Source organism: Haliaeetus leucocephalus, unplaced genomic scaffold (assembly GCF_000737465.1).
Source record: "Haliaeetus leucocephalus isolate CR32 unplaced genomic scaffold, Haliaeetus_leucocephalus-4.0 Scaffold848, whole genome shotgun sequence".
Classification (NCBI taxonomy): domain Eukaryota; kingdom Metazoa; phylum Chordata; class Aves; order Accipitriformes; family Accipitridae; genus Haliaeetus; species Haliaeetus leucocephalus.
The window spans coordinates 4,141,253-4,249,587 of NW_010973284.1; the positions used below are offsets into that span (position 1 = coordinate 4,141,253).

Below are 108,335 nucleotides of genomic sequence, written 5' to 3' on the forward strand. Positions count from 1 at the left end.
CCACCCCCACCCCCCAAAACCAACAACAAAAACTGAGAAAGCTGAAGGAAAAGTGGAGGGAGCAGATGTTGGAGGAGCTTTGCCCAAAGGAATGTGTAGCACCTTCCTCTGAAGGGAGGCAGCACTTGAGCTCTCTGCCTGGGCTGTTCCCAGCTGTGAAGCTCCCCAAGACAAAGCCCCAGAGCCCTGCTGAAGCCTTTGAACTCAAAGGGAAGACTTGTCTTGAATACCCAAGTAGTATGTTTTACAGACCTCTAATGCCCTCGAAGGACCACACCAGTCCAAGTGATCATTTTGTCCTTGAATTCTCTTCTGGGATTCTTGCTTTTCCTGCTGGTGAAGCATGGTTTGTAGGGACAAACGCTGCATTTGTTAAACTTGTATATTTGGCAAAAACCAGAGCTGCTTTTGAGTGTACAGCCCCTTGAAGTCTGAAATGACAGCAGCAACCTGAAGACAGGTTGGGGAAAAATTTTGTTCAGTTTTGCCTTGATTACATGAGTAAATTTAGCAATGAAGGCATGTATTTGTTAGTTGAAATTGCTTTAATTTCATACATGAGAGCAAAATACTATTTCAGCATTGTGTTTTCCATAGCTTGCAATTAGGTGCTGCCATTTTCCTCATGTTAAACTTGGCATTAATCATGAAAATGTATTTAAATAATTCTAAACAGGAGCCTTACACATATTACCATTTAAAATGCGCAAAGGATACCTTTGATACTAAAGAAAAATCACAGGTGACATCTCTTTTTCTCCTTTTAATTTAATTGATTTGATTTGATTGATCAGAGGGGCTAGTTTAGACTCAGCAGCTGCATGTTTTGGTTACTGTGATAGCAGCTTCAGGCAGTCCCAAATGCTCTGACTAGGCTTCTATCAATTGGGGGTTGTTTCTGGGGCTGGTTCGGGGGTCTTGGGGAGAAGTTTCTTTAAAATGTGTTTCATGTGGAGAATCAAAGGGACTGTGGTCTGTGTCTAAGCATGGGCTGTTTGAGGTGATCTGATAAATCTTGCTTTATAAATGTAATTGCCAGCTGAGATGGCAGTGTCAAAAAAAGTGGCCAGATTCAGAGAGTGGCTAAATATTCCCTTTCATTACTTCAAGGTGTCCTTAGTTGTCTGAAAATTGAAAGGACTCGACAGTCCACATCCACTAGGATTTCCTGACACTTCAATTCTTGGATCTTAGCTGTTGCCATTTTGTAGCTGCAAAACAACATGTTCCTGGGATTTCCCATACGGAGGATTTGGCAGCGAGGGGGTCACCTGCAGCCAAACCTGTAGCCCTGGCAGAGGTGCTGCCCTGGGGGTCGGGCCTCCAACACGCAGTGGTCAGGTGCCTAAAGCCAGGGCAGCTGGGCACGGCCAGGGATGGAGTTTTGCCCATCTGCTGTGACCAGGAAACTACACCGGGGTGGATAGTCCTACACTCCCTGTTACAGTTCCTCCTTTGCAAAATCACTACCACGTTAGTGGCAGGAATTGAGAGTGCTCAGGCTGCAGTATTGTCAGATGTAGATTAGGATTTTCAAATCTCCTTAAGAAGGCTAAGACATCCTTTGGGTGTATAACCTGGCCAAGGGATTTGGGATCAATATCACAGACTTTTTTTGAAGGGCAGGGACACCGACAAAGTATGTGGTTAGGGCTCAGTCTCCTGCTCCAAGAGTTTTCTGGGTTTGGGAGTATATGTCAAGTTTGTGGTGAACATAACTTTGAATTAAAAAATAAAAAAAGAATTTGCTTTCTTGTATTGCTGGGACTTTTTGTTTGGGAGTGGCATTTGCAATGCCATGGTGGCTCTGTTTGTGGTCAGGAGTTGACTGAGGTTATAAACTGAAGGCGACTGTTTGCTGTCAGGTTTTGTATAGCCCAGAATCTCTCTCGAGCTGAATAATGAGTCCAGCCCCTTACCTTTCTCTTGGTAAGCAGAAAATGTTACTGGGCCAAGCAAATGATGCAGCTGGGGTGTATTTTGCTCACTGTGAGACAGGATTAATTGAGGTCCTTAAGAAGTGCAGGGTGAGCCATAACAATGATGTATTTTCTTCTGGGAAGAGCTAACTTGTGTCCCATGTTACTGTTCAAGCTGCTGTTGGCACCTCTTGGGGCTGAGTGATGGCGATGGTCTGTGTTAAGCTCCTGAACTTGTGTGATGCTGCTTTTCTTCTTCTCGTATGGAGTCTTGTCAGCGGCTCTGATAAGCCACTGATCAAAGTTGCCATTGAAGTTTCCCAGCATGAAATGAAACCCTGTTTTATGAATTTCAATTTCTCTTTCTGGCCTACCATCGTCTTCCTATTCTCACATCCTACAGGGTTGTGCTATTTTACTGCTGCAGAAGATCACAGCAAAACTTTCATTGTATGGCCTTTTACTTTATTTTACTTTATTTTACTTTTACAGTGGCTTGAGTGAAACTAGCTTCTGCAGGAAGGCTGAATACTGGCTGCAAATGAGAACAGATACACAGTTTGACAGGAGGTCTGGTGTTGATTCAGAAGTTAAAGTAGGAGCAGGATCTATATAAAGGAATGAGGGCAGCAGAACAAATCAAACTGGTTTTCAATGGTTTTGGTGTCTGGGTTTTTTGGTCATTTGGTTTTTAATCCCTAATTGCCTTCTTCCCTCTGCAATAAACCTACCTTAGGAATGAGGTGCGGAAGCTGCGCAGCTCCAGCTGGCTGGCAGCATGTGCCACAGACCGGCCCAGTGACCACTTTCTGCCCTCATCTCCCTCTGCGGAGCTGTAATTTTGATTGTTCTCTATTCGGCTACCAATTTTATTTAACGTGTAGACTTATTTTTCACATCTTTCCCCCCTTTCAGAATTGGTGGGAATTGGTCTACAGTTACTGAGGGGGGAAAATGGGGAGAGAGCACAGTCTGTGGGGTCTTTGTGGTTTAAGCTCAAGGATGCTCTCATCAGCCCGGTTTTCTGTCTGGATACACAACCCAGAGTTTGAACAAAACCCTTAATCTAAAAATCCTGTGTTTAGAGTCTGTTATTACTACATAGGGGCATCGGGGTTCATTCTCTTGGCAGGGGGGAATCTTTGTTTTAACTGCCCTTTACAGGCAAGCTGCAATCAGAAAATGTGCTTTTGTATGTGCTTTTACATCACTGCTGCTGTTGAACAGCTACAGCTTTGCTCACAGAACTATTGATGATAAGAAAGGAAATATGTTCACTCTGCTTTTCAACTGTGTTGGTTTGGGAAAATTAGAAGTAGCAAAAAATGAAACTATCATAGAGTGGTGTATTGCTTAGTATTACAGATGTGCAAAATGGGAATAAACAAGGAGCATGAATTGGAATTGAATTACAGAGGCCCTGGTGTCTTACAAAGAGTAACTGTAAAGATGTTCCTGCCCCATAAAGCCTCTAGAACTGAGACAAAAGTTAAGTGAGGTTAAATGAAGTGACTGAGGGCAGTGGGAGGCTGATGGGTTTTATTAGAAAGAGGAAGAAAAAATAAATCCTGGACCTTTCAGTTAGGTTCAGATACCCATTTGGCTTTAGGGTCAGGGATTTGACCTTTCAGAGAGAGGTATTTTTGAAAGTTAGGAGTCACGTTTAGATCATCTAGTCCCTTCTTTTAGCCAGTACAAGATTTGTTCCTTTCAGTATATATTTATTTTCTCCAGTCTAATTATACATATCCCTAGTGATTGTGGGGTTTTTTTTAATGAATTCCCTCTAAGTGTTCATATTCTAAACGAGGCTCCTTGGGTTCTATGCTTTTAATTTGCTGCAGGGATGAACCCTGAATCCTTACTTGCAGGTCAGGGTAGGAGACATGAGTAATGGAAAGGAGAAGGATGTTTTGCAAAATGAAGGACCGTGTTGGTTTGATGTAGTTTAGTTTAAAATTCAGTGTGTTAGTGGATTTTTCTGTCATGGCTGGATAAAGTTGAAACCTTTTTTTCCCCCCTTCCCTTTCTTCCTGGGAGAAGAGAAGCAGGAATTACTGGAAAGCTGCCTAAGCCAGGTCTCTTGCCCCATGGTCGCACAGGCACCGACTTCCACCCTGGAGTTTCTGACATATCTGTCCAGCTGCAGATGTGAGAAAGGAAAAGCAGGTACCAAAGGCAAATCAAGCAAGAGTCAAAAGAAAGGCAGTCTCTTTGGTGTCGCTCTGTGCATCCGAGCAGGGGAGAAGATGAAAGGCTCTATGTACGCTTCAGTAGCCTTCTCTTTTCTTGTTCCAGGTGTTGGTTTGCCCCCCAAGGAGCAGAGGCACAGGGATGCTGTGACTACTTACTCTTGTTTGTTTATGTTCATTTGGAAGAGACATGTGAGCAGAGCTGTCTGGGCTGCTTAAGGCAAAGGAAATGGATCTCAGGGGAGCAATTAATTTTGCTTGGCTATTTCAGAGCCAGGTGAAACCGTAAAATGAACCTGTGTCCTCCCCCTTGTCTAAAAGGGATGTATGTATTTATTTTACATTTTAATGCACCACTGACAATTTATGGTGTGAGCCTCAATGCATTTTTAATAGAGAATTGATAGAAGAAAGGTGTATAACATGAGAGATTAGTAGAAAAGGTTGTCAGACTTGAAAAAGAAAAAGGAAGGAAAAAGTTGGAGAGCTGATATTTTAATTAACTGCTCCCTGCCTGTGTTGTGATCCCAGAGACATGACGATTGAGTGCCAGAAGGTGAATCTGGTTGGAAATAAAGTGATTCCAGTCTTGTGTGAGAGGTGAGAAATGAGACAGTGCTTCAGTATTCTCGCAGTCTGAATAATCTGGGTTGCTGTTTGCAACGCAAAGCAGACTTTATTGGAATTAAGATAGTCTGCAGAGCTGTGACCCAATGTGTTGGAGAGTAATAGTAGTAAAAAATAAGAACGAATAAAATATAGTATTAAAGTATAAATAATAAAAAGCAGAAACAGTAAAAAAAACACAAAAACCAGTAGAAGTAAATATAATAATCATAGAAAGGTTTGAGCTCCCCTTCCCTTAGTCTTGCTCCTTTAAGAGATTCAACATCTTAGATTCAAGCAAAGGATCAAATCCATTTGTATCCTGCTGATTTATCTGGCATGGGACTCTTGGACCTTTGGGTGGGCATGCGGACAAGGATGATGCTTTTCGGTGATACTGCTGATGAGCAGTTGTGCCCAACTTCATTTTGCAAAGAGGAGCTGCGCTTGGGGAGCACACTAACACCTTCCAAATGATGCCCTGGGACTGTCAGTAATGCTTTCCCCCCCCCTTTTGTGAATTCTGGCAATCTATTAATTGTGCTGCTGAAGAGCAGTGTCAGGGGAACAAAGCAATCAGTGCCACCATCTGCTGTGAGCAGGTTGGCCATGTTGAAGGGAATGCCTGTTACACTCCTTTCTGTTGCTGACCTCCTCGCTCACACTTGCATCCACATGTCCCGGAAATAACAGTGATCAGAGTGTTAGACTGATGGAAAAAGGGAAGGTTTATTTTGAGGTGGAAAAGCAGTCGTGTTGCTGTTTGGAACTCTAGCGAATAAGTCAAAGGATAGTTTTCCTATGGAAAACGACATTAGGACATTGAGAGAGCTAGTATAAAACTAAATACATTTTTTAAATTAAGTTTCTTATGTCTCCAGTATTATGCTAGTCTCTGCTTTCTGGATGAAGACGATTGTTTCATTTGTATGTGCCATAACCTTCCCCTAAGAGCAGATACTAACATTTTACCCAGTCAGCTTCACAGGGAGCAGGAGAGTGCTCCGACTTCAGTTATGAATGCATATCCCATCAGTATTTGGTCAGAGTTTCTGATCATTAAATACATCAGATGTATTTCATGCAAGTTTGATGGAATTAATCAGAAGTGATGCATGATAGCCAGTTTCACAAGTTTTGGTTTTCTAACCAGAGATGTTAAGGAGAAGGTCTTTTCTCTCTGATAATGGATGTGCAATACCTTTGGAACATCAGATTGGATTCTTAGTATGACTGGTCTCTTGTAAAAACTCTTGGTCTATGTGGGGTTGGGTTTTTTTCCTATATTAATTCATAATATCTGGTTCTGAATGACTGAAGAGAAAATTGTCTTCCTCCCTGCCCCCAGAATCTGGCTCATTTAGCAACAGAAGGGGAGTAAATGTACGTTCTCTTTATAAAGTACATCCTGAGAGAGAGTACAGCTGCTTAGTGATGCTTTGCAGTGTTTTCCTGCTGGATGCCTGTTCAGGGAAGCTGCGTGTTTTGCGTACTAGAAAATGAGTACTTAATTTCGGCCATGTAGACCTCTCCAGTACCTCACAGAGCAATGCTCCTTCTTTCTCGTGTGGGCACGTGACTGATATTTAACATGGCTCCCTCTGTGACAGCAGCTCATGTAAGAAAAAAGGAAAGGAAAATAAAAGATCAAACCCTGGAGGCTTATTTGTTATGTTTAATGCTTTCAGAATGTTTGCTGGAAGAAATATTGATGTAGCAATGATGTGTGCACATGACTTATATCAGGGAATAGCTATCAAGCTCAAACGTCACCATGAGGGCAGCTGAGCAGTGGAACAGATTGCTCAGGGAGGTTATGCTGTCTCCATCTTGGGGGTTAAGACCAGACTGGATAAAACCCAGAGTAACTTGGTCTGACCTCAGAGCTGACCCTGTCTTGAGCAGGAGGTTGGACTTGATGACCTCCTGAAGTCCTTTACTACCTGAATTTTCCTGTGATCCTATTAGGTTGTGAGCAGCTTTGCAGAGGGAAGAAACAAATCTTCTCCCTGCCACCAATTCCTATGTAAAGTGATCACTAACAAGGGTAGATACCAGTTAGCCATAGGGTCTTGCACTTCAAGGGTGGTAATACTGAGTCTGAGCCATTGCTCGTGACTCTCACGGCATGGCTGTTCCTTTCCTAGCAGAAAAGCCACTGAAGTCACCGTTGCAAAAGCAGTGAGTGCCTGGTGATCGCACTGACACTGAGGACACAGACTGAAGGGGCCAGATATCTTCAGATTACTTTTTTCTGCTGCAGTGGAAACATGCTGACTAGTATTACAGGGCACTGGTTCTGCTGTGCCACTGGCACAAAGGAATAGACCAATTAATTGCTTGAGTTCATGTCTTGCATCTTTTTCAAGCCTTAGATTAATGCAAGCAAAGCAAAGAGTGCAGAGTGGTTGACATTTAATTAAATGATTTCTATTGTTTTGAGGAGTGCTTTATGATTATCTACTATGGTGACAGATGTACTAAAAAGCCATGAATAGATTGCATAGATAAAAACATTATTATTTAGATTATAATTCTCCAAAGGTGAGACTTGTTTGTCTTACCTGTCTGTAAATTATGCAGCATGCTTTCAGTTCTATGTAGGCAGCACCCTTTTGTAGTAAAAGCCTTAGAAAACTATTTTGAAAAAGAACATCCCTGGTTTTTGAATGTCTGGAAAAAGACATAAAAGAGTGAATCCATGTTAAATAATGGAGGGATAAGAGTTCTAGCAAGAAGAAACACCTGTCTTTGATACCTGTTCAACTCTGTCACGAAGAAGCAATGTTGAATTTGAAGTGAATCCTTTCAATACAGGGCCATCAGTATCATGTCAGTGGGACTGGATGCAGTGGAGGTCTTCTGCACTGCTTATATTCATGCTAAGTACTTTTTTTTTCTTTTTTTTTTCCTTGCAGCAAAGAAAACTTGTGCCGAGTCAGATTTCACTTGTGACAACGGCCACTGCATCCCAGCCAGGTGGAAATGTGATGGTGAAGAAGAATGTCCTGATGGGTCAGATGAATCCGAAGCAGCATGCAGTGAGTAGCACAGAAAAGTGGTGTTTCTCAGACATGTTGTCTTGTGAAAGCGTAGAGAAATTGGAGGTGTTGTTCCCAACACTTGCAGGATGATGTGTCAACTTTTGCTTCTGTTAGAACAGAAATTAAAGACACAAAAGATTCAGGTCATTCAAATCAGATGGTTTCCAAACTTTCAAATGTACCAGTTTTCCAGACTGTGATACAGGCAGCACTATCTACTGTGTATTTCTGTAACAGAATTGAAAACATCTCTGGCTCTGTTACAGTTTATCTGGTTGTAGAGCTCATGATCAGCAGCAGTGCACGAAGATTCACGCTCACCTGGGATAAGGCCTTTTGGAAACTCAGATGTGCAGTGTTTTGCATGATAGCATATTGGGATTTATCATCACTGCAGGCAACACTTCTGTCATTGCAAAGGAACTTTGCAATGTTAGAGTATTGCTCAATTATTTATTTATTTTTAATTTTTTTTCCTTCGAGAATAAATGAAGAAAAAGGTAGCAGATAAAAGATGAGCAATGTAAAATAACTAAAGCTGAGAGTAAGTATGACAGATATTAACTGCATGTAACACCTTTTAAAAACTCATTGATTCAGTCAGTAAAAGGACATGCTTGATTTTCACATAGTGCATTTTATCTTGTTCTTTTGACTGTTTGAGGAGGTCCATTTGTCTCCACTTTTCTAGGACTGTGAAGGGTTGTCTGATGTTGAGTTGAAGGGAATCCCAGGGATATTTTAGTGAAAACACTAACTAATGTGTAGAATTCTATTTAGAATCATAGAATTCTATGATTCTATGACTCCCAGGGATATTTTAATGAAAATACTAACTAATATGTAGACTTCTATTTGTGTGCTTACTTATGTATGCAGAATTGTTCTTGAACAGACCATGAAACTAGTACAAGCCAGTCTATTGAATTTCCAGTCATGTACTTCACAAATATATTCCCATGAGTCAGAAGCAGTGTTGGAGGAAGTATTTTATTGGATTTCACCAGAATGGGGCACACAGAGGACTTCAAAATTAACCATACTTTTATTTTTAGGCCTAGTACCAGTCGTACTTTCTCCCTAATTAAGAAAGATGAATGCGCTTCTCTTGCATAAAATGAATGGAATCATTTTTGCAGCTATATAGAGGCTACAGAAAAAATTACTTTAGTAACTGCATTAACATATTTATATATTGTATGTGTTGGTCTTTCACCCTGCATCATCCTTAGTCAGAAACTATCTTATTAATGCTGCTTCCACTACCTGATTGCCTGGAGGGGGGCTGAATAACTAAGCAGCTCCATTCTCTGCAGTCTCTGTTTGTAAATCTTTTGTCAGGGGCCATAGCCTGGACTATGCTGTGCTAAGATCCCTGACAATTTCTCTTAATCATCTTCCATTCCTTTTCTAGCTATTCCATTCCTTTTCTAGCCATTTCACTTTCTATTTCCACCACTCCACGCCATGCTCCCCCAAGCCTCTGCCCCCACCCCTTGTGTTCATCCTCTGGGGAAATCAGCCTTAAAACTTAAGTATCATAAAGGAGACTTGACCTGAGCCTCTGATTGTTACAGTAGGGGACTGCTGTCCTGAGAGGAAAGTAATTTGTTCAGTTTTGTGTGACTTTTTTTTCCCCCTTTCCCCCGCCCCACTTGAAACATTCCAAGAGACTGAAGTCTGCATTTCTGTGGTGGTTCTGTTCAGAAAAATAGATGGCCCTTGAAACGTTTCCCTGCTGCTAATGGGAGTGGGCCAGCGTAACCTTGACACAGGAAAAAGTTTGTTCCCATTCTAACAGATGAATCGGAATTCCTAGTGAAAGTAGCAGTACCTGTATGGACCAGTTCTTAATTGGTTTTTTAAATAGAAGGGCTTTGAAACCAGCTCAAAGGCTATGGCATATAACTATGCCATATTTTATTTATAGCTATCTCAAGCAGATTTACCACGCTTTACCTCAGCATAAGATATTTAGGTTTTGTTAAGAGTTTTAGCCAAAATAGGTCAATTTTTGTGTGATGGATGCATGAACTTGTGTCTTGATGTTCACAGGATACTCGATAGAAGCCTGACTTGTGGCTAGCTCCCAAGAGAAGCCAATGTTTCTGTCTTTACCAGTTAAAAGCTTGCTTTTGAATCTTAAAAATGTCTGCAGCTAGAATTTTGGTACTTTGCTTGTTTTATAGGATTATTCAGATCTGAAGTTCACACTTAATCAGATGAAGATCAAGTAGTTTTAATCTTATGACTGTTGATAGCTATAGGCTTTAATTTGCACGGTAAGGACATTATTTCCAGATGTTTTGTATCTTTGTCAAAGTATGTGTCATCTCAAACGCTGATCTGATCTGCTCTGTGAGGAAGCAGAATCAACCTGGTAACACGTAAGCACAGTGCCAGTTGTGGGGTTAATTCATGTATGTTTGCAGGTCTTCCTACCACCACTGGTCAAGACAGCAGTAAGTTATAAGCCTGGTGGCTATTAAACAAGAAACTGGAGTGTTAGGCTTTGCTTTTAATTGTACCCTTAATGTAAAAGGGCCTAGCTCTTTGTGAATGTAAATGTTATTTAAGGGCAAAGAAGAGGCTGTAATGACAGACAGAAAATGTAGTGAGAGGCAAAATGTATAGTTGGACATTCCTGTATGGTCCTTCCCTCCAGTCCCATTTTCTTTCTCGCTGATGAAAACAAGGCTGAACTTTCTCCCTGTGGCTGAGGAATGACTGCAGGCCCCTATGACTGTCTCATTTTCCTGTTTAGAAATTCAGCACAGTGCTTTGGAGGAGCCTGCACTGCGGATTTTCCCTCGGGAAGGGGCAGGTTGGGAAATGGAGATTTCTCACCTCTGGCAAGATCAAACTGCTTTATAAAATCAATTGCTTTCAGACAGGCCACATAATTGCCGGCACCTCTGCCAGCATCTAGGGTTACTCCTCAATTAATGCAACATTGGGACATTGTCCATAGTCCATTCAAGCCTGGGAGGTTAAGAGCATTGATAACGCTGACTGTTGCATTTTAGGAGTATTTCCAGCTTAGAATGTGATGAAAACAAGGCAGTTCCTCTCAGCATCTAGCCACCTGCTGAATGGCTTTTTATTTTCTGAATGCTTTTATGGTGTGTTTTTAAATACATCTTGTGCTCTCTTATTGGTAGTTAGGGATGTTGTGTCCCCATCTCTAATGCTCAGTTAAAGGTAACAGTTTGTGGTTGGTTTTGTTTTGTTTTGGTTGGTGGTTTTGTTTTGTTTTTTTTTAAGATAACCCTGCTGCAAAACCAAAACAGTACTTTGCTTTTTCTGTTTCCCAGATCACTGAAGTTGCTCAGCTTTGTAGCTAACACTATCCTCTCTAGGGATGTTACCCATCCCCAGGTGTTCAGGACAGCATGACCTGTCTCCTGTCAGATACGTAAGATGGTGTCGCAGCTGGCCTGATTTCTGTTGGAGCTGTGATATCTGGGGCCTTTTCTTGCTATTCATGCAATTATTTTTTTAAACTGCATTTTCTTCAAGCCGCTGAAATGTGGCTGGAAGTGGTAGCTCTAAGGGTATCTTTTAAGTCCCATTGAATTCTCAGCTGATGAGATCTATAGGACTTCTCCTTCTTGTGGGTTTTGGTGCTAGTTGAAGGTTGATTAATTTCTAGCATGGGCTGATTTTGGAGAAGATGGTTATCCAGGCTTTTTGTTTGAAATGGGTCATTATGAATAAGAAACTGCTTGTATTTCTTCATTTTCCTTTGAGCCAGATCCTTAACCTAGACATGCTCTCACATCCATAGGTTTGTCCAAGTGAATTATTCATGTAACATGTGAGTGTTGCCACTAAACCTCAGTGTTCTGCCATCTGTCGGGTTTTCAGTGCTATTATCTGGCTGCTGAATTTATTTTGTCTCATTTAATTCCTGTTAAGGTTTCAAAGAAATGTGTCCCCCTTTTCTGTGAGCTGATCTATTCAGGGGCATCTTGTGGGCTGGATCTGTTCTCTCTGAAGTCATCATCAGAAATATTGTCAGTTTTGGGGGGAGGTGTGTTTTATTATATTTTTTGTTTCTGCGCAGAAGCAGAATGAACTCCTAAATCAAGAGAAGCAAAACCATGTTGAACTCGGAAATTAGTGCTATCCACAAGGGGCAGAAGGGACCGAATTCACAGTTTAAGAAGTTGTGTTGACTGAGGCTGGGGGAGGGAGGAGAGGGAGGAGGAATTTAATATTGAAGAGAAGAAAGTTATTTTGAGAAACATACTTAATAAATGAAAAGAAATGGGATGGTGGGTGAGAGGGAACAAAGAAATACCATTTAGCTGCACTGCGGCAGTGTTCCTGGTGGGGAAGGGGAAGAGTTAGTACCTGGGCATGCCAACCTCCAGCCTTGTCTTCCTTGACAAAGCCTTTTTAGATTCAGCAATTGCCTGAACTAGGCCTCTGTTCAGGAAAGGTTGGCTGCTTGTACATAAAGCAAATGAGCCACTTTGGCCTTGCAGGATACATGCCAAGAAAATAGCCAGAGGAGAAGCAGACTTGTCCTCCTGTTTGACATCAGCCATTGCTGCTTCTCCCTGCCTGCCGTGAGGGAGGGCCTAGAGCGGGTGCAAAACTACCATTGCTGGAAGGTGCTCTGAAATGATAATGGATTTCATCTTCATCGTGCCAGCTTGTTAGTATGCAAGGAGCTCTCCACAAATCATTAAAAAGGATAGCAGAGTATCTGGAAGTAGTGGGAGTAGAGCTAGTGTCTCTGTCAGCCCAACGCCTGCAACTCCCACGTGCCTCACCAGCAGCTGTTTTGAGATACAGAAAATACTTTTGACCTCAGAGTAGGCTCGAGTGCTGAGGATCTTATAATTGTTTGCAGCAAGGTTATACAGCAGCATGCCTCTACTAACTGCAGGAGATCTTTGGTAGCCTACACGTACTCTCCCATTGGAGACCCGACCATGGCCAGAGCCCTGGACGTATTTTTCATTGCTTTCACTAAAAGCAACCCAGTGTGGCTTGATGATCACCCTGGAGCTGTGGTGCAGCCACTGCTGATATATACAGGCTTTGCTTATGCATATAAAAAGATTCCTCGCTATTTTCCTATCCAGTTTCTTGAAGCTGAGAGAGGGGGAAGGGAAGTAATTTTTCTTACTGAGCTAACTGAGACCTCCAGCAAAATGAGTGTTATCCACCTAATGCTGTTCCAGCTCAGGTACTGAACCACTCTGCTTCTTTACAAGAAGGAAATTTTAAATTTTCCTCTGAAGTATTTTGATTATTTAACCAGTGACTTAAACAAAAAATCTCCAGAGAAAAATAAAAACAAATGCTAACAAACAGTAACAGCACTGATGGAAACACAAATTAAAGGGATAGAGCAAGTGAAAATCTAAGCTGGCAAACTCTTGCCTTAGGACATTGTATATATAATGAGATCGAGGAATGCAGGCAGCATGAACTCACCACATTCCTTTATCAGATATGTGACATTCTCCTAGTTAAGAGCAGAAATTATTATACAGAAAGGTATAGTAGGGTGTTATGAGGAAGAAAAAGAGAAGAGGAAACCTGAATTCATATTGCATTTAATAGGGCAATGATTTAAGAGGGCAGGTTTAATAAGAAGCAGCCCTGGAAATAGATTTTTTTAAATGGAAATGGAATATAAAATCAAACCCTGAATGTTGGTTTGAAATACGGTACCAGTTCATGCAGTCCTTTTTATTTTGAAGTACATGTCACGAGTTGTTCAGGGAGATGTATCCAAACTTGACAGTTATATTTTTAATGGGTATTTTCCATGGTCCTAGGCACTTTGTGTGCTGCTGCTGTGTATGCTGATCTCTCACAGTGGTGATCACTTCTGTCCTCATTTTCTATTAAGTTGCCCAAATGCAAAATTCTGTAATAGTTGGTAGTGTTGACGGTATTGCTTGCCCCCAAATGCACAGTCCTCTCCTAGCTCTCTGTTCACCCCAAAGGATATTATGTCTCTATTATTCTTCTTTAACATAGATCTCCTGCATGACTGAGTGAGTTTGGTGACATTACTGTGCTTTTGTGGAAAGTGACTTAATAAACTGTTCCTTGCCCTTGGAGAATTTATGCTGGACAAGGGTGGACTGTCTCATTCAGGGCATCGCATACATGGGGCCATTGAACTTCAAGCAGCAAAAGAAAAAAGTAGGCCAAATCAGGCAGGCATAGCCAGATATCAGGTTTTAGGACCTGGGACAGTAACAGAAAGGATTTTGTTTTTTTCTTGGTTTTTTTCCCCCAATATTAAGAGTAGATCTGTTTGTATATATGTGATAAGATGGTGGAGGATTGTAAATGCAGTGGAACATGTAAATTAAAGACCATTCTGTTGGATTAATTTGTTACAGATCGTTCAGGGAGTGGAGTAAGGTGATGATAATGTCAGATGTGCATTTTAACAACAATCCCACTGCACTAACTGGCTATTGCCAGCATAAAATACAGCAGCTTCAATAGTCTTGTCACTGTCCCCCTGCAATTGTCTCCCCTTCACTGTCTCTGGTGGGCCGTTGGGAGCACTGCTGAATTACAGCAGCTGAGGACCACATCTGTAAAACAAATACAGGACAAGGTATGGGATGTGGAAACACTTCTAGAGCTACAGGATCCTCCCAGTGACAAGGCACAAAAGAGGCAGTCTCATTTTCCAGATGCCCAGACTGGTTTGTGGGGCTGATGTTGAAAGCTTTGATTTGTCAATGTGATCAAATTTATTGAGACAGAATAAAATGAAAACACCCCATGATCATCTTTCCATGAAATCATGGAATAATTTAAGATAGAAGGGACCTCTGGGGGTCATCTAGTCCAATCCCCTGCTCAAAGTGGACCCTGTCCTTATGTTTGACCACCCTCATTAATGAAACAAATCCCTGTATCTGGCCAGACTTTTCCTTTGTTGCAGCACGTGTCTGTCACCTCCCATCCTGTCACTGTGCACTTCCAAGAACAGTCTGGCTCCATCTTCTGTAAACCCTCCCATTTTGTAGTTGAAGGCAGCAATAAAATCTTCCTTTGGCCTTCTCTTCTGATGGCCGAACAAATGCTGTTACCTCAGCGTCTCCTTGTATGTAGTCTCTCTTTTCAGATAATTGGAAATGGCGCAATTCTACAACTAGGTTATGGTTTTTGCATTGTTCGCTCACCTCTGTCAAAGCTTTACCGCGTCCAAAATATAACTTAAAAATTAACTCATTTTTGTGTCTTTAATATGCTACTTAGCTTCCAGGTCTACTTAGCAGAAGGTTCCAGACTCTTGAAAACTCCTTTCCATGGAAGTGTTTAACAGTACACTGGAGATGGACAAGACTTGTTGAGGCCTGTTAGCCGACTAGTTCCCTATGGATCGTGGCTTATAGTCCAGTGCATATTTTTAAAAGGCCTTTTTATTCCAAGCGTATATAACTCTTCAACTTCTCACAAATGTACCTTTACTCCTGATTTAATCATCCTGTCTCAGCTAGTGTATACTTGCTTCCCAAGTGCCTCTGGTTCCTTAACCACTGTAACTGCTTTGAATGCCTCCAGGTGTGTCCTTACTGAGAAACCCCAACTTGACCTCAATATCCCAAAGGATGCAAAACCGTAGGGACTAACATAAGAAGTCTTTGACAAGGTAAGGAACCAAATGCAGTTTTTCTTGCATCCTGTTCCTTTTCTTGAAGCATGAAATTATCCTTTTTACATCAAAGGAAATTCAGCAAATTCAAAGCCTAGCTGTCTATCCCTAGTAGTGGGATAACTTTATCTGTGGCTCATGGGCAGTGAATTACATCTCCTTTTTGATGATTACATGGCTGTGATGGTCTCAGCGTTTTACTTACCTAGAGATGTAAATGAATTTACGGTATGTAATGATTGTCCTCCAATTCTACCAGTGCTAAAAGGTTTTAAGTAGTACCTGTTCAAAACAAAATGTGTTTCTTCCTTTAAGGGAAGGTGGTTAGAGCTTGTATCTCAGAAGTGACCTTTTCAGAGGGCTGAGTCCAATAGAAAAAACAATAGAAAATACTTACCAGGTCTTTTCTGATGTTATTATTGTTCTTTTCTTAAGCAATGTTACCTTGCAAGAAAGTCACTTTTTCATGTAGCATTGCAAGCTTTGACACTTGCAGTGTCTCAGATCTACTTTGAGCTTTTGCTGGTTGACTGCTACAAAGATTTAAATGCCGGTATTTAAATATTTTTCCTGTTGGTCTAATGCGTTCATGCAGTTCATAAACAGGAATGGTCATAAAAGGGTTTGATGCTGCCTTTTTATGGCTGTAATTAATCTTGCAGTTATTTCAATAGGAGAAAATAGCAGGAAAATGAAAGTTGAGCATGTGAAGCTCTTGTATGTGTAATTATTTAACAGGCCATAAATATTGAACTAGTAAAAACTTAAGAGGTTTTCAGAAATCTCAAGCAGCTTTCATTGCCTAGTGCTTTCATTTTTTTCTGTTCTCTTGCTGCTTGCTTTCTGAAATTCAGACTACCTGATTTTTATATTTATATTTTTGCTTGTTTATTGCAGGGGGGATCACGGTTGGTTTACTTACTATGGCTGATGTGAAAAGAAAATAATTTCTGGGAATCAAAAGCAAAACATAATTTGAAAATTGAAATATTTTGTGAACTGAATGAAGCAGTATTGCACTGCAAGAGCACAGAAAGCAAACCTTTTTTTCTTAAATGGGTGAATTATGGTGTGAGGAAAATAAGTGACTATCAAATGACATTTTAACATTTTTCATGTTTAAATAGCTTCTGTGTTTTGGTATCATAATGAATTTTATGTTGAAGCTGTGACTCCTAGTTCCACCACCTTTTCCTTCATAGGTATTTTTCCTCTCTTTCTTCATTTCCACAGTTGTAGGATCGTGTTTTCATTCAGGACAAACTCCCACTGAAATCATTTGCAGTTTTAATAAGGGTCTTGTGATACTCCATCTTGCTTTCTTGAGGATTAGGATCATGATTAAGACTGGTTTAATATGCAGTCTCTGCATGCTTTGGTAGATAATTTATGTAATTTAAACCTTGCACTGCAGATTTTTAATTCTGTGAAATGCTTTCAGTCAGATTGTGCTCTGGGGTGAAACATGGTCACTGACAGCGCTGTCTGCACGTGTGAGGATAGTGTAGATCTTCATCCTGTGCATTTGCGGGAGGCAATGAACTTCCATAGCTGCTGAGAGCCTTTATCAGGGCTTTGCTTTTGCAATGGCTTCTAGCTTCCTTTCTAGGGACACTGTATTCAGTGGCTGTATTTGATGTGACAGGTTTCAGCTCACCCTTTCCATTTTGTATTTTAACATATTGAAACATGTTAAGAATCCTTTGCATTAAAATACAGAGGACTTGACTTAGTAGCTTTGTTAGACCACATATACTTACACGTTCCCATATGAATGGACTCATGCCAGTTATTGCACCGTTTTTCTGGCTTATACTACTAGGGTAGTCATCTTACCATGTCATTTGAGTTCTCTAAGTGTACTGTTGTATGAGACTCAAGTTATTGTATGAAGACTGTGAATTCTCTGTTTTGGCATAGAGGTTGCAAACACTAGTCATTTTAGCACAAACATAACTGTGCTTCTCCCTTTTTTTTTGTACAGGGAGAAGCATATCTAGCATGTTTGACAATCAGCGATTTCATTTCTAGCCATTGTGTGTGCATTTATATGGGTAAAATTATACATGTGTATTTAGAAATGCACATACGCACACACACAAAAAATAACGGTATGCTGTTCAAGCATTTCTGCAGCTATGTCAGCCCTGTATGGAATGTGAATGAGAAATAGCGATTAACATACTGAATTCGGCTAGAATTTATATGTTTCTGCTTCAATTCCTGCCTCTAGACATGTTGCAAGTGTCAAACTTGGAGCTGAGTTGTGTGAACCAGCAGGGATATTTGTAATGAAGTAAAGGTGTAGGTGGTAGGTGAAAGCCTTTTCTTCTCAGCCACAGGTCTACACACACTGTTCTTGTGCGACAGCCTGAACACATTCAATTAAAATCGCCATCTAAGCTGCCTGTTCCATCCTCTGAAAAAGAAAACAGGTGAGGGTTTCTTTGTATGTATATAAAAGATGAAATGTTCGCTCTGAGAGGAGAAACACAATTATTTAATAGGAGCAGAGCCTTTTCAGACTTACTTGCTTTTGCACATATTAGAGTGAGAACGTACTAGAAATTAAGTCTACACTTGTCTACAGAATCCTTCTTTTGCCCCGAGTTCTTCATGTTCTGTTGGTCCCTTTGAGCAGCAGTTCATTTGTTGATACCTATAACACCTCAGAAGAGTTGTCACCTTGGTGTGAAAAAGCAGCATCTTCATTTGGTATGAGCTCGGATCTTGATGCAGCAATTGCCTCTTTGTGGCCGTGCAGATGTTACCAGCGATGGTGCAGGATGGGTTCCTTTCAGCTGCTGTGGCTGCTGGAGATGACCTAACACGGAGCGTGACGCTGCACTTAATTTTTCCTTCATGGTATGAATTCTTAAAAAGTCCTGGATGCTGTTTGGTATATTCAGTCCTTTGATAGAACAGAGAGGAGATACCATAATGGCAGATAGAAGGTGAAATACCAGTGTTGCAACATACTTAGGCAAGCTTTTTGTTTGAATTTTAAAAAAATGCAGATTTCAGGTAGCAGGAAAAAGTGTTTTATGATGAATTCTGGCAGTTTCCTGGAGGCCTGTATAATTTTTCTTTCTATGATTTTTATCACTCATCTTGGCAGGTTTCATTATGTTTACTCATCTAGGGACCTTTTGTGCCTTTATTTTCCCTATTGATAAGAAGCACTTTTGCAACTATAATCTCTTTTACAAATGGGTATGGTCTCAATGCTGCTCGACTCCTTTATCCTTTGTATAATTTTGTCCCCCTAGCGTTCTGTGGGGCTTTTTCCTCCCTGTTTTGATTATGAGTAATCTCTGTGAACAAGAGAAAGAAAATGAGCTTGGGAAGAGGGAAAATGAAAGAGCAGCTGCTGATACAGAGGCTCAGAGAGCCCCACGGGTGTGTGCTGGACTCTTAGCCACAGTTGAGAGACTTCTGAAGAGGCTGTGTTTTCATCGCTGTTTGTAACCAGCAGGCTCTCGATGGAGCACAGCGTGCAGTCTGTGAGCATTCCTTCTTCCCAGCGCCCGGGGTACAGTAGTTGCTTCTTGATTAGCCAGAGAAAGAAAGGGAAGGAGCCAGCATGCACACGTGCAGTTGTACGTGAACCCCCCAGTCTCATTTGTGCTTGAGCATCTGCAGAAGTGGTGCTGCCTCTGCTGGACCCTGAAATATTAGTACATGTGTGGCTGTCCTGGGCTGGCACCAACTGCAGAGCACCCATTCTGCTGACAAAACACGGGTGTATGGGGAAAAGGTGGTGACTATTCAATTAGTAGCCTGACATGGTAGATAACTCCAATTATGGATTCCTCCCTATGACTCTGACCTCTCTGACCATGTGTTTAATGATATTCCAGCTTTTCAGAACAGGAACTGAAAAGTTGCTCTGCTTATTAGGCACCTGTAAGTGCAACTACTGATGTTTCACTTTTAAAGTATTTGATTGCTGGCATGCTTGGAAACAGTGTGTTAAGCAAACAGGTTGCTTCAGCTGAAAATGACTGGGAGGAAATCAAGATAAAAAGGTACTGGTAAAATTTTCTAATCTTCTAGATTTCCCAGAGTACACCAAGCTTTTACAGAGTTTATGTATAATGAAAAAAAACACCCTGTAACATTCAATTTAATTAAATTAATCTGCGACAAAAAAATTAAAGTGGGCTTTGGAAGAGGCAATTCAAATCTCTCAACCAGTCAGATACAATGTTTTGTTTTTTACAAAGCAAAAACATTTGTAAGTTTCTAGTAGGGCTTTTGATTATTTTAATCAATGGTTTCTTCCCAGCTTGCACAATATATTCACTTCGAAGAAACAGCAATGCTGTGGAAGATCACAATAGAACAATCTATGGTTTTGCTCATAATTAAAGTTCCATTCTGTTTCCATAATTACCTAACTGCTTATCTGATGTGAAACTTGGAGAAACAGTTCCTGATCAATTATATTCAAGCCAGACAGCAAACTAAACTGCTTTTAAGGGATTAAAGAAACATTGTCAACCTTAAAATCATATTTTTAAATCATTTTTGCACTTAACTACTCTAGTGTGAGCCCCTTCTAAATTGTACTTCTATCCGATAACCAGCAAGCACTTACAAACTGTGATTAAACTTGGTGGTTATTGCATCACCAAGAGGTGAGTGAGGTGCTTCAGAAAAGCAGATCAAACATGGGTCCTATAATAGCATTCACCATTTGCTTTATAATTGAGTAATTGTGTTTGCAACAGAGCATTGCTGAAACCAGTGGGGTTCTGCCATGACCCGTGCAGCTGCCTTCTAGCACAGAGCTTACGGCTGTGGTGAAGTTACTCACATGGGGGCTTGCAGAGTGGATTTTGTATCAGAACAGGCTCAAGTAAACCAAGAAGATTAATGAAACAGAGTAATAGCAGAAGGAATGGAACAAAGATTATAGTAATAAGGTCAAAAGGGTCCCTCATCTGAGGACCAGCATGGCTTGAGTGTTACCCTTGTATATACACAGATATATAATAGATAGATACGTAATTCTGTTAACAAGATCATTAAAGATTTGGCAAAAGTAGCCTGTGAAGGTGGATTTGAGGAAGAACATGAGCAAGAAGTATGAGAGGATGCTCTGTGCAAAGGGCAGGGTGAGCAGCAGTTAAGGCAGGAGGGGGAAAGGAAGGGGTGGGAGAAACAGGAGTCTGGTGCCAGTGGTGGAGCACAGCTGCTTCTGCTTTCCACGCTGAGGTAGTGGTAAGAAGTTAAGATATCGGTATGTGTTTCTCAGGGGGCTTGCATGACATTTGCTCAGGGAAGTTGTTGAGATGCAGGTCTGGCAGTCAAGGAACCTGGCTCTGCTGCTGCCTCATGGTGGGACCATAGGAGAGCGCATTGGTTAAAAGTGTCACCATCTGCAAAAAGAGAGGTGTAATTCTGTCAAAGCTGCTCACAGTGGTGCTGCTGTATCTTTACTACATGATTGGAGTACGTCTGTTGAATATATTCCTCTTTGATAGACACCAGCTAATAATAGGGCTATGAATTGTGGTTGGATTTTACCATCGGGTTAAAAGCTCTTAATTGTGGTACTCTTCTTGGTCTAATTTTTTGTCTTTTTTTTAGCTGAGTAAAAGTGGAGCACGCGGGGACATTTTAGGTTGAATCTTGCTCTTTCACAATCCCTTAAATTTTTTTTCACACCTCTTTAGTAAGATATTTTCTTAAGTTACCATTTTCTAAGAACTGTAGGCAAGGAGTAAAGCCTAGAAGTTCAGAAGTGCACAAGGAAGGAAATATCTCTAGGCTCTGGACTGAGACTTTTGAAAAAGATTACCAGTTTTTAAATGTACCTTTTTTGGATGCTTCAGTGTAGGCAGTTTCTTCTAAGCTGAATGCCCTAAATTAATGGCTTCTAGGAAGCAATTTCTTTTGCAGACTTCACTTCTGTAGTGCTAGTGGGAAGGGGGGCATCTGGCCATGCCCACGCTTTAATACCATGTGTACATGCATCAGTAGTGTAGTGAAGGCAGCGAGGTGCACAGGCTCTGACAAAAACTGAGCTTAAGTAACTTCCTCAAAATCATCCGTGTGAAAGTTTAAAAAAAAAAAAAAGTGGGAGTTTTGAATCTGTGTAGCCTTTAGGCACAGATCATCCCTTCCATATGTGCTCTCTTGCTGCTCTAATGCAAGCTGTAGCTGGACTTTATTGTCCTGAAATTTAAAGGTCACTGTTGCAACTTCCAGCTGCTGTTGGACTGGGAGCATGGATTTTTGGGCTGTCTAAAAATCAGCCCATCATTGTAGAATAGCAGTATGACATTGTCTCAGTACCAGTCACTCTCCATTGTTTAGTGTGTTTTGAACCATTCCTTGTTACTTTCAATGAGCCACTAATCTTGATTGTGAAGGTTTAAGGAGAAATGTTTAAGCAGTATCGTATGTCAGGATTATGGAGAAAAAGCAGAATTTTGATTGTCGTTCTTTTTCCTTCCTTTCATGGCCAGACTCTGCTGGTGCACACCTTACACCTTGTTTTATCTGAAATGCAGAATTATCCTTTTAAATGATACTTGCAATGAAAAACAGAAAAAGTAACACCTCTAAAGTGTTGGTGGCCTCAGATCACTGGTGGCCTGAATTCTGAGCACAGTTTGAGTCCTAATGTGCAACATTTTCTGTTTATCTAATAGCAGCCATTGCGTTGTGCTTGTGTATAGAAGCTGGTCTGCATGTCTGTCTAAGTTCTGCATTACAGTTTCTTTCCACAGACTAGTGAGCAAGGAGTTTCTGTGTGTGTGACTGTTTTCTTTGAGATGGGAGTCCATGATATTTTCATCATGTGGTATAAAATATTTATTATTGTTTTTAAAGGTTGGCTTCAGAAAAGAGTCTGTGATGTGACTGCATTTAGTAACATAAATCAAAGTCCTTTTCTTTTTTCATGTATTTAAGAAGCTATGAGAAGTTAGTCATGGTGATTTCTAAATACCAGGGAGACGACCACTGAAAACATTTCAAAGGGAAATAGCTTGAAGCTGTAGAATGGTGTGTAGAAAAGGCCAATTTAAACTAAATAAAAAAGTAATCCCTGTTATACATAATAAATGGAGGAGAGATCTTTAAAACGTGCAAAAGAATAAATTAAAAAAAAAAAAAGTCTAGGATTCAGGTTCCTGAGAAAAGTGTGTTCAATGATTATGCAAAATCAGGAACTTCATGACTGTGGGATCAGTTCTTCCCTTTTCATAGCCTAACAACAGTTCTGCACATTCTTCTTCGCTTGGATTCTTTCGTTCATCTCCTATGGTCCTGACTTGGAAGAAGTGGTTTTTTTCCAAAGAGTGTAAAGCAGCTGCCACTGGAAGCTGTTGTGTTAACATATGTCCCAGAAGGAGTGAATACATCCCTATCTGCTCATCAAATATTATCAGAACTAAGGCTGATGTTTCTGGCTTTCAAGATATATTTTCTCTCTTACTGAGCCAAAGGAAAAATTTTGATAGTTCAAACCTGCACATGTGCTGACTTACTTCCCATGTAATTAGTTAACCACTTTCCCAAACCCCAGAGGTCTTTAGAGATCAAAACTGAGTGGATGGAGAGAATGGAGAGATTTGAGAGGAACAGAAGGAGGAACAGGAATATGAACTTCTTGAGTGTGATGATTGAATGCACAGTTATGGCAGCCATGGATGACGCATGCCCATATACGTAACACATGGATGCACAAATCTGTCTTTTAAAAATCATTTGCTATACCTGGAGCTCCGGTGCATCGTGTAGTGTGTAGGTGTTGTCAGCTAAAACCATATTATTAACTGGACCTAGACAGCAAAGAGACTGGATAAAGCAAGTCAGGTTGTTCTGTTGATTGAAAGTCAACAAAAGCATGTTATATCATCTCCTTGAATATACTCACAGAATTTGCATTTGATTTTCTGTACACCCGGGTTTGTTGAGACCAGGCACTATTTCAAAACAGTGCTGGAATCTGGATGCTGGGGTGACTTGTAGGCTGGTTTTATTCTTTTGTGTGACCTCACAGTGTTACCTTCATTGAAAAGGCTGATGTAATCACAAAATACATTTGAACATTGTTATGAACACAATTCTCTAGGCATAACCAGTTGGGATACTGGGGTTATTTCAAACAGTAAGAAATGGATACTTGATTTTGCTGATTTCACGTGGCTACTCTTGTTTGGGTTTTTTTGTGGTTCTTGGGGTTTTGTTTGGGTTTTTTGTTTGTTGGTTGTTTTTTTTTTAACCCGACAGAATGAAGTAGGTATTCAGACAGTTTTCATACTTCCAGCTGCTTTTTAGGGCAAATGTAAGAGATTATTTCCTTTACGTTTTGAAGGTTATACTGGTTCAGCTTAGCCTTTGTTATTAACTCCAGCCTGGGATCACCAGAAGTGTGTGTTGCTCCAGGACTAGACTGTTATTGTGACACAGATCAAAATCTCTGCCAGGCTATCATTTCCCTCTTCTAAAAGCAGATTAGCAGACTGGCATCTGTTTTCTTCGGGGAAGATGGCACAGATGCCCATGCTGCAGAGGAGCTGACTCACAGCGGTATAGCTGACCTTTCTGCGAGGCGTAGGATGATTAATGGAAGATGCGCATGTGCTTGCCAGTCATCCCGTGTCCCTGATGTTAGCAGACAGGGATGGTGGCTTCTTGTTACTCTTGTCTTCAGTGTGAAGCGGGGCTGGGCAGGTGCTTTGAGTCTTACAGCGAAGCTCTCACAGTCTGCTAGACCCTTTCCCCTTGAGCTTTGCATGTCTTCTTTTCCTGCAGTTGGCAGGTGGAAAAACCTATATAAAGACAACTTCGTCTCGTTGTCAGAGAAGGTTTTGGAAAGGTTAGGCGCTGCGAGTGCAGCAAGTTATTTAAAGTTCTGACATCAGACTCCCTCAAGTCTTAGGTGGCTGCATAGGAAATTATAGCTGACCTGCATAGGAAATTAGGTGTACTTTCAACTTGAAAGTCACAGAAATTACTTTATCTAGACTGAATGCAACCTTACCTACTATACAGATGACAGAACTTTGTCTCAGAGATCTGTTCTACCTCTTTTAGTTATGCTAGGGCACAAAGAAAGTCTTCCTGCTTGAAAACATTAAAAAGCCATGTGTCGCCCCTTAAGAACTAGTGCATTATACTATATTTCTGTGAGCTTTTTCACCCCTTGCTAAATGGGTCAGATTCTTGCAAATAAAGATAATTCAATCACTGGGTTAGCAAACAGCTTCAAGAGCACCAGAACTAGTGAAGTTTGATGTGGGGGTTTTTTGTGTGTTTGTGTGTTTGGTTTCGGTTGTTTTTTCCCTCCCACTCCCCTCCATGTTCATTTATGTCCTGGTCTTGATTGACCTTTTGGTGCATAAGAGGGTAAGAATTCCAGTTAAAAGTTTTCCCCGGTTTCTTCCTGCATGGATTCTTTGTCTTGCAATATAGGTCGAGCTTACATGGCAGCCTTTTGTTCTGTCAGAGTGTTCTGCCCAGTCATGTATTTTCATTGACCTTATAGGAACTCTCCTTGAGACCTCTTGTCTTTTTTCTCTTTTTGTTGATTTGGCCGCTGCATTTAGAATTTGAGAGCAGAGAAATAGATTCTTGGGGTTTTTCTTAATTGTGTGTGGTAACTTTGTTTCCATAGGAAGTCAGCATAGGAACTTACAATATCGAAAGTTGAAACAATTACAGTCTAGGTACAAGGGGGTAGTTGGATAATAAAGACATTGAATAAGGAAAGCCAGAAGTATGCATGAAAAATTTATGGCCAGGTATGTTAAGGATTGTAAGGAATTCTTTAGCTGTATGAAAAGCAAATCCATATAGTGTGATACTGGTCAATGAGAGTGAAACAGTAAGCTGCAGTGGCAGAAAATGAGAAAATACTAAGAGTATTTCTAATTTTTGTTCAGAAAGAGGAGGAAGAAGATACATTTGCATGTTTAACAATGTGCCTGCTACTAAACAGCAGCTATTAAAGTTTTGTGGTTTTAAAACAGAAGTACTGGCAAACTCTTATTGAAAGACACAACCAGTGAGTTTTCTAATATGGGTTTTGAGTCTTTTTTTAAAAACTTTTATTACTGTTTTTTTTACAGATGTTGGAACATTGGTGGAAGTTTCAGTAAGTTAGTAAAAGCTGGTATTTTCATGGTAGTTTAAAAGGTTTAACAGAGCATGGTACAGAACCTGCTGTAGAAGGTCTACAGTCCAAGACTTGAGTTCCTAACTGCTACAACAATACACATTTCAGCTCTAAGAGCTGTATGTGCTGATCATGCTGTTATTAGTTTGGGACAAAACCGTAGAAGGACTGATAATGGAATATAATACATCGAGATTTAAAAAAAAAAAAAGTAATCTGTGTCAATGTGTTAGGGAAAACAGGAGTTGTCTCACTTTCCACTTTGATTGAATCATGACCTTGTTAATAAGATACTGTGTGTGTTAATAAGCTACTATGTGTATTTTGTGATATGTGATTTGACTTAAGCATAAAGGTTATAAAAATGTACTTCACAAAATAATTAGAGGCCATATTAAAAAAATTGAAGAGTAGGTGACTGAGAGGTGGTAAAAGGCATGGGTAGCTGCTATAAAGTGGAAAGGTTATTAGACAAGGGGTTGTGAATAATCTTACAAGGCTCACATGATTATAGAGTTGGAAAATATGCCTTATTAGAAGGGTATGTGATTTATTGGAGAGGGTTGAGAGTTGCCTTTATCAATTTACACCCGTCTCCTTAGAGAAGAGGTTTCATTACACAGTTGTTTCTTTAGCTTAGCATGAAACAGCATAATTTGATCCAGTGAACAGAAGCTGAAACTAGATAAGAAAACTAGAGATAAAGACTAGAACTAGAGATAAGATACAGCTTTTTAACAGTAGCGGTAAATAAACAAGTGGACTCACTTGTCCAGAAATCTTTACCAATTGAAGTCTTTAAATCAAAATAGATACCTGTCTTAAAGATACGCTGTCATTTAAAGGGGTGTTGATGTAGAAGTGACAACCTTTTGCTGTGCAAACATTCGGCTGATTTTAATGGTCCTGTAGCTTTTAAACGTGGCAAGTTTCTCTCAGCTGGTGCAAACAAATGTTGGTGAAGCTGCACAGTTTATATGTAAAGCCATTTGGCCCAGCTGCTGCAAGCCACAGTAAGGCCTGACACCGGGAGGTACTCTATCTGGGAATTAGCTGAGCATCCAGATCACTGGGAAGGAATTTTTAGGGCAATAAATAGCCTTGTTTGGTTAAGGAGAAGTAGTTTGTTCATGGGCAGGGGAGAGCCACTCTCCTTCCGCCTCTCCAACGGTGGTTATCATTCATAGATGTCCAAAGACAGTCATGGGTATCAAGAAACCTTCCTTGGAGATCTGTATTTCATCAACAAATGGAAACCAGGAAAAAACTTGGTCAGAGAGGACATGTCACATGGATGGAAAATGTAATTGGTGAGATTTTGCACAGTGTATTAGCTTACTGCCTGATAGGCAGATTGATGGCAGAGTTTTCATGGAGTTAATTATCCTTCACTGAGCAGAAGTTATCTAATATATATCTATACATACTATCTTACATATACTGTCTATATCTAATATATCTATATATACTTCCTTTAACTCTGATCTGCACAGAATAATCCCAGATAGAAAGAGACGCTAGTTTTAGAGGAAGGTGTTTTCTGCTGTTGGCAGGTTTTGCTGCGGAGACCTGCTTGAAGTAGGCTTGCTGCCTTTCAGGATTGGGCCCACTGGGAAGCTGACAGTCACAGTTAAAGCAGGCTCTGTTGTCTGAACAAACTCTGGCTCGTTTTTTTCTGATCAAAAGTACTTGGTGAAAGGTGCAGCTTGGATTCTTTAAAGCATCTCATTATAGGTTATATTTAGAAGTGGGAAGAATATATTATTAATTACAAGGATACTCTAAAGCAGAGAAGCTGTTTAATCCATGGCCTTGATGAACAGAAAAGTTACTGTATTGAAGGAAGGTTATGCAATTAACAGTATAGTCATTAGGAGTTCATCAGATATCAAACAACACTTATCTTCAGGATAGTACTAGGATATCTGACAATTTCCTAGTTATTGCTTAAGTAATAAGAGCGAGAGACAGGTACCGCCACAGGAAAATTTGTATAATACAGTTTACATGTCTGTTATCAGCCAGTTTATATTATTTTACGTCTCAGTTTACAGGCTAAGTACTCTCTTGTTGCCTTGGTAGAAGTGGGGTTCGCTGGGAAGAACTGGAGATGGAGGTTGGCCCCACATATTTCTTGGCTTATGCGATTGCTAAATGGGCACAGCGTATAGCCACTTACTATGAGGATCATTACAGGGGTTTTTTGTATCTTTTGTTCCCACAAGACTCCTTTTACCAAGGTAGCTGGCCAGTGGGTTCATCCCAGTATCATTCTGGATGTTTGCTTTGATCTATTTAGTGCTCTCAACTCGATCTGTGTACTGGCCCCGCAAAACAGAGTCAACTTTGCAGAGGCATTTCTCTAACTTAAGTGATTTTTATAATTGCTTTCAGTGGTTACAAAATATATTTTTTTCCTGTTTTCAAGTTCAGACTGACATCTGGTATCTGATTTTTGCTAATTGCGTGATACAGTCTGGTGAACTCTTTCTTAAACTGTGCTTAAAAACCTAATTTTGAGTTGAGCATTAATTTGCTTCAGAAGAAGTAGAGAAGTCAAGAGCTTAAATGTGCCAGAATGTGTATGAAATAAGCCGCCTTCTGGAATTTGTTTCTGGATTTGCTGTAATAAGGATGGTGCACTCTGGTATGCATATGGGGGATTCTAGAAAGTAATATAAGGGAAGAGAAATAGATAAATCGGTCCTGGTGCTGTGCTCAGCTGCTTGTATAAGTATTAGACAAGTGACCAAGGTGACCGTGGCTAGTGCGCTTGTACTAAGTGAGATTACTGCTAGTGAAAAGAATGAATTCTTTTTAGAAACTAATTTTTAACAGTTCAGGATCCCAGTGCCACAGATTTGAAGAGGGTCTAGAAAACTGTCGTTTGTATCTGTAAACTGAAAACAGTCAAATAACGTTTGATTCAATAAAAAGTAAATGTCTCTTGTCTAAAAGTATCTGTGCAGAAATTGTTCCAAGATGCTTTCAAACTGCTGAGTTACAAATCACACTGGGAGGTATGATTGATTTATTGTGTGCTGCAATCTGGAGTATTTTATCACCGAATCTTTAGTGAAGAAAGTTGATGTTAATAAAGCTGCAACGTATTTGGACCAAAAGCCTAGGAATAAAGAAAGAAGCACGACTGTATTAGTACAGATCGGGAGAATATAGTTATTACCTGTGTTTCTGTAGAAGTCAGACCGTGAGGGATAGGCTTTGTAAGTCAAGGCTTGAAAGTGGGGTCTGGTGTGCCCATGGGATTCCCAGGTAATGAGAATTAGGCTGTGCCACTTAGGCACACAGCTGACAGGCTGATACCTGCATAGCTGACAAATGATTTGTAATAAGTCATGCTTTGGTGGAGGAAGGCTAAGGCAGTCGTTCCCCAGCTGTGCACCTTTGCTCAGCAAGGCCATCGTAGGCCCCGAGAGCTGTATTCAGCAGCTAAATGCATCAATTTGTCAGCTGTGTGGCTGCGTGAGAAAGTTTGAAAGTTGTTCAAAAATCTGTTTGCCCACAAGGCTTCAGAATCACTGATCTAGGGCAGCGAACAAGTTTTCCTTTCAAAAGTTGAATTTCTCAGGGTTAATTAGCTGACTTCCATTCATGCCTAGCTTGTGCCGCCTTAACCTCCTGACTCTCATTTCTTGCTTGACACTCTTCTTTCTTCCCATAGCATGTCTGTGTTTGAACTTTGCTGATTCCCAGCTACATTGCTACCAGTCTGTGCTGGGTCAGCTGTTACCTTTGAGTGTTTTATTCTCCTAAGGCTTGCCTGAATCAGAATTGCCTCGAAAGCATCATGCATCACTAATCATGGGGGAACACGGTGGATCATGATAGATTTTAAAGGCTGTCTGTAACCAGACTTAGGTTTTCACAGTAGGCATCCCTGGATATAAGCAGAGGTAGCGGATCTGTGTTGAGGAACAGAGCTCTGCTCTCAGGCGTGCCGAAGATTGGAGTTCAATTTGATTTCTGGGCTACAGGAAAGGCAAATTCCCTGCCCCTACCTCACCCATTACTGTTAATGCAAAAAGTAGGGAAGTCTGAACTGTGTTACAACTGGCAATGTGTACGCAGACTGACAGGGTAATTACTGATGTAGACGGTGTGACAGGACAATGTTGTACATCACTCACTTTCAAACTAGCTCTAAAAACAATACAGTTTAAAGAAGATGTTATGTTCAGTATAGAAAAAAAGGGGAGTATTTTAACTGACCTTCCTAAACAAAGTCATGTCATTGTTGGATTTTTTTTTTAATCTTTGCTTTTGATAGAGCATAAAAAATGCCTCTCACAAAAGGGAATATTTAATAGCTTTGCTATTAGAAAACTATCTCTAAAGAAAATTACAAGTCCTGGGTTTTGCTAACAGGCGTATATATTTGCTAACTAACAGAAGTCAACTGTCAATTTATTAAATTATTAAACTGTTTGAGATCAGCAGTGCACATTGTTGCTTTAGGTACACCAAGAACAGGTTCTTCTTCAGCTGCTCTCGTTTCTTACTTTGATGTCTAAGTTTTTCCCTGTGTTTATTAGTAATATTTTCTTTTCTTTCCTTTCTACTGCGCCAAGCTAAGGGCGTGACTAGCTCATCCCTGAGATCAGAGATGCTCATCAGTGAAGAGAAAATAAAATTATTAGTAGTACAAAATGATCTGAAGAACTCTAATATGGAAACTCAGGTCTTCGGTAGCCAGAATAATGTCTTAGTGTCACAAGTCTTGAAGACAAGTTCTGCCCTGGCTTAGGGGTGGAACAGAGGGAAGGACAAGAAGGTTTGGTGGTTTCATAAGGAGGGAGCATGTTAGGGTTTCAGCGGGGCAGGGTGAAGCATCCAGCCACTCTGACTCCATGCCCATTCCTGCTGCTCGGCTACGTGATGGGCTTCAGTGGCATTTGTAGCACCAGCCTGTTTGAAGTCTCCGATGTTGCACTTTTTTTACCCATAAATACGAACAGAGGCTACTTTTGTGCTGATGTAAATGAGTACTTTGAACTCTTTCTGTAAGCAGATGTAAGTTAAGGTTTTATCCCTCTCAAGTTTAAAAGGGGTAGTCTGCCTTATGACTGCTACTGATAAAAGTACAAAACTAAATCTTCTGTATAGCTATTCTCGTCTTAAAAGCCACTGTAGCAGTAATATCCTTTTGTGACTTAATATAAGGAAGTAAATGGCACAGTTGGCAAGGATGTATTTTGATTGATGTCCATATTTAATGTTGGCCTTCAGGGTACTGGCTGGTATGGAGCAGTTGCTGGACTCATTTTGGCAAACTCTCAACATGATCTGTGACTTGATTTCTGATTCAGTTGAAGTACGCAGCAAATTTCTTGCGCCAGGATTTTTCCGTGAATGCTTCAGCATTTGTCCATTTTAAGTCCAGGGTAAATCATGGATTTGTCTCATGCGTAGAGAAGACCTGCAAGGGGCCAAAGTTGCTACAAGTAGGGGAAAGATTGGCAGATGGCCTCAGACTTCAGTTTGTCAAAATCCCCTTTTTGTTCCCCTAAACAATGAAGGCTGTGGTTCATAGTGATTAAGCTAGGCACTAGCCTGTCATTACAGGGTTGTATTAATTTATTCTCTGGATTAACCCGCATAAATGTTTCTAGCGACCATATGGTTGTGGTGTCAGGAAAGATGTAAAAATGCAGTGTTTAGAGGTGGCACGTGGTTCATGGTATCTCACATGGCTACACGTGGTATAACAATGTTTTATTCAGATGGAGTTGGACTATACCAACCTTGTTTCTGTTGTATACCTTTCCTGCCTTGCTACGTGATGTTTTTCCCGTCATGCTCAGCTCTGCAACAGCGTCAACACCTTCCAGCGCCATTGTGCCACAAGTAGGTGGTGGTCATAGTTGTTTTCTATGTTACTGTTGTCCAGAATCTGTATAAAATGGTAGTAAGGATTGGAATCCCAGGGTTATGTTATGTCTCATTCAAGTTTATTAAAAGATTCATGCATCTCTCACAAATCTTAGAGACATTTAACTAACATTTAAGAGACGTCGAAGTACTGCTGATCATAAGAAGCTGGGCTGGATGAGCTAGGTGGAGTACAAAGGTCAAGACAGTCAAGGACTGACCTTGTTGAGGAATTGCTAACCCTCTGTGCGGAGGTGTTAAGTGTCGCCTGGGAAGGGAACTTCTGTAAGAAGTTGCTTGGGCATAAAAGCTGCTGTAGGAAATAAGCCTTTACAATATTTTCTTGAGTTCTCATGAGTGTAATGACAGGTACTGAAATGTGGTTTGTTTGGGAGTAGAAAACCCTTATTGTATCATATACATCAGTCTCTGGGAAACTGGTCTCTGTGCTCAACTGGACTTGACAGTGGGGGAATGTCACTGTGTATTGTACAGACACCATTAAAACACTGTTATTTTACAAGTGCTAAATAGCTAAAACAAAAAAAGGAATTTAATGAGGCCCAACAACCTATATCCTGACTGTTGTTAAACATCTGATCTTAGTTTGTAAATTCTGAAATTTTAGAAAGTATGACCATGAAAATGGTTAAAACCAATCAAAAAGCTTCCTGACTCCTACTGAAAGTATCACAAGTTTCCTATAGTTTGTGGCCAAGGAGGATCATGAAATCATCCAGTTTGACCTCCTGTTTACCATGGGCAATTAACATTGATTTGCATTTACCCAAAATGAGCCAAGTTACTTGAGTTAAAGGACTTTAGTTCTCAGCAGCAGGGGCTGTTGGGCATATCAGGTAGAGAACAGAAGTGCCATCAAAACAATATCTTGCAAAGCTATGAAATTAATTAGGTGAGATATGCTCAGATGACTGCAGCAAGTGAGCATTTGCTGTGTTAACAGAAAGACAAATTCAGCTGAAGTCCTGCCAGTCTGACTGAGGGAAGGAAATGCTTTTCTTATCCAAGTTTGATGGTAATTTTTATTTTTGAAGTGGGTGAGCAAGACATAGCAATCATGAATCTAAGAAAAATGATGTGCTTGGAAGCCCAAGAGTACTAGTCCTTTCTGTCCAGCATGCTATCTTGAGCTGTGCCAATATTCAGTATTCTGGGAAAGGTTTAAAAACAAACTGCAGGTATGCCAGGATAGCTCTGAACTTGGGTAAAGAAATCCTTTCCTAACATGCAGATGACTCAAGTTGTGGGACATTAAGCTTAGTTATTTGTTACTATAAAACCTGATGCCGCTTGTCTCTTTAGCCTACTATAGAAACATCTCACCTCTTAACACTGTGCTCAAATACAGTTTATATTGCCTATAAAAACTATTGGCACTACCCCGAGAATCATTTTCTTCATTGAAGTTGTTTGTAGCGTCTGTATTTGAAACATGCTTTTCCTATAAAAGCTACCTCACTTTTATTCTGACAGTGAGTCTGTATTTCAGTAATTAGGATTAATCCTGGGATTTTGAATTCCTGATTATTTCACTCTGATCTCAGAGGTGATAATCAGCAGTGTGATAATCTGCATAAAAGCAAGGTACATGCTATCTATTTTAGACGTGCTGAACCCTTTGTATGCTAAGCTTATTTTCTCCCTCCAGTTTCTATCTAGGTAGAGGAGTTGGAGGCTCATTGAAGGCTCCTAACCTATGCTGTTATAAAGAAGCCTTTCTTACAAGCATACAGTAATGGACTTAAGGGCTGTACTATGCAGTGCAATGGAGTTAAATCTGCATAAATCCTTTTCCATTCCCCTGGGAACTTCAGAACATAAGTCACCATCAAACAAATCACACCACAGAATCTAACTATTTATCAGGTGTGTCAACTGTTAATACTGTTTATGATATGATTTCTTGACCTTTATAGTATAGTTTCTTAGTAGCCTTTCCTAGTTTGTCTTTTGAGTTGCTTATAGTAATTTATGTTCAAAGTTTAAAGGTAACAGCTGTAAGTTAGTTGTCTTTTTGTGCAGAAAGACTAGGATTTCACTATTTCTCTGCCCTTGCACACTCCCACAAAGGTTATTGCACATAAGTGTGTACTTACATACTCAAAAACGTAGAGTCAGGTAGCAGCAGTCCAAGCTCCCAGGTCCTGGGAATCAGTGTTGTCAGCATGCCCCAATTCTGACCTGAACAGACCATCCCATGCTAGCAGATGGATGGGGTTGGCCTCCTCTGTCAACAAAGGTATCAATTGTGGTGGTAGTTTGGTCTCATTCCAAGTCTCCAAGTGCTGTAATCCTAATTCACTTAAGCCACTAATCATGACATTTGTTTTGGCCTGGGCTGGTTTCAACTGGAAATGTAAAGTTGCCTTTATTGTCTCAGTGATCTCAAGTGTATGTGTAGGACAGATATGGTGAGCAAACCAAATACTCCTACTGGATGCAGTTGCACTGGCTTTAGTAGAAGTTGCAAGTTCACGTAAAGCTTGCTATCACACCAGGCTGATGCTTGTAGCGTATTGCTTTACATGACAGAAGGGGAAGTTCACTGCAGAATCCTGACCTTTGTAGAAACAATTCTTTGATTAGCGTTCCCTGTAACGTCTTCTGTCTTTGTGTATTGCTAATACATAGATCCAAACGCAGACACCCAGCAAAGCTGTGGGTTCAGGGGAGTTCCTGTGTAGTCACAGTGCGTGTGCTCTGTACACCAATGCCAAAGAAATTCCTGAGATGCATCCACTGTGGACGTTGCTTCCCCCACACAAACATTTCTCATTGTAAATGAAGCTCTTTGATATTGTTTGGTTTGGGTTTGGCTTGGCACAAGGAGGAGATGAGGGAGATTAACTAAATATAACAAATATGATTATATAACACTCTTTAGCAGAAAATCTGATGTGTCTTGCAGGGTTAAGTGAAGTACACTAAGGCAGCAGCAACCTGTCCTGAGCTAGAGAGTGAACTAGTGGGTGAGTAGGGTAGAAGCTGGTGTTCCTAGCACCCATGCTGAGGTGGGAGAAGAGGCAAGGGGAGGAAAATACCAGTGCAGACACACCTTCAGCTGTGATAGTAATTTAAGTCACAAGATGGATTTTGAAATGTGTTTCTTACGTACCTGTCTTTTTTCAGCTGGGATAGAGTTAATTTTCTTTCCGTTAGCTGGTATAGTGTTATGTCTTGGATTCAGTATGAGAAGAATTTTGATAACACACTGACGTTTCCAATTGTTGCTAAGTAGTGTTTAGACTAAGTCAAGGATTTTTCAGCTTCTCATGCCCAGCCAGCAAGAAGGCTGGAGGGGCACAAGAAGTTGGGAGGGGACACAGCCAGGGCAGCTGACCCAAACTGGCCAAAGGAGTATTCCATACCATGTGATGTCATACCCAGTATATAAACTGGGGTTAGTTGGCCTGGGGGGTGGCTGCTCAGGAACTAACTGGGCATCAGTCAGCAAGTGGTGAGCAATTGCATTGTGCATCACTTGTTTTGTATATTCCAATCGTTGTATTATTATTATTGTAACTTTATTATTGTTATTATTATCATTATTAGTTTCTTCTTTTGTGTTCTATTAAACTGTTCCTATCTCAACCCACGAGTTTTACTTTTTTCATTCCGATTCTCTTCCCTATCCCACTGGGGCGGGGGGGGGCGGAATGAGTGAGCGGCTGTGTGGTGCTTAGTTACTGACTGGGGTTAAACCATGACAGCACTCTAAATAATTCAATGGGAAAGTATGAGATGTAAGTCAGGCGGGAGTGTAGATTGGGATATAAATTCAAATATATATATATATATATACACACATACATATATATTTTTTTAAAAAAAGAGACTATATATACAAACTTGTGACTGAGATGTTTTTCTGCATCTCAGCTCTCCAGGAATTGGGAACTCTGAGTTCTGAATTTCCCTGAGCGATCTCTACCTGTCAGCTCCCTTCCTCTCTTCTGAACAGTTGCTTATTTAACAATTGTGCTTGTTTTGGCTGGAAACATAGAGGTATTAGGCCTGTACATGGGCAAGTATGAACGTTTATTTTGTTCTTGGTACATCTCTGAGGTAGGACTGCCAGCTATGACAGAAGAAGATTTAAGGGCAATATAAAGGAGGGGAGGTCCTTGTTAAAAACCATTCCTTTAAAAAAAAGCTGACAACTAAACTATTGCTGGAGGAAAGAGGGAGGTAGGAATTTTAAGTTCCGTAATAAAGGTGGTAGTGGAAGTTTTGCAGGAACAATTTATTGGTATGTCAGAAATTAATTAAACCATTTTAGTATGTTATTTTATCTGTTGCAGAATGAAGTTTTGGGTTGAGATTTTTCCTCTGAAAGAACCTGGGAAAAACACAGGGGGCAGTCTAGAGAGGGTGGGAAGTTACTTCAGTAGAGATAAAGTGTTCAGAACCTGTAAGATGATGTATTTCCACAAAGGGTGTTCTTTTCAGTCTGCTGATGAAAAGTCTTGTGAGTTTCCCACCAGTAGAAGCTGCTTAATTACATTTTGTGTATGCTCTTAGAGTACCTGTTTGGTGAGAACCTGACAAATGGTCTTCTGAAAGTAAATCAATTCTGTTTTCTTGGGCTTTCTTGAATATACATGATGTCCGGAGCCTGAAAAGCACAGCAGTGGCACAAGAGGAAGCAAACAGTGGGGCGCCAGTTAGGCTCTATGGTTCTCTGAAAGACTGTGTAGCCTCCTGTAAAGAAAAAGAAGAATGTGCCGTTGGCGGTAGTGAGTAAATGGAACCTTCTTGTCTTCTTTGCTCTTGTCTTCTTATAAATAAACCATTGTTGTCCATCCTTGGCATTTGCAGTTCATTGTGATAAATTGGTCTTGATGTGTCTGACATTTCAACCAAGTTGTTTAATGGTGCTTTTCTGAAAAGGCAGATCTTGCTATAACTCGTATTGGTCCAGAGTATATCCAGGGTAAGACCACTCACAGTCACGTACAGCGCTAACCCTTTCCTTTCTGGGTGGATGAAGAGGAAAGTAGGAAGTAAACATTTTGGTCACGTAAACCTAAAAGGCCTGCGTTTGTGTAAGCAGTGTGCAGAAACAGAAACATTAAGTCTGGATTGCAGTTGCTAAAAGCCGGTTTCATAGTGTGGACAACAACACTGAGTCCACTTGCATTGCTGCGGCATCTTTGGGTGGGACAGGAAAAACCCCAACTTGCTGAAATAATGCAGAAGTATTTTCGTCAAAATTTTGCTTTGAGTTTTATGCAAGATACCCTATCCATTATCTGCCAGTGCTTACAAGTTGTTGGCTTCCATGCAATGATTTCTTGGGTGCAGAAACCACTGGAACACAGAGATTTGATGAACTGTGACCAACAGCAGCTTCTGTTGCTGCATCTCTGCAAGTTCAAGCTTTGATTTACGTTTTTTAAATGTCTGTAATTACTCTGTCAGCGAGATGATTAACACAGAGATTGCTTTCCATAAATAGGAATCTTCTGTCCCTACCTTTCCAAACCTTTCAGCTTCCCAAAGCTATTAAGCATCTGCCCACAGCAGCCAAGCAAAAGTAATGCCCATACTTAAACTGTGACCAATAAATAATCTTTTTGCTGGTTAATGATCCCACTGTGTTATGATACCATTTTATAATTATATTTCACCTTTTTCAAAATCAGGGGTGCGGAAAGTGTTCTCACCTGTCTTGACCTACTTAGTTCTCAATGGAGATTTACTGTGAAGATGAAAAAGCTGGTCCTACTTGGCATCAAAACAAATTTTCCATTCCATTACCATAGCCTGAGCAAGAAGACCTAGAACAACTTTTTGAGATGTGAACCAACAACCTGATTAACAAATGTGTCTCTGACTTTTTTTTTTTTGGTCTCCCAGTATGCCAGTCCAATACAAACCTTGTTCTTGAATGCACTACACAAATGCAGTTAGGAGACAAACTTTCAAAAAAGTGCAAAAGAATGGAAATCCATTTAGAGTAATAAATCTAGTGAGGAAATTTTATTTTTATCTCATGTATTCTAAGCATGTATTTGCTTATGGCATAAAAATTGGTTTTAGGGCATGGGGCAGCGTAGAAGCGAACCTCATAATAGGGCTCAACCTTGAACTGAATGGCGGGGAGAAGAGGGGCTCAGCAGGGCACGAGTGCTCCGTCTCGCACAGCCATGTGTAGGGTCAAGGGGAGCTGTGAGCTCCTTGCCCCAGGAGCAAACTCCCATCTGCCTGACCTCCTGAAGTGGCTCCTCAGCAGCCAGCATTTGGTGGTGAAGACATTTGGGAGGGGGCAGCTGCGTTTCAGTGGCTGGGGAGCTGTGCACCTCAGAGCAGAGAGGCTTTGGAGGCCTTGATGGAGGAATGCAAAGCCCAGGCAGCTACTGGAGACTCCAGTCACATCATCCCTCTGTACGGTATTTGTTCCAAAGCCCTGTTTTCACCGATGCTGCTTGGTGGGTCCCTCAGAAACAAGGCAGCCCTGCTGTTGGAGTTGGGGTCCCTTCCCCACAGCTAGGCATCATGCCTCTCCCCTCCCCAGGCGTCTTGTGCTGCCTCATACACGTGGCCTGCGGCCATCCCTGTCCCTTTGCCAGAAGTTGCTGTCTTCTCCTCAGAGTTGCCACCTTTCTCCTCAGAGGGGCCGATGGCAGTGAGGTGCGGCCTCTGGTGCCTTCCCTCCCTGGCCCCTGCAGGCTTGTCCTTCCAGAGTGCAGCCTGTAATCCTTGTGTGGCTCTGTACAGAGTTGGTTTTGTGTTTTAAAAATAAACTATAGTGACTTGGCTGCATGTTTTTATTTTTCAATGCAGCATTCTCCAGACTCTCACCTATGCATGTGAGGGCTGGGCGTGGCCAGCAGAAGCGGTATTTCTGGGGTGCAAGCTCTTTGTGCTGAGGGGCCGTGCAGCTTCTAGGCCAAATAGACCTTTTTAGCTCCATTTTTTCTTCTTTGAGGGGGCTGCTGGTTGTCAATCAGCTGCCACGGAATTTGTTTTTACTTCCGTATCCGTGAATTTCTTGGGCGTGTTTAAGGATGGCACGCCCCAGCTTACAGCTCAGGGGATGGTGTCTGGAGCAGCTCGGCCGCAGCTCGGCATGCCAGCTTCCTCGAGGGTGAGGGTGAGCACCTTGTTTTACACCATTTTGCACAGTTGGCAAGTGACCTGGTTTTCAGACGTGCTATCTGACTTCTGTGGAAGGACGCGAGTGCTCAGCGCCACCGAGCGTCCCTGCAGTCATACATTATAAACCTGCAGCTTAGAGGGACCAGGGCCAAGGGGAATATGCAGGATGTGGGTCCTGGCCTGTGGCAGGGCATGGATCTGAGTGGGCAGACATATTGATCCTGGTGGGGTGGTGTTGTGGAGCCTTTCCAATGCCAGGTGATTTCTATTACTGACCTGCTGGTAAAGTAATCAAAAGGATATGTAAGCATCTCTCCCCCTGTAGATCATGCAACATTCATAAATGTTATTTAGGTATGCAGTGAGCAAATTTGAACAAAAATGCTGTCTTGCCTCAGGGTTATGAAACTTCATTATGTCTGTCATTAACTGTCTGTCTGTCGCAGGACCTAATTTTTCTTGATATATTGGTTGCCCTCAGCTTCTAGAAACTGCTTCTTATAGCACTTCAAGGTGCTAAGACAGAGAAATCCTGGAATTAAATGGCACTGCTTTCTAAGTGGCTGATTGATGCTTTGGGGCTGTAAGATGCCCCTCTACAGCCTTCTTGTGCAGGTGGAAAGGGAGAAGGTATAATTTTCACCCTCTTTTGCTCAGCACTTGGGAAGCTGGTTGGCTATGCATAGATACTTTTACCAGGGCAGGGTAATGTGAGAGTTTAATTCAGAATTTAGGTTCCTCCCTTTTCAGTAGACCCTCAGCCATATATAGCGTTGCCATCATTAATACCAATGGAAGAACTATTTGAAAACATGTAATTTTTTAAAAAGAGAAATAGGTCTGTTTAATAAGCAAATCCTGCCAAACTGGATGATGATTTCAGAATACTAAACAATTGTTTAAACTGTGGAACATTATGCATTCAAGCAGCCTTGTCACAATAAACGTACATCTCTTGCTCTTTACACTAGTATGAAAAAAATAAAAAGAAGGAATTTTGGCAATGCAAAATAGTTATAAGAGAATGAGCTTCACAGCTTGCTTGGTTCCAGATAAATTTGGCAGGTTGTTTTTTCATAGTTGTAGTCTTGCATGTACTGGGGTTTTTGCTTCTGTGGATTGTCCTGTGTCTCTGTGTCTTAGATCACAGTCGCCTTTAATTTAGGCAGTTACAGCCAAGTTTGTTTAGCGTGTGTGAGTTCGTGCTTGTGCTTGCCGCTTTTCCCCCAGTTTTACTGACCATAATCTGCCTAGATCATTAAATTTAGAAATTGCCTTGCAATACCAAACATATAAGTAAACCCTTATACTAAAACTAGGCAATTCATTTTTCCTGACTTAATTTGAGGTAGTATTTTCAGAGTAGTTTGTCCAGTACTACTGCTGCTTTGTGCAGGGTGCTAGTGTTTTAATAGCAAAAGCACAGTGTATTGGAGGTTTGAGACAGTCACAAACAAGCAGTGCTGTTGCTGCATTGAGCATTGCTCACTCACACTGAGTATTGCAGTCCTTCTACGGAACAACCAGCCCTAGGTTCTTAGTTGAAATCACTGTTGATCAGTTGAAGCAACTCTTGTCAGTTCATTTTGGTTGAGTTAAGCTTGAAAACAGGAGTGAGGGCTGGTATTTGTTTTATTTGCACGTTCTGGTACAAGTATGTTCCTGGAAGGGATTGGCTGGGTCAGGCACAGGCTGGAAGGACAGGAAGGTCCTTGTTTCTGGGGTAGCCTGTGCAAGGAGACCTGAGTGAAGAGGCAGCAGCATGTGGCAGAGAGGAAGGTGGCAGCACAAAGCTGGGCACTTCTAGCCTATGCACAGTCTGAGATGGCACGGAGAAGGTGTGAAACACACCAGGCCCCAAGAGTGTGTAAAGAGCCACAGGGCCTATGCACAGTTTGTTGCAACTCAGGGTCACTGGGATGGCCAGAAGCAAGAGCCTGCCTGCAAGGAAATGCCAGGTAGGAAAAGTTGCATACGAATCTGTCTTCTGTTCCTCTCCCCCAGTTCCTTTGAGTTTAAAGTTAAGGTTCTAGGATTCTGTTGACATAAATAACGGTGCTTTTTTTTTTTTTCCTTTTTTTTTCCTTTTTTTTTTCTCCTTTTTTTTTTTCCCCATGTAAAAGTGTTGTGATCTCTTCTGAGGACACGTATGGGACATGTAAGCAGCCATAACTCAAAATCAGGTTGACTTGGGATTTCATTACAATATGTCTCAGGATTAAGCCGTACAAAATAAAAGTAACTTTAAAAGTGTAAACAATGTTAGCAATGTCTAGAATTTATGTTTAACTTTTTTTCTTTTTTCATTTTATTCTTCCAGCTAAGCAAGTATGTCCAGCTGAAAAAATTAGCTGTGGAGACTTAAGCAACAAATGTATCCCATTGTCCTGGAGATGTGATGGGCAGAAGGATTGTGAAAGTGGTATTGATGAGGCTGGTTGCACTCCTGGTGAGTTAAAGTAATATTTTAATATGTATGCAACATCTCCCTTTAGGACTATAAAGGTCCTAGAGTGACTATTACAAATTGCATGTAAAGGGATGACTTTTCCTGCCAACAAATTCATTCACTCTACATTTGCAGTGCTAAGCGGTGAATTTTAGAAAAAGAGAGGAAAGAAGGATTCTCCAGTTGGAGCTGGCTGGAGAATATAAAGTGAGCTCTATGGAGAATTAAGTATTCTTTTACTACTGTAGCAGAATATAGTTAGTTTGGAACATGATTATCAGGGTTAATACCCAGATGATGTGGTAAGGACTTAAATAACAATGTTCAAACCTTCCTCTGTGGTAGCTCAGCAGCTTACTGCTGTGTCCTTCCTCCTGCAGAGTGTAGCCCTATAGACTAAGGCTAGTTTTTGCTGGGAAATAATAGATAGGCCTGGACATTTCTTTATTAATAGCATGTTGGTTTCACTGGGCAGAGAGAGAATGATATACTATTTACTGTAACTGTTTTAAATTCAGTCCCTAAATGGCCATTGCCTTTTATTAGGCCTTTCTCTACTGAATGAAAGAGCTCTTTAACAGTGTTGTCCCTCTGTGAAAACTCCTACACTGTGTAATCAAGCCATTTTTCAAACTGTCTTTCTGATAGACTGAGCATATTTAGTTCTTTATGCTTCTTGTTGTCAAATATTTTCTTTTGAATGACTGCTTGATGCATTTTTGTGGCTCCCTTCAATATCCCAGCTGACTTTCCAACTTTCTTTTTATACAGACTACCAGAACTTAGGGAATATCAGTCTTAAAAGTCTGTGCAGAAGTAAAATCACCTTTCTAATACTGTTCTTATATAACTATTTGTCATTATTAAATTCTTTGTGTGCATATGATCCCAAGCTATTAAGAAGGTATCTTATGCTCTGTGTAGTTGTTCATTCATCCATCAGTGTTTCTGGTGTTGCATGTGGTATCAGCAATGTTATTTTTACTTCCAGATTACTGGTGAAAGGGTTGAATGATTACAGGCAAGCACAGATTGATGTTTCTTCCTTTGAAAACTGAGTTTTGGGCTCTAATACCTAGCCAGTTCATAATCCACATTATATCTTTTTATTGAAGTTGCATAATGAAATACGTTTTATGTGAACATTTTGTGGTTCTGTATAAAACACTGTGGATAAATTTATTTCTTTGCAGCCAGCTTTATCACACAAAATCTTACCAAAGATTTTACTGTCGGAGCAACCTGTTCCAGTATTTAGCCACTGATTGTAAAAATATTTTTTCTTTGTGCTTTTTTATTTTTTCCTTTGTCACAACTTGTGCCCATTGCCTCTTCTCTTTCTGCTGTGTGTTTCTGAGAAGAGTTGGCCTCCAGCTTCACTGTATCACCCCATTAGATATTGGAAAATTGCAATAAGATCTCCCTCTAACCTTCTCCAGGTTAACCAAACCCATTTCCCTCAGCCCCTCCTTGTATGTTGTATGCTCCAGCATCATAATCATCATGCTGGACTTCCACTGGACCCTCTCCAGGTTGCAAATGCCTTTCCTGTACTGTCAGGGTGGCACAAAACTGGACATAGTATTTCAGATATGACCTAACAAGTACTAGCTAGAGGAGAATAATCACTTCCCTCAACCTGCCGGCCTCACTCTTGCTAATGAAACCCAGTGTGGGGTTTGTTATGTATGAAGCTCAGTATGAAGTTTTGATGTGACTCACTAATTCAGTTAACCACAGATTAGACACAAAGTTTTTCAAAGCATCTCCATTCCATATTGCACATGACTTAGAGGTCTAGCGGTAACAGTAACAGGTTACTGTGCTTGCGCTGAGCCTGTGCAGCATAGTTCCAGTTGGGTTGGCTCGCACGGAAAAGGCATAGGTTGCCTTATGTTGCCTCCTGTTTCATGTGGAATTAAGTGTGTGTGCATGGACAATTCTTAAGTAATAAATTATTATGATGCGGTAAGTTGGTGATGTGCTTAGACCCCTGGTCCTGTGTCCTTTAAGCTAATGATGTTTTGGTAGCTTTCAAAAGTCTTTTATTTGTTTTCTGTATGAAACTCTTAGTGTTCTCTCTATAGCATATGCATGTTTTTTCCTTTGAATGGGAGGCTTGAGTTAGAGACAAGTTCAGAAGGTAATTGTAACTGTTATTGAAAAAATTATTCTTTTCCCAATGTAAGTTAGTGAAATTAAAACAATTTTTACACTGGTGGCTGCCTATGCTAATTTAATGCTGCTGCTTACATCAGTAGGAGTTGTCTCATGGAGTCTTTTATTTATGATAAAAATCTACTTGAAATTGCTTTGAACTTCTGTTTTTTCCAAGGCTTTAGGTAGCCCCCAAAATGAATGTAAATATGTTCTGAGTGCCACATAATTTCAGCATAATGATGCTATTAATGGATTTAGAAATAGCTGAGTGTTTCTCTTCTGGATGTTTCAGCATCTCTAGTCTTGCTTATCTTCCACGTTTTTAGTGCACATGCAGATCCTTAAAATGGAAATTTAATCCAAGGACAAATCAACCATCTTCAGATGGTTGTTGGGTAACTCATTTGAAATGAAGTAGTGACTTTGATCTAGTTTCTTATGGCTGAGTGTTGTCCCCACATAGGCTGTCAGCTCGGTGGGTGCACATTGGCAATCTCCGCCAAGGGATCACTGCTGAGTCTGAATGTGGGATGGGCCACTCTGGCCAGAGGACCAGGCAGAAAGGCACTGACAGGCAGACTTGGAGCTTCCTGGGTGGGTACAAACATCAGAAGCTTTCAGCCCCAAGATCTGTCGAGTCAGCACCTTTCAGAGGCATTAAACTCACTTTGAGAAAGAAACAGGAGGCACTGCTGAATGGCTGTAGTGGGAGCATTGTCAGTGAGGTTGCTTGTCAAATTAAGGTGTTTCCCTCATGGATGTGAACAAATGTGTTAGCTGTTTAAACTCTGAGAGCTTGTGGGGGATTTATAGCTATCCTCTCTTTTATCCAAATCTGATAAACCTCACTAAGCCTATCTACTGATACTCTGTTAACATTCCTATTTCTTCTCTGTTTAGAATCCTCCTTTATCTGTTTTCTCTTATATCAGCAACAGACAGTATCCTGACAAAAAAAAAAAAAAAATTTTTTCCCGGGTTCAACCTTTTTTTTTTTTTTTTTTTTTTTTTTTTTTTTTTTTTTAACCTCTGCACTCATGTTTTGTTCTCATTTTAAAAGAAGCTTCAGCACTGTCACCTGCAGCCCCTTGGAGCAGAGCACCCTGTCATAGCTAAGGCTGCACCTCTCACGGAGCTGACCGACTTGTCTATAAATAACACATCATTCTGGATAAATGTTTGGAAGGGAGTTTAGTTGTGCTCAGGATAATTTCTATGGTGAGAGCCTGCATGTGCAACAAACAAGTGGAAGACGACTTGAAGATACTGTGTGGGCATCCCGAACAAAAACCCTAAGCTCTTTCTAAATCCATGTTAATTAGGCTATTACTTCAAGCTAACATGACACTTGAAACATATTTTAACTGTGGATACTCCTATTTCCTGGTAGCAATAACTGGCTCTTAGTATTGTAATTCTTCAAAAGAACTTAATATGGAGTTTATGAACATTACTTGAGCCTCCATTTCTGCATTGGTAATTTGTACCACTAACAATATTGTGCTGGTATCCTGATACAGGAGCTGGGCTTGGTTGTGCTGAGGCTGTGCAAGTGCCTGTCCCTATATCAAAATGTTCACACGCCCAAGTTAAGGGAGGATCTGTTGCAGGAGAGTGCAGGGGAGGAAAACAATGGCTATGGTGGTAGAATCATCCAAAACTGTAAGAACAGTGCATTATGGTTCTTCCTTCTATGTCTGCTTCTGGCCTCCAACAACTTGCTTTTCAGATACTGTTCTGGATTTGATAATTCTTGGTGGATTTTTCTTCTCAGAATTATGTAGTTGCTTTTTGAATCAATGTGAAATTTATCCAGCATAGTCAGTGTAGGCACTGGCACAGCCAGCTGGAGGGAGAACGCTGCTGTTGAGAAATTCAGGGGCAAAAGTATAGAATATGAATAACAGAATCTTCTGTTTGGGTAGGGTTCTCCTTTGTGCTTTGTATCAGCCACGTCCTTGGTGCATCATCTTGCATGAATGGAAACAAACTGGTGCTCTACATCCCTCTCCTTTGCTTTTGGTCACTGTTGAATACTTGCTGTTTCAATTGGCACCCTGTGTGATCTGATAAAAGTTTGTCACAGCAATGCTTAGAATATCTTTCCTTCAAGGAAGGAGGGAATTTGCAGTCTTGTATGCTGTCCTTGTGTAACCCCCTTTAGACAAAAAGGGTTCAGCTGCAGTTAGCAACCTCTGGACTTACCTGAGTGCAGGTATGATGAAAAAAACCCACATCATCTCAAACAATGGATAAGTGAAAATAATTCCTCTGAGTTCCTCATCTCCCCCTGTACAATCCAGCCGTACAAAAAGCTAGCCTTAGGATTAAGCAAAGCAGACTGTATTCGTCTGAAATAAGGGTCCTGTTTGCCATGCCAGGAGTGAGAAAACAATTTGATAGATGAAATCCATTAAAATAAAAACTTCCATAGAGATGTGTAAAACAGCCTGTGCTGGCCTGTTAGGCCGAGTCTGGTACCAGTATTAGGAAAGCAGTTATTTTCATAAGCAGTCCAGGCACTGACCCCATCATACTGCTTGGAAGCCATTATCAGTGGTAAGGCACTTTATTGTTGTTGTTGACCCATGAACAAAGAGAAAAAATGGTGTGATTTTCACCCTGTGGAAGAACTTCCCAAGGAAGCAATGGAAGCTGTGAATTACTTAACCTGCAGTAGTTAAAGCACCAGTGATAGGGATCCAGATTTGTGTCTGTACAGACTGTAATTGCCCCAGGGATTAATTGCAGGTATTAATCCTTGCATGTAGGTAGCTAAGTGCCTGTCTGCCTAAATAATTTACTTCCAGCAGGTAGGCTTTAAGTCCACTAACTTCCAGTGAACAGACAACTTTTGAAAATGCAAATATCTGTCTTTTTAACATTAAAGAGTATATAAAAAGAAAAAAAATCCTTATTTTTCAGTTCTTTGGAGCAGAAGTAATTTGTGTCTTTACAATACCAAGTGTGTTGCAGTCATAGGTCGGGTTTAGTCCTCTAAATGTCTAAAATAGACATCAACAGTTAATAACGTAAGAGTAGTCTTGAATTTGCTGGCTTGGAGGTGCTGGCATCCTCTTTGTTATTTCCCTGGTTGAGGTTTTCTACTCCCACTGTACCTAACCTTTGTCACAATTGATTGGACACGCTTAGGAACATGTTTACTGAGACTAAAAGAGAAATTAAATATGAGAGACTGTAATTAAAGCATCACAACTTGGGGTCAGTCTGGACTTTGCTAACTACTGCAGAACTGTTAAATCTCTGCTAAGAGAGATATTAACCAGTGTTTTGTCAGCCACTCAGGAATGCAGCGAGCATTTCAGCATGGCTTTAGGATGGAAGAGCTACCATCCTGCAACAGTTGAAATGGGCATTGAACCCCTTTAATGCACATATCACTTGTTCTTCCTGACAGGACTCTGGGATGCTCAACAGAGAGAGCAAGGCTCTGACCCCACTCTTCTGATTGTGTTACTGGTTCTCACCTGGACTACTTCTTGCACCCAGTATAGAAATTGTCTTGCAGATGAGGAGTTGGAAGTGTACAATTTTCCCCTTTCCCAGTAGTTAGATACAGTGAAATGACGTATTTGTTGATACATTGATAGCATAATAAGTTGTTTTCCCATACCGTGATTTATTCTGCTTAACTATAGGATAGAGACAGTGATGGAGGAACTGGTGCAGGTAACAGACATACTTGTACTGATCTCATGAAGTTGTCCAAGGCTGAGAGCCAGGAATTTCTGCAGGAGTCTCATGACAGTGACAGCCTCATTACCAAGAGCATCTTCTTTTGGACCCTGATCTTCCAGCTTTTCATTGCTGACCATATATCTCAGAATTAGTTCTGGATTTTCAGCCCTATGATATGATATGCCAGATTAAAAGTGAACAAACTGGGTAAAGTTTTTTAAATTAATAAGGGAAATAACAGTAAGCACAGTCTTGCTCAGCTGTAAGCGACATGTCCTTGCTATGGTAGCTCACATCCTTCATGTTTCCATGGCATATGTATCACTTACAAGATCCTCAGGGCAGGAGCTTTTTGCTTACTCTTTGCTGGCAAACCTCCAGGCACATGTGTGATTCTCCATAAAAAGCAGCAGTGCTTACAAGTGAGCGGTCCTTTTCTTGGATGGTCCAAGTGCAGAAAACTTTCAGAGTCAACTCTTTCCAATGCCCTGCTCGATAGCCCTCATGTCACCTGAGAACCATTGGCAGAAGGCTGAATTTAAAGCAGGCTAAAGCTGGTCTGATTCCTCCAGCAGATCCACCTGGTGATGAGCCAGCTGAAGTGCGGAAATTACAAAGCTGGTTTAAAGCCACCATCCTCCACACTGCTCCTGCACCTACACTCACATGAAGTGACCTTTGTGTTGACAGTTAAATTGTTTTATCATCTTATATCATTGTCCTGTAGCAATAAGGAGCATCATGTCATCTCAGCATCATTTTCTTCTTCATGCAGTAACAGGTACCAGTGTTTTGCATCTGAGTCACACTTACGGTGCTACCTCTGGGGATTTGACCATACTGATTCTCTTCATTCCAAATCTCCACAGATCCTACTGAGAGCTTTTTACTTGGTGATAAAGTAGCACTAATTTTATCTTCCTGATAATGCATGCAGCCTGATTAATGCATGCTTTTGTCAAAGTTATGAATTCTGTTCATTATCTTCATTAACACGCTAGGTGCACAGTGATGTACTGTTCCTCAGTCAGCTCAGAAGGAAATCAAAGGATCAGATTTTGGCATATCTTCTCCCTGAGAAACCCACAAATTGTAATGGGGTTAAAGTCCACAGTATTGCATTTATGGTTGTAGAGGAAATACTTAATATCACTATTGATGATTATTTCAGCATGTGATGAAAAGAGACATGGCTAGCCTGAAATTCCTGTCATTTTATAAAAGCTGTAACTTGAGTACACTTGCCATGGTGGAGGAATCTACAATTATTTCCAAGAATGGATAAAAAATTACTATAGATGTAACAAATGGAAGTCCTTCATAAATAAGATAAGGTAGCACAGCAATGATATCCTCTGGGCTTTACATGATGTTTAATTACTGGACAGCTGGAGGGATTAATGCTTGTGCATTATGCCCTGGCTCTCAGAAATTAAACATGTACAGCTGCCACTTTATCACTGCTTAAAGTATTAGAGCTCCTTCAAAAGCAGTAGTAATTGCATAAAAATCCCCATTGTTATTTAGGAAAAATCTCAGCCCATAATTATATTTGTCCTGAGTTCCTTCAGAACAAAACAGCAAGAAAAATGAGATTGGTAGTTACCTTTAATTGCACTCTTACAGGAAAAATGAAGGTAGTTGCATTTTGAATATATTGGATGCTTGTTGTAATTAAATGTAAAATACTGCATGAACTTAGGTTAGAGGTAAGATAGTCATTGCGTAAGTCAAGAATTAAACCCTAAAGCCATGGACTAAGCTGTTCCAGGGCTCTACCTGCAGAAAGTTAAGGCAAAATGGCTTTGTTTTCCCTATTGCTGTCTCTTGAGCTTAGGTTTTAAAAAAGAACAGACATGTGTAATGTTCTGCAAATGGAGTTTCCCGGTACTGAGTGGTGCCTCGCTCACAACAGCAGGCTTTGGTGGTGGCCTCTGCACGTTTGCCCTGTGCTGATCACTCAGTTACAGATAAATTGTCCGTATCAGTATGTTCCATGAATAATTTATTCTTTAAAGCATAATAAACGAAAACACAGTATGAAAACAAGACAATTTAGAATTTGGTACTTTTACAATGTTTCCCTGAAGGTATGCTAGGGAAAAAGAGTAGATGCAAAGAACACACTGCAAGCACGCTCGTGCTCTCTCTCTTACACAGACAGCCTACACACCCAAATGATAATTTTTCACAAAGTTGTGGAAGAGTAGTATGAAAGAACTGGTTTTATACCAAGATTTGTGGATAATTAAAATGAAAGCCTAATGCTGCTGGACTGCATGTTACTTGTGCACCCACACAAAAACTTTGTCTTGCTGCTCTTTCTGTACTTTAGCTGGACAAGTTGCCTCTGATTCTTCTTTCCAATCTCATGTGTCATACTGTCAGAGGAGCAAAAATTGGCCTGTAGTTAGTTTATCTTCTGGGCAGTCTATCTTTCAACAGTTAGAGCGCTTGGAGTCAAAATAGCCAAGAAATTGCATCTCTCATTGCCAAATATGATTGTATTTCATGTCCCTGAAGTGCTTTCTTCATAAGAATGGAGCTATAATTCTGAGTCTATTCCTCCAAAAAGCAAGACTCTGTTTAGTTTTATTAAGGGAAATGTTCTGTAGATGTCAGTGCCGACAATCATGTTACAATGGCAGATACGTGGGTAGGAATTCTATCCTTCAGTGGCCACGGGTACATATGCGTTATGCTAATTAACGAGTGCTTAACAGTTATGCTTCCTGAGCATATGATCTGAAGACTGAAGCAAAATCAGTTAGCTTGAACTCAGTACAGTCCTACGCAGGAGAGGACCATGTAATGTTTGATGCAAAACCAAAAAAAGCTGGTTTATGAGTCATGTTAATGGATAAAACAACATCTGAAAGTTATCTTAGTGGCTGAAATACACTGATTTCATACAGAGGAAGATATACTAGTTGGATTAACTTTGCTTATATTTTGCAAAGAAATTTGTTTATTTGATAAAATATAACTGGGAAGGTTTAGCTCACAGTGAAATATGCTTCAATACACTTATTTTTTCCAACAAGTTTAAAATAATTGCTCGTGTTGTACAATTGATTCTTCATCTCAGCCCAAATCCAGCAAAGTGCTGCTTTCTATTTCAGAGCTGTAGAAACTGAAGGGCAAATCCTAATGCCATAGAAATCTCACTACTATTAAAGTGAGTGCAGTTAGCACACAACCCTTACACTTTTAATTGCAGTGAGTGTCACTCAGTGCTTAAATTTTCCATTTGAGTAGAATATCTAAGACATTTTTTCTAAAAATTATTGCCATTCCTTTGTGGAACTGTGGGTACATTATGTGGGTAGGTTGTTTACACTGAATAATAGCTGCCCCCTAACATCACATGACTGAAAATAATTAGGGGCTGGTTGTTTCCTGAAAAGTCTGTCAGTCTGTCCTCCTCCCAAAACCACCACAGTGGTCTTGTCTTTATAGACTTGGTCAATATAGTATGTGCTTATATTCATAACCTTGAATCTGGCTACAGCGAATTCTGCCAAGTGTCCGGTATCCTCAATGCTTCTTTTTTAAGGTACTCTTCCCTTCAGATCAGTTGCCTTGCAAATTGTTTTATTTCAAAAGCATCTTTTTAATTGTTACTGAACCTACATTCAAACTCACTTTGGACCACTGTTCCTAGAGAAATGTGAGAGACAGTTGGGTAAACTGGGGGGTGAGATGTGTGAACTCTCAGTGGTTTTCGTTTTGTCTGTGCTCCAGAAGAGTTAATAGCGCCGTGTTCTAAATGAAATGAATATTTAAGTCTGATAGTGAAGCAAACTTCAATAAGAAGTAATATCTGCTCTTACAGAGAATTGCCATCAAGCAAAGTAAATTATTGGAAGTGTAGATTTTATGGGGCAGTGACCTCATTGCTTGCAATGTGAGCACTGCTTTGTCCCTCATTACTCAGCTGAGTTACCTGTGAGCCCTCGGCTGCTGTAGCTACCAGATTATCATGCTGGAGCCAGGCATTTCTCTCTGCCTTACCTGTTCGGCCCATTGGTTCAGAAATGTATCATGAGCATGGCCAATGTGTGGCTTTTCTTTGTTCTGTTTTTCACAGATAGGCCTGTGTGGTGATTCCATCAACAAAGAATTCTACCTAAGAATTAAGATTATTTTTTTTTCTTTTTTCTTTCTATACAATTGCTTTTGAGGTGCACAGTTTCTATGATGCTAGAGTAGCTGCACAAGCAGAGCAGTACCTGTAGCTTTGTAGTGTCAGTTGCCGCTCCCTTGTCTTGCCCGCATTCAATAAAGATAAGTATTGTAGATTGTTACAAACCTCCAGGATTCCTTCTTTAGTTATGGCAGTGTAAAAGACTTGATTGATTCTGGTGGAATGGTTTGGTTTTCCAGCTGGTTAAACTGGTGCCATCCCTGTGCTTGGGAATGTGCGGGTAAGGAGGAAGCGGCAGGCCAGCGAAATAGCTGTGGACCAACAGACATGGGTTTGAATTCCTTGCCTTTCCCAGTCAGAAAAGAAATGGAGCTTCCAAATTTTCTGAGAACAAAACAAATCATGCCATCATTTGCCAATGTGACTAAAGTGTAACTTTTAAGATTCTGATGAAGTCTCTCTCCTGAGCTGGGTGTAAGAAACCAGACAGCAATGGAGAAAACAGCCAGGTATAATAAGGCAGTTCATGTCTCTGTATTAGCAGATGCACAGAGAGTGGAAGTCTGCCCAATGGATGGAAGGTGAGATCTATGGAGCAGGCTTTTCCTGGCAAAGTTACAGATTTAAACTCTGTAATGGCAAAATTAGCTGCTGGTCATGTAGAAAGTCCTGTGCAGGCAGTCCTCATAACCACAGGGAGTCCTGCTGAATCTAGGAGGTCTGCGTACACAGTAATGTTGGTTTTGTGTGTACTGTCACAGGATCAACGGCCTGTTCAGTAATGCTCTATTCTGGTTGCTGGAATAATGTTTTTGTATATATATATATTCCTCAGAAATACATAATTTTGTGTGATAATAGTAGAGCAGCTGTTAGTTTCATGGATACTATCAGATGTTTCTGAGGGATTTGCCAAATTGGTGTAATTTGTAAAATTGCCATTTTAATAAGCAAGTCATGTCTGAGGGAATAGGAGTGAGCTTGTCCTGTACAGGTTCCAATTTTCAGAGTCAGAAAAGAAACCCACTAAACACATCCCAGCATATTTTTTTCCATTTAAATTTTGGCTAGTACCAAACACGTCCAATCTGATTCAGCTGACTGTAATCCAAAGAGTAATAGTAATGTCTTTATCCCCATGAGATGCCCATGGGGTGTCTTGGATTTTAGCAAAAAGCAGTACAGTGTCAACTTTAGGCATTCTGACCATCTCTCTTTTTTTTTTTTTTTCTCCCAAGCTGCTTTATTTTACCCATAAACCCTCTACAGTGGACTGACTTGTTCTTATTTTGAGGTCATTTTCAGTCATTTAACCTGTGAATAACTTCCTAATGCTTTCTTGGTATGAAGTAAATTTGAGGAGACTGCAAGTATGAGTTAGCAACCTTATTGCACATAAGCAAGATTAAAGACAGGGAAGAAATTCAGAGTGTGCGCACCTTTTGTACATCAGCTGCTTCTCTCCATAAATTGTGGGTTCATAATTAATTCTATTTTCAGAAAATTAAAGCACTTTGAATGAATATATGATTCTCAGGAAATATGTTCTAAATCGATAAATACATTCTTGAACCAACTATTATTTATCAGCAGGGGCTTTGGCATCTGGTTGCTCCATTATAATTAACTAATACTATGCAAATACTGCTGCAGAGAATGGAAAAATAACTCATTTGTGTTTGAGGAGAGCAGTGTGGCAAAGGCAGTGAGCGCATGCAAATATTAATTTGCAAGAGTGCGTGAGATGGCTTCTTAGCTACATTACTGATTTGAACAATATCAGGAATTACTATTCCTTCTGCAGTCTTCATCTATATGGGCTTTTCGGTATCAATCACCATAGCAACAACCACTGTTAGTAGTGAGACTGCAATTCAGCTGCATTATTCCCTCCATGGGAGGCCTGTCATTTTTTCAGAGCAATTCGCTTCAAGGTCATCTTCATTTACCTCCATCTCTTTTGCTGTCCTTCCTGGAGGGCAGCTTTCCGTGGGAAACTTGTCCTTCTAGGCATGAATCAGTGCTTTAAAGATTGGCATTTGACTGAAGATCTGTATGAAATATTCAGATATTTGGTAAGCACACCAAATGTCTGCAGACAAAACAAATAATTTAGATATAATTAAGCCTGAATATAAATACTAGTTAAATAAAACTAACATGATGACAGCATTGGTAACTGGCCTGGGAGTTCCAACTTAATTTAGCCTGTCTGGACTCTGTGATCTCCTTATCCATGGTCCAGCTCAGAGATTAATTGATGTGGGCCGTGGTAGCTGGGTTTGCACTTTGTGCAGAATACCTGGGCAGATGGAGTTCAGGCATTCCACTCCTGCAGACATGTGGAGCTCAGATCCTAAACCTCACAGCTTAGGAGAGTTTCTGAAGCCCACTAACCTCTCCTGCCAGTGTTGAAGTGGTGATAAATCAACAGCAGGTCTCTTCCTCCCCAATGCAAATGTTAGTATGCGCAAATCATCCTTTGCCTTCTTTAGAAGAGCCGTGATCACATTTAAGCAAACAAGAAATTTTAAGTCACTCTTTTTTTTAAGTTGCTTTGGGGAGGGTGTCAGGAAAATGCAGTTTAATAATTCATCTTATTTTCTTGTCTTCAGCATCAGTAATTGCTGTTATCCACTTTACCACAAATTTTACCAAATAATTATCTTTCTTTAAGCCATTCATGTAATTTCAAGTAGAACTGACTTTTTTGAAGGAGAGAGATGAATTAGATATCTGACTCTTACTGAAAAGCTAGAAAACCTTTAATTAAAGATTAGTAGTGGCAGTAGTTATAGTCCATTGTACATAATTCCTAGCTCCTATTAATGATGGATATCCTGTTTATTTCATATTTTGAGGTTCATCCAGATTTGAGGATCCATGCTTGGTAGAGATGTGCATTGTAGAAACATTATTATGTACAAATATATATTTTTTGAAATTACAGCTCTCAAAGAGTGCCCTGTATCTTTAGAGCGTTCTACTTTTCTCTATGAATGCTTAAAAAGCATATGATAGAATTATCTTAATTTTTTGGTGCAGCGCCTGAGCTAAGATTGTCCCTGTTGCACCAGACTACTCACTAAAGCCTCTGGTTAAATCCTGGCTCCAGGCAAAAGAGAACCAGCCAGTACTGAAACACTAACTCCACAACTGTCATCTCTCTCCATTTATTTTTTTGTGGTTTGTGGTTTGTTTTTTTTTTAAACTTCCTCTATCCAAAGACTGCTTCTGCTCCACTTTCATCAAAAGATGTGACAAGACTGCAGCTGGAAACTGTGAGGCAAAAACTGTGACAGTTGTGCTCTATGTATTGGCATATAGTACACAGCAGAAATTAATGCAGAACACCTCTAGTATATATTGTCTGTAGGCCAAAGCACATGTACATTCATTTAGGTGTGATACTGTGCTTCCTAAAACTGTGAAGAACCTTAACGGATTACAGTACTCTACAAAACTGCTTTTGTAATTATGCTTGTTTACTGCTTTGAAGCCTGTTGGTTAAACACTTCTTGACAAACATTTCCAAGATTTCTACTGGGATCACTTCATATTTGAAGTAGGTTTTGCACCTTAGAGTATGACATTTATTAATTTCTTTGGCACTGAGGAAAGCAAGCTAATATGTGTTTCCTTTGTTTTGCACAAATAAGCTTACAATAGGACAGGTACCAAAACCAGACAATGCAAACAAATTGCTCAAGTCAAAGAAAAGAATACCCCAGTGATCATTTAATTACTATTCGTACATTTTCTATTGAAATGCTCTTGAGGCAGTGAAATGCTGTAGTGATGGGACTACCTAGGTACCCTGAAAGATTTATGAAAGGAGATGTGAGTAAACTGTCCCTGGGACTTTACTTCCCCATCCTCATCTCCCCAGGTGCTACGTAAGATAATTTGTAGTGCTGCTTTTTATTAGGTTCTTCAAACCAGCACCAAACCATGCAGCACGGACCCCAAAGAGCACGAGCGTGCTGGCTCTTGTCTAGGTACAGAGGAATTGTAAGCAGCTTTTCTCCTCTGTTGCCTGTTTGTGCCAGAGCAAGTCCCCGAGTGGCTGGAAGCTGCAGACGTTGCTTTATCCTAGCATGCCCTGTGGATTTTAGCTGTCAGAGAGGATAACGGAAGAGTGAGAGGAATTGGGACAATATCTGCCTTCCCGTGGCCAGCAGGAGAGCCAGCTGCACAGGGAGACGGAGGTCTCTGCTGGAGGCGTGTGTGACCCAGAAGGAACTGTCCATTTGAGCTGGCCTGAAGATGGTCATTAGGTCTCTAAGTGAAGAAAAGGACATTTTTATTTCTTGAGTTCACCAGGAGGTGCCTAGAGCAGCCTTCTGCAGTGAGGGACCATGTGCTCCCATTTGGCACTGCCACTGGCTGCTAGTGCACGCACTGCAGTGGCCCCTGTGACAGCTCTGGTGGCTATCCAGCAGCCTCCTTGTCATGGCACAGTGGTAGCAGCCCATCAGTCTTACTGGTTGTCCCAGCAGCGTATGGCTGCTGTAATTGCAGGCAGGAAGACCTGAGCACAAAGAGCTGCTCTTCTGCCTCTCAGGCCTTGTCCCAGTGCAGGTGATGCCCTGTCAGCGCTGGTGTCACTGCCCCTGGCTTTAGCTGTGCCAGTGAGTTGCAGAGATTGATCCCCGCCTAAGGACTGCGGTGGTGGGAAGGGGGAGTTAGCAACAGCCAGACTGCTGTGCTTGTTCAGTGGAGGGAGAACTTGTAGTCTCTAGTGCTGTCATCACACTAAATTTAATTTTTTAAAAGGAATAAAATAATCATGACCATGTGATTTTTCTAGCTAGTAATTCACAAGGTTCACTGAGAAAGTCCTCATGAGAGGTTACAAAAGCTGAACTGCTTCTATTTTCTGGCTGTGATTATCAGTAATTTTATATCTGTACTGGGACTTGTAGGTGCTGAGGAGGAGCTTTTGTGCAAACTTCCATTGTCTGTATCCCACACATATGTTTATCCGTCGCTAATTTGCCAATGCAGCAGATTTGTGAAGGGGAAGGCATACAGACAGAAGGAGGGGTGGAGGTGGGACCAGGAAAACAACGAGGGGAAAAAAGATGCGCTCATTACAGTTGGGGGAAAGGAAATTAATGCACATTTGGAGTGTGCAAATCATTACAACCTTGCCCAAAAATTAGGCATCAAAGGACTATGCAAAATTTTGCTAACTGATCTGTTTCTGAGGGTCATCAAAATAATGCCAGAAAAGCAATTTCTTTTTCTCAGCCTTGATCTGATAGAGAAACTGTACATAGCCCTAGAAATATTCCTGTTTCTCACTTCCTTTTTTAAATAGATTGGTAAGATTATAACTGTTGCCTTAGATTTCCACTTGGCGTTTCTATATTACACATCATCTGAAGAGAGTGTTAGGTTATACAGCTGTGTACTGATCAGTAGGGTTAATAAATTATTTTATTTCTAGTTATGGGATAAGGATAGAAAAGTATCAGTGAAGAAAAAGAGCAGAATTTGGGTGAAAACTGGAGAATTTTAATGGTTTCAATTCTGCCATGCAAAAGAGGGCGGTTTTTAGATGCTTCCCCACCAGACTGTGCTCGTATTTCAGGTGCTTATGAGAGGCATTCATCTCCTAATATTAGTTGTCTGATCTCAGTTCCCTCTGTTTGGAGAGGAGAAATATTAGCCCCTCCAAGGGACAATTCTTATCCCAAGGTAGGTGGCAGGAGTTGCCTGTTGAGGGCACCTCTCTATATCCAAAATACTCCACTGAGTACAGAAGGAGCTGGAGCAATCTGCCTGGACCAGGTGATACTTCAGTGTCTAACACTAGGTGCTCATTGGTGACCACACTCTGCTCTGTTGCATTTAATTATTGATGTCAAGTTGGGCACACAGCAGTGTGCAGCTGAGATTCTCTTTAACATTTATCCCTGTTGGAGGGAGCTTGGGTTGTAGCCAGTGCATGATAGTATTGCACCAAGGAAGGCAAACCTCTTTTTCTTCTATTTAGGCAGATTGCTACTCTGGTAGACACAGTAACATCTGGAAAACCTGGGACTAAATGGGACAGAGCACGGGGCAGGAGGGGAGAAGCATATATATTGTCACACTCTGATGTGAAACTACAGGCTGCTTAGGCTAACAGGTAGAGCCCTGCAAGTTTGCAAGCTAGAATGTAAATAAGTATCCATGTACAAATGAACATGTTCTTAATTGCTAGATAAATAGAGTCTCATTCCCAGGTATAAAACAGACATAATATTTCAGTAGAATACTACTTGAGTTCCTGTCATTGGCTGAAAGCTGGGATATGACAACTCCTTTACAGAGATTCTGCTGCTTTCCAGATGCACTTGCCATTGCAGCAATCGGTACCATCTGAACTGTGTGGTTTATCACAGGGGCTCTGCAGATATGACAGTAAATAGTTTGCTTCTGAAGACAAAAAGACTGCCAAGTGCAACGTGAAAAAAAAAAAGTTTAATTTATTTGTATATATTTATTGTAATTTAGTAAAGCCATAACTTTCCTGTAGATGACTGAAATTGCAGACGCAGAATTCTTTTTTAAGTAAATACCTAAAAGTACTTATGGAGAATTTCTTCCAGGGTGTTGGCTCCCCCACACCTTGATGATATAAAGTGACTCTGAACTGCACATTATTGGAGTACCTGAAAGTTTAATTTGAGCAGGCTTCTCTGGTTCAGCTGTCCATTAGGCTTGCAGAGGAGAGTACTCCACTCAGCTTCCTATCTGACAAACGCCTCATTTGTATGTTAATGTTGAGTTGTGATTTCCAGAGAAGGCATTCAGTGTGTTGTAAAGGGCCTTACTGGCAGATTGCAGCTAAATTGATGCTCGACTTACTAAATATTTACCCTACACATCCCACTTAATATGTCCAAAACCAGGCACACTGTGAAATCCTGAAACCTGATTCTGTGCTTGTGAAAGTCAGGAAGCTGGTAATGTCAGCGCGAAGCAAATCAAAGCGCTGTGCAAGTCCACCAGCACACCTCCAGCCCGCCCTGCAATCTCCCTGCTCTTTCCGAGCCGTCACCCCATACACTGGGGCTTGCCTGGCTGCTCTTGCCATAACACCAGGGCAGCGCTGCAGGTGGCCCCCCACTTTTCCTACCTGCAGTTCTTGCAGCCCTGCTGTCCCTTCTTCTTCAGGGCTGCCCATTGCCCATAGAGGATGCATCCTATGGCACAGCTGGGGAGATGACCACTGTGTCTTCACCTGCTCCTTGCCATGTAGTTTACCATTGGGGAAAAATGTTTTGGGTTAGGACAGCCAAGGTAATGCTTTTGTGCCCTCACTCTCCCCCTGTCTCAGACATTGCTAATGTGCTAAAGCTGGCACAGTGGTGAGGGGTAGGTTGGAGACCTCACAGCTCACCTGTTTGTTTTTATTCCCAAGCCTGTTCTCCCAATGAGTTCCAGTGCAGTAACAAGTCGTGCATCTCCATCATCTTCGTGTGTGACGGTGACAATGACTGCGGGGATGGCAGTGATGAAAGAAAATGCTCCCCTCTGACCTGCAACCCCAATGAGTTCCAGTGTAACAACAGCGTGTGCATCCCAGAGCTGTGGGTCTGCGATAACCAGATGGACTGTGAGGATCAGTCGGACGAGTCCATAGAGAAGTGTGGCTACGATGCCAAGGCCCTCAACACCTGCGCGGCTCATGAGTTCCAGTGCGGCAATGGTGAATGCATCCACCTGAATTGGAAGTGTGACGGGGACGAAGACTGCAAGGACAAGTCTGATGAGCAGGATTGCCGTGAGTGTCTGCAGTGGTAGGGCAGGGCTGAGGGCTCTCCTTTGTAGGGGAGAGGGGCCAGAAAGCTGCTGTGGGCTGTGTTTTAAGGCGTCTTTGATGTCTGTGCAGCAATTGTGTGCCTGACAAGGAGTGTTTGTGTCCCAAATGGCATGGCTGGGTGCCCAATCCAGCAGGGTCAGGTGTATTCCAGAGTCCTTTTATGCTTTTTTCCTTGAGGATTCAGAGAGGAGGTGCAAGAGCTGTTGGATGGTACCATGCATCACAAGAGATCTGTTTCACTAGAAAGACAAGGAACGGAAGATGGGAAAAATGTTCAAAGCCCTCAGGCTGCATGGTGAGGTCACAGCCTGGAGGTTAGAAGCTGCAATGCTAAAGGGAATATATGATCAGCAGAAAAAAAATAATTAATTTTCTGCCTCTGAAGTTAGAGTATACTGAACAAGGCAGTCAAGAGCAGCACCTCTGAAGAATCCAGTTTGAAATGCACTTTGAACTTGGCTTGATAAAGGTATAGAGCTAATAAATAATGGATTTCTTTTCAGCTGGCTTTATGCATTTAGCATGGTGGTGTTGGTGTGCATGGTATTTTGAATGTTTCATCCATTTTTAGCCACTGAACTGCTCAAGCTGGTCACTCACCTGAGGGGAAAGAGAGAGAGACAAGAAAATAAGAGCAAAATGTTTTGCTAAAATATTCATAGTGACAAGATTGAAATAAAATAAAATATTTACATAGCTGTATATATTTAGCAGCTCTGACATTGGGCCACCTCTGGGGAAGAAGGCAGCAACCAGCTGCAGAAACCAGACGTTTTTGCAAAGGTACCTAAGAAAGTTTACCACTTTTGCCAGCACCATCTTTTCATACCCATGACAACACTGAGTCTAGGCTGGTGAGCTCAGAGCAGCTGTGTGGGAGAGCCCTTCAAGGAGCAGGGGATCAGACTCTCTCCCAGGCAGAGGCAGGCAGATGTAAATTCAGTGGCTTCTTTAGCAAGAGGAGGGGGATGTAGTAAGTCCTGGACACCACTGTTTACACTGCAGGAGAGCAGGGGGATGAGCCACAGGTAACCCTGGAGCTGCTGTGCCTTTAAAAGAGCCAAGGACTCTCTTAAAAGAGAGGTGAGAGCAGGGTAGAAGCCGAACATGTTTTGTTAGGAAGAGAGCAGCTTTGCTGGGTACGAGGATATCATCGCTGTCAACCCCCTTCTGAGTCGGGATGGATTAGCTAGGATGTCTTTTCCTTCATCTCCAAGAAGATGATACAGGAGCTGAAGACCTCTTGGGCAGCAGGTACCCAGGCAGTACTTCCATGGTCTGAAGTGTCACAGGGCCAGCAGAGTCAGGAGACAAGGTTGGTTACTGGCATCCGTTTCAGTATGAAATGACTGTAAGAAAGCCAGGCAGGAGCATGTCCAGTGGAGATGTGCACTACTAGCTGGGACAGCCTGTGCTGTTTGGTGCCCATTTTCATTCTGAGACCTCCTGCAGACAATCCTGCACTTGTATCCCCTCTGAATGAGGAGGCAGCGGCTATGCCCACATTACAAACACAGGTGAAGAACTGGTGCCTGGCGCAGGGGACTCCCAGCAGAACTGATCTCTATCCCACAGGTTGCATTCCCTGCACCGATGGCAACCTGGCAGGATGGCTAAGTTTAGACAATTCAGGAGACAGAAAGGTGAACTCCCTTTCTATTTCCAAGTGGTAAAAGAGGGGAGCAGGTTACAGATGGCGTTTTCCAATGAAATGTCTCTAAAATTTCAATCTCTGTTGTTCAACTTGAAAGGAATTGCCTTAAGTCTTTTACAGGCCCCATTTACTTTGACACTCTGCTGGGTGAAAGGAGCGGGACTGTGCCCATGTACTTTGCTGAGGCAGAAAAGGCACTCTGTTCCCCAGCTTCTTTCCTTGACCTGACAGACACCAGCAATATCCAGCTGAGCTCAGACTGCTGAGACATGAGGCCCAAAAGGAGCATGGCTCTGACAGCATCCCTCAGCTACAGAGCAGCTTCGCCAAGTAGCACCTCCAGCTACACCAAGGGCAGCCTCTCTGGGGCAGAGGATGCAGCTGGACACCGCTGCAGCACAGCACAGTGCTGACAACCAGTGGAGGAAGGAGGAAATGTGGCAGAAGTGACTTGAGACAATTATATGTCTGACTAGGGGAGATTTAGCACTCGAGGTTTTTTTCCAGTAAGTCTCAGTACAGCACAGTGTGCAGCTTATGCTCGTTTCTCCTGGGTAGGTCTTAGCTGCTTCTGCTGCCTTCAGTCCTGTGGGCCGGGTAACAGTGGGATTCAAAGCCCCATGTTTTAGCTACTGCAGTGCTTCTCTGTATGGAGTGCCTGGTTCTGCCCTTTACACCCGTGCAAACTAGGAGTCACCCTGGTGCCACAGAGGTACATAAGCTTGCTGCTGTTTACACTGTGGGGAGGGGAATCTCTAAGGTAGTAGCCAGGAGAGGATTTGCGGCATCATGTAGCTGATGGGTCCACTGGGTCAGTGACAAAACTGATGTGCTTCCCCATCCTAAATGCAGCTGTTGCTTGGGTGCCTGCAGTAAGAAAGTGACTTTTGAGAGCTCTGGAAACTCAGCATCACTGTTCATCTGTCGGACTGAAGAGTTTAGGGATTGACCTTGATTACGTCTTATTCCTCTCCAGAAATTCTCGGAGATCAGTACCGCATTGCACGCGGGGAGTTACAGGTGTATGACACTGCTCCATCCCCTTAGCAACAGGGATGGCACAAGTACTGCTAGGTCTGACTTGATTAAAACTGCAGATATCAGCACTACATCTTCTCTTGCAAATGGGAGTCATATGGGGTTTGCATCGTATAAAATAGAGGGATGGGAACTAATGTTTTAAAAAAAATGTCATGAGGCCATCACCAGTCATTTGTTATAATCATTTTGGGGTGATAAACAAGTAGAGGAGAAACGAAGGGTGACAATTGGTGAACAGATTTTGGCAGCAAGACAGCAAATAAATAGGAGGGAATGAGCATTTCAGGAAAGCTGTGTGAGAACGTTGAGTGGTTGGGTTTTTTTCCCTAGCATATATATTCAAATATGTATATATATTTATAAAATGAACATTAGGTTAGATTTATTAGTCTCCAAATCTGGAATGGTTATATTTTAAATTGTCCTTTGCAACTCACATTAGGGTATCCAGAAGGGAGAATAAATAATGCTTACAACTGACAGCTAGAAAACAGATCCCTTGAGACCTGACCTCACACTTTTGTGCCTCTGTCTCCCCATCTATAAAATGGGGTGGATGCATTTTGCAACTGCTGGGGTTTTCTTGAGATTAAGTTCATTTTGGGAGGAAGAAAAACCAGAAGACAGAATAAACACAGGTTCAGACTTGGAATCTGGAATATATCTGCCGAATTTGAGCAATACAGATTTGTGCCTAGTATTTGCAAATGGGAAGTGTGTCTGTCTGAGTGTGCCTGTTAATTTAGCAGGGCTTTGGTAAACTGTTTCATGCTGGATTTACGGAGCAGACGAGATGGCTATAAAACTGCTGAGATTTCACTGATTTAAACCCTCCAAAATAGCACAGCAATTTTCTGAACATCTTATGCAAATTAACTGCACAGCTCTTCCCTCTTCTTGGCATATTGCTCTGCTTTGGGAATGGCCCTGATGGCAACCTGCTGTCAACTCTGCCAGTGGTGCCGAGATGGGTTTGTGTCCTGGCTTCAGGATAACAAACTTCCTAGCCCTCTCCCCTCAAACTTATGCTCTCCAGGCCAGGTATAAACATAGCGTTCTCTCTCCTCCTACTGAAAAACACACCAAAAAATAGAAATGCTGTATATGCATTTTAATATCTCTGTGATCAATAAGAGTTGTTACTGTATCTGCTCTTTTAGATGTCTGTTAAGAGGCTCAGGGGCCATTCCTCAAAGGTCTAAACTTCCACAGCTCTTGTGAAGTGAGAAGTGAGCCAGGAAACCAAGCCCAGTCTCCAAACTTCTGTCTCTTCTTCTTGAAGCAAAAGCTTTGTGCAGTGATATTGTACAGTCCCACATCTGTGTTTTGTAGTCCCTGTAGCAACCGAGCTAAGAGCTGTGCTGTCATTTTTCTCTCAGTCTTGTGGTGTTTGTGCAACATTGTCTTTGCAGTTCCCACAAAATTCTCCTTCATTTTCATTTGTTTTAGAATTAGAAACCTTACTATTTTTAGCATCTAGCTTTAACTGCTTTTTAGAAGAGCTTTGAAGATTATAGTTGAGGACAATTAGTAGGTTTTATAACGGCTGCCTTCCAAATCTGTAGCTGTTGTCATGCAGATTTACTTGATAAACTGGAGACCTGTTCCTGCTCCAGGAAAGACAAGACCACCATTGGTTTTAATTACATGTTACACTTTTGTGGGGGATTAATATTTATAGTAAGAAATGGCGACCATCCTTTCCTGTCTCCACATACAGAAGTTGCTACAGAAAAGGTGAAGTAAACTGTTTTTTATAATTGTGGCAAGGGAATTTTCGGCTATACAGTAGGAAAAGCTTTGCAAGGACCAAGGTTTAGCGTGGAAGAGGTCGGGATTGCCTAGGAGGAAGGTGGTCTCTCCATCGTCAGGGCTTCTCCAGGCAGGTGGCTGTACATGGCAGGAACGGTTCAAGCAGAAGTACTTCTGCCTCCCTGCAGGAGCTCTTAGTGCCACTTCCAGATCTGTGGTCTGTGATTCTCCCAGACCGCAGCTTTGTTTCTTCCTCTCCTTCATTTTTCTCCATTTAGAGCAGCAGTTCCCACATGCTTAGTTTGGAGATGCTGTCCCAGCTGTCCCACTGAGGTTTCCCATTTCTGTGTCTGAGTTTATTAGCTGAAACGTGGCGACACAGCTGGTCCCATAACTATGCTTATTGCTTGGGATTTTTTTCTCGCTTTGCAGCTTTTTATGAATATAGTGCATATGGCTTTCCTCTCCAAGGAGCAGTGCTATTTCCAAACTTTCCTCATGTGAATACTGTGTATTTCTAAAGGCAGGATTTCTCCCTTCCCCCACCAGCCCTGCAGTTGTTGCTTTTCCTGTCTGTTGTGCCCTTTGCTGGCTGAAGATGCCCTAGAGCTAAGTCCAGTGAAGCAGTCATGAATCTGGATCCTGGGTCCCGCATCCTGTGGGATGCAATCACCAATAATGTTGAGCCTTTGTGCAACTAATACTTCATGGTATCGATGCTGGCTCACTTCATGTCTGTGGCTCTTCTTGGGTTATCTGAAAGTAGTAATTTTTGTATTAGAACCAGTTTGTCAAATTGTCAAGGAAGGTCTGGCACGTAGCTCTCACCTCCCACGTAGTAACATCAGTGCTGACCTCCTCTAGCTATTCAGAGGCAGTGATTTTCTGTCGTGTGATACCAGGACGCAATCACCAAGATGGAAAGGCTAGAATCAAGAGCTCTCCAGGGTGTGCTGCCTTAATAGGATTTTAAGAAAACATCTGTGAAACGGTCCCCTCAGAAGTAAGCTGCATAACATGTCTCAGGAATGAGGAGCCTGTTTTGTCAGTGAACTACAGGCTGCAGCCCTTTGCTACCTAGCAAGTGCCTGTACCCTTTGTCAGCACAAGTCTGATTCCAGCTAGGGAGGTCTCTCAAGTAGTGTAACCTTGAGGAAGGAAACGTGACTGCTTTTTAGTATGGTCATTGTAGCTGTCTGGTTTATTTTTTTACCCAACTCTGCTGTTCATCAGGTCTGGTTTGAGTCTGTAATAATCTCACCCAGGCAAATGAGCTTCAGGCTTGAAACCTGGCCTGACACTGGCGATGTTTTTGGCCTGTAACCCCAAGAAACACCAAGCCATAGTGCAGTGGAGCTCTTCTGCCTTCCAGTGGTCTGTTAGCTCATGGGCATTTAGTAACCCAAATGATCATGTCTGTGTTGCTAGCTTTGTCCCTAGTGTGACCACATTGGCTTTGGAAGAGAGAGTCAATACATGTGTCTTGCCTATGCCCTTAGCCTGAATGTGTTTTGAAACACATCTTAAATATAGTTTTTTCTGAAGGAAGGCGAGTTGAGGAGCAGTTGCCTTTGCCTACCCAGTGCCACTCTGTACTCCCAGCTGGAAAGCAGCCTGGCCTCTTGCATAGACTGAAGACCCCAGAGGGGCTCCACTGCCGATAGTTTTGCTGCCTGCTTGCTTTCTTGTGTCTCACCCAAGAAGCTTCACTGCCTGCACTGATTCTATTTTGACTAGATCTGCTCATACGGGCCTTGGGGCTCTTTTCCCAAGGATGTAGAGGTGATCTGGCATGGCAGAGGGGCACAGGAAGACAGTGGCTGAGGCAGCTGCTGTCTCTGTTCCTTTGGTAGAAGCAGCTGATGCTCTGTGACATTTGCTAACAGGGTGCAAAACTCCAGCAGTGTCAGAGATACGTGGCTAAAAGGTCCCCCGCAAAATACTCAAGTTCTGTGTGGCTTATGCTTGAATGTGTTGTCTTAAAGCTCTGGTGACCTGCCGGCCAGATGAATTCCAGTGTGGCGATGGGACCTGTATCCACGGAGCAAAGCAGTGTGACAAGGTGCATGACTGTCCTGACAACAGTGACGAGGCAGGCTGCGTCCAAGGTAGGTACAGGCAGCTCTGCACTCCTTATGCTCCATGGTGTAAGCCTGCGAGAGCTGCGTGGCTATTGGAAAGGGAAGAGGCCTGTGCTGCTCCTCTGGGTCATGGCAGGCTGCTTCCTGTAGAGAGTTTTAAGCCGTTCTGGCAGTGGGGTTGCTTGGGAGAGATGATTGTGCTGACCAGGCAGACTGCATGACTTGAAAAGTTCCTTGCATGATACTCAGGCTTAATGTTCATTTGCTTAATCCCATCCTACTTCTGCTAATGACACCCTCTTGAAGCTTTATATCAGGCTTTATGTTGTCATGAGCCTCGTCTAACTTAGTTGCTTTCCTCTCTTGCCCGACATGACAGAGTCAGCATGTGAAAGTCCCAGCAAGTTTCAGTGTAAGAGTGGAGAGTGCATTGACGGAGGCAAAGTGTGCGATTCACATAGAGACTGCAGGGACTGGTCTGACGAGCCTCTGAAAGAATGTGGTACAGTACTTGCCTTCTACGTGTTGCTCCTGTTGTAACTGCTTCCCCTTTCCTCCATCTGGTGCTCACAGCTTTGAGTGTAACCACATGTAGCTGCTAATGCTATTTCTCACTCTGCTCCTCTTTCCTTGCCTTTATTCTCTCAGCACCCTTCGTATGAATATAATTAGTAGCCTAGTCTGATCATCTGTAAGTTTGAACTGTGCCCTTCTCAGCTCAGCGTTTATTCTTGGAGGGATGTATGAACTGAGCATGGGACTCGAACCAGGAATTCCCCCTCTCCCCAGATACTAGTGTCCTCCACAGCACAGACCAGTTTATTTAGCCTCACTGCCTAAATTATCTTTGAATTGTAAGATGATGATAAAATCATAAAAATTTAGCATTGGGAACATGCTTTGAAGGTGCAGCAATCACTGAGAGATTACTTCAGCCATTTCTGGGTTTTACATCTTGTTGCTGCTTCCCTTAGAAATGACAGCAGGTTGCTCTCTGCAGCATCCTGCCAGCTCTGGGCTAGTGAGAATGCACAAGCCACGAGAGCCAGGTCTGCATTGGGGCTGTCAGAGTCAGCAGAACGGGAAGCCCCGGCCAGAGAGCTGTGCCACTCTCCCTAGGGCAGCCAGTCTCTCACCTTTCCCAGCAGGCATTGTGGGCACCAGCCCCAATCTGGAGCATTACTCAGACACACTTGGTTTTTTTCCCAAGTGCAGAAATGTTTCAGACAGGCATCCCTTTCCATGACATTGTGGAGCACTAGCAGCGTGGAGCTCAGTGCCTGCCTCTTAAATAACTCACATTCAGGAAGAACTGTCAGTCTCTCTGTATCAGACAAGAATTGTGTGTGCATGCCTAGTGAGGATGCTCTTACCTTGTACTTTCCGTATGCCCTTGCTTTATTCCACACTAATCCACATCTCCCTGTCTTTCTGAGTGGCTGTTGCAACTTGTCTGTCTGTCGAGGTCTCCCAACAAATCTGGCAGCCCAGTTTGTCTTAGGAGACTGGGCAGTGGCACAGCACAGCTGGGCTTGGTGCTCAACTTTATGGAGGTGCCGTGGCTGACTTGGTGCAGTCCCAGGCTAGCAGTGAAGTGTCATTTGAGTTAGGAAGCTGAGCAGAGAATAGCCCCCAAGGGAAACATGTTTCTTTGAGAGCGCAGAATGATGTGGATTGCTGTGAATGTAACGCCCACACACAAGTAATCCATGCAGAAGGCAGGAGGTGCAGGACATACTCCTCATCTTGGTGTGTCTTGTCTAGCTGTGTGCTAGACAATGCAGTGCCCTCCGAGATTCCCCAAAAAGCACAGCAGAAGACAGAACATCACTTGTCTTTTAGGCAGGCAGTGAATATACTGCTGAAGTTTGGGTAATGGGCAGCAGCTGCCCAGCAGAAAGAGAACAGGCTAATGTCTCTGCCTGGCTCCTCCTCAGCTCCTACTGAGAAGTGCAGCCAGTGAACTAGCACTTGATTTACAGTGTCTAAATCCATTCCACAGAGCACCTCTGAAACCATGGGAATCATCTGAGTGAGGGTTTGCTTGTTAGTCGAAACAGCCTTTGTAGTATTTTGCAGAGAGCAGTTGTGCATGTTTATGACCTCATTTGCTAGAGGCCTACGCAAGTGTAGGAATAGTTGATATCCAGTAATAAACATCATTGAACAGTGACAACACACAATGTGACTCTGTGGACACCTTCTTGGAGCCTAGTGAACTTCCTCTATTAATAATGTATTGATATCTATATGTGTGTGTGTCTTTGATAGGAAGGTGAAAGCATCCCAGAGCTGAGATGGGGTTCATTCTGGCATGGTATCTTCCTAGTCTTACTGACTTAATTGGCTTGTGGTTGTTTTCATTTTCTTCCAAGAGCACTGGTTTAATGGCTCTGCTGTACTGCTCACCTGCAGTGTGCAAGGAAGCAAGAAGTAGAAGATAAATGAAAAATTTGCCTTTAAATTGCATTATAGATTGAAGCAAATCAGTTTTGCTTGTTCTAGTGAGCCCACTATCCCTGAAATCCCACAGCTTCTGTTCAGCAGTCTTACTTAGGGAGAGGACTTTCTCTTCACCTTGTGTAGGTTAATTACAACAACAAGAAATGTTGTTTCTGACAGGAAACCAGCTTTCCTCAACCTCTCATTCAGTTCTAGTTACAAGGATCCATTTAGTCTGTTTCCCATTTCAGCACTTGAAAGCAGGATCAGAGAGGTGGCCTTGGATTAGACAGGGACTCAGGAGAGGATGGGGGCCGATGGGCTGATGCAGGCTGCCAGCAGAGACTGTTGTGTGGGACGTCCCTGTGGGAGGACTGTATCTCAGTGCTAATGGAGTATCTCTGCAGACTGCACTTTGGTATTTTCTGGAATTTTCACATAGATCGTTCCTTGGAGCTAGATGGGAAAATAGTACAGTATTTCAAAATAGCTGGCCCCTGGGAGATGAGACTCCCCCAGCATGAATTATTAAAGCTCAGAGACTGTTCAGAAAAGTCAACATGAACCCGTGCATGGGGAAGAAGGAGTCTCCTGGAGACAGCCCTTAGGTCCCTTGGAAGTTTCTCACATGTGGCAGAGCATGCTCAAAGCAGCAGCTCTCTGATGGGATGAGATGCAGAGATTCACATACACTGTATCCCCAGGGCTCCCTCTTCATTTAGCCACTAGCTTTCAGTCCAAATGATCCTACAGCATTGGTCTGGAATAATAAAGAGCAAAAAAGTGATCTGGTGGTGGCTTCCTATGTAAAGTCACTCATGCTCTTTGGGGCCAGCTCCTGGCTACCAAAAGATGATAGATACAGGGAAATTTCTGAGGACGTCTCTTAATTTTATTCAGTCTTACAACTAAAAGCCTTCCTTTGTCATAGATAATCTGTATGTCCCTTCCAGGTATTAATGAATGCTCTATGAACAATGGTGGTTGCTCACACATATGCAAAGACTTGAAGATTGGTTATGAATGTGAATGCCCACCCGGATACAAGCTTCTGGATAAAAAAACGTGTGGAGGTAATTTACATGCAAACAGCAGTCCCTTGTGTTTCACCATAGAGAGACGTGATTATATTCACTTCAGCGTTGCTCCATCACAGATGGTTTGATTTCAAGTTATTGATGGGTTTCAAACACTCCTTTCAGACATAGATGAATGTGAGAATCCAGACGCTTGTAGCCAGATCTGCATTAATTACAAGGGGGACTACAAATGCGAGTGCTACGAGGGATATGAGATGGACACCCTATCCAAGAACTGCAAAGCTGTAGGTAAGATGATGCCACAGGCACTTAAACTCTGCTTGCTCAACATCACAACTCCAATACGAAAACATGCTTGCAGGGCTGAGGCTAGGGGAACAGAAACAAAAGGAACCTAGCAAAGCAAGCAAGCAAAGACATTTCATATTGAGCAGCACAGAACTGCTGCAGTGATAGCAGATGCGTCTCTAGGCAAGAACTACTGATCATGCAGATCAGAATATTTTAACAGTGTACAGAGCAAGATTACAGTCACTAGTTGGCTGTTTGAAGCTGAAACTAGAAAAGAAAGTCTCTTGACAGGTGTTATTGAAAACAGTGCAGCAAAAACATTTAGTGGTAATAGTATTAAAAGGAAGAAAACATCCCAATTAAAGCACGGTAGGTTAGCCACCTCTCCATCCTTCCAGCCTCTTACACAAATACCAGCATGAACAGCAGCAGTTTGCTTGACCTTGTTGCAAAAATGAATGTTAATGTCAGAGGGATAGAACGTTGAATTGTGCAAGACTGACCATTAGCCATGCTGTGGGTTTCTTTAATGGAAATAGTGGCTCTCTTGGGGAAAGGCGAGTTACCTGCAATGCAAAATTGCTTCTCTAGTGTTATCCTGCACATCAATGTGGCCTCTTTCTTCCCAGGTTCTATATGGTATGCACAGTGTCCTGCTGTCCTCATAGTCTTAGTCTCACACCTGCAGTGAGTTAGAACTGACCCAAATCGTGGAACACTGATCTGCTTATTGGTTAGAAAATTCTGTTGTGCCCAAGAGCCTGTGCTGGGAGCCCTGCAGCATGACGTATTCCAGAGCTACAACTTTGTCCCAGCTCTTCCCTTTCAGTATCATGTTTCTCAGTCCCCTTTTGTCCTTCCCAGTGGAAGGACACTCTTTGCTAGGATCTTCTACAGGCCACTGTTGGAGACAAACCAGTCTAACCTGCTAAAGCTCGTTCTGAGACTCCCATCCTGTCCCTACCTCAAAAAGGGAGGTGCAAAAAGACCAAACTAAAGCTTTAGCTTTTTGACTTGCAGCTTTTAGTGATACTTAAGAACACAGAGAATCACATGCTCTGCTACTTGCAGAGGGCGAGGATGTGTACCTCCTGGTCTGAGCCTAGAGACGTAGGTGTCTGCCTCCTACGGTAGGAGACTGGCCTCCGTGCGGCCCACTGTTTATAACCTTGGAGGCTAAGGTGCTGGCTGTGGTCTTCTAAGCAAAATAACTGTTGGGTTTCTATGTGTCCTGCTCTCCTGTCTTTTGGAAAATTCAGGTCAACTTTATGCTTCTTGAGAGGCTGTGGCCTTGGCTGGCCTGAGATCACTACTGCAGTAGCAGTATCACCAGCACCCAGGCTGCAAGCTCTGGCCCCACAAAAAAAGAGACGTGAACTGCCAGAGCCCAAATGTTTGGGTGGACTGTGTAAGTTCTGCATGTACATGACAGTCTAAAATTCCTCCCTGGTAACCAGTCCTGGCTTTGCTGGATTCAATGTGGCTCTATCATGCCTCAAGTCTGGCTGCCTCCCTTCCCTCCAGCCAGCCCAGAGGGCTGTCTCTTCCTTGTCCTGGCCATGAGTCGACAAAATCTAGACCGTGTAGTTTTTATCTAAAATGTATAATTGAAAGTGAGGACATTCCCCAGAGTTTTGCTTGTGGCTTAGCAGAATGGGCAGACCGAGAGCCAGTGTGCATCTAGTGACCACAGAGGTACTGCGGTCCTCCATGTCTGCGTGTGATAGCTCTGTCTCTGGAAGCTGTTTACACTTGCTGCTGGTGTGGTATAAAGCTTCCTCACAAAGCAGTAAGTATCAGTGACTGGTAGTTCTGTTGTTGTTTGAGAAATGAAAGCTGAATCCAGCTCTTGGGTCAGCTGCTAAAATGATAAATGCACTGATTTTCTGTGGTAGGCAAGAGCCCATACCTGATCTTCACCAATCGCCATGAGGTCCGTAAGATAGACCTGGTGAAAAGGGATTACTCTCGCATCATCCCCATGCTGAAGAATGTCGTGGCACTGGACGTGGAGGTGTCAACAAACAGAATATATTGGTGTGATTTGTTCTATCGAAAAATCTACAGGTAAGGGGGAAGAGAAGATGTGTGTTTTGGTACCTTTGCAAAGCTATGATTCAATCTGTACCCCTTAAGGACAATCTGCAGAGAACTATGTAGGGTATAGTGAACCTGAGGGCTTTTCTTCCCTTACTGGATTATCTGTTGTGGCCCAGACTTTGTAAGCGTTTTTTTAGGAACTGATAAAGAAATCGAGGGCTCGTGCAGTTATCTGGTTTGATACTACAGGAAGGCTTTTCGTCAATAATAGATCCTGCTGCATTTGTGCAATTACACCTAGACTCTTGTTTACTGCATCATAATGCTAAGCGATGCTGCATGAGACTGCTGCTGTGCTGTGTGCTTGCTGTACGTGAAACCACAAAGGACCTACCATCTGAAAGCACAAAGGCAGCAAATGGTGGGAGCAAGGAGGTAGCAACACAGATACTAGCTGCCCACTGTAGTCTCTGGTAGACTGGATTTAAATTCACAGCACTTGACCACAGTACACATTTGGTAATTCTCATTCTCTCTCCTCCTTCAGTTGTTTTTATGGCATCCATCACAGCATTATGTACCAGGGCTTGTGAGTGTGCCTAGTCGAAAATGCATTTAATTTATGCGCTTAAAATCCCCCAAGTATATTCTGATTTGCATAGCTATTGCACCCTATTGCAGCTTCTACAGTGATTTGTTCTGGATTTTAGCTAATGATCAGGCAAAGGTTGATTGGTTTTGGTGTGTGGGAGCCAAGCCAGGGTTTCTGCAGGCTGTGGTAGCTCCCATGCCATTGGCAGGGAAATTTGCCCAGGCTGTGCTGAGTATTAAGCACTGAAGTAACCAGGCAGGTATGCTGAGCAGGCCTGTGGGGCTCTGAAAATGGGGAGATGGTTCAGAAGAAAACTGGCTGCTTTCACTGTGTCTGATTCTGTAGGCACAAGCAACGGTGGGTAAGGGCTTTGTATTCACACCCAAAGAATTATTCAAGACACACTGCTCCTTCTGCAGCGCTCTGACAGTGAATGTCCTGGGGCACTGGGGGCCACTGAACAGTGTTCATACCCTGAACATGGCTATACCAAGCCTTTTTCCAAACAGCAGAATGTTTCTCTTTCTTACTCCTGCTTGCATAAGTTTCATTCTAAGTCCCACCTTTTCTGCAGAGCAAGCTGTGCAATTATAACTTCTTAACAGTTAATGTTCCTGTTTAAGATACTGCTACTATCACTAATATCAAACACTTCTAAACAAAAGGCCACCATGTCCTTGCAGCAGAGAGCAGGACTCCACCTGCAGGAGTCCTCTGGGGAAAAGCAGTCTATAGTTGAGAGGCTATCGCAAGGTGGAAACTATGGTACAAGAGGTATTTGCTGGCAAGAGATCCCATCTTTCTTAATGCTTACCTCACTTGCCCTTCCAGATCCTCTCCTATTGAGGTGATGTCCCCTTTGGGGTGTCAGAAGATCTTGTACACTATTTAGTTATTGGGACAATTGAAATGTCACCTGTATTTCAGCCCTCCCATTCTGAAAGCTGCAGGAGCCTCTCTTGGTTTCCCCACCAGTGCAGCGAGTCACGTTGAGGGTACAGCACAGCAGCTCACCGCAGTGGTGGACGGGAAGTACTTGAACATGACTGTTTCACTGGGGAGGAATTAACTGACCTGGAGTTGTGTAGTTAGAACCTGTAGTGCTTGTCAGACAGAAACAACAGAGTCTTGGGAACATTGTCAGATGCCCTGCAGAACCTCGATGATACCATTCATTTGGTGTTGGGTCAGAGAGACACCAAAACCATTCCTTGTAGTGAAGATGCAGTGGCGTGCTGTTAATCCAGGCTGACTCTGCATAGCCATTCCAGCCTGGGCCGCAGACCATAAAACAGTGTCAAGTATTCCTGGTTTTAGACATTTGTTTCTAAGTCTCTAATCTGATACTTGAGAGCTCAGCTCCTGTACGACTTATCTTCTCATTCTATGACCAAAGGCAGGATGGCCAGTGAACAGGAGATTGAAACCATCCTGCAGTTTCAAATGGTCAGGGGGCAGGGCAGAAACTTTCTGCTGTTTTGTAACTTAAAATTTTAAGATGTACCAAGTTACTCTAAGAGCCAGACCAAGCTCTTAGAAACACTGATGCAAACTCAGAATAACTCCATTTCAGTTCACTCAGTGCAATTGATATTGGTGCAGGGGCAACAGAGCAGAATCAGCCTGTGTGCTTGTAGGAGCAATGTTGAGTTACTTATGAAACATCCATGTGGAGTTTGCTGCCTTTCATTAGTGTTTTGAAAGATTTTGAGGCTGCCACTGATGTTTAGTGAACATTTTCTTTGTATCTAACGAGATCACTTGCTAAATTAGTACAGCTCCATGAATTCCTTTGATGAATTGTAATTAGTTGCACAGGTCCTAATTCTGCAATACAGTTAAGCATGTTTATTTGCATGCTAAGTTCAACTTTGTTCAGCAGAGCACTGGAGATTGTATTTCTAATGTCCATAAATCCCATGAATGGATGCTATTGAAGTTGACATGCCTGAAGTAAAATGTTTTGCTGAATCATGCAGTTATAGCAGGAAGAAGGTAGAAAAATAAAATGACAGTTCCCTGTTCTGGAAATGCTTGCCATCCAGATATAGGGAAATAAGAACGAGTTGTAGGAGAAAGCAGAATGTTGCACCATGCAGCCATAAGGGTTTCTATGTCAGTCATGCTGCCACGTGTACTTTCTTTCCGTGGGGTTGCAGTGGTGCTACCTGGCCTTCAGCTGTTGGAGGTCCAACCCCAAGCACATGTGCACGGCCCCCTCTATGCCGTGTGTCAGTCCAGTGATGAGTCCTGTCTTTGCAGTGCCTACATAGACAAAGCAAGTGACACAGCTGAGCAGGTGATTTTGATAGACAGCCAGCTGAACTCTCCTGAAGGACTGGCAATAGACTGGGTTCATAAGAATATCTACTGGACGGATTCTGGAAACAAGACCATCTCAGTGGCCACTGCAGATGGAAGCAGGAGGAGGACACTTTTCAACAGTGACCTCAGTGAGCCAAGAGCCATTGCTGTTGATCCCACACGGAGGTAGGTGTAATGACCACGAGCACTCCCTTTGCCAACAGAGCAAAGTCTCTTTCTCCAGTCTTCTTTCTGCTTCTCTTACAAACTTGTGGGTGGTTCTCATCAAGAGTTCAGATGCCCTTTAAGATAGATACATCCACTGAACTTAAATGGGATTGCTGAGATGGTTCAACTAACTCTTCGCAAGGCCACTGCTGTTAAAGAAAGTTCTGAAAATAATGGTCAGGTCATGTGTTCGATGGGCTTGAGCTGGTCCAGACACATAGGTTGTGCTGGGAAATGAAGTAGTCTGTCTGAGGTGTATGGGCTGCTTGGATAAGTGAAGTCCTCATACCTAGCAGACATACCAGGAGATAGTTTGCGTGGGGTTACTACGGTGAGATTTTGCATTCTGGTGCAAGTTTTGTGGCAGAGGACCCTGTGGGACAGTATGTGGCTCCACTAGGTGCATTATCAGAATTAACTGAAGTGGCTGAGGGGCTCCTCCTACTCCGATTAGCAGTGCAGATTTCTTACACTAGAGTCCAATTTACTGTTTTCTTGCATCTACCTCTTTCAGGTTCATGTACTGGTCCGACTGGGGAGACAAAGCTAAGATCGAGAAAGCTGGCCTGAATGGCATGGGGCGGCAAGTGCTGGTGACTGACAACATTGAGTGGCCAAATGGCATCACACTTGGTAGGTGCCCAGGTTAGAGCTATAGCATCCGCTATGGCTGATGTAAATTTATTTTTATTGTTAAATAGGAAAACAAAACTGTAAGCGCGCAAAGGCACCTCACACAAAAATCCTGGAAATACTTACTGCTCACCAACACGAGCAATTTTATTTCAGAGCAAGCATAGGCAGTAAGTCTTGCCACAGTCAGAACCTCATGCTACAGGAGCTTTTAGGTTGCTTTTAGGTGTGCCTTAAGGCAAAGGGAAGTTTCGGGGGACGATGCAGAGCTGCAACAACCCTTTGGAAGTCCAGGAAAAATCAGAGTCCTTGGTGCTAGTGTCTCTGGACTTGGACCTGTCTTGGAAGCAGTGTCAAGATACTTCATTGCACTGATTAATGCACGGTATGTCAAGGAAAGAGACACAGCCTGCAGAGCCCGTTCCCCATCGACATGCCTGCCTAGCTGCTCTGGGTGGGGGTAGTGAGATGGAACCCATCTTGGCCCGTATCCTGCATCCTGCTGGCACACAGAGGGCTGCGGTCGTTCTTGCAGCCACACCAAGTTGCAGGAGTGGAAAGGAGGTTTCCTGCTCCCTTGGGGCAGCAGGGGACAGCCTCTTCTGGAGTTACAGCCATATGTGTAGAATGCCATGCAGATGTGAAGTTCTCTGCTTGGTTTTATATTTGAAAATTCTGGCCATGACAAGGACGTAGGAGAAAATGCTGCTACGATTGCATAGGGCTGAAGTGCTACTGCTGTGAACAAATAATGTTATCCTTTAGTAATTAAGAAATTAATTAATGACTTGTTTAATTACAGAACTTGTTTTGCGTTGGCACTCATCCACTTGCATTCTGTTTAGTGAATCTCATCCAAAATGGGTGAATTTGCTCCAGGAAGAGAAATGCAGTGCTTAGCATTCTAAATAACATTGGATCCTTCCCTCCCACTCTTACCTGCACCCTCCCCAAAACCTGGCTGGTTGTAGTAGGAGTGTCCCCACCACCACTATTCCCCCAGCCTGCTGCACAAGAAGGGTTTCTGGACCGAGGATTCTTCTTCACTGAAAATGCATAAATCGCACAGCTCCTTCAGAGAGGCATTTAATTTTAATCACGGTTGTTCTCCAGCAAGAGGCTAAGGACTGAATAGCCTTGAAATGGAGGAAGCTTCTCACTCAGGCACTGATGGATTGACTCTGGGAAGCCCAAACTGCTGCTGGCCTGCTCCTCCTGGTAACAAAAGAACCTCATTGTACAAAGCTATCAGTCAGACATTACACACACACACACCAGAATGTTACTCCTTTTTAATCTTATTTATAGGGTCTTATCCCAGCATATCTGGGCACTGATTCAAAATCAGAACTAGTGTTAAAAAAAAAAAAAGGCCCAATAATAAAGAGATTAGTCATGCTGCCAGCAGGAAAAACATGCTGGGAAAGAGAAAAAGAGTTGCAGGAGATGTGTGTAATTTTGCTTCATTGTGTTTCACTTCTCAGATTTGCTGAATCAGCGTCTCTACTGGGTAGACTCCAAATTGCATTCACTGTCCTGCATTGATTTCAATGGCAGCAACAGAAAAGTTCTGATCTCTTCTGTTGATGATCTGAGCCATCCTTTTGGCTTAGCAGTGTTTGAGGTAAGAGTCGAAAACGGATGCGGAACAGACTGGAGACTGCAAGAGGTCTCAGAGGTCTTGATTAAAAGCTCTGCCTTTTGCATAGCACAGAAAGCTCAGCAAGGGTGTTCGCTGCTATAGAAACCGATTAACCTGGTGTGGGTTCAGTGGGGAAAATTGTTTTCTAAAGCCCTTAATCAGGAGCAATGCATTGTCTCATGCTTTTCCCTAATGTAGTATCAGTGCATCCATGAGGGGTAGGTGGTGCCCACCGTAATACCTCCCACAGAATTGGCACATGGGTAATGGCTTTTCCTTGATTTGAATTGAGCCAACTGTCCATACAAAGGCCAAAACTATTAGCAAGGGAAGGGAGAAGCCACTTACTGTGATCAGCAGGTGGGACAACCATTCACTCAGTGACACTGCAACATGGCTCTCATCTTTTGAAATTCAGACTTTGAGGGGAGCTGCGTGGGCTCAGAGCAGCCGCTGGGCCTGCAGTGGAACACTGCTGCTCATAGCAGCTTTGTTTCACACCATTTTTGCATACCTGTGTTGCATTTTCTGGTGCCAGCAGAACCCTCAGGGGAGGACAGCCCCTTAAATTTTGCTGCATTGGCTAGTTGTTTCTGTTGTCCATCCCAGCATCTGCAGAAGTATCCTCAGAAATGTCTTCACCTCTCAGGAGTCGCAAGGCTTCAGCTGGGAGTATCTGTGCTGGCAAGGCACTGGCAGGGCTCCCCCTGCAGTCACTGTGCTCCAGTGCCTTGCCGAGGTTGGGGACTTAGCATTAAAAAGGTGCTTGTTCACCTAGTTGTGAACGGGTCAGGTGATTAATTCTCTTTCAGGCTGAACTGCTCTAGTTAAGAGACACAAACCCTGCCACACGTTAGAGAAACTCCCCTGTCCCCAAAATTACAGCTCTGCTACAAAGACATAAGCCTGTTTTTACAAAGGCTTCCAACTCCTACTTAAGTATGTTCCACTGAAAACCCAGTTAGTCTTGTAAATTCAGTATTCTTGTACCATTCAGCGTCACACTGTAGCCTCGCTAAAAGCAATGCAGTAATTAATTAAATAGTACAGTGTGGACCCTCAAATGTCATCAGGGAAGAACTAAGACCTGCTGAGATCTGCAGAAATTACTACATAAATGGGCATCCGCATTTCTGCCATTAGTTTATACAGAGCTATCCAGTGGCAGGGCCCAGGGCTAACGGCTTCCTTGCAGTTTGTAACTCGTGCTTAAGATCTAAAGCATGTGTTCGAAACTGCGTTCCCCATCCTCTCTCAGGAGTACTCCAGGGGGATGGAAGACATAATTCAGATCCCTGCTTTGCCTGGGTGGAAGCAGAGAGACAATCCAGCTCTTCTGCTCTTCCTCCCGTTAGAGGATTGACAAGTATCACTAGCCTGGGGCACTGAAGTCTTTTCTGTTGTAGCTCAGCTCCTCTCTGAGATTATTTAAATGATTATGGGAACAAAAGCTTCAACTTCAGCACCTCACTCTAGGTAAGCTATAGCAGAGAAAGGTGTCTGGTTGGCTCCTTGTTGAAGGTGTGTCTCGGCCTCCTTTCTTTTCATTTCATTTAACTAGGTTGGCTTTTGACTCAGCAAAATGCTCTTCCTTAAAACCCTTATTCCTCCTGTCCAATGTGTGTGATATCTAGGCATCTAATTTTGGGCACAGGTTTCCCCAAGACTTTGCTGCTCTTCAGTTTTATGCTCATCAGTAGTGTTTGGAAGGATCTCTTGGGTTATTTAACCTCTGTACACCCTTCCTTATCTGAATGGCTGGTTAGAATAACAGACAACCCTTTTGCTTTTGATAATTTGCCCTTCTTCTCCAACAATGTGGCTTTCCTTACTGAAATACATGTGTGTGTTAGCAGGCAGCAGCATACATAGCTGACCAAGCAACTAAATACTGTCTGATAACTGCAATTCCTGTGTACCTCCTTGACCAGTTATTTTGCATCTTCAATCATAGTATGCCATGCAAAAGATATTAATAAAAAAGAGAAATAGATACTCATCTTCCAGGTATGCTCTATTCACTGGCCTCTTCATAGATACCTGTTTAATGCAGGTCTTATCTTTGGAAAGGAGAAAAAAAATAAGCTGAGAGAACCAAAGTTTCTAGTACAGTCCTTTGGTTATGCTCGTGATCCACCCTGTCTTTTTTTTAAAAAAAAAAAAAAGGTTCAGAAACAGAATGGATGCAACTCTTCTGTACTCCACCAAATTTCTCATCTCAGTCTCGCAGCTACTCAAAATTTCTAAGCACTTGATAAATACGTAGGATTGCTGTGCTTTTGAACATTAGAAATGACCAGAAAAAAAAAAAAGGGGGCAAAAAGCTGCAGATAGAAGTAGCACAAACCAAAAGTGCCCCAAGGTAGGAACACAGTGCATTGACTTTGTGACTACTGGAGTATAATCCAACTTGAGTTGGATTTGAGCAGGGCCAGGTCAGAAATCCTGTGCATTTCTTGCAGGACAGAGTGTTCTGGACTGACCTGGAGAATGAAGCAATCTTCAGCGCAAACAGGCTGAATGGCTTGGACATCTCCGTTTTGGCAGAAAATCTCAATAATCCTCATGACATTGTGGTATTTCATGAACTAAAGCAGCCCAAAGGTAAGACATGTCCTCAGGGTATCACAGCCCTAAATCAGGTTTATTTGAACTAGTAAATGAAATGCTTCCCGATGGTTCTTGATGAGAGAGAAGGCACAGGTAATAATGTGAAATCAATGCCTAATGTTTGAAGTTCCTGCATAATTAATTCAGCTGCATTTATTGAAAAGTCTGCAATTTGTTAATAGCTGTTTAATTAGCATCTTTGATAACAGTGAGTTACTGTCGTCACTGCGCTGCTTGCCATTCATTATGTATTTGGGCAGGTTTTATAGTAGTGTGTTTCACTCTACTCCAAACTGTAAAGATGCTTCAGCAGCCCAATTAATTGAGGTAGGGAGTGGAAGGGAGTTTTCTTAGAGGACCTGATCCTTCTTTGCCAAGAACAATAAATAAATAAATAGAAAAATAACTTGTCTTCTTCCATCCTTGAACAGCTCCAGATTCCTGTGAGCTCAGCCCCCAACCAAATGGAGGCTGTGAGTATTTGTGTCTTCCTGCACCTCAGATCTCTCCCCATTCTCCCAAGTATACATGTGCCTGTCCTGACAATATGTGGCTGGGTCCTGACATGAAAAAATGCTACAAAGGTAAATACAATCACATCACTGTTTTGCTATTCCAACAAAATCATACTTAGAGTAAATATATTTCCTGATGGTGGAACACACTAGCTTTTGAATTCTGCTACTTGCTGCCTTCTGAACACAGCATTGTGTGTCCTTTGTTGAAAGCACAACCAGAAAAAGATACAGCAGGAAGATGAAAAAAGGGATAAGGCCCAGCACTAAAAGTGTGAATGGTCAGTAAATCGTTAAAATTTGCCACGTTATTGCCCTATAGATACTAGATCTGGATGGGCCACAGTCATTGCTGATAATATCCTGAAGAGATGAGTGGTTTCAATGTAGTTTTCCCTAACATGCAAATAGTTCTTGGTACAAATTCAGTATCTTCTGAGGTACTGAAAAAACCTGCAAGTTTCTGAACTTCTTAACTACCTTCCACCCAGAGTGCTTTATTACTATTAATAAATTAAGTTTGACTTCAGGAAATAATTTCTGTAGCTTTAGGCAGAGAACTATTGATAGTCTAACTACCTGATAAATAGAACTGGAATTTGGTTTCTGCTTCTCGTCCATGCACATAACAGTCCCCAGATTTATATCACCATTTGTGATTTGCTTTGTGTACTTACTTTAACCAAATTTCATTGTTGCTCTTGCTTTTCAGATCTTCCAACTACTTCAACTACTGTACTGGTTTCTACAACCGGAGCATCCCATACTGCTGGTACCACAACCATCGCAACTGTACTTGGCAGTGCCAATACCACCACTGAAGTCGCCCCCAAAGCTGTATCAGAAGCAACGATTACCACCCCAAGTTTTCATTTACCTTCTACCACATCCATCCTGATAGATTCTGAGATGACCACTGGAAACAGCAATTTATCACAGCACTGTAAGAGAATGAGATTCCTCTTTTCTTTTTCTATATATACCATATCACAAAAACTCATGCACTGGTGGGAGACCCGACTTAACATCTGAGTTATAAACAGGTCAGATGCAGGCACATCCTGTTGCATAGTGGGAGACATCAGGTACTCTTTCCGCAGACATCTGTGTACGATTGCTGATGTGATTCTAGTCGCTCAGGCTGTTAAGGAACTTGTATCAGGTTTTCATCCAACACACATGAAACAGGCTCTAGAGATGATGCCCTGAGAGTTCATACTAGTCCTTGCCCTGTGCCTAATACTAGTCCATCCGAGCTTCAGTGCTGTTCATAATATGGATGATTCTACAGGCGCTTCACCTGTTTTAACTGTTTAATTATTGTGTGATCCAGCACAAGTTGTGGGTGAAAAATGCCTCCTGTCCAGCTCTAGCCCTACTGGATGTTTGGAATTACAACAGCCCAAGACAAGCTGTATCCGTTTCGTGTGGCTGTGCTTTGCATGTTAATGTGGCCTGATCCATGACATATGTTTGAAGTTTTGCAGTACATACCAGCAAAGTATCCCAATGGAGAACACTAATAGGCTCTCCTCAAGTTCACCCTACATAATGAGTGAGTAATGAAACACCAATCTACCATCTCAGTGCTAAGGTAAAGCAGAAAATCTGAACTGCTTTTCCAAAAAAAAAAAAAAAAAAAATCATTCCAGTCCAGAGAGAAGACTTTATTTACTCTTCAGGACCGACATTCAAGACCTCAAACAGATCTAGGTTGCTTTAAAAACAGTAAAATACTTTTCCCCCCCCCCCCAAAATGATTCACTGAGCAGAATAGACAGTTTGCATCGCATCTGGAAACAAAAAAAACCCCATCCCTGTTTGACTAGGGTGCCTAGTTGTAGGAATAGTGATACAGAGCACACTGTACTGCATGGGGGAAAGCCAAATCCAATTTCTGAAATTCAGTCTTGTAAGTTCTTTTTGTGCAAATTTCTTTCAAATGCAATAATTAACTTTTTCATAAGCCATGGAAGCAAGGTGCTTTAATTGTCCACATTTGACATAGTCTGGCTTATTATTAAGTAACTATGTAATAGAACAACCTGCCACAGGGAAGTATTTAAAAGGATAAATTGCCTTTTAAGTTCCATGAATTGGTGTATCAAAAGACAAACTACAGTTAGTTCCTTCTCTCTCAGTTCCTGATATTTTAGCAAAAATAAATTTTCTGTGATGATCCCCTATTATAACAGCTTAGAGCAAACTTTTTAAGTATATAACTTGAAATGCATATTGATTTTTTTTTAATTAATTATTTATTTAAATTTTATATTTTTCCCTATAATTGGGGTTTTTTTTCTCTTGTGTCATGGTTTAACCCCAGCCAGCAACTAAGCACCACGCAGCTGCTCACTCACTCCTCCCACTTCCCCCAGTGGGATGGGGGAGACAATTGAGGGGAAAAAAACAAAGTAAAACTCATGGGTTGAGATAAGAACAGTTTAACAGAACAGAAAAGAAGAAACTAATAATAATAACAACACCACCACTAATAAAAATACAATAGTAATAATAAAAGCATTGGAATTACAAGTGATGCACAATGCAATTACTCACCACCTGCCAACTGATGCCCTGTTAGTCCCTGAGTGGTGATCCCTGCCCCCCCCTCCTCCCAGTTTGTATACTGGGCATGACATCACATGGTATGGAATATTGCTTTGGCCACTTGGGTCAGCTGTCCTGGCTGTGTCCCCTCCCAACTTCTTGTGCCCCTCCAGCCTTCTCGCTGGCTGCGCATGAGAAGCTGAAAAGTCCTTGACTTTAGACTAAACACTACTTAGCAACAACTGAAAACATCAGTGTGTTATCAACATTAGGCTCATACCAAACTCAAAAACATAGCACAGTACCAGCTACTAGGAAGACTATTAACTCTATCCCAGCTGAAACCAGGATATCTTGTCAATACAATACCAAGTTTTGGGGTCATTCTTGCATGCTGAGTCAGACTGCAGCAATGAGTAGCAATGAGTGATATATGTGTTGACTAACTAACTCCTTAACTGTAAATAAAAAAAAAAAATAATGAACAAGAAAAGCTGTGCAGATGGCTTTGAACTACATTCTTTTTCTGACAGCTCAATAAATCGTTAATTGTGTCAGTACTAGAAACTGTTCTACTGTGGATTTGTAAGAGCTCTATTCACCATCCCCTGATCCTGAGTTTTTCAAAACTGGCCTCTGTTTTGTGCTTGAAAATTTGAGGCACAAGTACAGTCACTTACTCATTTTTGGTTAGAGCTTCTCTATCTGGTAACACTGTACTGAGCGCTGCCCTTAACTGGCCACAACTCTCCTGGTGTGTAGTTTGCAGTCCTGCGAGGGCAGTAGCACTTCCTGGCCAGGCTGTTTATCGTTCCTAAGAAGAAACAACTCAGCCCAGACTCGTTTGTATATGCTTTTTATATTCTCTGTAATAATTTCATTACAAAACTTTTTGTAAACTCTTTGATTACAAAAGCTTTCTGATGGGCAGAACAATGTGTTTACAAACACAAAACATTCTTCAGATGTGGCTTTAAAACCAGCAAATGAGTTAAATGATGAGAATTACTTCTGTAATTACAGATGCAAATAACAACCAAGGCTTTGATTCAACTGTGACAGCAGCCGTTATTGGAATTGTCATTCCTGTCGGTAAGCTGATTTGATTTAACCTTTGAAGGAGATCATACCAAAATGCTAGTGTAAATACACCCTTCCGATTTTCAGGGTTGAGGGTGGGAAAGAGTACAGAAACTGTTGAAATGGGGGAAAAGTAGCCTGGCTTTGAGAAAATTGTACAAGGATGGATATCTACATGGGAACATCCCAGCAGATTCATGCCTGGCTAACAGCCCTTTCTTTCCCCTTTCCTCAGTGGTCATTGGCTTGCTGTGCATGGGGGGATACCTCATCTGGAGAAACTGGAAACGGAAGAATACTAAAAGTATGAATTTTGATAATCCAGTGTATAGGAAGACAACAGAAGAGGAAGATGAAGATGAAATCCACATTGGGCGGACTGCCCAAATTGGACATGTCTACCCAGCAGTAAGTATGTGAGGAAGGTGCTGACAGAGAAGATTGATTTTGTTGGGAGTTTAATCGGCTGGCGATAATTCTGTATCTAGTGTTGGTTATTTGCCCTATAGTGACAAAACCCAGAACTTCTTTAATAATCATTGAATGGGCAGAAGCCTAAACTTCTAGGCAGCTCGTGCAGTTGTCCTAGAATATAGTTGTCTATGTAATAAGATATTCTGCTCAAATGCAGAGTAATTGTCCTGATCAATATACCTAGTAAACTAGCAAGTGTAAAGCTAGCTACCTCAAGAGCTCAACATGTGACTACAAACTAGGGAAAATATCTTCTCTGTACTATAACAGCGTAAAGAGTCAGACTCCTCACAAGGAGGAGTGAGTGAGGTTCTGTAAGAAGTTAAGGAAATTTGCCTTGGCAAGATTAAGCTTTACAAAAGGCACTCATTTTGATAACAAGTTCCATGTATGCAGAAGAGAGAGAATCTGTTCTGCATGGCCGTTTGTCTGTGAAGGAGCCTCCTTCAAAGCAGCAGCCCTGGCACAATGAAGCACTGGCAGTTTTAACTGCATTGTATTTTTAGAAGAGAGCATATAAAGATCCATAAGTAATGAGTAAAGGCAATACAGCTTCTGTAGGCAGTCAAGCACATAGGTAATGCCCTATATTATCTAAAGATCCTGCTAAAGGTCACACCAGAGAAGGTGTCATCCCTTACAAGGAACTTTATCCAATACACAAGTGAAGTAAACTTTCCAACACCTCTTTAGTAACACCTGACCGAGCAACCCCATTTGGGGGAAAAAAATCAATACATAAAATAGATTTGTCACCAATACACTAGGGACAACAATGAGATTTTCGAGAAATACAAGTTAGCAACAGTATCACAAGTCACAAATTTTCTCAAGTGCGGGGTTTGTTTTTTCCTGTCACAGCGTGTAGCATTAAGCTTAGAAGATGACGGGTTGCCATGAGGATGAAGTTGCTGCTCCAAACAACACACTGAACAAATTTGCTTTGGATCACAGAACCTGCTTCTTCTTCTTGATCGTTATTTATGTTGCAGAAGGGTAACCACAAAGTTATAATGAACTGCAAACATCCAAAGGATGTGAGAGTTTTGTATGTATAATCTTTTATACACATTTTAACTTGTTGCACTACCCATTTGTGATAGTGAATAAGCGACAGCTGAGCTACTAACTCAATGTACATAACCAGCCAGGCTGAAGGTTCAGTAGCTATTGCTTTATTTTAAGACTATATTTATAGATATTTTGTAAATATGTTGAATATGCTTTGTGGCTATCCATCAACATAAGTAAAACAAATTCTGTACAGGCAGTTTAGAAATATTTATTAACAAAATCTGGATTATAAGATCTGTTCTGTAAATATAGTAGAGGGGTGAGAGTATTTATTTTTTGTATGTTTGGCTTGCTGTGCATAGATTATCTGTGTATATATCTATCTAGTCTAGATAGATATATAGGCATATAAATATATACATATATATAAAAATATATACATATATTTTAAAACTACTAGCCTACGTTTATGAAAGTTAGGGCTAATTGAATTTTTACAGGATGTTTGAGAAGTTTGCTTTGAAATCTAAAGACACTAAGTGAGAAAGAGCTGTTGGGTAAGATAGCTGACAAATGAAGCACTCCCTTAACAAACAGAGCTCCTGTTTTCCAAACTGGCTCATAAGGGTTGCTTTTACATTTTCTAGTCTGTCCAGAAAGATTCATCTGTAGTGCTTTTAACTGAAGAGCTATCGCTTACAGCATTTCAGTCAGGAGAAACTCCTACAGCGCCCAGTTTTTTTGTGTTGTATTGTTGCTTTTTACAGCTTGGTACAAATTTGATTTAGGTTTTTTGTTTGTTTCTAAATGTAAATCTAAATGCTTTTCCCCACTGGGAATCTTACACCTCTCAAATTAGCTTAGAATTAGCAGAAACAAAGATTTAGCCACATATTTCCATATACCCAAAGTGAGCACTCTCACCTAGCTCATCAGGAAAAAAGAAAACAAAAACCAGCACAATAACAGAAGTTAATTCCTTCCCTCCTTGCCCTTTTGCCCTACTGATACTGATTAAGAGCCCAAATTAGGGGATGCTGTGGAGCAGTGTCTTAATTCAGCATGTGTAGAATTCTTTTAAGCGCAGCAGTTATCTTCCAAATTACTGCCAGTAGAACAACCTGCACCATGGTAGATCTCCCATACCACAGAGCACTAGGCAAGGAGGTTAAAAATTCACAGCCTTATCGATACCTTTGGCTGGGTCATCCTGCACCTTGCAGAAAAAACAGTGGGTTTTCTCATCATCTCATTCTAGAAGTTTCCCATGGAATTCTATGGGAAGTGAATACACTTACCTAGCATCTCTCTGAACTGTACCAAAACCTAGAGAAATCTTCCTCACGTTCTTCGTCAGTCCAAGCTTTTGTATTCAAGTGAGTAGAAGAAACTCAGCCTGAATAGGTTTGGGGCTTGCTTTTTTCTCCCCTTTCTTCCTTTTGTGTTTGTTTTTCTTTCTTTTAGAATAATTTCACAGTATAATATGAGCTGGAAGTTGATTCTTGACTAAGAAAAGGAAGAAAGTGTCTAAAGACCTAGTATGCATTACAAACATAATACATACTCTCAAAATATTTCATGGCCTGCGTAGACAATATATAAATAATGAAGCATCCTTCTATTCACATTCTAGATTTTAAGGCAGTAAAAAATGATTGAGATATCCAGTTATTGTTTTAAGGTATGAAGCTCTGTTTCTACAAATCCATGCACTGTGTGCATGAAGAAAAAAAAACTGAGAAAAGGCTGTATGTGGTAACACTGTAACTAACAGACAAATGTAAATATATTTGAAAGTTCTACAGTTTTGATACTTTTTTAAGAACACATACACACAAACAAACCTGTATAAACCATGTATAAAAGGCTGCAGTTTTTTTTTCAAACCATTGTAAATGAACTCAATGTGCAGTGCTGATTTCAACCTTTACAGATTTATAACTACTGAGAAGTCAGACACCAAATTTGTTTTTTAAGAAATTAATTATTTTAAATAATGATTCAGATTGTTAGGATGATGTTTAACATAGTAATCATTTCTGATCTCTGTCTTGTCATATTGAAGTTCTGTTAGAGTAAGTTCTTGCTTGGTGCCTTTTGTGTTTCAGTTTTTATGTTGCAGACAAAAGGACCAGGGAGGGGTGGGGGAGGGAACTGCTCTGTGTAACACTTGCTGTACTTACATCAATAAGGATTACTGAAAACCAAATGAACACATTTGTAAAACAGTGCACTGTTTCTATAGAAAGATTAAATTTTTTTATCTGGGACTACTGAACTAATTACTTTATAGTGCCTAAAATGCTGTCCTAGAGCTGGGACTATCATATTTTGGTCTGACTTTTCCTTAACTCTTAATTGTACAAACCCAGAGTGGGACTTGGGAACACTATTGTATAATTCAGCTGTTCAGCTGCAGCTTTGCAATACTAACACTGAAAACAGTTCATATTCTACATGTAAATGAACAGACTGTTTTGTTCTGAATTGTCTTTCTCTGCCACTTTGGTCCTCTTCAAGTCACATAGAAAACAGTACCTGGTTCATTATTTCCTTGAGCTGAACAATTATATCACTGATTTAACTAAAATAAGCGAGTAAAACTTCCAGTGGTACAAGTACACCGGTCCTTACCCATTGTGAGAAAATGCCATCTCAGAAGTGAATGGTGCATACAACAAAACTGGTGTAGTTTTTAACCCAAACTATTACATGTTAGAGTATTCAATGACTAGTCGCAAACTACTCAACTTCTTCGCACGGCTTTTGGTAAAAGCGTATCTACAGAAGCTGAAAAACTTGGTACAGCCAAATATGCGCTCTTTTGCAATTCTGAAAAAAAGACAAATATGCTATTCTTGGAATCACAACAGGCAGTCTTAACTGGTTTTTGTTGTTTGTGTTTTTAAAAAAACATACAAACAATCTCTTCTATGGAAATAAAGCTGAAATGAGATCCACTGTACTAGAAGTAAAATGATAGCTTTAGTTGGAGACACAAGTGAGTCAGAACTAAACGTGCAGCTAGCTTGCTCGCTCTTCCCCTTCTCTTGTAAAAATGAAATCCTAAGAAAGAAACAAGGATAGTATGAACAAGGAGGGATGACTGGAAGCATTTTCCAAAATGGATGGGCGGTTAGGGTCCTGTATGAACTTACGTACAACGCTTCCCTGTGCGGAGAGAAACTTGAGCAGGCAGTCAAATGTTTGAAAGGCTTTCCTCCTTTTAGGTATCACCGTATGTCCCCTTTGGTCTGTCTTGTGGGAAATCTACTGCATAACTTAACTTAAAATTCAAGTTATCAGCCAGGGGAATAAAGTAGCCATGAACACTACTGTCCATTGATATGTACCTCTTGAAAACCAAGACAACCCAAACTGTGTGTCAAATGACCACTCTTTTTCCTACCCCAGGTAATTTGCAGGAGATACTCAAAGAAGCATTAGAAATCAGAGCCCTGAAGACAATCCAACCTTTCACTGTCACATGTTGTCATAAAGACTTTTGAAGCAGAGGATTTATTGAAAGTAACTTTCAGTCAATTTTTGTCCCTAAAGGAAAGCTGCCAAGCAGCTAACAAACAGTTCTTCAGACACAGTTATTACCAAGCTAATATGGACTTATGTACTGGTAAATATTGGTGGTTTAGTTTTCTATTTAACTGAAAATAGGTTTTTCTCACTTCAAAATATTTCTCCACTTCAGTTAAATATTTTAGCAGAGTAACATGGTAGCAAATAGGAAAACTGACGACAACAACAACATCAACAAATCTCCCCAGGTGTAAAGAGAGGGGACAGCACAAATGACAAATGAAAGAGCTTCATAAGTGAGTCCCAGTCCTATCTGGGGCATTGAGGTATGCCTGCCAAAACAACTTCCCCCCCATTTTTTTGACTCTATGTTGTATTAGCAATAAAATTCTTTTTTTTTTCCCCCCACTTTTTATACATAGTAACTGTAAAGTATAAGATAATCCATACTAATACTGTGTTGCCTACTTTCACACACGTACTCACATAAACACCTTTAGTGTTTATATAACATATGTAACTGGGTTACCTTTCTGCCTTCTGCAGGAGTACATGTGCATCATTTCCTCACACTGAGTTTGTTCGCCATCAAATCAGTCCTTTAACTTTGTGAAACAGTTTTAAATCTACCTAATTTACATCCTTGCCTTCAAGGAGGGAGCTATAGCCATGGTCTATTGTGAGCTTTGTCACTGCTTCAGTGCAGGAGTTTCTGGAGTAGTGCCAATTTCAGTTGTCTCCTAAACACACAGTGTCACCATTGGAAGGATTCAAAGGGAGAAAGATAGCAACAGAGACAGTGAATTTAGATGTGGGACACAGAAGCCACCTTTTAGATTCAAGCCACAGTCCATTTGCACATTAACATGCTGGGTGCTCAGTGACCAGCTCAAAACACTAATTAAGAAAACACCCCCACTCACACACTCCCTCGCTCTTACTTTGCAGGTCCTGGTGCTCTCTATTCAAACAGCTCTAACAGGAGCACTGTTTGTAAGAGTTTGCACTGACCAGGGATGCCCTGGAAACAGCACACTGGTTCATGAAGGTATCGGTACAGTCCCAAGTGACAGAGTTGTTTTCAGTCATAGTTTGAGGGTTGTTGTGGATTGTCCTAATGACATAAACGGGGGCTGCAGCTTTGCAGCTGTGTGTTTCTGCAACAACTTGCAAACACTCATTCCCATGGAACAGCGGCAAGCATGTCCGAAAGAAGACTCTCATTTCATGATGAGGTGAAATGTGGTAGACCTGGGTGGGATGAACCAGAGCTCTCAAAGTCTGTGCCAGGGACAGGACTGTCAGAGCTCGTGCACATAAAGAGTGAGACTGAGACTGCTCTGCTACAAGGAGCTGGAGAAAAAGGTTACACAGGTCATCCTAGTCACAGGGCAAAAATACGCAGGGCCATGCATTTAAGTGATCTGAAGTCCCTGTAAGAGAAAATGGGGGGTGCTGACTTTCTTCAGGGTAGTGACAAAAACCTAACTGGCTCTTCTCAGCTAGATTAAATGTGCCTGGCAAATAGTTTACAAAGCTCCTTGCACCTTGATCAGTAGGAAACCAACTGAACTAGTGCACCTTGTTTTACTTGTATGGCTACCAGCACAGACTTCCCAGCCAAGACGCAAGTGTCACAGAACCAAATTTACACAGATAAAGATGAACTTGTGGCTGTTGCTATCACAGCAGCAGATACAAAAGATCAGCTTCACAAAAGATTACCTCACAACAGTGTCCCCAGAAGTGAGGCCACCTGCATCAGGACACTGAACTTTGATTTCTCATACCAACAGTGGGAGCATCTACCAGAAGAAACCAACAAGCACCAGTTAAGGCTATGTTCTTGGCTCTTCCAGGAGGTTAGTAATGCTGACTTTTATCTGTACCTATGGATCAACAAGCAGAATGAGAATTAACATGATTTAAAAAATAATAATGATCTTTTTCAAATTATTTGCAGCATTCAAATTTCACTGTGTACCTCAGTGGGAGAACACTTTCTTAAGGCATTAGCCACAGCTGCCTGCTAAGTTCTCCACACTATTAAGGAAACTATTGTAACCTTGTCCATCATGATAAGGCAGCCATCTTAGCAGGGAGCTAAAAGTTATGACAGCGTAACAAGCCAATCTCCCTAATATTTTGATAGGCCCTAGCCTGGTTACAAGGATGGCTTACACAGGATTACAGCAAAGAGAAGGCTGAACTGATACCAAGTTGGGTTTTTGGGGGGTTTTTTTTTTGGTCTTCACATCAGTTCAGTTCTTCAGTCCTTGCCTACAGGCTACGAAGCCAGGTGGAAGAGTAGAGGTTATAACTACAGTTCTTGGCCAGGTACAACTGAGGCCAAATAACAAAGACATTTCACATTACCCTCTTCAGGATTTTATCTGCTGAGTCTGCCAATCAAGGAATAAATTAGTTCCAACTGTAGTAATTTATTTTCATGCATATATTCCCCCACTGGGACTCTAGCTGAAAGCACATATATTCATTTAATTCAAGCCATGACACATAAAGGATAACAGAAAGCCTTATGACCAAACGTTCAAGAAAAAGCCCTGAATCTACATATTTTGCTAGTAAGGCACAGACCTAAATAAGATCTAAGCAAAGAGAATACCTTGTAATAATGCTTAGAAGATAAACAATGTTTGGAAAGTAACATTTAGGCCTAAGTTTTCATGACAGGAATTTTCTTACAAAGGCTAAGTTGACTTTTAGACTTCCTGTAATAATGAAAAACTGACCTTATTGGAAATTTACATTAAATTATTATTAACAATATCTGAAATCTGTGCCACATTTAAAAGCCTGACCTCATAAACTGACTTCATATTACTTTGATGCTAAAGGCATCTGTGGCAATAAAAGTCACGAAGAAGTTAATAATAAAAACTTTTTCAAACACATCAGAGGCTGGAAGCCTGCAAAAGAGCAGGTGAGGTTAACAGAATCTGTTGCTGTAGAGGAAACGCACGGTGAATATGTGGTTTTAATTTTGCATACAACCTTGATCTCCCTCTCTTAAAAAGAGGCCTAATGCAGCTAGAAAATACACCAAGAAAGTCAACAAGGATAATTGAGGAAGATTTTACACTTCTCAAAGCTTCAACTCAGAAGGACACAACTGAGAGGATGTACAATACCTATATATAAAATCATTAATGGTGCAGAGAAACCATAAGGACATAGTTATTTTTCTAAGTATCCATTACTAGCTACTATCAGATGGGAGATGGGGTAAATGGAATTCATCTGATCAATATGACAGTCCTCATGATCAGATGAGTGATTTCTCATATTTGCTTTTCTTTCTTTTTTAATATTTGCCTTATTTTTACTATAGGACGTGGAAATTTTTTTAGAAAATACAGTAACTGCAGCTTATCAGACATATTGTCCATATGAACAAAGCAGTTCATGGGCATCAAAGGCAGCTCTGGTTTCATGCAGAGCCACACCAGACAATTACACACCTTTCCTTCCTTTATTCCTTAATATTTACAGGAGAAGGAAAACCTTCGCAGTTTACCTCTTTCAGGCAACACCTGACCAAAAGCCTTTATCTCTGGGCTGCTATGAAGGTCACAGGAGCACTTGCACACCCTGTGCCTGCCCTTCTGTTCCTCTCAATTGCCTCCTGTGATTCTTTTGGAGCACCTTTCTCCAGTAAATACCTAATATCCCTTGTTTAAAAGGCAATATTCACTAGAATCGCTTTGACCACATAATATTGTTATTCATACCCTTATAAGCTGAATGAGAAATATACTCTGGTTGGGATGTTTAACATCCACTCTTCCTTTAACAACAGAACTGTGAAACTGCAAAAGAAATCACAGCAGTCTTCAAAACAGAAGCATCATCACCCAAAAAGACACATGCACAGTTGCTCGGGCACTGAAACTGACAGTGCTTAACAAACAAACAGTTGTTTTTTTAAAAAAAACAAACACCTTAATAATTTCAAAATAGATAGTTTAGGAGGTTTTGTTGTTCACACAGGCCTTTTTGTTATCAATATTAGAATCTTAACAGAGCAAAAGGGAACTGCAAAATTTTAACCGCAATGGACTTGAGAAAAAAAGAACATCTATTTACTAAAAGGAATAAAAAAAGACAGACACTAGCAGCCTGTGCAATCTCAACATTACAAAACATGATTGAGTATGAACAGCAGAGATTTTAAAGAACTATGTAAAATTATTTTCATTTCCAAAACTGACAGATAAACATGAGCTTCCAAGATCCGTATCACTGTACCATAAATACAAGCATTGTAAGAACAAGAAATTTTAAATAGTTCAGCTAGCTGAAGGAGTTCATTCTGAGAATAAGTTCATTCTCTCAACCGTATGAGATGCCTCAACAGACTGTCATTTATGAGCACTGGTCTTTTTGCAGAAAAAGCCAAATTTCAAATCCTTTTGCCTTTTTGGGGTTAAGTAGATGTGAGCTCCATCCTAGTATGGTGAGGCATGAACTCTCTGAACTACATCTCCCTGTGTTTCTTCCCTTTTTTTTTTTTGTTGGTGATTTAAGAACTACCCTTTAACAACTATCAATATGGACTCTGATCATGAACACCTACTTTGTCTCTTGCAGACTAAGAGACAAAACCATAGGGCTTTGGCACACAATCCCAAACAACAGTTAAGGCTGTTCCTTTGCCTTAGCTATCACTCTTTACCCAGGACGTAACTACAAGTGAACAGTGATATCTTAAGCGTTACAACTTACGTGGACAACCACCAAATACAGAACATTTTGGTTTTTTCTTCAGTCATGTCACCAGTTTACAGAAGCTCATATAACTTCAATATATAAGGCACTAAAACAATTAAATTAAAGATGGTATGATATTCAAAGTATGATCACTCTGTAGATTCAGACTTGAAGTAGTACACATATACACAAATAATGATGCACGCCAAGCCTGATTTATACACAACCTAAGATAAGACACAGGCCCATCTGTAGACCCAGATAAATTAATTGAGAAGCTGTGACAGAAGCACCTACTGATTATAGCATGTTTATAGCATGTTACTCTGGACTTTCAGCTACACTACTCCAGGAATTAGCTACAGTTATGGTTTCCCATAGCAACAAGCTATATGGGACTAATTGTTCTGGAAAAAACAGCTGAATGGGAACTATACCTCCCCACAGTGAGCTCACCCAAGTGTTTCCTTGGTGTGCAGGAAACTGAAACAAGGGTCCTCTATGTGCACCTGAAATACAGCTTAAATTTAGTCAAAATGCACTCCTGTTCACAGCAGCAGGTGTTTTACCATACCCATGCTGTTTCAGACCCTGCAGACAAGTCTGATCAAGGAAGAATGGACTAAACCCACTAAACTTCCCCCCAGATTCCCGTATCATCACTGATTTAGGAAGAAATGAACACAAGTAAATCTATGTCTCTGCAACAGGGTAAGACAGGATATTAACCTTCATAAGCAGTTACATTTTAAGAATTAAACAACAAACATTTTTATTTTAAAGTGAAACAATGCATTGTTTGAAGAACAATTCCACGACAGTCCCAGGTACTTACACCACGGAAGTGCTAGTAGACTGTAACAAGTACATAGGTTATCAGAGTTATGACCTTATCTTAACATTAACCATTATTTTTCCAAGTACCAAGGATTACATAGCATGTAAATGCAGCCTATACACACACCAATAAGCATTTAAGTTTTGTTAGGAATAGTCAAAACTTCCCACAAGCAACCCCATAGGAACACATTCTCTTAAACTCCTCACACCAGCCTAAAACAAACAAACAAATCCAGCCTGGATGGACTTGCACATTAAATTCTCAGTAATTAACCATTCAAAACAACAAGGCAACAATTTCTGGTTTCCCATTGTGCCTTCAAAGCACAAATCAAATGGTTTCATTTGGGATCCACTGCACAGGTGGAAAGACTATCTTGAATTAACTGAAGGGGGAAGAAAGCATCAACTGCCAAGATAAGAAAGGTGACAAAACCAAGACTGCAGTGGCTGGCATATGGAAAGCAAAAGATACATATCCAAAATAAATCATGCATAAAATAATACAAGCTGTAGTTTCATCAAGGATTCTAGTAAGTCTTGTGGACAGGAACTGTGCTTACAAAATCACTATCATTCAGTTCACTTCCCCTGCACAGTGATCATGCAGGCTGGTTCTGTACTGATTGCACCTTAAATTGTGACTGCACAGCAAACTACTACAGGTAATACGAACAAGTACGTGCAAATCTCTAGTACCTCACTTCAGGGCTGGCATTACATTTGTTGAGAGTTTTCACCTTACAGAGCAGATGCATATTTGGCAAATCCACTACCCAGAACTGAACAGGGCAGGGATGGGCCAGAGGAGCGAACTGGAGCTTTCTGAAGGGACTACCAACAGCGAAGTGTCAAACACCTGCTCACATCTTAGCCAAAACACAAATACATAATACTATATATATATTTATCTGATGCAGTTATCTCTCTCTTTCCTGAGGGACCTATGCACTGTTTGCGCTACCTATATAGCGGCCTACAAAAGGCTCAATTTAATCCTAAGTACTGGAGCAGAGCCTTCCAATTAGCAGGTATACAGAAGCCTTTTAATTTCAGTTTGTTAGGATTTTGCCTTGAATTGACTAAGACAACACAATTGTAGTGTCAATAGCCATTAGCGCTATGAAGGTTACAAAATACCCCGAGCTTTGATTTAGTATCTCCCCTTTAGAGCACACTCTACCTTCATAAGAATAAGGCCAAAGAGGAGTAACCTGCAGCTGCTCCTGCACACCAGGAGTCTGCAGCCATGTATTATTTTGATTAACATTTTCTCCTTTGAGAAAAATCAACACACAGTGCTATCAGAATATTTATGTCATCAGATCCAATGAATATCAAATAAGATGCCAGATTATGTTCATCTGGTACTAGCTGCTGTCTTTACTCTAGAGACTCAGCAACTCGGTTTCCCTCAGCCTGTGGAAAAAGAGTCTAAGTATCTCTTTCTCTTTTGGGCTTCAGAGACAGAGAAGCTCTGACCCCAGTAAGCTATACTTTCTGAATCAGGCAGAAATTTTGCTGGTTGAGACCGATCTTATGCAATGTCAATTTTGTTTACTTACCCCCACCTCTGCAGCAGCAGGACTCAAGCAGCTCCTCTACCAACGTTTTTAAAAAGAAAGGAAATAAAAACTGTCTAAATTATAATCAAAGTATAAATAAAGTTCGCTTCCACAGAGGATGAGAGGAACTGATATGGAAAGAGCACGAAATGCAAGTGATCTGAGACCAATTAGAAAGAACCAAAGGGCACCTGGGCTGGAACTCTGGGAGGGGAATGACCACAGCTGACACTTATTCAGAAGATTTGATAATCCTCTAACAAGGAATTTTAACCTCCAAGTGCATACACACAGGTGCTGCAGACAGAAGAAATGCAAGCAACTGTAAGAGAAAAAAATACACAGGATAACTTTTTATATGCGAATTCATGTCAGCCTTTGGCACCTGATCATTAGTACTAGTACTTAGTATAAAGCAAAAATATTTGGCAGTTTGAAAATTGTGCTCACATATAATTATTGTGCTGGCATTCACTATGTTCAACAAGGCTATGCAAAGAACTGCACGGTAATTTCTGATAAAAAGACAGGCAACTCCTCAAGCCACTACTTTATGCTACTATGACAACACAGGAAGAACAAAGATGATTGCTTTCCTTTCTACCACTACCCTAAAATTAAGCTTTTCCCCACTGACACTCATTTGGCTAACACCTCTGATTTGATGAGCATACTGAAATAAGTCTTTTTTAGATCATCTTGAATAATCTCAAAGACTGCTGGAGTAAAACTGAAGTCAGACAAATGGTCAATGATGAGCTGGCTGTAAAGAAAATACTATTTCCCCAGTAGAAGAGTCACATTATAAATTTCACATCAGACCTCAGTATTTTTAAACATTTTCATTTGATTTTCTTTCTTGCTCCATGCAAAAAACATTGCCTGAGTCAAAGACCAATTGCTTTATATTTAGCCTTCTTTACTCCGCACTTTCTTTTCACAATTCATGTCATAAAATCTCCACCCTAAACCATAAGTCTTCGCCTCACACAGCTTTCAAGGTACTCGGCAAAAAATGCACATGGTTCTTTATTATATGCAAAACCACTATCCCCCTGTAGTCTTTAAAAGCACATAAAACTATGAATTAATGAGTTGCGAGGTAAACCTAAGCATTTCAGGCTTCTGACTAATGCAGAAAATAATGTTCAACATACAATTTGTTGAGCTCTGTTAAGGACGATGCACTGTTAGTACTTACGGGTATCTTATGATTTAATCCTTTCACTCTAATGACCAAACCATGCTCTCCAGCCACCAGTCTGTACTCCAGTTTAGCAATATCAGCTCCATATGCTGGTTCTGACAGATAGGATGCTTACAAAAGTGTCTAGAAGAACCACACTACATGAATGAAAAACAATGTTAAAGCGGGAATCAAAGAAACAAACATTCAAGTCAATAGTTCTAAGAACAAGCTGTTCAGGCTAAGATCTTGAAACACCTAGTTAGGTACTACTTTTTTCCTTCAGAGGATATACAAGGATGTCTTCTAGTTTTTCTGCCATAAGACTTAGAAACTTTATATGCCAGAGGAAAAGAAAAAAAAGGCATCAGCATATGATTATCTGCAGCATACTCCAGAGTATACAAGAGTAACACCTACCTTGAATAAAGAACTTTCAAGGACTACATTAACGCTCAGTAAAATGTGTTTGCTGTATATTAACAATGCTAAAAAAATGCGTTAGAGGTAGCTGCAGAGAAGACATTTGGAAGATTCATAGCTTTATCTGAAATGGAAGTGGCCATGATGAAGTCAAAATACATATAAATGCATTTTAACACTTTAAGGAATCTTTCATGACAGTTAAAAATTGTCAAATACCCCAGAGTATTAAAATCAAGCATTTCTATTAAAAATTCAAAACCTGTACTGTTATGGCCTGGTCAAATACAGGCTTTTAAAGATATTTCAAATAAATTATTCTCTCTTTCATAAAGCTCTTTAGTGATCTTACAATATAACTACTATCCAATTTTTTACAACAGTCTTGATCAAAGGTTAGCGGGCATGCTACATGGAGAAGACTATGAAATACACACACACTTTGCTGCTCTGTATCAGCATCTTCCATGGCTACATACTAGAGATCTCTCAGTTTGTTGAATGTGCTGCCTGTGGTTGATGGCCCATTCCAGCAGAGGCTTTGATAGCTTTCTATTCTAGCAGATTATTCTGATTACCATAAGGGTTGTAAGTTACTTTCATATTGAGCCAGCTGCACTAACATCTAGTATGCATTTCCCTTCTCCTGCAAAAATATGCCATCTCTTACCTCCTCAAAAGATAACCACCAAGACACAGAGAAAATTAAATTAAAGAAAGGAAGTCTTTATTTTAACCTGCACTGGATATTTTAATTGGCATTACTTTATCAAAGACTTAATTTTCTGTCTTGGCCCACAAGGCAGATTACAGAGAGATATTCTTACCTCTCTGCAGACCTGTGAAGAAATCAAGTGGAAATGTATATAAGCCGGGCAGGGTGGGGAAGGCAGGAGAGAGAGGAAGAGGAGAGGGGAGAAGAAAGAGGGGAGAAAAAAGAGGAGAACTGCAGAAACAGTTGGATTCAATTCCAGTATGCAAATAATTTTCTTCTAGACTGTTCTGTTTTTTCACCAACTTGCATACTTTGAACTGCATTTAAAACTAAAGAGAACTTGGAATTGTAGTCACTTTGCATTAAGAATGGAAAAAGCCACCCTTCTGGTGAAGAAAGATTTAATGTTTATTCAGTTTGTAAACTGCTCAAGACTGGCATAATGTTGTCATGACCCGCTCAGAAGAGAAGGGTGAGTGACTCAGACTTGCAAATTCCCAGCAGCGTGGACTAAGGTGAGACAACTCTCAAGGCCCGTATACAAACATTCATTAGATTCCCACAGTGATTAACATATGTCTTAAACTGTGTTTTCCGATACTTGGTTAGGTATATAACAAATTGTGGCAAGCAGTAAGGTACACCTTGCGTTACTTAACAACTCTAAGAGAAAAGAGAAATGGGGGGGGAGGGGAAGAGACGTAAAGAGATCACCGGTCCCGGTTCCAGCGTTGGTGCAGCCAAGGGGGGGTCTCTGGTTCGTAAGAGCACTCTTCTGAGGATTCCCTTGTTATGGAGGCTCACACAAACAAATCCAACAGGTGTTAAAAATCAGATTTATTCTTCAGTAAAAAAAAGTTAGTTAAAACTCCAATAACATTAGTAAACCACAGGCTCAATGATGTAAGGGGAATTAGTACTACACAGCCGACTTAAGAATTCTTCAGATTTAAAAATGATGACTCAAAATGCACATATCATTTACCTAAAAGATGAGGGCTCTCAACCTGGAGGAGTTACCTAGGGCGGTGTTCCGACCCAAGGGGAGAGTCTCCGACTGCAGACCTGCTGCTCTGAGGAGGACTGACTCAAAATGTTCTCTGGCAGGGCCCCATTTATACCCTTGTCGAATCTGATCTGTGGTCATTTTAATCCCCATTGGCCAAAAGATCAACACTTCCATGTACCTGACACGTGTTGGACTGGTCAGTTCAATTTTCAACCTGCAGCCCATAGGGTTTGGTTTTTTTTTCCTCTCCTCCCTGCCCAGAGTTTTGTTTCCTCTCGGGGCAGGTGTACCTGCCACATCCCTCCCCAGTGGCACCTATCTTCCCCCTTTATTGTTCACCTTATCAGTACAACCCGTCCTACTGGCACAGTGGCAGTTTTGTTTCAAGTTCTGCCCCTGCCACCCCCAGGTGACATGTAGCATGATTCGGATTGAGACACAAGCGCTATAGTTACATAGGTTTAGCGTGATCTCCATAATCTTCATTAGCATATGCAAGGATGTCAACTTTAATATGCATTTCACAGGTAACGAGGCAAAGGTCATTCATCAGACACAATGGCCCCGAAAACAGAGTGCTAACAAGCTTCACAAGTTGCACCAGAGCAGAACCGTCCTGTCTCCACAGGGCTTCCTCCTCCAGCCCCATCCCGTGCTATTCCTCCCGCATGGGTCAAGTGTCAGCCTTATCAGTTCATTGAGCGCAAGGCCTGCGTTATCCAGACTCCACATTATCCAGCCCGTGACTATGGTTTCATTTCAGGGTACTTGCCAGTGTTTGAGACGTTTCTTGGAAAGGCTTGGAGGGCCTCTGCCCCCCTCCCCCCTTCTCTTTACCAAGTTTTGTCTCTCCCCATTGTTGATGCTTCCCTCAAGCTGCTTCTCTCAATCTCTATTTCGAGAATTTACAAGTCTCTCCTACAACACCCCATGGCTCAAACACTCCAAGTTCTTTTTTGACCATTGTGATCCTGTAGTGGTGCATTTCTTCCTCCTCTCTGGGCTGATCTACAAACTCGGGAAGTCTCACTAGGCCTTAGCATAAGTGTAATGAGTTGGGCGGTTAAGCGTCCCTTGACCATACCACGAACTCTTGCATGGCTAAGACAGGGAGCTACACTGACCGTACCAAGGACTCCTGTTGCCGAGCAGAGGCTGGGGACAGGTGTAGAGATAATTAGTCATTTCCTGACAACCTTGGGACATATCTCAGTCCTCTTCTGACAGCCTTGGAGCATCCCGTATCTGAATCTTAAGCCACTTTCTGGCAGCCTTGGAGCCTTCCTTATCTGCATCGTAACTCATGTGAAACAGTACCAGCACTACTGGAATCCCAGTAATTTGCTGATGACTAAAGCCAATCACCTCCTGAACCTATCAACAGCAGTACTAAGTGCAACGTTTTGAGCTCTCCTGGACTGCAGTGGGCTGTGACCAGCATCTCCCTCTGAGTGGGACACCTCTCAGAGCACACAAACTTTTCAGTTTGTGAAGATCGGAGGTCTGTCGCCGAAAACCTACAAGACTTGGGCTGATACTCTTCACTCCTCGAGGCTCAACCCTTTGCCTGTTGAGAAAGATGCCAAAGCATTTGATGTGAATATTTTCACTGAACTCGAGGGGAATTTTTAACAGGTATACCTCTTTTACATGCTTATGTATATCTCTTAGTGTCTTTGTGCTTGTGTGTGTGTGTGTACTAACCTGAATATTCTATAGCAAGTATATTACAAATATTGCTTTTCAAATCTATACTTAAGTTACTGTCGTGAACATCATTCAACTGTGAATGGATCTCAGGCTATTATACTCATATTCCCTTTGGATATAAACTGCTGACCAAGTCTGGGACTAGGAGCTGATCCACCTGCACCTAGACTCCAACAGGAGTTTAGAAAGCAAGGAGGTCTCCTCTGAACCTCATGACTCAATGGGAGGAATTTCCTTACCCTTTTGTATCCCTTTTATTAGTCATAAACCCTTGACCAAGTCTGAGACTAGGAGTCGATCCAGCTGCACCTAGACTCTGATAGGAGTTTAGAAAGCAAGGGGGTCTTCTCTGAACCTTGTGACTCAACAGGAGGGTCTCCCTACCTTTTTACATTCCCAATCCCTGTACAAATCATGAGAAATCAATTCTAACTTGATTTTCCTTTGTATGGTTCTCTTTTACCCTACTGCATCTTTGGTTTCTGTATACATAATTTTAGTTTGATTCTAACTTAATTTTCCTCTGTACGTTTCATCCATGTATTAAGTAATAGAGTGAACCTTGCCATCAAATTCTGTCAAGTCGTGCTTTTATAAATTCCAATTAAATCATTTTTGCTAATACCCTTGAAGGTGATTCTTTAAGCGACCCAAACCACTCCATTTCACAACAGATCCGTACATAGCGAACAGGTACAGAGGAAAGAGAATACAGAAGGCAAGAAATCATACATCTAACTGCTGCAAGGCCTAGCATTAAAAACAAGAATCCACACAATACCATAAGACCAATATTTACAAGCCATCTTCCCCACCCCATGAGTCCAAGAGACTTCAACATTGATGCAATCCATGATCCAGGGCTAAGCCCATCAAATCAATCTGCTGGCTGCATTGCTTGAAATAGTTCTCCAGTCTCGTCGGCGACCTCCTTCATCTTTGCACGTGCTTCCTCTATAGTGGTGGAGGCATTGTAGATGGTGATACAACATTCCCCTTTTGTCAAATTTAACATTCCACATACTCCATGTTCTTTCAACAGTAGCATATCTAAGGCTAATCGATTTTGCAGGGTCATCTTTGACACATGTTGGACTTGTACATTCATTTCCCCAAAAGCATACCTTGTCCAATTACTTAGGACATGTACTTGCCAAGTCAAATTATCTAGGGCATATCGATGTTTGTCAATAACCTCACTTGGTGCAAAAAATGCCTCCATTTTTAACGCAAACATTTGTCCAAATGTATAGTAATCAGGTATTTGTATTCCTGCAATCCCTTCCCTTACATCTGCCGGGCTACCAAGATCTCTCTGTATCCTGTTGCGGCGAGGTGTAAAATGAAACACTCTAGACGGACACATGGAGGGGAAGCCAACAGAACACTGCAATCCAGCCATTTCATACATATTTAACTGGGAATACAATTTCCCATCTGAACACGCCCACACCATCCCTCGCGGGGCTGAATATCTTGACTGGAAGCAATCAAATGGGTCATCTCGAGGTACCTCCTGTTGCTTTCCATCTGGACTCCAGACCTTCCGATGATCTGGTCCATGCGTGACTGGAATGCCACAGGAGAGTGCGATTTTGGGATCTTTAAAGGAGCCATTACACCGGTCATCCTGATTCCGATAACCGTAGTTGGGGTAACCCCAACAGGTACACATGTCTCGAATAAATGTTCTCAATTCTGGAATATACCAAGTTTCTAATGGGTCACCTGCTCCAGTAGAACAGTTTAATATTCGGGAACAATTCAACAAGGACCCATTATGGTCTGGAGCAGTGCTCCTATGTTTTCGTCTGTTCCAACATAGGGTTTCCCCAGTGGGGAGCTCAACTTGGCTATACATACAACCTTGAACCCCAGCCTCCCACTCAATCTTTGTCCCATCAGGGAGGTTAGAAACAGAAGACAAAGGATGGCTGGGGTTAAATAGTCGTTTCAGAGACCAGGCCCATTCATATCTACTACGGTCAACAAGATCAGTTTCCCCCGGTTTGTCAGGGATATGTATACACCAATCCGTGTCCCAATGCACGTTATACTCGTGTTCAAAGTAACCACCTTCAGAGGGGGAATCCCACCATGGCACTATGGTACAAGGAACAGGAACAGAGGTGGCATTCTTTAGTTCCATACTAGCATTATTGGTTAAGGACCAATAACAAGTTTGGTTCCATAAATCTTCCCAAGTAGAATTGCTCGGGAGTTGATACAAAGCCCTCGGGTGTTCAATCCACGTCCCATTACTCTTCCATGGTTGGCCCTCCTTCTGGTCAAGAAAAGGGGACTCAATTATTCCCCATGTGGCATTTCCCTCTGTTTGGTTAAGACTGTTTAACTCATTTTTCAATATTTTTGTAAGATTTAGACTAATCATTGTAAATTTGAACCCTTCTGATGCGGAACTGGGGAGGGCGATACATACCCCCTGGTCCGTATGGTTCCAAATATGCATAAACCCTTGTATCAACTCCCATGCCAAGTTGGGTTGGTTATTCAAATTTCCAGTTGACTGAGACAGGATTATATATTCACAAAGTAAGAATACAAATTTCTCCCACACCATCTTTCCTTAGTAAAGAACAAAAACAGGCCTATTAAAATCAGACAAACAATGCAAGCAATAACCCACTCAACAATCGAAAACTTAAGTCCCACGACGGTTGTTTATAATCTGTAAAACATATATAAAACAGAAAATAATTAAAAAGATGGGACGATCCATCTAGTGTGGATCCGATGGTCCTTCCCATGAGCATCAGTGGCTGTCCACGCATATAAGTTGGCGGGAGTTTTCAGGGTTAGGGGTACTGTTCCAATAGTACGCAAATTCACTAGAACGGGTTGCCCAGGGCAGTGAAGGGGATTCACAGGATCTTTGGCTTTCTTTTCCCCGGGAAGTACAGACTGAGCCCTGGGACAGAAGGCTGTGAGCCATGGGCAACCATTGATTCCCCACCAGCTGTTTACTCTTGTTACTGTATCTGGCACCTGTTGTGGCTATCCCTGTTCATGGAGTTTTAGGGCCCACTTTAGAACGCTGTTGGTATGCTCCACAATCCCATTCGCTTGGTGGTAGCATGGGGTATGGAAAACCCACTAGATTACTTTGTCCCAAGCCTACTCCTGAAACACCCCAGCAGTAAAGTGGCTTCCATTGTCTGATTGGATCGATTTGGGTTTAGGCAAGCAGCTAAACCATTGTTTTAACCCCTTCACCATACTTTCCCTTGTTGCTCAAGATACAGCTTCCGCCTGGGTTAGGCCTGACACTATTTCAACTCCCACCAATACATAGCGTTTTCCCTCAGAAACCCAGAAAGCAACAATATAATCCACCTGCCAGGTGTCCCGTAGTCCCTTATTGTCCCTTAGGTGTAGGAGTTGGTCCTTAAGAGGGTTGTGTTCTCCTAGCCCAGTACGGCATAGACCGCGCACTGAAATAATGGTATTGTACAACTTTCTGGTTACAGACCATACCCTACTTACTGCCTCTTTGAACAAATCTTTGCTCCCTGAGTGGCCTCGTTTTACATGCAACCATTCCAATAAGTGTTCCCATTTTTCCTCTTCACCCTCTACAGTCAACCTTGCTAAATGGGTCAGCGAATCCAACTGATCATTCAAAAGGTAAGCTGGATGGTCTCCTGTCTGGTGCGCAGCAACCCATCCTACTAAAAAGGATTTCCATTTGGCTATGTTCAGGATTTCCTCCCATTTTTCTTGTTGCCACACCAGTACCCAATTGACCTCCCATTGATTTTGTTCTCAAAATGAGAGCCATTCGGTACATCCCTTAAACACAGCGTATGAATCCATGTAAATAAACACTGGTTCTTTAGCCCCGGCCTCTTTAATAATTATGCTCCATACAGCAACTACTTCTCCTACCTGAGCGCTTCCCTCACCTTCTGCCACGATTTGCTTCCCTGAATCAACACGCAGGGCTACCGCTCAGTATTTCCATACCTGTCCCTCTCTCCTAGAGGACGCATCAGTAAACCATACATTCTTCAGGTGGGGTTCAAATAGAGGAGCAGGTTTTATGCATGAGGGAGGAGGTTCTGTGTCTGGGTGGTCAGAGGGTGGATCTTGCATTTGGAGCACTTTGGGTGTTCCCTCTTCTACCTGTCGTGTGTGGCAATAGCAATCTAATTGCGCATACCACCTCCTTACTGTTTCTCCTGCGCAACTCCCATGGGAGGGCAGTTCCAGCCAGTACTGGTTTCAAGACCTTAAAAGGTTCTCGTAGAATGATTGATTGGTGCTGTATGATTCTTTCAGCTTCCTGTAGAGCTAGGCTAACCACAAAGAGACTCTTTCCCCAAAACTGAGTAACGTTTTTCTGCATCTTTGAAACTGTGCGAATGAAACCCTACAGGACAGGTCAAACCCTCCAGTCCGCATTGCCACATATCTATGGATAGTCCGTGAATTGCAAAACCCCACTTGACATGGAGTGGATCTGTCGGGTGTATTGGCCCTAAGGCCTGATATACCCCAGCCTCAAAAATTAACAACTGTAAGGCTTCTTTGTGGATGGGGGTCCAGTCCAAGTAGCGCTTCTGCATGTTAAATCATAGAGGGGGCAGGCTATGATAGAAAAATTGGGAATGTGTTTCCTCCAAAATACTAGCAAGCCTAGGGCATGTTGCAGTTTCTTCTTATTTTCAGGCATTTTTACCTGCTCAAGGATAGTTAAAGCTTCAGGAGGAATACACACCGTTCCTCCCCTCCACCAGATACCCAGGAAATTTACCTCGGAAGATGGGAGTTGTACTTTTTCGGCTGGAATTTGGAGCCCTAAATTTTCTAGGTGGGTGATTACCTCTGTCTGGGTCTGCCCCACCGTGGTGGCATCAGGGCAACCAATCAGTACTTCATCAATATATTGATATACTTTAACCCCCTCTCCAGGAGTAATTTGGGCCAGTTCTTGTGCCAGCACATAGTGAGTAATGGTTGGCGACTGGCAATATCCCTGGGGGAGACACGTAAAAGTGAACTGCACACCTTCCCATGTAAAGGCAAAACGATCTCTGTGTGCTTCCTGCAAGGGGACCATAAAAAAGCATATCTTTCATGTCAATGGTTGCCAAAATTTGGTGGGCTTACTCCTGTATGGTCACAATCAATTCAGCTATGTTAGGCACTGCAGCTGTCAAGGGGCCTGTGTTGGCATCCAGATGCCAGTAGTCAATTGTCAGCTACCACTTTTCATTGGGTTTACAGACTGGCCACACTGGGGAATTATAAGGTGAGTGTGCGGGGACTATTGTCCCTTCCTCTTGTAGTTCAGCTATCATTGAGGAGATCTCTTCTCTTGTTCCCCAGGGGAGGACGCAGAGTTTTACATTAACAAATTTGGAGGGGAGAGGTGCAGGCACTTGCTGTAAAAGTCTCATAGAGGCAGCAGGGAGCCCAAATTTCCACTCCCTTCCTTTTGAATCCACCCAGGCTCATTCCTTTAATAGATCAAGTCCCAAAATATTCATGAGGAAAGTTCCCAAAATCATGATAGCCTCTACTGCAGTTTCATTTCCAGGTAACCAGCATTTAACCCAAACTGTTGGCTGTGGCTTAGAGTTCCAAAAACATCTGTAACCCAAATCTGTTTTTTATTGGCAGTTATGCCATTGCAATCAGCAACATCCGCTCAGAGCGCTGAGACTTGAGTGCCAGTGTCCATTAAAATGTAACTGGGGTTTTAAAAGGGCCAAGGGGAAAGGTAATCAACAAGTCTCCCTTACTATTTTCTGCAAGCCTTCTTAGGTGGACCCACTGGGCGTCCCCCAGCTCACTAATTGGGGACAGCACATCCAGTTTCCTGACTCAAGATCAATCAAGTCCTTTTCAGGGGCAGTAGGTGTTTGAGGGACAGTTACTGCCATCTTGTTAGATTTTGGTTCCACCCCACCTTTCCCCCAGGAGCGCTGCTCCGTCCTGAGGGGTAATCTCCTCTGCTCTTTCCATGCTTGAATAAGTTTCTCTAGGGCTATGGTGGGTAGGCCATCCCTTAAGCCCCAGGGAACCCCCTTCTCAATTCCTTCAGCTCACAACAGATTTCTTCTTGAGTGTAGATTTCAGGGCGGGGGGGGTGTCTCCCCTTGTTCTATTCCATGCACAGAGGGTTTAGATTTACCCGTTCCCCCTGTGAGGCCCATCCTTCAGCCATACTTAATCAACTCTTGTGCCACTTCCCCCCAGGTCATAGCTCCCCCCTGCTGGTTCCATCTTCCTCTCCTTGGGGCTAATGCGTCCCGCAAACGGTCCTGGAGTTGGACCGCATACAGTTTTAGAGAGTCGGGCAAGCCCCAGATCAGGGGAGTCATCCTGTCGGGGTTGGCATTTAATAGCATGGGGGAGGGTTGTTGAGGTACTAAATGCCTGCCATGCATCAAGTGGAGACAAGCAGTCTTTTGCAGACTTTCTGTTCAGTGGTTTATAGTTGGGGTCTCAATACGCATTAGGTCTCCTTGTTCCATGGGATCTAACCCCCCTGCCCAATATGCAGCTCGTTGGGTTAAGGAACACGGTCCTCTCGGGTCGTCAGAGGTCAAAAACAGCCTGAGCCCCCAATAACCCTGTCCCTCATCTTCTGACAATAAAACCCGGTCTCTGCCGGTCAATGATACCCTCCATACATATTCAGTCTTGGTTTCTTGAGCTAGTCTAGTATATTCTTCCTGGATTTTTGATAGTTCGGTCACTGAATACGGTACCATTTAGATGGTGATTTGCAGGGCTCCTCCCGCCTGACTGTTACCAGTAGTCTTGGTCTTAATTAGAGGTCTCAACATTGCCTCCTCGTTTTTGGGGTAAAAACTTTCTCAGCTCATCTCTAACTCCTTTGTTGGATACAAGGGTCTAGTGGCCAATTTTGCCAGACTTGTAAATCCCGGTTCACTAGCCAGGATAGAGTTAAGATCCATTTAGTCACAGTTTCTTGTTCATCCTCCTCTGGTTCAGACCGTAAGATTTTGTCTCGGTCCAGGGCATCTGACAGAGCTGTGTGGAGTCACTGAGTGGTGTTATGCTCAGCAGCTAATTGGCTTTGCAAAATTCCAATTTGCTCTTGCAAGGACTTGACTGTTTTGGTAACATCACGTTCCTCGGCCAATTGATCCTGTAGAACTTCTACCTGATCTTGCAAGGATCTGATTGTCTCCCCTTCTGCTTGCCCAGTCAAGTCTCTATCCTTCTGGGCTGCAGTCAGTGCTGCCCCTAATACTGCACACACTATAGCTTTTCCTTTACCTGACCACAACCCCTGCTCCTTCACAAGGTTAGTGATACAACTTGCCACTACTTCTGGATTATGACAATTATCGTGGGTCCAGACCACTCCCGGTGGAGTAGGACACGCCTCATACTCCTTCAATTTCTCAAGAATCAGGGAGCAGTCAAGCACCGACATTTCCCAGGCAGTCGTGGCTTGCTAACGCTTGAACCTCTCCCAGCTTATACCTGAGGGGTCACTTCCCTGTTCTCCCTGTCCATGTTCGTCAGATGGAGAATCGGTATCCCTTAGGACCTTCCAACACAGAGGGGATCCTGTCCATGACACCAATTTAATGTCACGACCCAATCAGAAGAGGAGGGTGAGTGACTCGGATTCGCAAATCCCCAGCAGTGTGGTCCGTACACAAACATTTATTAGATTCCCACAGTGATTAATATATGTCTTAAGCTAGTTTTTCCAATACTTGGTTAGGTATACAACAAATTATGGCAAGCAGTAAGGTATGCATTGTGTTACTTAACAACTCTAAGAGAAAAGAGAAGGGGGGCGGATGGGGGG

General features: G+C 41.8%; 1 protein-coding gene and 1 pseudogene across 1 annotated transcript; one reads left to right on the forward strand and one right to left on the reverse strand.

The window, feature by feature from the left end:
- Positions 1 to 4,646: 4,646 nt before the first annotated feature.
- LRP8 (low density lipoprotein receptor-related protein 8, apolipoprotein e receptor) lies at positions 4,647 to 85,585 on the forward strand. Its single transcript, XM_010582701.1, has 18 exons — positions 4,647 to 4,704; positions 7,636 to 7,758; positions 40,873 to 41,001; positions 58,422 to 58,784; positions 65,256 to 65,378; positions 65,731 to 65,853; positions 68,747 to 68,866; positions 68,996 to 69,121; positions 71,020 to 71,191; positions 74,019 to 74,246; positions 74,803 to 74,921; positions 76,406 to 76,545; positions 79,026 to 79,167; positions 79,605 to 79,757; positions 80,401 to 80,631; positions 83,262 to 83,330; positions 83,554 to 83,726; positions 84,654 to 85,585. The coding sequence occupies exons 1-18, from the start codon at positions 4,647 to 4,649 to the stop codon at positions 84,690 to 84,692; spliced, it is 2,631 nt and encodes an 876-aa protein (XP_010581003.1). The 3' UTR covers positions 84,693 to 85,585.
- A 21,116-nt stretch (positions 85,586 to 106,701) lies between these two features.
- LOC104841186 lies at positions 106,702 to 107,466 on the reverse strand (annotated as a pseudogene).
- Positions 107,467 to 108,335: the final 869 nt, after the last annotated feature.

Excerpts from the sequence above, each read along its gene's own strand:
- LRP8 (XM_010582701.1), top strand. The coding sequence starts at position 4,647 with ATGACGATTGAGTGCCAGAAGGTGAATCTGGTTGGAAATAAAGTGATT. Across the intron at positions 80,632-83,261 it reads CAGCAATTTATCACAGCACT|ATGCAAATAACAACCAAGGC; the intron begins GTAAGAGAATGA and ends CTGTAATTACAG. Across the intron at positions 83,727-84,653 it reads TTGGACATGTCTACCCAGCA|CGTGTAGCATTAAGCTTAGA; the intron begins GTAAGTATGTGA and ends TTCCTGTCACAG.